This window comes from Acinonyx jubatus, chromosome B4 (genome assembly GCF_027475565.1).
Source record: "Acinonyx jubatus isolate Ajub_Pintada_27869175 chromosome B4, VMU_Ajub_asm_v1.0, whole genome shotgun sequence".
NCBI classification, from domain to species: Eukaryota; Metazoa; Chordata; class Mammalia; order Carnivora; family Felidae; genus Acinonyx; species Acinonyx jubatus.
The window spans coordinates 73,627,606-73,771,784 of NC_069387.1; the positions used below are offsets into that span (position 1 = coordinate 73,627,606).

Consider the following 144,179-nt stretch of genomic DNA (forward strand, 5'->3'; position numbering starts at 1 on the left):
GAGGAAGTCAGGATTCCAATAGACCACTGGAGCCGGCAGAAAGAACAGGACCCTCAGTGAACAATCATGGCTGGGTTTCTCCTCCCCCTGTTGTCAATTCCTTCCTTCCTCCTTTTCTGGTTAGGAGAAAGACCAGACTTGTCAAGAGTATTACTCCAAGTGACAGTGGGAAGTTAAGAGTGAACATAAGAAAATAGGGAAACCTGAAGCACCGAGGTAGGTGCCAAAACAGTCTGGCTGGTGTTCAGAAAGCTGCAGAGGCAGATTGTCCCCTAAACAGTAGGCTTGAAGCTCCATTAAGGCAACTCCCACGGAGGAAGAGCAAAGCCTTTGGGATGCACTCAAGGCCTGGGGAATGGCTCCTTCCCCTCTTCCCCATGTCCCATGAAGCTCCATAGGTGGGAGGTTGTGTCAGTGGATCAGAGGCTAGTGGTGTCCATGCCAGCTTCCCATGTTTACTCCCACACGAATTTTATTCTTTTACCTTATTCTCTTGATCCCCTTTGCCATATGCTCATTCTCTTCATCCACAAGGGTGAGTATGTCTGGTGGACCCAGTTCCTGCCTAACCCCATCTGTGCATGCCTCCTCTGGCTCCCCCCACCAAATCTCCAATTACTGTAAATTTGCCTAGGGGGTCAATTCATAGTCACCATCATCACCTCAGTTTCCAGACTTGGGTTCAGCACTTTAAGGGTCTCCCAAGAGCAGGGTCAGCACTTGAATGACCCCGAGATGGAGGGCCTTCTTATATTTGCTCCCTAGACCCTTACCTGCCTTACCCTAGGCCCAGTCCTGCTCAGCAATCTCCTTTTCCCAGCTCCAGGTTGGGTGAAGACCAGAGATGGGGAGGCCTAATTTGTGGCATCTCAAGGTTTATGTTTTGGGGAGAAGCAGTGAAGGGGCTCACGCATGACTGTGTGACTCCTCCCAGAGCTGTCTGGTATCTCCCACTCTGTTGCAGTCTTTTGATCATGAGAGAAGAGCTGAGAATGGAGGGAAGAGGAGAGGAGAGGACTGAGAGAGGAAATCAGTGACACAGCCAATAAGACCTTTATTCAACTGACAGGGACCATGGGGAGCATATTAGAGACCCCTAAGGATACAGACAAAGGTCCCCAGTGGGTAACCCATGGGAAATTCACAGTCCATCAGAGGGAATCAAGTCAGACAAGAGCTAGAAATCCAGCAGGCACAGAGCAGTTGGGTTGGATGGCAAGTGGGCATACACTCCCAAAACTTCCTGGAAGAGTGTGCCTTGGTGTGCAGTATCATGAGACATGGCAGGAAAGTGGTGCCAGGGGAGGGCTCAGTTGAGGAACATGCTGAGTACAGGGACCATGGTCATACTTGATTTCCCAGGCCTGGAAGAGCCAGTGCCTGGCACATAGTGAGATTGCCAAAAATGGCTTATAAAATTGAGAGGGATTCTCAGGAGCCACAAAAGACAGGAAGAGATTGAGTAAATTAAAGTAGCAAAAAGTAGAAACCCACTTTGGAAGCTAAATCTAGGGAAGAAGAGCCTGTAGGGAATGGAGTGTAGGGCCTGGACTTGGCAGTATGGACAACCTCTTAGCCAGGCTAGGATGTGGGGAAGGGTGAGAGAGAGAAAGAGATGCAGGGTGGTAAGATGGCAGCTAAGCTGCTAGAGCCAAGCCAAGGACTGGAGGGAAGAAAGTGGGAAGTATGAGTACTTGACCCTGCTTTGTAGGCTTACAGCTGACAAACTGGACAGCAGGCAGAGGGATGGAGGGGCTCATAGTGGAACGGAACTAGCTAGAAGCCTAAAGACAATAACTACGATGGAAAGAGAAGGATAGGGATTAGGAAGAACACATATCCTTAGGAAGGTGAAGCATTCACCAGGCAAAACAAAACGAAAAGCTACTAAACCAAACCAACTGAAAAAGAGAAATGGGAGTGAAGAATGGAGGAGGAGCTCCATTTATTGGGAAAATGAAGGCAGTAACTGGAAAAGCAAGAGAGAGAGAGACCCTGAAGACTGGAGTTGAAGAAAACTGTAGCTAAGCTTCTCCACCTTGGAGAGAGGAGCTGATCACCTCCAAAGAGACTTAGGTTCACTCCAACCTTTTGACCTTGGAGAGCCCCACAGGAGTGGTCATTTTAGTTCAGTCTGTCCTCATGAGTTTGGTTAGGAGAGGAGCTAGAGGTAACAGGACCAGGGCCTGCAAGACAGGCCCCTTCTTGCAGCCTGAATTGGACAGAATCTTCAAGCAGGAAATGCATTTTTGACACAGGTGCCATGGCTTAATTGATTACAACTCTACCTGGTAAATGGAGTCTGGGTTCAAATCTCACTTCTGTCACATATTACTAAATGAGCCTGGTTCTTTCTTGTGTCCTGGGGACTCTCCAGTACTTCTGTTGCCCTTGTCCATAGGGTATGCCAATTCATGGTTAGAAATCCCTTGCATGGTACCTCATTGGTCTCCAATGCAATTGTGAGGTTGGAAAACTTGGTTCCTTAAGGGCTTGGGAGAGCTGGCCTTACCCTCTATCCTGTGCTAAATATTCACCTTGCAAGCCTCCAGGGCAACTTATTAGGCCTGGATAAGGACCACTAACTAGCAAAGGAGGACCATTTCCTTGGATGTTGGTTTTTCAGTTTTACATTGGATTTCCTTTCTTTGAGGTATCTTCTCCTTTTTATCCTTTCAGATTTCTGGACCCGTGAATCCTCAGGGCCCATTTTAGAAGCTCTAGCCCCAGTAAGTCACGGCACATTGGTAGTTGCCCCCCACCCCCAAACACACAATTTCTAAAATTGTTGCCTAACCCAGTCCTTTCACCGATTTAAGGGTGCGGGAAGACCTTGGGACTCAAGGGAACCAGAAATGAAGAGAAACTAGCCTGGAGAGGTTGCAGAAAATAAATCTGGCAGCAGGGGTTTAAAGATTTCCCTCCCTCTCTCCCCATTTGAAGAGGATGAGGTACCACTGATTGAAGTGGAACTTGAATCTCCTAGCCAGTGATTCTCAAACTTTAGTATACATCAGATATTCTTGAAGGCAAGTGAAGACTGATTGCTGGGCTCCACTCCCAGAGTGTCTGATTCAGTTTGTTTGGGATGGAGCCTGAGAATTTGCATTTCTAAAACAAGTTCCCAGGCGATGTCCATGTTGCTGGTTCAGAGACCACCTTTTGAGACCCAAGGCCTAATATAGCACTCCAGGAATAGAAGGAAATTTTGCCAGCTCAGGATCTCTAAGGGGTATATGGGAATAGATTTCACTTTTCTGTTACTGCCCAGCCTCACTCACCCCCATCCAGTGCATTCATCTGAATAGGAATGGAAAGAACATATCTTCTGGCATCTCTGGTTCTGAGTCAGGGCTCACCTTGCCCTTGATGGAAATAAGGAAACAGTGGTTTGAGTGCAGAAGTGCTGGAAAGAAAAGGACTTTGTCACAAATTATCACCCCTTTAGCTCCCGGAAGGAGCTAAACAAGGGAAAACTTTTTCTTTCCACTTCTACTATCAGAGCTAAGGCTTAAAATGTAAATGACTCTGGGAAAAGCTAATACTTTGAGTTATCTCCTCCAGTGTAAGGGATTCTTTGAAGACATACTTTGATGGAATAGAAAGGGGAGGACACTTGGGCCCTGAACAGGGTAGAGGCACCACAGAAAGAAAAGGTGACAGGTTTCTGAAGATGGACTTCCCCATTTTACATTTGCCCAGAGAGAACACAGAGACAGTTTTTTTATTTAAAGGGGATGGGTGGACACGTGGCAAAGCAAGTTGGGAGAACGATGGGAGTTTGAGACTGATTCCCTATGGGACAAATCATTCAAATCTATTCACCCATCTGATGGCTGTTGCTTATTTTATTTTTCATCCAAGGGAAGTGGTGTTGGTCCGAGGTAGAGAAGACAGTGGTATACCAGAAATGCCCTAAGATGTCCTTTCTGCAGAAGGCCCTTAGACTCCATGATGCCTTTCATTTGGGTATTACGACTGCCCCCACACTTTGGGGGCTTCGCTTACTCTCCTTACATTTACTAAAACAGATCAAAGGCTGGAGGTTAACATTTGGTTATTAAGAGGTGTAATCTGATAGTACAGGGAGTCACCTCCCACAGGTCTTTAAAACAAAGTTTGTGAGGAGCTGGATTTGTTAGCATGTCATCGTTTTAAAAAATATAAGTAGAATGTAAGCAATACTCTTGTAGTCATTAAAGACTAGACTCTGTCTTTATCCCCTATTGCCTCTGATATCTTAGTCCTTAAAATACTTAGCGATCCTTGCCCTGTAATTCTTGACACAAATATATAACGACCATCCTGGGTCAGGGTAACTCCCTATGATCCCAGATTAGTGATTCCATGGATAGGCTCTGAACCTGCTAAATGTATATATAAAGCAGAGTGAATTGCTAATGTCTGTTATTCTCAAAAAGTGAGTTTCTGGTTTTTATCAGATTCTCAAAAGGGTCTTTGATCTAAAACAGGTTCTGAACCATTGCTTACATAGAGCTGATCTGCATTAATGAATGAGGTGTAGTGGGAGGGTAAAAGAAATGGTATAGCCCAGTTTTACCACTGGAATCCAATACTCTCCTAGTCCCTGGGGTATCTCCTAATACTAATCCTAAAATGTTCCTTTCTCTGAGGACCTTATAAAGGGCTGGCCATTTTGCTCTATTACTAGGAACGTAAGCAAGAACAGTACATTCCAAGCAAAGAAGGAAGGCTGCTCTGAGCAGCAGAAGGGAGGCAGGGGCTCGGCTGCTCAACTCATATACACTCTAAGAAGCCAAGTCAACAAAATGGCCCTATTTTCAGCTCCATCTGGGTCCAGAACTCTGAAGAGCTGTGATTCACCCAGTTTTTCCTAAGCAAATGGGACAGTCATTAAACTAGACTGTTGCAGCTTACTTCCTCTTGCCTCTCTAGATAATTCCACCAATTGTGGTTGAGAAATAAGTTAAGGACAAACCAGAGTCTAAGCATTAAAGAGAAACTACCCCACTTTCATCCACTTTGCTCCTTTCTCTCCCTAACCCCAAACTGCTCTTACATACAAGATCATTTTTAAATTATAAGCTTGGTATTAACACATTATCAATAAAGCAAAACAATGACCAACTTATCAACCAACAGATGTTAGAATACTTATGTAAGTCCTGGAGTTAAGAGTCTTAGTGTGGATACCTGTCCAGAATTGGGAAGAAAACCCAATGCATTACCCTGCATCAGCTGAAAAGCTAAACCAAGTTTCCCTCAAGTTTCCCTCAAGTTCTGTTTCTGGGAGAATGAGATCCCCAAGAAAAACTGTCTCCTTGATGAGGCAATCAAGGTCAAATAAGAATGATGACAACAACCTGCAAGCACTGTGATTCCTGCCCTAATTTCCCAGCACTAAAACAAGACAAAGAAACCCACTAAGCAGGAAGCTTCTATATGCAACTTACTTGAAATCAACAAGAAACAGCTCACCTCACTGAGGATGGGTCTTTCTTTCTCCTCCCAGGACAAAAGAATCTGTGGCCAGGAGAGTCAGACCTAGACATATATATCCACGTTTGTCTTGATCTCACTAATACTGGGGAAGACATTATATCTCAACTCCCACAACTTAACCCATCACTTAATCCTTTCCATGAGGGCTCTCTTAATTGCTCAGCTTACTTCCTATCTTGAAACAAAACAAAAACTCCCATACAATCCCTACTACCCTCATCCCCAGAAAACAGCCCCTAGAAAATCTAGCTTGTACAGTTTGCACTTTGCATGCTCTCTGAATTCAAAGACCCTGCACACAGATACACATAGACACATAAAGACACAGATAAGAGAAGAGGGGTCTGTTCAAGGGGATAAAGTTTTTTCTTCCGTGTGGGCCTGGGTTACTTGCGGGTATAAGTCCATCTCTTAGCATTGTATGTAGGGTGATCTCTCAGCTGGATATATGTATGAAGAGGATGAAGAGAGTAGGAATAGGGGGTGAAAAGGTTCTTGTTTCTATTTTTCAGGAGGTAGGGGTAAGAGGTGTGGATGTATATTTCGATGATCTGGTTAAGGGTGATGGACCCACACAGGAATGAGGTCTGCCCCTCAGCTTTCATTTGGATAAAAAAAAGGGGGACTCTGGGTACCTGATCACTATTTCTTTCCTGTTTCCTCATTACTCTCTAACCCAGTGTTCACCAGTGTGTTTCATGGAGTCACCAGTTCTGTGGGATGTAAGATAGAAAGGATACTGAGGTCAAATAAATTTAGGAAACACTGCATTAAAAGAGGCTTAACAATTCCCTGTACCCAGAAAGTTCTCAGAGCCTTTAATATGCTAATATGGTCTTTCTCTATATATAGAGAGAGGATATAATAGTTACAGTATACAAAGGTGGTACTCAAATATTTAACTGGGATAGCATAGGCTCCAACCACTCGGCTTGGACCTCAGTAATAAACTCCCTTGAGAATGGGCTCAGGCTGAATATCAGCCCATGTAGTAAGCACTGTTTCCTAAAGTTTTGCCCAAAGAACTCATCTTGTGTGGTATCTCACAGAACTGGTGAGAAATGTCTGGCCAATGTTGGAACCTCATCTTTCCAGGCATGGAGCCAGGGCTCATGATTCTGGCCATTGGGGTGCAGGAGAGGGGCAGCTCTGGGAGAGACTCCTGGTAGCACCAGCTGCTGATAGATGTGACACAGCTGCAGCAGAAACAGATCTCAAAAGACAGATGTCCCTCTGTCCCAGCTGCTCCGGGGACTTTGTCCCTGGTGGGTCAGCAGGTGCCTGTCCAGGTGATGTTTACGGCCAAAGCTCTTTTCACAGCGAGGGCACTGGAAGGGCTTCTCCCCAGTATGGGTCAGCCAGTGTCTCACCAGGTGGTGCCGTCGGCCAAAGCTCTTCCCACACTCAGTGCACACATGGCACTTTGGCACTGGTGGGGCCCGCTGCCGTTTCCTAGCCCCAGGGCTCTCTCCAACCTCTTGGCCCTTGCAGGATTTGCCTTCCGCATGCACTCTCTGGTGGCTGGCTAGATGGGAGTTGCATCGGAAATTCTTGCCACACTCAGAGCACCTGCTGGGCTTGTCATGTAGGTGGGTTTTCTGGTGCCGGATCAGGTGATGTCTTCGCCCGAAGCTCTTTTCACACTTGAGGCAGCTGTAGGGCCGCTCCCCAGTGTGTGTTTGCTGGTGCCTGGCAAGGTGGGAGCCCCACACAAACTGTTTCCCACATTGGGGGCATGTGTGCGGTCTTAACAGGGAATCCATCTCTGTGCTACATAGAAGGGTTGAGAAGCTATCTTCCTGAAGAAAAGGTGGACCCAGGAGCATTCCTCTGGAGCTCCTGGGCATGGAATCCCAGCTCTCATCCTGCTCTGGGTTCCAGAGAACAGTATCTTCAGACACACTAGATAACATTCTGGGAGGTTCTGCTTCTAGTTCAGGGGTATCACCCTCGTGCTCACTGCCATCTCCTGTGGAGAAGGGAAAATACCAACCCCAAGAGGGGAGTCACAAGAGAGTACCCCAGGACCCAAGTCATAGGTGAGGTAGTATGATTCCTGTTAGGGCCTAAACCTTACCCCACAAGGGCTGAGAGAACAGGCTCTAATGTTGTATAAGACAGTGCAAGAGGTGCAGAGGTTAAAAGCCTAGACTTAGGAAGCAGATTACCCAATTTTGAATCTCAGCTTTCCCACTTAACTTCTGTAAGCCTTCATTTTCTCTTCTGTAAAATGGGAATAATTATAAGATAAATGTTATAAGATAGATAGTAGAGTACCTGCACATAGTGAGCACTTAGTAAATGGTCTATGCTATTGTTGCTATTTATTTATTATTATGAGCATAGGTGGAGAGAGTTAAGAAAGGTGCTGCAATCCTCACTGGCTGAGTGACCACCTGTCAGCAATACAAGAGACATTTTGGAAAGCATTTACAATAACATCAACAATAACAACAACAACAACTAACATTTATTGAGTGCTTATTATGTGCCTGGTACTGTTCTACTATGTTAACATATTTAAATCTCACAGTAATATATGGATGAGGAACCCAAAGAGGGGTGAATTTCTTTGCCAAGGTCCCCCAGGTGTGGTCCTAGATTACAATCCACAAAGTTTGGCTCTAGAGCCTACCTTCTAAACCTTTCTGCTACACTGTCTTGCTGTTGAAGAAAAATATCTCTATACTTTTTGACTCCGTAACTCGCTGAGCAGAGGAGGGATTAGACGGACATGTAATGATGACACTCCAAGAGGGGTGAAGGAAGTGGCTGAAAGTCTATTGTAGGTGCTTACCTGTATATGTGACCCTCAGGATGTCCCTCTCCTCTAAGTCTTGGGGGTCAGGGACCCATTGTTCTTCCCCTCCTTCTAGTTGAGAAAGCATGTCCAGTTTGGGAATTGGAAATCCTGCCCATGGGAAAGGAAAACAGAGATGTCAATGAGTTCAACTGTAATTATCTATTTCTGACAAAAAGCTATTTCCTAGATTACTCCTTGGAACTGAAGATAAAAGAAGGCCAGATATAGGCCTCTCTCCCCAAGCCCCCATGTGATTTCTCTTAAGTCCCTCTTCTTTCTTTTAGAAAATCACATTCTCTTCCCTAGTGTGTCTGTTCTCTTCTACTCAAATTCCACTCGAATTTCAAATACTAGCACAACTGTGTTTAACTTCACTTAATTAGCCCTACTAGAGCTGTCCTACCCCCAGACTCCCATCTTACCCTAGATGGCCGCTGAGTTTCCAAGGACTCAGTTCTATCACTTAAATGTCCTCTCTGCTTTCTAAGAATCTCCCAATACCCAACCAAGGTGAGCCTAAAGTTCTCTTCTCCACAATTCAGCATTATTTTGCTGTTGTTTTTAAAAAATGAGACCTCGGGGTGCCTGGGTGGCTCGGTCGGTTAAGCGTCCGACTTCGGCTCAGGTCATGATCTCACGGTCCGTGAGTTCGAGCCCCGCGTCAGGCTCTGTGCTGACAGCTCAGAGCCTGGAGCCTGTTTCAGATTCTGTGTCTCCCTCTCTCTCTGCCCCTCCCCTGTTCATGCTCTGTCTCTCTCTGTCTCAAAAATAAATAAACGTTAAAAAAAATTAAAAAATAAAAATAAAAAATGACACCTCACTTCCATTTTCCTTGAATTAGGCTTCATGCTCTTTCTCTGGTGAAAGCTTACACATATTGCCAGCCAGGGAAAGTACCCTAGACAGACACTCTAGAGCATCAGCTCTAGAGCAGATGGCTCCATCCTCCCAGAGTATAATCTTATAAAAGTGGCTAGGGAAGATTATGCTTACTTAGAGAGACCACTATCCCACAGTTTTCCTGCATGACATATTCTCCATAAAAGTCTGTCTGAGAAGGATCCAGGCTCCGCCACTCCTCCTGAGAGAAGCACAGTGATACATCCTTGATGGTTACCAGGCCCTGAAACAAAATGTAGCATCATCTGTTAGTAATTGTTCGTTAAGGAAAATGTGATCTCAGTATAAAATGCTGAGATAGTAGAGGACAGAGGAACAGGAGCATCTAGAAAGAGAATTTCCCAGAGATAGGGCATACAGTTTTGGTGAAGGGTAAATGAACAGAGGTGTAAAAGTAATGGTCAGTGAGTGAGTAAGGATAATGTCTCTTGAGGAGTTTCCCACTGGGACCATGGCAAGTTGGAGGCACGCTCCCTCATTGCTCATTGCTCCCTCTGTTTAATTATGGTGTCTGCCCAGTGCTTCCCACTTGCCTTATTTTTTTCATTGCAGAAATTGGGTACTAACATCTCCTTCCTCCACTTGACCTTTCCTTTTCTATCAGCACAAAATCGTATAGATGAAACATTCTTTCTCACCCTCCACCCATCATGCCATATCCCTATCTTTTGAGGTAGCATAGTATGGTGGCTAGAAGCCCAGATTCTTGAGCCAAATGACTGCTGGCTCTGCCACTTATTAGCAGTTTGGCCGTACACAAGTGCTTCAATCTTATCCTACCCTATTTTCTCATCTGTATAATGGGCATAATTGAGTTTCTCTCAGGGTTAAATGGGTTAATATACGTAAAGCGTTTAGAGAACCACAGTATGGTAAGCATTCTGGGAGTGTAGTTCTTCTGTGGTTCTTCCATTGCCTTCTGAATCTAAATCTCTCTGGCTCTGCCCCTCTTTACATCTTTCTGTTTTCTCTTTTTTTCCATAAATGCTCCACTGTCCACCCAGTCCTGCCTATTTTATGTTCTTCCAAACTTCCTTCAGGTCATCTTTTCCTAATCTTTCCAGATTTTTTTTCTTAAAAGACATTAATAAATTGTTCTTAAAACAATACACAACCATCCATTAAAAACAAATTAACCTCTAGGAATTCACCCTCTTCTTGTCAAGCCTCCACTCATTTTTTCAAGGGTATGATGAGCCCCTTGGAAAGGCAAGAATCTGCTCAGTTATAAGATGGGGATACTATTAGTGATCATGCGAAATAACAAATCAATAGGGTGATGCTGAGGCTACAGAAAGGCAGTCGTGATGAGACCCTGGGAGAGGCTAAGGGAAGCACACGGCCCACCTGTGATCCTGCCGCAAGAAGTGCAGCTGCCATCTCCCAATCTCCGGTGCTCTCCTCCTGGGGAATGGCAGGAACCCAGGGGGCCGACTGAGCTGAAGAGAGGAAAGAGCAACCACTAGAGATGGACCATCCACCCTTTCCCAATAAGACTGGGCCCCATGTTAAAGGAGCTTAAGGGTCACATTGTCCTGTATTTTTGCCCACTGATAAAATTCAAATGCATACACCTAGTGGAAGAGACCTTTACTCAAAATATTCTGCAAGGGTATTGAGTGGGTTTTAGTAGAACTTATATGTCAGCCATCTCTACTGGACTAGCTGTGGTTTGAATTTATATTATTTGAATGTAATTTTCACCTAGTAAAGTGCATCTCACTGGGTATGTTCTCAACAGTAATCAGAGCTGTTGTCACTTCCTTTGTCTCCCACATACAATACCACTAACCATGCACTTGCAGCATGTGGAGGGAATGATTATGCAAGAAACGGGAGAAACCCAGTTTCATGGTTTACAGAACCCAGGAGCTCCTTATACTCTGTGACCAGGGCGCAGGAAGAATGGACTAGTCCTGGTACTGGTTATGGTGTTCAGTCCATGGCAATTTGGGGATTTTAACTCTGCTTTCAACATAGATTAAGAGACTACTCTTTGTACTGTGCTCTCCCCTCCCCACTACCCAAACCCACACACACACACACACCCTCCAGGCTCTTACCCTTCTCCTGAAGGGACTGTGGCTCCTCTTCAAGGTCACAGCACAGGTGCTCCAGTGGCCCTGGTGCTGTTCTCCATGGCCCCTCTTCTTGACTTCCCCTTTCCACCTGAGGCTCTGTTCCATCCAGCTGGACATTCATTGACTCCCATCCTGTCCCCAGGACTGCTGTTTGTTCTGAAAGCATCTTTGCTGCAAACCCAAATTGTGACCTGAAACAAATTCATTATCAGCTGTGCCCATTAAAAATGTAAAGGGGTAATACTCCTAAGGGAGTTATGGAAAACAGCCCTAGGGATAAAAGATGAAACTGAGTATGAGAAGCTTGATGGAAGATGAATTTTAAAAGCTTGGTGTGTTCCAATCAACTAAGCCTGGGCCAGGCTTCTTGGAGAAATTAAGAAATGAGCAGGTGCTAAATAGCAAAGTCACTAACAGTTATTTTGGGGACCTCATGGTAGATACAGAATATCCCTGATGGCTGTAAGAACTTCATTTGAAAAAAAAAAAAAAAAGAATAATCCTGGAAATTCAAAAGCTATTCATTTAATTTCAACCACTGAAAATACAATAAAGTAAGCAATCTGGACACATGCAGGAAAGAATATGCACTGACTTCCACTCAACAAAAATGGATATAATCACAGGTAAGATTTTCTGCCACAAATCCATTCTCATCAATTGGTTCAGAATGAAATGACTACTATAGGTGGCAGTCCCAGGGAAAGGTATGTGTGTGTCAGGAGCACACACCTCCTTATGAGGCTAAACCAAATGACACCTCACTTAAGCCTCAACAAAGGGACACAACCTCTCACTCTGATGCAGAAAATGAGAACTGGTAATAAATGTGGTACAAAGACCAATAACTCAGAAAGCAGGGGTAAAACTCCCAAGCAACCCTGACAGATAGGAGAAATTGTTAGTCAACCAGGAGTCGATGTCTGATGGAGAAAAGTAAAAAAGAAGAGAAAGTGTTTGAACCAAAAGTGGATAAAGGGGAAATAGTTGCTGCTAATATGACCTCACGGTGAATTCAAAGTCCTATGAGTTAAAACATAAGAAAGAACCTGAGACAGGAAAGATCCAGTCAGATCTCATTAGTAAAATATATTCAATTTTAAAGAAGGGTGTGAAGAAGCCAGAGTATGTTCCATCAGAAGAAACAAAAGTGGAGAAAGAGATGGGAAATATGGCCATTGGGAAAAAGTTAAAAGCAACAGATATAGTTTTCTCCTGTCTAGGAGAAAACAGAAGTGGTTTCTATCTCTGTGTACAGGTCTATTCTCTTGATTGCCAAGAGAAGAGATTTGGGTTAGATAACAAAAATTCTTAATAATAATCCTGTGGTGCATAGGACCAGGCTGTGGGCTTTTCTCCTCTCTGGACATCTTAGGGGTCAGGGCAGGTCTCACGTGTTGTTGACAAGGGATTCCCTGCCTCCTCGCAGACAAACAGTCTATGAGATGGCACAGAGAGCCCTTCTACTTGGCAACATCAGTGTGTGTGTGTGTGTGTGTGTGTGTGTGTGTGTGTGTGTGTGTGTGTGGTGTGATTTTTATTCAGTACCGAAGCCGTCAGAGCCAATGAAAGGCTTCCAAAAACAGGTCAGAACCTTGGTGAACTATCCTGGCTCACTCATACCCATTCAATGACATTTGCAAGAACCCAGAAGCCCAGGATAGGTAATGACAGATGTCAAGTCATTTATTTTCTTGCCTATTTGTCTTTGACAGAAGAGGTAGGTGACAACCCTAAGCCCAATGCACAGGAAGGGAACAAATTATCCTTTCATCTCAGAAGTCCAAAGGAGTCTCAGGGCCTCATGGGAGCATCCTGGACTGATTACCAGCTTAGGAGGTTTCCTTTTCAGAGACTTCTCATGAGAAAGGAAAATTCCCCATAAAGCAATTAAAGGGAAACTTCCATTTTAGCTTTCTCTTCTGAATTCCAGCCCCTGTATTTGCCTCGTTTTTAACATATAAGGTGCCAATTCCCTCCCTTCACTGGAGGTCTTCCTTGTTTCTCAAGCTCCTTTTGAACATCCTCCCTCAGGGCTTTACCTACAGCTACTATCTGAACACCTGTCTCAAACTCATTTCTCCATCCCCCCAGCAGCACAGTCCCTTGACGGGAAGCCTCCTTCTGCAGAGCTTACTGGGCTAGCTGTGAGCCTCTCCACACTACTGGAGACTACTTTCCATAGAAAACCTGTGGAAGTGCTGGCAAAAATCTCAGCAGCAAGGGGGTGGCTACCTATCCTCACACTGCATTTCCTACATGTTCACTCTCTCAGAGACAGCACCTGGGCAGTTAAGGTGTCAGCCCTAACCAGGTTTCTCCTGGTTCCAGGATGTTCCCAGGCCTACTGGAGTCTGGGTTCTAGGGCTTGCATTTCTCACTTTTCCTCACATATCCGGGGCTCAAGCCACCTGCAGAAGTTTTTGCAGCGGGCGCTGTTGAATAGGGAAAAGGCGGTGTATCAAAATGAGTGGCCCAAGGGCATGAGGACGTGTCTCTCCCGTTCTGTCAGAGAACCCTGCCCTCCGCCCCGGGTGGGGCATGGGCGGGACGGGCGCCTGCTCCGGAGTAAGGTTGCTTCTTCCCTTCTTCTTGTCACAGTGCCCCTGGAGAGGGTCAGATTTCAGAGAATCCGAGAGGCTGAGCCGGGGCAGGGGAAGTGAGGTCAGAAAACAGGTTTCCCGTGAACTGGGGCAAGAGCAAGTCAAGAGAAAGGAGCCACGGGGTAACCTGTGCCCGAGTGACAGCGGTGGGAACCGCGGGGCCTGACAGCGACGCTGGGGACGGGGAAGCCTGGGCGAAGGCCGGACACAGAATGTCAGTGGGGCCAACCCCCCGGTTAAGGCAGCGACCGGAGGCCGCGTCGATCCTCCTCCCCGCCCCGTGGGTGACTGGGCCCCCACCCGCCTTCCCGGGAAGCCGGGCGTCCCTCCCTCCAGCCGCGACTAACTGCGGCTTGGCCCCACTCACCCCGGTCGGCTTGGCCTGCGGCCCGTGCCTCCCTCCTGGGCGCCGCCGGCCCCTCCCCTCCGCCCTCCGCTTCGTCGGAGCCGCCGGCTGCTGAGCCAGCGACGGGCGGAGACGGCGGCCGGGCGGGCGCGGGTGGGGCGGGCACAGGAAATCCCCGCCCGCTTCCGGGGCTCGGCGGCGGCGGCGGCAAGGGGGAGGGGGCGGGGGCGGGGGTGGACCGTGGCCCCCACGCCCCCCATCGCTCAGGCCGGTAGAGCCGGGGACCTCCGCGCCCGCCGCCCCGGGACGCCGGATCCCGCCTACGGTGGCCGCCCACCCGCGCCCGCTCCCTGACTGACCATTTTCGGTCCCGGCCCTCGGCCTCCCACGGGGTTCTTTGCACACGGGTTCATTAATTACCCCGACATTTAATAACCGATCGTTGCATGCCAGACAATCGCTGTGAGAGCAAATTCTCAGGCAACAATCTGGAATTCGTCAAGGAGCTTGACTTGTAGGTTTCAAGGTAGCATGGATAGGGGGCTTGAGAGGGCATTGAGGAGGAGTCACTAATGCTGCTTGAGAGATCGTCAGGTTGACTTCAAGGACAAGGTGCTATCTGAAGTAGGCCTTGCAGCCACATTGTCCAATTTGCGGGAGCCACTAGCCATATGTGGCTGCTGAACTCTCTGTATGTGGCTAGTCCAAATAGAGATGTGTTGTAACACACACACACACACACACACACACACACACCAGGTTTGGAAGACTGAATTAACAAAATGTCAAATAGCTAATAAGCAGCATTTGGTATATACAGGACTAAATACATTACTTTGTTCTTAAAATTTTTTTTAATGTTTTTATTTTTGAGAGAGAGAGAGACAGACTGTGAGCGGAGGAAGGACTGACAGAAGGAGACACAATCTGAAGCAGGCTCCAGGCTCCGAATTGTCAGTGCAGAGCCCGATGGGGGCTCAAACTCACAAACCAGAAGACCATGATCTGAGGTGAAGTCGGTGGCTTAACTGACAGAGCCACCCAGGTAACCCTATAGGGTTAAATACATTATTAAAATTAATTTCACCTACTTTTTTTCACTTTTAAATATGGCTACTAAAATTATTAAATTATATATGTGGCTTATTTTTCTATTGGACAGAGCTACCTCGAAGCATTAAGATGAATTTGAGAAAGATGAGAAGGAATAAACTATGTTACCATTAGAACCTATTTATAATCTACAAATCACATTATTTCATTATCACAACAATTCTGTACAATTTTATAGACTTAAAAAATAAATGACTCACTTTAAGGTCATAAGTGACAATCATTCCTTTAATATATATTTAGTTTTTGCTATGTGCCAGGCACTAAAACTAACTGCTGGCAGTCAGCAATCCCAAAGGAATTGTCTGTGTTTCAAGAACTCAGTCTTTGGAAACATAGGTCAACAAATATTTGCAGTTAAATGTAATAGATGCTAAAATGGAGGAGTATACTCCACATTAGGAACAAAGAAATAAATATGTATGGGAGGGAAATCAGAGAATGCCTCACAGAAGTCTTGAGGCACAGAAGAGTAGAGAGGGCTCCTTAATGAGGAAGAAGAGAATGTGATAGACCTGCAATTGGGAAAGGGTATAGAGTATACTCTAGAGCCAATCACCGGGTATGTGGGGGGAGTGGTCAAGCCAAGATTTGTATCTTGGAGTTCTGGAACTAAGTCCAGGGGTTCTTTTCATTATGTTACCACTGTTGATAAATATAAGGTGTGTTAATCGGGTAGGCTAACAAAACCACTATCTCAGTGATTTAACATAATAAAGACTTATGTTTCATATAAGTCAGGTGTAGTGGGTTGGTTGGGGTCAGTGGGTGGGCTATCTGCTCCTTGAAATCATGGAAGGACATGGCTTGTATCTTGTGGCTCCACCATCACCAGTTGCCTTGTAATTGTCCAATCTATGGGCCTCAGATAAGGGAGAACTGTGGTGGACCTGTTGGAGATATCCGGGGCCAGCCTGGAAGTGAAGTACATCATTTTCACCCCATTCCCTTAGACTGAATTCAGGTGTATAGTCACATGGTCCCACCTGACTGCAGGGGTGGCTGGGAAGTAAAATGCTTGTGCCTAGTAGAAAAGGAAATGGGGTTTAATGGACACTTATATTGCCTCTGCCACACAAAATGAACATAACCAGGCACCTAGACCTGACTTTACTTAAAAGGGATATTTGGGGAGAGCTAGTAGATAGATAAATGATAGATAGATAGATAGATAGATAGATAGATAGATAGATAGGAGAGGCAGCCCAGATTCTCCTCTCTTCTTTGGGAAACAAACCAGTGTAAGATTGTATCCTTTAAAAAAAAGGGGGGAGGAGGCAAAATAGGCTCTGGCCCAATGGCATGATAGTGGGCCATTAATAATTAGTAAACATATACTTTATGTCAGAACCTTGTCTTAAACATCACAGGGAAAAATGTAAAACACCTCTATATTATGCTTTGATGTGCCATCTCTTTACCTATCAATCAGCAAACTGTGAAGTGTAGATATCATCTCAGCATGGGTTTGGGGTATTAAGTGAGCCAAAAGGCAAAATTAGAAATTGAGCCCTGGGCTTAGACTTATAACCTGGTACACCAGAGTAGACCTTAGCTTTCACAGTAATATATGGACAAATCCAAATGCCTATATAATGTTACAAGGTGGAATAATTAAATATGCAGTGAGTTTCAGGTAGATAATTCCATCTTTTAAAAACGTTCTGGTGGAAAAGTTTCAAGATCAGTCTTGATGGCAAAATGTAGGAAGAACAGCTTGGATAGAATCAGAAGACACAAATGGACTTGCTGTGGCATGCTGTGGGATGAAGAATACAGATGTGGGGGTGTCTATCTAGAGTAGAGGAGAATTGAAATGAGGAAATTGATAGAAAGATGAGAATGTGGGGTTTTTTATTTGCCATGTCAAATAATAAAGAGTCATTATATTTAGTATTACAAGAAAGCAATATACCTGATGGGTCTAATCATGTCATTCTAAGGAAATGTGGTGGCCTGTGGCTGCCCTATTGATAGAGTTCAGAACCTCAGAATGGGATGAAGTGGGCCCATAGCCAGATTCTAGTGTGTGGAATATAGAGTTCCTTAGGACACAGCAGTGTTCTTTCTGAGCCTCAGGGAGAGTTCCCAGGCACTTACGGTTTCAAGTTCTCTATAGACTTTGAAAGACCTTAAAAGACTCAGTCTCTTGCCTATCAGTCTTGGCTTCTTCACTTCTGAAATCCTGTTCTGCTGTGGTTTGAATAAGAAAGTACAATGCAGGTATTTACCAGTTCAAGATTGTGTTATAAGAGTTCTTTTATCAGTCAGTTGATTGTAATGAATTATCAGCTTGGCTTATAAAAACCTGTTCGGCCATTATGAAGCCCTACCTTCTGTTGCTAACTAGAACCTAACCACCACTTATGACACTGCTTTTCTTCCATTCAAAGTTTTGAAGACTAGTGTCACAGATGAATTTTCTACCAACAGGTCAGTGGGGATGTTTACTTCCTCTATGTCCATGACTATAAACAAGAGAGAAGGGTTGAGGGAAGTTTCAGATTAGGGCTCCTATGTAGAGAAAGGTTAAGGGTCTCCTAACCAGTAATTAATAATTATAACTAACATTTGTAGCACACTTTACATTTTACAAAGTACTTTTTGTATATGTGATCTTCACAACTCAGAGAGATAAGTTATTCCTAGTCTATGGTTAAGGAAATAGTGGTTCAGACATTTAAACTGTAGAACCTCCACTTTCTATCATCTTGGGCAGATTTATGTATATAAAGCTGTTTACTAATCAATAAAATGAATGCCATTATGAATGCCAAAATGAACCCCTACTTGGTGGGGTTGCTGTGAAGGATGAGATGATGTAGATAAACAATTGAATGCATAGTAAGAATGCAATAAATGGTAAGACCTAAGAATTGAAGCTGCATAATGATTGAAAAGAGGACTTTAGTAGGGTGATGGACAGTGAAAACATAAGATGAAAGATCAGTTTTATTCCAGAGTCTTAGTGAAGTAGACAAATTGGTTAGAATGTAATGAGCTGAAGGTTCAGGTGGTAGAATGGGGAGCTTGAATTGGAGATAGGGAGGGGTTGCAGTCATTGGTAGTAACTAGGTATAGGATATGACTGTGAAAGTGAATGGCCAAAGTGGTGGACAAAGTCATTTCAGGTAAAAGAAAGCCAAGGAGCTGAGAGGCTAGGGTGTCAGCAGGGATAGTATCCAAAGTATTTAACTACCAATACTAGCATGGACATGGATCCATCAAAATGGATGTAGCCTATAGTGTTGGTCCTGGAGGCACCAGCGACTGTGAAAATATTTCAGTATTTTAATAACCACACTTGTGCAATCTAACCCAGGGCATAAGATGGAATTGTCCACATGGATATCGGGGTCGCCAGGAATGATGATGGTGTTATGGAGCATGGGACAGCAAGCCAGTTGAGGGAGGCTTTGATGAGAAAAGGAGAATGACCAGGATATGTTAGGTCATAATAACAAGGAAGCGTGCTGTGTAAGATGGTTTGATGGCAAGTGCTTCAAAGATACAGGACGTTATTTATGAAGGAAGGAGGGAAATGGTACTTGAGGCAGCATGAAAAGCAAAGAGAACATTTTACTTCTGGCCGTAGATAGTGTAAAGCCATCATTCATATAGCTGAAACAAAACTTTCATGAAACAATACTCACCCTAACCACATGCAATGTATGCTGTTGGTTTCTATTCTATGACTTTATTTTAAAAAGTTTTCCATTTACTACCCACTAAATTAGTTTCACAACTCACTAATGGATTGCAGTTTATCATTTGAAATGTATTGGTATGTAAGTGGTAGGCGCAAAAATAGCCACCTCTCCAGAGGACTGCATAGGAAGCGTGCTTTGTTAAGGGACAGCCAGGTTTTGACTAGATAAAGAAAATAAAGAAACGTCTATCAAAGACGTTGAAGGATATAGGGGTGTCTTGGTCCATTTGGGCTGTTGTAACAAAATACTGTAGACTGGGTAGCTTATAAACACTGAACATTTATTTCTCATAGTCCTGGAGGCTGAGGAGTCTAAGATCAGTGTCTAGTGAGAACTTGCTTTCTGATGTCTTCTCACTGTGGAAGAGGTAAGGGAGCTCTCTTCTGAGGCCTCTTTTATAAGGCCACTAACCCCATTCATGAGCCATCTGTCCTCATGACCTAATCACCTCCCAAAGGCCCCACGTCTAAATACCATAACATTGGAGATTAGATTTCAACACATGAACTTTGGGGAGATACAAACATTCAGTCTATAGAAAGGGGGTTTTGTTGATGAAAGACCCTGAATACCAAAGGTCACAATGGAAGGATTTAGAGGTTGTTTTGGGAGTTGGAGTCTGATTCAAATTAGGCAAGGTAGAGGACCGTAATAGGGTGAGAACCTCTATTTCGAGAGATGATCTGGAGGCTGAGGATTCTTAAGGTGAGTGTTGTAAGCAGAGATATAGGGCATGATGGGATTAGTTCTCTCAGGCGGGGGTGGGGGGGGTGGGGGGTGGGGAGGAGGGGTGGATAATCAGTTCTAATTATAGCCTCCTTCTTGGGACTGGTCCCTTAGTCAGTTTGTCAGTAGAGGGGTGAGGTATAAAGATTGGTTGGAGTTGAGTAAGATGAGGTGTGTGTGCCTCATCTTGAAGTGTGTGAGGTCTCACCAAGGAGTGTGCTGGGCTCTGTGGACTCTCTTTCAGTTCTGTTCTGGACAGAGTTAAGGCTAGAGGGACTGTCTTTCCAGAAGTTCCAGGCCTGTGAGGATCCTCTAAACCACGCTTGGCAATGAGTGGTAGTCGTATCAAAGCCTAAGAAGTTTTGTGGCTTACACTCAAATCCTACTGTCCTTGATATTGAGAGGGAGGGAAGGAGTGGCCTTAATAGAAGCTAATAGTTTCACGTACTCTTGAAGTAGAAACATGTTAATTAAAAAGACAGTGCTAAATTAAATAGTGGGCACAAGGGTATCCTAGAAATAGTGCTAAATTAAGAACCAAAAGATTTGTTTTTTAATTCTGGCTGTGCCTCTGGGTGACAGATCAGAGCCTTAACCTCATCTATCAAATTAGTATAATGTTGTTCTTCTTTTCCTTAAAAGCTGTTGTGAGGAATAAATTAAGTAAAAATATAGGCATATGGTGTAACATTTATAAAGCACTATTCAAAAGCAAGATGTTGGCAATGAGTATTACTTGGCAGAAATAATTTGTAGCAGTGCAAATAGTGGACCAAGTGCAGGCAGCTGTCAGTTAGTGACAGCTGGTGTTACAATTAGGGTAAGACTAGATGTTTTATAAGATTTAAAGAGGTTTTTGATGGTGGGACACAACTCAGATAGATAAAAAGGCAGAACTCTTTGTTAATTACAGCTCCAAAGAGAGAAGTCAGTTGTGCAGGGATGCATAGCAGGTTACACCTGAGGACAGGGTAACAGTAAGCTGAAACTGTAGGAAGGTGCTTATGTATGGCAAACAGGATAGAGTTAGGTAGGTTTCCCAGGCAGGCTTCCTGGGGATCAGATATTTTAAATAATTCAATGGGCCTAAGAAAGAAGTAGCTGTTCCTGAGTGTAGGTATCTGGGGGCCCTGGCAGTTGGGTATGTGTATATTGTAACCCAGGAGTGTTAGAGCCTGATAAGGGAAGTAGTTTGGGGTAGGGGTTGATAAATTGCCAGTGAAGGAGAATTGAGAGTTTTAGCCATGACATCAAGACTGGGTCAACATGGCACTTGTGAAATATCATATTACACTGGGACAGCTTTGGAGTGGTGTAATCTCAAACTGTCATTTTTTTTTTATAGTACAAAAGCTTACTCAAAGCAGACTTCTCATTGGTATAGTATATTTTCTTAATTTAGCTGTTTATTTACAACACATTTTATTTATAAGTTACTGAAAACCTAATCTTTAATTCTATTATCTCTACCTCTTAATTTATATTTTAAGTAGGCCAGATTTCTGAATCATTTTAGAGAAATACCTGGCATCATCTAATACCCCCTGGCAGAAAGAGTTAGACTTTAAAAGTTCTTCTGAGATTATAAATGCCTATAGCATATAATGGCTGGTATAATACAGGCTCAAAGTTGTTTTCCATCAGATTAGAGTTATTTGCCTATCATATGGCTGTGCTAAAATAATTTTAAGATGTCTCCTAACATTCTAACGCCCTCATATATGTCCTCTGTAGTCCATTCCTCTTGAATATGGATGGGACTTGTGAATATGGTAGAATTTTTGTGGAGTTATTTCTAGAGAATGTATTGTAAGCCCCGGAGGGTGAATGGGGCAATAGCTGAAACGTCAGCAATGTTCTGGTCTCAGGCTGTTGAACGTGCTAGCATTATGAGATACAAAGCCCCATGATCCACCCCAAGGACAGTTAAGAAACAGAACCCACTGCAATTTCCTGACACTCCTTGGAACTGCACATACTCCCTGCATGCCTTCACGTTGTCACCAGATGTATGTCTGAAAATCCTTTGTGTTCTCTTTCCATACTTTGATACTCTTGGATACTTATATCTGATAAAATATGAAATAAAGGCTATGTGCAGTCTCCTGCTTTTACTGCTCTCTCGCAGAGGCAGTCCTGCACGTCCGCTCAGTCTGGTGTCTGGGAACTTCTTGTTCTGTGCATGGCAACAAAATTTCATTTCCATGATTATCTACTGATCAGTTAGCTTTGAGTTAATCAAAATGGAGATCATCTTGAGTATCCCTGATCTAAGGGGGTGAGCCCATAGGAGTGGGCACTTCCTAAAGTCAGAAAGCTGCCATACTGTGAGGGGGCCATGTGGCTAGGAACTGAAGGCAGCCCATAGGAGCTAAGAGTATTCCCTGGCTGTCAGTTAGCAAGCAAGTGGGGACCTCAGCCCTACAGCCACAAGAAATTGGATTCTAACAACCATGTGATCTTGGAAGTAGACCACTGAGTCTCAGGTGAGATCATAGCATGGCTCCCAATTTGATTTTAGCCTGATGAGACCCTGAGCAGAGTACCAAAGTGATCCATGCCTGGACTTCTGACCCACAGAAACTGTGAGATAATAAATTTGTGTTGTTTTTGGCTACTAAATTTGTGGTAATTTTTTATGCAACAATAGAAAATGAATACACTATGTATCCCACTTTTCATTTTTATGATTGTGCATGCATAGGCACCACATTTATTTTTTGTCCTTGTACATGGAAATGAATTATTTACTTTTTTTTTTTTTGCCTCCTTGAACAAAGCTACTGTGAGCACCTTGTAAATTATTTCTGGTGTACTTGTTCAACAGTTTCCCTAGGATTAGAATTGCTGAACATGTGAATATTCATCTTTATTAGATAATGCCAAATTGCAAAAGTTGTCGCAAAGACTTTTTAAAAAAAATAAATAAAGTTAATAAACCTCCACTAGACAAAAAGAAAAAATGAGTTACCAATATCAGGAATAAAAAAAGTGCACCGCTACAGATTCTTCATAGACTCAAAAGTTAATAAAAGCTAATAAAAGACTGTTATGAACAATTTTATGCCAATGACTTTGACAATTAGATGAACTGGACAAGTTCTTTGAAAGAATTATCAAATTATAAGAAAATATAAAAATCTAAATATGTCAACTAAAGAAATTAGATTTGTGATCATAAATCAGAAGGAATTTCAAGGTCCACATAGTTTTACTGGTGAATCTGATCAAACTTAAACAAAAGTATACTAATCCTACAAAGAAAAATACCTACAAAGAAAAGAGAGAAGGGGACAATTCCTCACTCATTTAAGGAGGCTATAATTATCCTAATACTAAATTTTTTTTTTTAATATTGGAAACAAGGGTGTCTGCTCTCACTGTTTCTTTTCAACATTGTACTGGAGGCCCTAATAAGTGCAAAAAAGGGCAAAAATAAAAAATAAAATCCACATAATTTAGAAAAGAAAAGTAACCTTGTCATGTACATAGAAAATTTAGAGGAATCTACAAAGAAGTTACTAGACTATAAGTGAATTCAAGAAGGTCACATGATACAAGGTAAATACAGAAATCAATTATATTTTTATAAATAAGCAACAGTGGGAAAATAAAAGTAAAGCAATTCAATTTATGATATTTAAAATATGATATACTCAGAGATAAGTTTAACAAAAGATGTGTAAGATTCGTACACTGAAAACCAGAAAACACTGCAGAGAGAAGTTGAAGAAGTTTAAATACATGGAGAGATACACCATGTTCATGGATTGAAAGATTCACTATTATTAAGATATGTTATCTTCAAATTGTTCCTTAGTGTCTTTAGAAGAAAACATAGGAGAATAGCTTTGCAACACTGAGAACATTTTGGTGAAACAACAAAAAATGTTAATTTTATTAAATCTTGACACTTGAGTATACATCTTTTTACTTTTCTGTGTAACAAAATGGGAAGTATGCATAAATCTCTTGTGCTGAAAAACAAAGCAGGATGGTTGTCTTAAGATAAAGCATCTGTACATTTATTTCAGTTGTGAACTGAAATAATTACTTTTTGAAAAAAATAGAATAGCACTTTTACTTGAGAGAATGTATTCAAAATGGATGAAAGACCTAAATTGAGATAGGAAACTATTAAAATCTTAGAGAACACAGGCAGCAACCTCTTTGACCTCAGTTGCAGCAACTTCCTACTAAACACATTGCAGAAGGCAAGAGAAACAAAAGCAAAAATGAACTATTGGGACTTCATCAAGATAGAAAGCTTCTGCACAGCAAAGGAAACAATCAACAAAACTAAAAGGCAATGTACGGAATGGGAGAAGATATTTGCATATCTGATAAAGGGTTAGTATTCAAAATCTATAAAGAAATTATCAAGCTCCACACCCAAAAAACAAATAAACCAGTTAAAAAAAGGTCAGAAGAGATGAATAGACACTGTTACAAAGAAGACATCCAGATGGCTAACAGACATATGAAAAAATGCTCAACATCATTCATCATCAGGAAATACAAATCAAAACCACAATGAGATACCACCTCACACCTGTCAGAAATGGCTAAAATTAACAACACAAGAAACAACAGGTGTTGGCAAGGATGAGGAGAAAGGGGAACACTTTTGCACTGTTGGTGGTAATGCAAACTGGTGCACCCACTCTGGAGAACATCATGGAGGTTCCTCAGAAAGGTAAAAATAGAACCATCCTATGATCTAGCAATTGCACTACTTGGTATTTACCCAAAAGATACAAAAATACAGATTCAAAGGGGTACATGCACCCCGACATTTATGGTAGCATTATAAACAATAGTCAAACTATGGAGAGAGCCCAAAAGTCCATTGACTGATGAATGGATAAAGAAAATGTGGCACATATATACAATGAAATGTTACTCAGCCATCAAAAAGAATGCAATCTTACCATTTGCAATAACATGGATGGAGCTAGAATGTATTACGCTAGTGAAATAAGTCAATCAGAGAAAGACAAATACCATATGATTTAACTCATATGTAGAATCTAAGAAACAAAACAGATGAACATATGGGAATTGGGGGGAAAATGAGAGAGGGAAACAAACCACAAGAGTAAACTGAAGGTTGATGGAGGAAAGTGGATGGGGGATTGGCTAGATGGGTGATGGTTATTAAGAAGGGCGCACTTGTTGTGATGAGCACTGGATGTTGTATGTAAGTGATGAATCACTGAATTCTACTCCTGAAACCAATATTGCACTGTATGTTAACTAAAATTTAAATTAAAAAAAATATTTGCCAGACTTTTTCTTAAAATCAACATAAATAAGCATGACAGAGAAAAATAAAACTGACATTATTTGTTGCTAGTGGTAACATTCTGAGATTGGTGATGATATTTTTGGATGTGATTTTTTATATTATCTAAGTAACTAAGTTAATATTTGGAACATCTGTATAATACATATTTGGAACATCAGGGAACCAGTATTTCTCATATGACCAATGCATGGTATTTTAAAAATCATGCCTGGATGAAAGTTCTACTCAAAATGCAATATAGACCAATGTATTCTAACAGAGTATGAAACAATCATTGATATAGTTTCAGATCTGAAAATGCTCCTCCCTTTTCAATAATGTATCTGTCTGAGGCAGGATATTCTTCATATACTTCAGAAAAAACAGGTTCAGCTATCTTCATTAAGTCAGACATTAAAAAGATTTGTAAAAATGTATAACAATGCTACTCTTCTCATTTTTTTGTTTCAGAAAATATAATTATTTTAGTGACAATGATACTTATGTTGGGCACCTCGGTGGCTCAGTTGGTTAAGCCTCCGACTCTCGATTTTGGTTCAGGTCATGATCTCATGGTTGATGAGATCAGGCTCCGAGTTGGCCTCTGCACTGACAGCATGCAGCCTGCTTGGGATTCTCTCTCCTTCTCTCTCTCTGCCCCTCCTCTGCTTGTGCTTGCTCTCTCTCTCTCTCTCTCTCTCTCTCTCTCAAAGTAAATAAAAATAAAACATTAACAAATGCTACTTATGTTAATACATAATGGATTTATTATTGTTATTTTTAGGTGAATTGAAAAACATTTTTTAAATTCTCAGTTTTAATTAAAATTTTTTGAGAGTGTGAGTGGGGGAGGGGCAGAGGGAGAGAGAGAGACTCTTAAGCAGGCTCTTCGCCCAACATGGAGCCCAACTCAGGCTCCATCTCATTATGGTGAGATCATGACCTGAACCAAAATCAAGAGTTGGACCCTGAACTGACTGAGCCATCCAGGTGCCCCTCTCAGTTTTAATTTATAAAACAGTAAATATCAATAGGTATAACCCACATTAAAAAGATACCTTTGGAGTCTTCAATAAGTTTTAAGAATATAACAGGGATTCTTTTTTTAAAAATATAATTTATTGTCAAATTGGCTAACATAGTGTGTAAAGTGTGCTCTTGGTTTTTGGGGTAGATCCCCGTGGTTCATCGCTTACATACAACACCTAGTACTCATCCCAACAAGTGCCCTCCTCAATGCCCATCACCCATTTTCCTCTCTCCTCCTCCCCCCATTAGCCCTCAGTTTGTTCTCTGTATTTAAGAATCTCTTATGGTTTGCCTCCCTCCCTCTCTGTAACTATTTTTTTCCCCTTCCCTTCCTCTATGGTCTTCTGTTCAATTTCTCAAGATCCACATATGAGTGAAAACATATGGTATCTTTCTCTGATTTATTTCACTCAGCATAATTCCTTCCAGTTCCATTCACATTGCTGCAAATGGCATGATTTCATTCTTTCTCATTGCCAAGTAGTATTCCATTGTATATTCAAACCACATCTTCTTTATCCATTCATCAGTTGGTGGACATTTAGACTCTTTCCATAATTCGGCTATGTTGAAAGCACTGCTATAAACATTGGGGTAAATGTGCCCCTATGAATCAGTACTCCTGTATCCTTTGGATAAATTCCTAGTAATGCTATTGCTGGGTCATAGGGTAGTTCTATTTTTGACGAACCTCCACTCTGTTTTCCAGAGCGGCTGCACCAGTCTGCATTCCCACCAACAGGGCAAGAGGGTTCCCATTTCTCCACATCCTCACTAGCATCTGTTGTTGCTTGACTTGTTCATTTTAGCCAGTCAGACCAGTGTGAGGTGGTATCTCAGTGTGGCTTTGATTTATATTTCCCTGATGATGAGTGACGTTGAGCATCTTTTCATGTGTCTGTTGGCCATCTGGATGTCTTCATTGGAAAAGTGTGTATTCATGTCTTCTGCCCATTTCTTCACTGGATTTTTTGTTCTTTGGGGGTTGAGTTTGGGAAGTTCTTTATAGATTTTGGATATTAACCCTTTATCTGATATGTCATTTGCAACTATCTTTTCTCATTCCATCAGTTGCCTTTAAGTTTTGTTGATTGTTTCCATTGCAGTGCAGAAGCTTTTTATCTTGATGAGGTCCCAATAGTTCATTTTGCTTTCAATTCCCTTGCCTTTGGGGATGTGTCAGCAAGAAATTGCTGCAGCTGAGGTCAAAGAAGCTGTTGCCTGCTTTCTCCTGTAGGGTTTTGATGTTTTCCTGTCTCACATTTAGGTCTTTCATCTATTTTGAGTTTATTTTTGTGTATGGTGTAACAGGGATTCTGATACCAAATAATTTGAGAACTGCTACAGTAGGACACTGCTTCAATCCCACAAAGTGTTGTCACTCAGCTGCCATGATAAATGAGATTTCAAAAGGCCATTCTTCCATTTTATAATGGCAGCGTCAGGGTGATGGAGAATATGGTAAAACCAATAAACTCCATTGGCATGAGCACATTGCTCATAATTTTTTTCTGGTAAATGAACTCTCTGGTCAGAAGCAAGACTGTGTAGGGACACCTGAGTGGCTCAGTCAGTTGAGTGTCCAACTTTGGCTCAGGCTGTGATCTCATGGTTCATGAGTTTGAGACCCACATTGGGCTCTATGCTGTCAGTACAGAGCTTGCTCTGGATCCTCTGTCCCTTTCCCTCTCTCTCTGCCTTTCCCTTGCTTGCCCTCTGCCCCCTCCCACCCCCCAAAAAAGAAGCAAAACTGAGTAGAATACAATGACAGTCAATATGGCAATCCAGCAGCCCATGGATGATGGTTTTGGAATCTCACCATCTGGAGGACTTTCCTTAGAGCAGATACAACTTAACTCTTTGTAATATCTTGTCTTCATTTTTTCATATTTTACAAAGCTGATACTTTTATTTCTAGGAATACTCTATTTTTCTTCATCCTTGTATAACCTCTACTTGAATTTACTTTTCTAGGCATTTCTTAAATGTATAATAAAAGAAAAAAATGAGTTTTCATTATAGCATAATGGCAATATGAAAAATCATATTGATCAGAATAAACTGGAGCACAGTCATTTGGTTTGCAACTAATTTGTCAAACTTTACAGGAAAAAAAGGAAAGATAGAAGGTGTTATGGGTGGAATTGCAATTGTGTCTCTCAAAAAAAGATATGTTGAAGTCTTAATATCCTGCACTTCAGAATACAATCTTATTTGGAAATAAGGTCTTTACAGAGGCAATCAAGTTAATAATTAGGGTGGTCCCTAACCTAATATGACTGGTATCCTTAGGAAAAGGGGCAATTTGGACACAGAGCCAGACATGGATAGAAGGAAGATTATAATATGAAGACACAGGGAGAATGCCATGTGAGGACAGAGAATTAGAGGGATGCAATGGGAAGACAGGGTCTAAGGAATGTCCAAGGCTACTGAAGATGGGAGGAGGCCTAGAACAATTCTCTTAGAGCACTCAGAAGGAACCAACTTTGGAGACACAAAATTAGGCAGATGGTAAAATATTTATGGGAGTAATTATATTAACCAACCCAACCTTTATCCCAGAAACCAAGCACTGAGTATTGAATACTTAATACATCAGGCCCACTGAATGTTGAATGAGGATCCTTGAAAGTGGAAATCTCCCTAAGGTCTATGTCAATCATCTTGCTCCTTATTCCCTGTTCTTGGTCCAAAACATTAGACATTAAATGTTTTTTTAATAAAATAAGTACTGATAATTGGGATGAAAAACAAATATAAAATATGAATTTCAAATATATTTTATCATATTGTTAATTAATACTATTTTATAACATTTATTTTCTTTAAATATGGGAAATATAATACCTACTCTTCTAGGGGCAGTTCTTTCCTTCCTTCCTCCTTCCCTCCCTCCTTCCCCACACCCACACCTTCTTCCTTCCTTCCTCCCTTCTGTTTTTCCTTTTTCTTCCTCCCTTCATTCCTTCCTTCCTTCTTCCCTTCCTTCCTTCCTTCTCTTTGTTTTCAACTACCTCCAAATTTTATTTATTACAATATCACCAAAATAACAATAGGAAGATGTATTTTTTAAATAAAAAGATCATCCAGAATTCTATCTAAGCAATAGGTGCTTTGGGATGATCAGGGCCTTGGAAATGAAAGTGTGGTGAAGTCAGGATAAACACAGGTATTGAGATCAAAATACCTAGTCCTAGTTCTGCTCTGTAGGAATAAGCTATTAAATAACCCCTCTGAGCCTCAGTTTTCCCATCTGTAAATGGCAGATGTTTAACATAAAACTGTTGAGAGAATGAAAGCAAAAATAAAATTATCCTTTATTAAGTTAATTTTACATATAAGAATATAGGATCACATGGGTTCAATAACTTTCACAAAGTCACCATCTAGTTAACTCACCAATTCCAAGGCCCAAATTCTATCAGAACTGACCCATACTATATGAAACCTTTTAACTTCACTTTTCAATGGTATATGGTGATTATGTAGCAAAATTGGTAGCCAGGGCTGACTCAACCTGCATAGCCTGTCTAGCTGCCCAGTTCAGTTCAAGTTCTTCATCTATTAATGCCTTCTAACCCTCATAGGGCTCCAAAGGTCCATGGGTTAAGGTCTTAATTTTCCAGACCTCATCTCTGTTTAGCAAAAACTTTGGATACAAGGCAATAGTTTGTGGAAGAGTAGATCACAATCACAATCATAATCAATCACCCAAGCTTGATTTTTCATGTTTGCTTCACCAGAAAATGGTATTTTCATTTCTAGAAAAACACAAAAGAACTTTTAAGCCTGTATCAGGTAAAAGGAGATATAAGAATCCAAATTTGAACACATGGCTTAGGGATGCAGGGTATTAGAGAAAAGAAAAAGATCAGAGGTGAAGCAAAAAAATCAGTTTGGGCTGCAATAGGGTGCATCACATTTGGTCATACCTGGGCTGGGAAGGCTAACTCTGTCATCAGACCATACCATTTAGAGGCACATGAGTCTCAAGACAGAGAAGGGATCTTGAATTTGGTCAAGAAGAAGGCTGCAGAGTTTGGCTCATTGACTGCCTTTGTGCCAACGAGAGTTCAAAGATTGCTGAGCCCATGCAAGTAGTAGGACCTTCACTAACACAACAAATGCACCAGTAGGAAGTGAGGAGGGTGGCCTGCTAAGGAAGCCTAATCCTGGAGAGTAGGGGAAATGCCAAGAGAACCTTCAGAATGGTTCAGAGCTCAAAGTCAGGATACAGTGAAAGGTGAAGGTGGCCTGTCCTGGCCACTCAAGGAGGCTTCCATCAGGATCACTTCAAGAAAAGTGACTACCCAGGCAGGCTGAGAAAAATAGGTCAATATATATTGCCAATAAGAATCAAAGCAATGATGTAGAAATGAGCCTTAAAGCTAAGGAAAAGTACTTATACACCATAGGACTGTGGTGTCCATACACCATATGGACATATCTGTCTGACCTTGTGACTCAGGTGCCAAACCAAGTTTATATATTGAGCAAACCACATGCTCACTAAAACAGGAGAGCTATTGTCTTTTTTGTGACTGCTGAGTTGTAGATCCTTTTAAAGGGCAGGTTAAAAAGTTGGGTTAGATAGGAAAATGGCATTATATGTCCTTTCTCAAGCACAAGGTGACTTAATCTAGGCCAGTTGGACCCTTTCACTCAGGCATTTTCATTATCAAAGGTTATGGTTGTCCAATAGGGGGACAATCTGAAGAGATTATTCATTAATTTCCATGACTTAGATCTCCACAGGTACTCTAACTCCTGACCTACCTGAAGTTTGGATCTTCAGCTTTCTCTTTGATTTCTTGAGATGCTCAATTTCCTTCAAATATATTCTATTATTATTATTATTATTATTAATTATTAATATTTTGCTGAGGACAGCCATGTGGTATGTCTTTCCATTTATTCAGAGCTTGTTTCATGTCACTCAGTATAGTTTTATTCATACAAATTCTGTACCTTTTTTTTTTAAACATTTTATTATTTATTTTAGAAAGTGAGAGAGACAGAGCACAAGCAGGGGAGGGGCAGAGAGAGGAGGACACAGAAATCAGAAGTGGGCTCCAGGCTCTGAGCTGTCAGACAGCCCGATGCAGGGCTTGAACTCACGAACTGCGAGATAATGACCTGAGTGAGCCAAAGTTGTCCACTTAACCGACTGAGCCACCCAGGTGCCCTTGTACTTTTTTTTTTTTGTTAAGTTTATTATAAGTTATTTTGTGATTTTGTTGCTAATGTGAATGAATGATTTTTTTTTCCATTTCCAGTTCAAATTGGTTACTGACAGGATAGTAACAAGCTACTTTTTTTTTGTATTTATTTTGTGTGTTGCCAACTTAGTTTCTCTTATTACTTCTCATACTTTTCACCCCACCCTATTGAATTATCTATGAATATAATCACATTATCTGCATATAAGAATACGTAACTGGTTTTCTATGATCATTCTAAGTATTTCATCATCATGTCTTATTACCTTAGTTATAATCTTCAAAACAATATTAGGAAATAGTGGAGAAAACCGGCATCTCTGCCCAATTTCTGATTTTAATAGTAATTACTTCAGTATTTCACCATTTATTTTGATGTTTACAGTTTTTAAGGAATTTTGAAATATGCCATACATCCTGAATAGTACATGTAACATATATGTATAGTTTAGCAAATAATTACAAAGTAAAGATCTATGTAAACACTATATAAGATTTTTTAAGATTTAAGTACATGTAACATATATGTATAGTTTAAAAAATAATTATAAAGCAAAGATCTATGTGAACACTATAAGAAAAAAATTAACATTTTTTTAAAGATTATCAGCACTGGGAATGTATACCACTCCATTATATGAACCTTGTTCCTTCCCCTCTTATGATAACCCAAGCTGCCCTAACATTCTTACTGATTTCCTTGCTTACTTTATGGTATTACCATTTATAATGCATCTCTAAATAAAATAGTCCTGTTTGCCTTTACTTGAATTTTTTTTTTAACATTTTATTTATTTTTGAGACAGACAGAGACAGAGCATGAATGGGGGAGGGGCAGAGAGAGAGGGAGACACAGAATCGGAAGCAGGCTCCAGGCTCTGAGCCATCAGCCCAGAGCCCAACGTGGGGCTTGAACTCACGGACCGCGAGATCATGACCTGAGCTGAAGTCGGACGCTTAACCAACTGAGCCACCCAGGCGCCCCTGCCTTTACTTGAATTTTATATGAATAGAATAATGTATTACATATAATTTCGTTCAATATTATATTCAAGATTCATTCATGCTATTCCATATGACTATAGTTTGTTAATTTTCATTGATTATATTCACTTCACAGTATGGATATATCAAAATTTATCTATTTCTATTATACATGGCCATTTGAGTTATTTTCTGATTTTGGTTATTACAAACAGTGCTACTATGAACATTCTTGTACATTTATTTTGGAGCAATGAGTATGAGTTTCTCTAGGATAAATACCTAGTGGAATTCTGGGCTGAATTAACTTTACCATATAATGGGTCACTGAAACTTTTCCTAAAATGAGAGTCCTCATTGTTCCACATTATTGCCAATACTTCATTTTATTGGACTCCTTAATTTTTCCCCTTCTGATACCTGTTTAATGGTCCTTTTCATTGTGGCTTTAATTTGCATGACTACTATTAAGGCTGAGAAACTTAAAGATTTAGACTTCCTCTTCTATCAAGTTCCTGTTCTTTTTGCTCATTTTTCTATCAGAATGATTTTTTTTCTTTTTATAATGTAGGATATTGGGATTTTTGGTATCCATATGTGTGGCAAATATTTTTCCCACTTTGTGGCTTGTCTTTTCATTCCTAAGAGAGTTTTGATAAAGTTCATAATTTTAATATAATTGTATTTATCAACTTTTTATACTTAGTGCTTTTCATATCTTGTTTTTAAAAATCCTTCTCTATCATCAATACATTGTCCTGTACTATTTTATAAAAGATTTATAGTTTTGCCTTTCACATTTAGTAGTTTAGTCTAATGGGAATTGATTTTTACATATGGTGGGTGAGGATAAAATTTCATTAATTTTCTACATGGATAACTAATCATCCCAGCCCTACTGACTGAAAAGTCTATCCTGAATGAATTGATATGTCTTATGATCTCAGTATCCATTTCTGTATTTCAGGCCCATTTCTGAGTTCTCTTTCCTTGTCCATTGGTGTATTTGTTTGTCTCTGTGTTAGTAATAGAAAATCTTAGTTACCGTTTTATAATAAATCTTGATGTCTGGTGAAACAAGATCATTTACCTTGTTCTTTTTTTAATGTTTATTTTGAGAGAGAGAGAGAGAGAGAGAGAGAGAGAGCGCGCAGGGGAAGGGGCAGAGAGGGAGGGAGACACAGAATCCTTAGCAGGTTCCAGGGTCCAGCTGTCAGCACAAGGCCAGACGTGGGGCTCCAACCCACAAATCGCGAGATCATGACCTGAGCCAAAGTCAGACGCTTAACCGACTCAACCACACAAGTGGCCCTACCTTGTTATTTTTAGCTTCAAGGGTAGCTTGGCATTTTTTGGACCATTTTGCTTCTACATAAATTTTACTTTATTTTTTATCTTTTTTTAGTTTTTATTTATTTTTTCCTTTTTTTTCTTTTTTATTTTTTTCTCATACATTTTATTTTATTTTATTTTCAATATATGAAATTTATTGTCAAATTGGTTTCCATACAACACCCAGTGCTCATCCCAAAAGGTGCCCTCCTCAATACCCATCACCCACCCTCCCCTCCCTCCCACCCCCCATCAACCCTCAGTTTGTTCTCAGTTTTTAAGAGTCTCTTATGCTTTGGCTCTCTTCCACTCTAACCTCTTTTTTTTTTTTCTTCCCCTCCCCCATGGGTTTCTGTTAAGTTTCTCAGGATCCACATAAGAGTGAAAACATGGTATCAGTCTTTCTCTGTATGGCTTATTTCACTTAGCATCACACTCTCCAGTTCCATCCATGTTGCTACAAAGGGCCATATTTCATTCTTTCTCATTGCCACGTAGTACTCCATTGTGTATATAAACCACAATTTCTTTATCCATTCATCAGTTGATGGACATTTAGACTCTTTCCATAATTTGGCTATTGTTGAGAGTGCTGCTATAAACATTGGGGTACAAGTGCCCCTATGCATCAGTACTCCTGTATCCCTTGGGTAAATTCCTAGCAGTGCTACTGCTGGGTCATAGGGTAGGTCTATTTTTAATTTTCTGAGGAACCTCCACACTGTTTTCCAGAGTGGCTGCACCAATTTGCATTCCCACCAACAGTGCAAGAGGGTTCCCGTTTCTCCACATCCTCTCCAGCATCTATAGTCTCCTGATTTGTTCATTTTGGCCACTCTGACTGGCGTGAGGTGATATCTGAGTGTGGTTTTGATTTGTTTTTCCCTGATGAGGAGCGATGTTGAGCATCTTTTCATGTGCCTGTTGGCCATCCGGATGTCTTCTTTAGAGAAGTGTCTATTCATGTTTTCTGCCCATTTCTTCTCTGGGTTATTTGTTTTTCGGGTGTGGAGTTTGGTGAGCTCTTTATAGATTTTGGATACTAGCCCTTTGTCCGATATGTCATTTGCAAATATCTTTTCCCATTCCATTGGTTGCCTTTTAGTTTCGTTGATTGTTTCCTTTGCTGTGCAGAAGCTTTTTATTTTCATAAGGTCCCAGTAGTTCATTTTTGCTTTTAATTCCCTTGCCTTTGGGGATGTGCCAAGTAAGAAATTGCTACGGCTTTTTTAGGTCAGAGGTCTTTTCCTGCTTTCTCCTCTAGGGTTTTGATGGTTTCCTGTCTCACATTCAATTCAGGTCCTTTATCCATTTTGAGTTTATTTTTGTGAATGGTGTGAGAAAGTGGTCTAGTTTCAATCTTCTGCATGTTGCTGTCCAGTTCTCCCAGCACCATTTGTTAAAGAGACTGTCTTTTTTCCATTGGATGTTCTTTCCTGCTTTGTCAAAGATTAGTTGGCCATACGTTTGTGAGTCTAGTTCTGGGGTTTCTATTCTATTCCATTGGTCTATGTGTCTGTTTTTGTGCCAATACCATGCTGTCTTGATGATTACAGCTTTGTAGTAGAGGCTAAAGTCTGGGATTGTGATGCCTCCTGCTTTGGTCTTCTTCTTCAAAATTACTTTGGCTATTCGGGGCCTTTTGTGGTTCCATATGAATTTTAGGATTGCTTGTTCTAGTTTCGAGAAGAATGCTGGTGCAATTTTGATTGGGATTGCATTGAATGTGTAGATAGCTTTGGGTAGTATTGACATTTTGACAATATTTATTCTTCCAACCCATGAGCACGGAATGTTTTTCCATTTCTTTATATCTTCTTCAATTTCCTTCATAAGCTTTCTACAGATTTCAGCATACAGATCTTGTACATCTTTGGTTAGATTTATTCCTAGGTATCTTATGCTTCTTGGTGCAATTGTGAATGGGATCAGTTTCTTTATTTGTCTTTCTGTTGCTTCATTATTAGTGTATAAGAATGCAACTGATTTCTGTACGTTGATTTTGTATCCTGCAACTTTGCTAAATTCATGTACCAGTTCTAGCAGACTTCTGGTGGAGTCTATCGGATTTTCCATGTATAATATCATGTCATCTGCAAAAAGTGAAAGCTTGACTTCATCTTTGCCAATTTTGATGCCTTTGATTTCCTTTTGTTGTCTGCTGATGCTAGAACTTCCAACACTATGTTAAACAACAGCGGTGAGAGTGGACATCCCTGTCGTGTTCCTGATCTCAGGGAAAAAGCTCTCAGTTTTTCCCCATTGAGGATGATGTTAGCTGTGGGCTTTTCATAAATGGCTTTTATGATGTTTAAGTATGTTCCTTCTATCCCGACTTTCTCGAGGGTTTTTATTAAGAAACGTTGCTGAATTTTGTCAAAGGCCTTTTCTGCATCGATTGACAGGATCATATGGTTCTTATCTTTTCTTTTATTAATGTGATGTATCACACTGATTGATCTGCGAATGTTGAACCAGCATCTATCTATTTTTAATATAAAATTTATTGTCAAATTGGTTTCCATACAACACCCAGTGCTCATCCCAATATAAATTTTAGAATCAACTTTTTAAATTAAAAAAAAGTATTCTGGATTTTTGACTGACATTACTCTGAATATATAAATCAATTTGGGAACAACTGGCATCTTTACAATAACCAGGCTACCAATTCATAAGCATGGTATATTACTCTCCATTTATTTAGGTCTTCTTTAATTCTTCTCAGTAGGCTGCTGTTATATATTTATGTTTATTAATTAAGTATATCCAAAGGGTACTTTGTTAATCTTTTAATTTTGTTTCTATAATGATCATGTCTATTCTCCACTCCATATACTGGTATACAATATATATTTAGATCAAATGCACATTCTGTATTTTTAAATATGAGACCTCAAGTGAGAGAGTTTAAGAAAAATAAAATAGGTACAATATACTGATTTTCAATCTGACAATTGATTATTATTTTTACTTTTCCCTGCTGTATTGGTCACACTTTTCCAGAAAAATAGAAAGAACAGAAGAGAATGGAATAGAAAAAGAGATATACATTGCTTCTTGGCCTTTTGGCTAAGACAAGTGTAGGAAAAGAGATTTGTTATGAGGGATTGACTGGCATGATTATGGAGGCTGAGAAATCCCATGACTGCTGTCTGCAAGCTGGAGTCCCAGAAAAGCCAGTGGTGTAATTCCATCCAAACTCAAAAGCCTAAGAACCAGGGGAGTCAGTAGTGTAAATTCCCATCTGAGTCTGAAGGCCCAAGAACAAGGAGCCCTAGTGTCTGAGGTCAGGAGAAGATGGATGTTCCAGCTCAGAGAATGCAAATTTTCCCTACCACTGCAGTTTTGTTCTATTTGGGCCCTCAACCGATTGTTGAAGGTTGGGCCTTCAACAATGCCCCACATTGGTGAGGGTAATCTTTACTCAGTTCATTGATTCAAATTCATCTGGAAACATCCTCAAAGACACATCCAGAAATAATCAATTTGGCCAGACACCCTGCTCTGCTCCAAATACGCTTCATCTGTGTCAGCCCTGCTATCTTCTCAATATAGCCAAGATCCCTCTCAGATTATTTTTGCAAAGGGCTGCTAGATAGGAGCCTATATATCAAACTCTTTTCCCCACCCTCCATTTTTGTGATAGCTTATTTGCTTTGAAGTCCAGACAAATACTTGAATTTTTTTAAGGACATAGGGTGAGCTCACATTTATCATTTTCTAATTTTTTTTAAGTTTTTATTTATTTATTTTGAGAGGGAGTACAAATGGGGGATGGGCAGAGAGACTCCCAACTAGGCTCTGCGTTGTCAGTATGGAGCCTGATGTGGGGATCCATCTCATGAACCATGAGATCACGACCTGAGCTGAAATCAAGAGTCAGACCCTCAACCAACCGAGCCACCTTGGCACCCCCAAATACTTGAATTTAATTGAAATGAAATTTCCCCAAGTGCTCTATGCCCATAAAAATCTTTCTTCTTTAGAGATAATTTTTTTCTATTTCCTGAGCAGAATCACACAGCTTTTATTGTACCATGAGGCACACTTTTGTTGCTTCAGCATCCTCTGCAGAGCAGCCTTCACCTCCTGGTTCTTGAGGCTGTAGATGAGGGGGTTCAGCAAGGATGTGATCACACTGTACTGAATGGAGACCATGCGCTCCAACACTGAGCCTGAGGCAGGGCTGATGTACCTGAATAGAGCCGTCCCATAGAACAAGAGCACCACGGTGAGGTGGGAGGAGCAGGTGGAGAAGGCTTTGGCTTGGCCCTCAGAGGAGCGGATGTTCAGAATGGCAGAAATTATTCTGGAGTAAGAGAAGAGGATCAGGGGAAGCGTCAGCAGCCCTAGAAATGCACTGGACCCTGACAGAAGGAACTTGTTGGCAGTGGGATCAGTACATGACAGAGGGAAAAGTGAGGGCAGCTCACAGCAGAAGTGGAAGATGATGTTGGACCCACAGAAATGTAACTTGTGGATGAAAAGATTATTTACCAGTGAGTTCAGAACCCCTATTCCCCATGCTGCACTGACCATTACCATGCAGAGAGGCCTGTTCATGACCATGGTATAGAGCAGAGGGTGGCAGATGGCAGCATAGCGGTCATAGGCCATGGCAGAGAGCAGACTGGCTTCTGCACACCCACAGAGAAGACAAAAGAAACTCTGGGTGATACAGCCCCACACAGAGATGCTTTTCTTCTGAGACAGGAAGTTCTGTAGCATCTTGGGCACAGTGACTGAGGAGAAACTGAGATCCAGGAAGGATAGGTGTCCAAGGAAGAAGTACATGGGTGTGTGGAGGCGGGGATCAACCCTGATCACCAGGATCATCACCAGATTCCCCACCAGGGTCAGGAGGTAAATCCCCAGGAACAGCACGAAGAGCATGGTCTGGATCTGGGGGTCACTGGATAATCCCAGGAGGACAAACTCAGTAATCATACTGACATTTTTCATGGTTGCTTAGAGATTCTGTCCCTCAAAAGGAATGAATGATTTTTCCACTTGATAAGACATTGATCTGAGTCTTTCTCAGCGAACACGAGTTTTCTACTCGCAGACAATATATCTCCTTACCTATAGACCAAAACAGGAAACTCAGGATAAGGAAGTGTCTTCTCAGATACAATCTCTTCACTTGCCCTTCTTTTCTAACTACTAGCACTATCTTGTCATGATCTCTATACCTTCACCCTACATGACCTTTTTTAAATAAAAATACCATGCACATGCAAGTCAGGTACATCCTGGAATCAAAAGAAGGGAAAAGAGCCCCAGTGGCTAAGCCTAGAAAACCTCTTATGGTTAAGGGCTAGGAAGCCCATGCACAAGTGATTCCTTCTCAGAATAGTAAGGTCATAGACTCACAGTAACTAAGGTGGTGTCATAGTGGACTTTAAACCCTTCATTTTACAAATAAGGATAGGGGCGCCTGGGTGGCTCAGTGGGTTGGGCATCTGACTTCGGCTCAGGTCATGATCTCGTGGTTTGTGAGTTCCAGCCCCGTGTTGGGCTCCCTGCTGACAGCTTGGAGCCTGGAGCCTGCTTCGGATTCTGTGTCTCCTCCTCTCTACCCCTACCATGCTCATGCTCTGTCTCTCTCTGTCTCTCAATAATAAATAAACATTAAAAAAATTAAAAAAAAAAACAAATGAGGATAATGCATTGCCTAAGTTCTCATAGCAAAGTGATGTTGAGGTTGGGACTAAACCAGATGTTCCAACTCATCTGATATGCTAGTGCACCACACTTGTGGTTTTGAATTGATTATTAGAAGCTGAATTTTGTGTGGTTTTGGCATCACAAGGAACTTTGCTAGTAGGGAGTTCACTTAAATTGTATTTTAATATTCCTTGGCTCTGATACTTAGCCAGTGGTATCTACAGTTCTGTGTCAGCTGCTATTGAAGTGGAAAGAGAACTAGTCTTAGAGTACAGTAGTAACCTTGAGTCTTAGCTCAAACATTCTAATGGTATCATTTGGTAAAAGTTACTCAGTTTCCTTAAGCCTTACCTTATTAATCTGTAAAATTGGGTAAATTAAACAAATACTTTTATAAACCAGAGGGCTCATAACATGCTGTGCAAAAATCAAATTTTTGTATGTATGAAGATTGACATAGAATATTGAAAATAGAAATAATTTCTCTATTGGGCAGTAGGTTTATGGGCATTTTTTTCTTGTAAACAGTTTCTCTAATGTTGTAAAATTATTTTTCCATTGATTACTCCCCCCCCCTTTTTTTTTTATAAAGAAATGACTTGGAGACTTTCAGGAAACTCTCAGTCTAGCTTTGTTTTCTCCAGAGAGAAAGGCAAAGGGAAAATTGGATTGAAGTGAGAGAAAAGCCCCAGGGCAAAGGAAGCTGAACTCCTAAAAAGAATATTCTTTTGTGGTCTCTTCCCCAACACCATTGGGCATCTCAGTAGTTTGGTTCTATGTGGGTGCATAAGACTGGTGCCCTTTTGAAATCCCTCATACCTAGGATTCCAGAACACTACCAGGGCTGTGTTTTCAAAGTGTGTTGAATGCAACCTTATATATTCTGCTGTAGTGCTTTAGGGACCACTCTAAATGGTGAGGGAGTGAGGAGTCAGAGGAGTCTTTGGGCCCTCACATCCATCTCAATTGCCTCAGCTCTTCTTACATCTATTTGTCATACTTGATTTGGTGGTAGAATTTCATTGAAACAAAGGGTTTCATTAATAAAAACTTTCTAAAACCCAGTGAACTAGGGATTCCATTGCCAAAAGGACTACGAATCTCTCTCTGTACTTCGTCTTTTTCGTTTTCAATGCCCCAGGAAATCTCCTTCCTACTCTTCATCTGGCTTTGTGGCCAATAACACATTCCCATTTAAAATAAAAGCCTCATTTTTTTGTGTGTGTCCAGAACCAGATACATAAAGAAACAATAGGAAGGGGGCACCCGGGTGGCTCAGTCGGTTAAGTGTCTGACTCCAGCTCGGGTCTGATCTCACAGATCATGGGTTCAAGCCCTGCATCGGGTTCTGTGCTGACAGCTTGGAGCCTGGAGCCTGCTTCAGATTCTGTGACTTGCCCTCTCTCTCTGTCCCTCCCTTGTTCATGCTCTGTCTCTCTCTGTCTCTCCAAAAATAAATAAACATTAAAGAAAATATTTTTTTAAAAAAAGAAAAGAAACAATAGGAAGACCCCACATGGACAAACGGCAGAAGACTTAATCTTCCAGCTCGACTATTATCTGACTGGAAGTAGCAATGTCTGACTTTGAGAAAGTTACTTCCCTAATCTGGGTCCAGTGTAAACTAGAGGGGCTTGGGTCAGAGGTCTCTACAAATCTTTCCCAGTTATATATATCAATGTGCCTCTAAGGCTCTCACCAACCATACTGAGCAGGACTGCTTTTGGTCCGATGTGTCTTCTGGTTTTCTAGCCAGGCTGCCTGCCATAGGACACTGCTGCAGGAAGGAGACGCGGCTCCAACAGCTGGAGATGAGAGCCAGGTCCCATGAAAAGCGGACTTTGTTTTCCAGCCAATTATATGAGTAGAGACAGATACAGACAGGCAGTAGTTAAGAGCCAAAGTGTTCTGGTGAAGGTCTTTCTGGAGGTGGCTCTCTTATGACTTGGATTTTTCTCTCCTTTTTTTCCCCTTTTTACTCCCTAATCCTTGTATGACTTGTATTTCTTCTTTCATTAAATCGCTCGGATCTTATGCCAGGTGGGCCCTGGGGAGGAATGGGGAGGAGAGGCTCCAGAGAGTCAAGAATTGTTCACTGCCCATGGGAGAGGCAGCATTAACCCGAACCAAAGGGGCCACTGGTCCTAGGACAAAGTGGCTACTGACATGGCTATTGCCAAAAGAGGTCTGGCTGAGGGCATACAAGTACAGAAAGCTCCTGGCCACAAATTGCTTTACTAATTAGGAAGAAGGGGTTCAGGAGGTTCTGTAAAGTTTCTGTCTTGTCTCTGGTAGCGCTTCGATTTTTAATGTGAATATGCACATGCACACACACACGCACACAGCCAGGTCCACACAATTTAAAAGGTCATTACTCCTATGAAGACACTCCTTTCTCAACCCTTGCTTCTCTAGCTTTCAGCTCAGGCTCTTGCCTCCTATTTCACAGAGAAAATGTTCCTTTTTCTAATTTTGTTGTATGGCTCTCTATTGGTCCTCAGCACTGATTGTTGCTCAAGTTTTTCCCATTTAAAAGTGTAGGGGCAGAATCAATAGCCCTTCCTCCTCCAAGGGAGCTGGTTTTCCTAGGGTCAGTACTGTGGCAGGAAAGGACCTATTCTGAAAAGGAAACATGTGGTGAGTATAGACACAAGAAAAGGTGAAACCAAAACTTTGGTCTACCTCTACAAACTAGAAGTTACTCCTCTGTAACAGGGGACTAGAGAGAAGCTAACTAACTGGAGGATATAAGAAAGCATATCAGACTCCAGGCTGCTGGATTTCCCAACCACTTCCTTGTCTTTCCTTCTCTTTATAGCCACTTTTTTTTTGAGGGGGAAGGAGTATACTCTATACTGTAGTCTCTTCCTCATTCACTTCTTGGTCCACTGTAATCTCTCTCTTTCTGTTTCCTCTATTGCCCCCAGGGACAATTTACCTACTATATTCAGATGTGCATGAGAGGTGTTAAGGCATTTGTGGACTCAGGTGAAGGCTTTGCCTTGGCCCCCAGAAGACTGGATACCTAGGATGTTTCTGGACTAGGAAAAGAGGCTTAGAGATAGTTTATAAGCCCAGAAATGGAAATGATCTCACAAATATTAACTGTTGACAGTAAGATCTATACTGGATGAAGGAGGAGTGAAGGCAGCTCAGAGATGAAGAGAGGCTAATGGACCTACAGAAGGGGAAGTTTAACGTATCAGTCAGCTTAGGTCAATTATGCTGTGATAATAAGTGACCCAAAATTTCAGTGGTTACCAACAATAACAATTCACTTATCATGTTACATGTCTGTTAAGATAGCTGTGGCTCTTTTACTACATAGTCTTTACTTCAAGACCTAGACTTATAGAGCAGCCTTTATTTTTATTTTTTATTTTTTGGATTTTGTGGTTGTATTTAATATGATTTATGGAATGTTTATGAAGTAAATGAAATCTATGCAACTGAGAAACGATGATAAAATCTTGAGGAATTATGTTTCATGTATCTTTATAAAACTACCTAAGTCACACTTTCTTTTTATAAAAGTTTTTATTTAAATTCCAGTTAGTCAACATAATAATAGTTTCAGGTGTACAATATAGAGATTCAACACTTCCATACAACACCTGGTGCTCATTATAACTACGCTGCACAAAGCAATTTACACATTTAATGTAATCCCTATCAAAACACCCCCAGCATTTTTCACAGAGCTAGAACAAACAATCCTAAAATTTGTGTGCAACCACAAAAGACCCCGAATAGCCAAAGCAACCTTGAAAAAGAAAAGCAAAGCCGAAGGCATCACAATTCCAGACTTCAAGTTATATTACAAAGCTGTGGTGATCAAAATAGTTTGGTACTGACACAAAAATAGACACATAGACCAATAGAACAGAATAAAAAACCCAGAAATGAACCCACAACTATCTGATCAATTGGTCTTTGACAAAGCAGGAAATACTATCCAATGGGAAAAAGACCGTCTTTTCAATAAATGGTGTTGGGAAAACTGGACAGCTACATGCAAAAGAATGAAACTGGACCACTCTGTTACACCACACACAAAAATAAATTAAAAATGGATGAAATACCTCACAGTGAGACCTGAAACCATCAACATGCTAGAGGAGAACACAGGCAGTAACCTCTTTAACACTGACTGTAGCTACTTCTTTCTAGATATGTTTCCTGAGGTGAGGGAAACAAAAAGCAAAAATAAACTATTGGGACTTCTTCAAAATAAAAAGCATCTACACAGCGAAGGAAACAACAAAATAAAAAGGCAATCTATGGAATGGCAGAGGATAATTGCAAATGACATATCTGATAAATCTACAAAGAAGTTATACAACTCAACACCCAAATTAAAAATTGGGCAGAAGGCATGAATAGATGTTTCTCCAAAGAAGACATACAGATGGCCAACAGACACATGAAAAGATGTGTAACATCACAGATCCCCCTCAGGGAAATACAAATCAAAACCACAATGAGACACCACCTCACACCTGTCAGAATGGCTAACATTAACAACATAGGAAACAAGAGGTGTTGGCAAGGAGGTGGAGAAAGGGGAACCCTCTTGCACTGTTGGTGGGAATACAAACTGGTGCAGCCACTGTGGAAAATGGTATGGCGGTTTCTCAAAAAGTTAAAAATAGAAGTACAAGGTGATCCAGTAATTGTACTACCAGCTGTTTGCCCAAAAATAAAACACTAATTCAAAGGGATACATGCATCCTGGCTCCCAGTCCCTCCCAACCTATTTCTAAGACTTTTTCATCTTTTGTTCTCCCCAGATGTTTTCCCTCTCCTGCTGGGATACACTAACTTACAACTTGTATTTCATATTGTACCCCATGGAGAAAAATCTTAATTGCCTTCCTTTTTTCCCTCCTTACCCAAAATCTAATTTTACACATTCTCCATCCCAACCTCCCTTACTTAAACTTTACTTATAAGATAATAACTATTATTTATTTAATGCATAATTTACACCAGGCACCATAACAAGGTCTGTATATGCTTTTGATCTCATTTAATCCTTATAAAATCTTGTAACATAGGTATTACTGACCCCATTTCTGTGGGTCAGAAAGATTAAGTGACATACTCAGTCATAGACCTTACAAAGTAGTAGAATTGGGACTCACTCTCAAGGCTCTCTGAGTCCCATTACCATGTTTTCCCTACTTTGCAGCACTATAGAAGTTTGCTTATGAGTAAGTCTTTCCTGGTTTGGAAACTATGCTTTCTCCTGGGGGAACTTGGGAACCCAGACAGGAATTAGGTGGTCCTGGGATTTGGGGCCACTGGCTCTGTCTGGAACTTCTCCTTACCCAGGATGTCTGAATGCTCACAGAGATATAGGTATCAGGGATATGATTTCTTGGAACAGAAATGGGGACTTTTGGGCCAGGGAAAATTCCAAGAAGAGAAAACTAAAGGAAAAGCTGAATTGAGCACTATGAGCAATTAATGGCTGAAAGCAGAACTCTACAGAGGTGGAGGAATTAGCATATGAGAGATGACCCTTCTAGTTTTCCCTCTCCTGTTTCCCTACCTGAAGCATCTGAAGAAGTCCTGGTGGCGATGAATTAAAAAGTGACAGTACACATGAAAGATTAGGATTTATTCATGCAAAGAGGAATTCTCTGATCCTCTTTCCTAAAAGTAGCAGCCAAAAGAACCCCAAAAAAACCCAAAAAACAAAAAACTTCCATGCTCTTCATTATACTCTTGCAAAAGTTACTTTTGCTATATTTTGATCCCATCTGGAGCCAGATACTGGCCTCAGTGAAACTTAGAAATTCCTAAGATTCTAGACTATAGTGCAAGTTTTCTGGAATCTTTTTTGGGCTCCATGGAGCTTCCTCAGGGCCACAGGAGACACTACAGGTACTGAGAGGCTACTCAGTGTGGGCCTTCCCCCATCCCCCATCCTACATGTTCTATAATCACTAGGGCTCTTCATTTATCTGAGATATATATTAGGGAATCTTTGAACAGCAGTACGAGAAAGACTTCCTCTTTGGTTTCCATATTCATGACTCTAGCCATCCTCCTTCTTAAAAATGCTTTTATCTATCTATCTATCTATCTATCTATCTATCTATCTATCTATCTTCCAGACATGAAGAAACAGAACAGAAAACTCCAAATAGCCAAGTAGGTAAAGAGCTGAAACTTGCAGAATAGTTACTACTTCATTTTGTGACTTGAGGAATAATCTTCCTCGTCTTGGGTTCAATTTCTAGTTCTAATAAAAATTTAGAATGTCCATTCAGATCCTTCTAGCTAGATGTATTTCTCATTCACTAACCTACCCATTGAGCAGGCCTGTCCTGGGTCCAAAATGTACCCTGCACTTTGAGCCAGGCTGTCTACTGCCTCCAAAGTAGGGCTCTAACATGTCAAAGAAACCTTAGCAGTAGGGGTCTTCTGCAGAGGGTTCCAAATGGATTCATCACAAAGCAGGCTTAGTTCCTGATCAATGCTAGGTCTGGAGTCAAGTTCAAACTCAAAACAGCTCACTTCAAGATCACTTCTAGGGAAAGGCTAAAGTGTTCAGACATCCAGTTGATGCTTTTTTGAGTCTTTTGGTCTCACCTAAGAGAATCTGGTACCCATCTATTATTTTACTCTTCTTCTGTCTCCCTTGGTGTTGAGGAGAGCTCATGCCCAGTTCATGTGACTTATATATGTTTCTCTTCAACACTTTGTTGTTAATCTTGTCCCAGGTGGGCCCTGAAGAGGGATATTGAGTAGGCACTGCTGGGAGCCAGGAATTGTTCACTGCTCATAGGAGAGACAGGAGATGGACAAGCTACCACTATTGTGGCTTCAGGAAGACACAGGAGTGCAGAAGGCTCCTGGTTACAAACTGCTTTGCTAAGAGGGGAACAGGGGACCTGATGAACTCTAGTGTATGAGACTCTACTGAGGACTTGTTTCGTCCTGGATTCTGAGAACACCCCATCTTTCTCTCTCTCTCTCTCTCTCTCTCTACCCAAGCACACATACTTTCCTTTCCCAGTGTGACTAGTTCAATAGTTTCATTACTCTCCTGAAACTATGTATGCCTTTAACCCTATACTCCTAACTCTCAGCTGATAATTTCCAGAGGAAATGTTCTGTTCTTGCTACAGGTGACCTCTAACTTCCTAATCTCCACACATGGAGTTCTTCTTTTCTCCCCTTCAGCCTTAGGGGAAGGCCCTCTTTCATCTATGGTCAGTGCCTCTCTCTGCCGTGGATCCTAGCCTGACCCTTCTCTTTGAACATCTCCATGAATCAACCATGCTCTTTCTCTTGTATTGTCTCTCCCTTCCATGGAGCCTTTCCACTCAGTATATACAAAGAAACTGCTTAGGTTTATTTATTTAAAATAGAACAGGAACAATTAGTAACCCTCTCTTCTATAAGAAGCCTTAAAGGGGCGCCTGGGTGGCTTAGTCGGTTAAGCAACTCACTCTTGATCTCAGCTCAGGTTGTGATCTCACAGCTTGTGAATTTGAGATCCACATAGGGCTCTGTGTGGATGGTGCAGAGCCTGCTTGGGATTCTGTCTCTCCTTGTCTCTGACCCTTACCTGCTTGTGTTCTCTCTCTCTCAAAATAAATAAACAAATAAATAAATAAATTTCATATATATACACACATATATATGTGTGTATATATATGTGTGTATATATATGAGTATATATTGTTTATTTATAAATAAACTATATATGTGTGTGTGTGTATATATATATATTTTATATCCTTATATATATATAAAAATATATATATATATATATTTTATATCCTTAAAATATAATGGAGTTTAGAGCCCTTCCATGAGTAATCAAGTCAATTGCTTTTAAAGGCTTCTACATGTAAAAACACTAAGATTTAGATACCTTTCCAATGGAGACACAAGGAAAGTACAAGTTAGTGAAAATTTTACTCACCCATCTACATTTTAATCCATTTCTAAGATTGCATCAACCCTTCAGAAAAGATATATATGGAATATACTCCATAGTATATAACACCTCTGTTGTATCCCATAGTCAAGTACATTACTATTTCTATAATGAAACTTCTGAGTACTCCTTCTAAGTGGGGTAGAAAGAGACTACAAATAATCCCTTTTATTTTTTTTCCCAGAGTTTGTTTCTTGGAAGAAATGCTGCATCATGTGCCCAGTATACCCTTTTAAAATCAAAACCTCAAGGGGTTCCTGGCTGCCTGAGTTGGTAGAGTATCTGACTTTTGATCCCAGTGTCATGAGTTCAAGCCCCACACTGGGCATGCAGCCTACTTAAAACACACATACATACATAGATACATACATACATCAGAAATTCAAAGTTTTTATTTTTTAATTCAGTGCAGATAATAGTGGGAGGGAGGGAGGGAGGGAAGGAGAGGGGGAGAGAGGGAGAGAGGGAGAGAGGGAGGGGGAAGAGGGAAGGAGAGAAACAGAATGGTCATGAATTTGGACTCTGTAGTGCAGAATTCCTGGGTGTCAATCCTGACTCCACCACTCATTGGTGAAGTAAACTCAAGTAAGTCCATGGCCTTGGCAACCCCCAGTTTTTTCATTTATAAAAAGGGACCTTTTACCTTACAAGATTGCTATAATGAATACATAAGATTGCTTTAAAGTATACAAGAACAGTGCTGGCCAATAGCTTGATAAATGGTAGCTCTTATGTCTGTTTTTATGGCAAAAATTAAAGTAGAGACAGGAAGCTTACAACAAAAATTATTTCATAAGACATTAGAAATAAAGTAAGCCATAATTTATGACCTTTAGTGTAAAAACCACAGTAATATTTAATAAAAAGTTTTAAGTATCCTCATAAAAAGGCACAGATTTAAGAAACAAAATCTAATGATATGCTGGCTGCCTAAAGATAAAGTACATATAACAATATAATACAGAACTGTTTAAACTAAAATGATGGACAAAGACACTATTAGTGAAAATATATAAAAAGGAAGAACAACTGTTTGCAAGCCAGCTTGTCTTGAAGCTCTCCACACTAAGGGTGACCTTGAGGGACAGCTGAAGCTGAATTGGGTGCAAGCCAGGGTGCCCCAAGGTGTTCAGCACAGGGGATGCCTTGGCTAGGTTGACTGGAGCTGAGGGTGGTACAAGCGGGAGTGTTCCAGGGTACTCTGCACAGGGGGTGCCCTTGCAAGGTGGCTGAAACTGATGCAAGCATGGACCTGGGGTTCCCAGGGTGCTCCATGCAGGGGGCACCCTGGCAGGCTGGCTGGATCTGAAGCAGTCAGCGGAGAGGTTCCTGAGTGCTCTGCATGGGGTGGGGTGGGGGGTGCCCTAGCAAGCTTTCTGTTATTTGCTAAGTGAAATAAGTCAGACTGAGAAAGATAAATACCATATGCGGAATCTTAAAAAAAAAACACAAATGAATAAAAGAAAAAGCAGAATCAGAGAACAAACAGATGGTTGCCAGAGGGGAGGGGTGTGAGGGGAAAGGCAAAATGGGTGAAAGGGAGTGGGAGATACAGGCTTCCAGTTATGGAATGCATAAGTCACAGGGATAAAAAGCACAGCATAAGTAATATAGTCAATGATATTGCAGTAACTATGTATTGGGACAGATGGCTATACTTGGAATGAACATAGCATAATGTATAAACTTGTTGAATCATTATGCTCTACACCTGAAGCAAATGTAACATTGTGTGTCAACTATAGCCAAATTAAAAAAAAATTAAACAGAAAGAACAAGTGGAAATACTAACATCACAGAAAGTGAATTCAAATAGAAACATTAAGCCAAAAAAGAATTCCATTTTATAATATGTATAATCCACAATAAAGACAAAGCTATCAGGATCTTTTATGCTACATAGTACAATTTCACAATGAATTTTGAAAACATTTTGAAAAAATTTCAAAAAGCAAAAACATGTAAATATAAGGAAATATAGCCAGAAGCACAATTATGGTGGCAAACTGGTATCTAACTTTCTAGCTATCTAGCTAGCTATTTTTAGTCTTTGACAGATGAAATGGGGGGAATCAATCAACAATATTGTACAAGATTTGAATATATAATCAATAAGATAACACAATCTAAATACTGAAAGCTAAATATCAATCACTATTAATTATAAAATACATATGAACACTTCCCAAATACAAGTTAATTTAATTTAATGTTATTTGAAAAGATGTATCCTTGAGTGGGTTTTCTCATGAATGTAATGATCGTTTAATATTAGGAAAATTTATAATTGTTCCAATAAGAAGATGTATATGATAATCTCCATAAATTCTGAAAATCTACTTTATAAAATTTGATACCTATTTTGATAGTATCTCTTTAAAACTAAAACAGATAGCTATAATGTGAAAAAAATATGGAGTATATATAAACTGATATGTAATGTCATAACAGTGAATTGCCAGATTCATTTTTATTAAAATTAGGAACAAAACAAGAATGATTGCTAAAACTATTACTTTTTAAAAAATATTTATTTTTTGAGACAGAGAGAGAGTGAGCATGGGTGGGGGAGGGGCAGAGAGCGAGTGGGGACAGAAGATCCGAAGTAGGCTCCACACTGACCGCAGCAAGGCTGATGTGTGGCTGGAACTCACAAACCATGAGATTATGACCTGAGCCAAAGTCAGATGCTTAACCAACTGAGCCACCCAGGCGCCCCTCAAACTATACTCTTTTGTATGATGAAATTATTGGTTTATGTTAAAAGATAGGAGTAATAAATGAAAGTTTCAAGAATGAGAAAGAAGGATACTCAGCTTCCATTTTGATAAAAATATGATTTATATCATATTAGGATTATTTAGGAGCAAGGAGAAGCTCAGATCAGCTTAAGAAAGAAAAAAAGGGCTTGTTGGATTGGAATTGGAGTACTTCCAGATTGGAGGCAATCTTCATCCACTTTTCACATGGACATTATCCCTCTAATTTTGAGCCTCTGACTGTTCTCTTATCTTTAGTCTTCTCAAGCTAAGAGAGTTTGATTACCTTGTTTAATCACCATTTCAAATGGAGTATTCCTCAGTAGTTCCTAGATCTGGCATTCTTCTCTGGTGTAGTGGACATGTCTGTATTTCTTTATGACAATTTTTAGTTGTATATTTTCACCCAAAGAGCTATATTACAAAGTTGTAGTCATCAAGACAATATGGTACTGGCACAAAAACAGACACATAGATCGATGGAACAGAATAGAAAACCCAGAAATGGGCCCACAACTGTATGGTCAAATAATCTTTGATCAAGCAGGAAAGACTATCCAATGGAAAAAAGACAGTCTCTTCAATAAATGGTGCTGGGAAAACTGGACAGTGACATACAGAAGCATGAAACTGAACCACTTTCTTACACCATACACAAAAATAAATTCAAAATGGATGAAAGACCTAAATGTAAGACATGAAACCATCAAAATCCTAGAGGAGGACATAGGCAGCAACCTCTTTGACCTCGGCTGGAGCAACTTCTTACTAGGCATGTCGCCAAACACAAGGCAAACAAAAGCAAACAGGAACTGTTGGAACTTCATGAAGATAAAAAGGTTCTGCACAGTGAAAGAAACAATCAACAAAACTAAAATGCAGCCTATGGAATAGAAGATATTTGCAAATGACATATCTGATAAAGGATTAGTATCCAAAATCTATAAAGAACTTATCAAACTCAACACCCATAAAACAAATAATCCAATGAAGAAATGGGCAGAAGACATGAATAGACACTTTTCCAAACAAGACATCCAGATAGCTAACAGACACATGAAAAGATGCTCAGTATCACGCAACATCAGAGAAATACAAATCAAAACCATGATGAGATACCACCTCACACCTGTCAGAATGGCTAAGATTAACAACACAAGAAACAACAGTGTCGGGAGGAGGTGAAGAAAGGGGAACCCTCTTGCACTGTTGGTGGGAATGCAAACTGGAGCAGCCACTCTGGAGAAGAGTACGGAGGTTCTTCAAAAAACTAGAAATACAGGGCGCCTGGGTGGCTCAGTTGGTTAAATGTCTGACTTCAACTCAGGTCATGATCTCACAGTCCATGAGTTCAAGCCCCACGTCAGGCTCTACGCCGACAACTCAGAGCCTGGAGCCTGCTTTAGATTCTGTGCCTGCCTGTCTCCTTGCCCCTCTCCCATTTGCATTCTGTCTCTCTCAAAAATAAAATAAAAACATTAAAAAAAAAACAAAAAAACTAGAAATAGAAGTACCTGATGATCCAGGAATTGCACTAGTCGGTATTTACCCAAAAGTTACAAAAACACAGATTTGAAGGGTTATATGCACCCAAATGTTTATAGCAGCATTATTAACAATAGCCAAACTACTGAGAGAGCCCAAATGTCCATCATCTGATGACTGGATAAAGAAGATATGGTGTACACACACACACACACACACACACACACACAATGGGATAGTACTAAGCCATCAAAAAAGAATGAAATCTTGCCATTACAACGGCGTGGATAGAGCTAGAATGTATTATGCTAACTGAAATAAGTCAATCAGAGGAAGACTAATACCATATGATTTCACTCATGTGGAATTTAAGAAACAAAACAGATGAACATATGAGAAGGGGGGAAATAAAGAGAATAGAAGGAAACAAACCACAAAGACTTTGAACTATAGAGAACAAACTAAGGGTTGATGGAGAGCAGTGGGTGGGAGATGGGCTAGATGGGTGATGGGTATTAAAAAGGGCACTTGTGGGCACCTGGGTGATTCAGCAGGTTGAGCGTCTGACTTTGGCTTGGGTTATGATCTCACAGTCCATGGGTTCGAGCCCTGCACTGGGTTCTGTGCTGCCAGCCTAGAGCCTGGACTCTGCTTCAGATCCTGTGTCCCCGTCTCTGTTGCCCCTCCCCTGCTCACACTCTGTCTCTCTCAAAAATAAATACACATTAAAAAAATTTTTTTTAAAGGGCACTTGTTGTAATGAGCACTGGGTGTTGTATGTAAGTGTGAATCACTGAATTCTACTTCTGAAATCAATACTGTACTGTATGTTAACTAACAAAAATTTAAATTAAAAAAATAGTGAAAAAAAAAAGTAAAACAAGTTAGTGGAGGGAAAAATAGAATAATTCTTAGTAAATTCAAAAGACGGCAGGAGAGGAGAGGAAAAAGGAACAGAACAGTTGGGAGTTAGAAAACAGTCAGATGGTAAATTTAAGCCACATTATATGAGTAATTGTAGTAAGTGTAAATTGACCCAACACCCCAGTGAAAAGGTAAAGATAATCGTATTGGATGAAAAAACAAAATCCAACTGTATGGTACTTACAAGAGACATATCTGAAATATAAAGACTGCAGAATGACAGAAGATGGAAAATGATATATAAGCAACATTAACCAAAAGAAGTTTGTGAAACTATACTAATATCAAAGTAATTTTAAGGGAAAAAAATTACTGTAGATAAGACACATTTAATAATGATAGAAAAATCAACCCAACAAGAACATAGCAATTTTTAAATTTTTTTTCAGTTTATTTATTTACTTTGAGACAGAAAAAGAGAGAGAGAGAGAGAGTGAGCACAGGGGAGGGGCAGAGAGAGAAGGAGAGTGAGCGAATCCCAAGCAGGCTCCACACTGTTAGCACAGAGTCTGACGCAGGGCCTGAACCCACGAACCACAAGATCATGACCTGGGCCGAAATCAAGAGTCTGATGTTTAACCGACTGAGCCAGCCAGGTGTCCCAAGAACATAACAATTCTAAATTGGTAAGCACATATAGACTAGATCATTGTTCAACAAATATCCACTAACCTCCTCCACCATTTTCATGGAGAAATACACTTCTCTATTCCATTGAAGTTGCGAACCCTATGGCTATGTGAATAAATTGCTTTGGCCAATGGAATGTAAGCACAAGTGGCAGACTGCCAGCTGCAAGCCTAGGCTTTAAAAGGCATTGCATGTTTCCATTTGTCTTTCAGAGAGTTTCTAACCTCTATGATGAGAACAATAGCCCCAGGTAGGCATTGCCTACCTAGAATGAGACATGTGGAACAGACTACAGCCAGGAAGCAAGTCCAGCCAATCTGCAGATCTCAGCCTAACACTTAGCTACCTCACCTATAAATGATAAACTTAAACAGTTACTGCTGCCACTAAATGCTTTTGTGGTTGTTTATTGTGAAGCAATAGCTGACTGATAGAGCACCTAACAAAGCTTCAATATATATATAAAGCAAAAAATTAAACTAAAAGAAGAAATAGACAAATCGCACCCTTGATAACAATCTGATAGAAAAAGCAGACCAAAAATCAGCAAATATGTGAAAGGTTGGAAAAACATAAGTAGTATTTTGACTTCACTGACATACATGAATCACTGTATCCAATAACTGCAGAATGCTCACTGTTTTCATACGTACCTGAAACATTTTCTAAAGTTTGTCATATACCAGGGCATTAAAAAATCTCACTACATTTTAAAGAACCAAAATCAGATAGAACATGATGTTATCTAAGTTAAGTAGAAACAGTCGATTTAACGTTATTTCAGTATTTCAATGCAAAATAGCTAGAGAATCCCTAAATGTTTGGAAAATAAGCAGTACCTTCATATAACCCGTAGATTAGAGAAGAAATAACAATGGAAGTTAAATTTGATGTGTTAAGCTGTCTGGCTGCTATTAGGTTGGCAGTTCTAATGTAGAAATTCCACAATTATCTTCTATTGTTTTATTCATGTTTAGTATTTTAATAGTTACTAATTAGAATGTATTTCTCTTTTGCAGTGATAATTTCCAGTTAAAAGATCTTTCCACAGTGATGGGTCATTTTAATTGTTACAGGCAAATGACAGAAAATACTGAAGACTAATCATTTCTTGGGCCAAGTGGAGGCTGAAAGACATCAAAGTGCAGTGAAAGAAAGATAATCACCAGTATCTGCATTATTAAATATCAATGAAAGACTTTTCATTAAACAATGTTTTTTTCATTATTTTACTGAAAAGCATTAAATTGACCATTTCATTAAAATAGCATATAGTAGATAAAGAGAGTCAGTTGTTAAAAAGAAAAATAAACAACAGTGATAATTACAGTGACTCAAATGATAATTCATTATGCTCAGAATCAAACGGATAAAATTGGCCAAACATAAAGCAAACAAATACAGCTTTGTATTACTAAACCAAACAAAGATAATGTTGTTGTATGAAATGATAGTATCTATCCCATTACTGTAGTTAATTTGAGTTTTATAAGTTTTGTGATATTGTGCAAGTTTAATTCATAAGACTGGTTTGGTTTCACAGTGTATTATATGCCATAAAGGTAAGGAAGTTACATCTTGTGTGAACATTTTTTAATGTTATAATAAAACAATATAAGAGAATATTGATAATATTGGAAGTTTTTTTTTAATTTAAAAGAGTATATACACTTTTTGAGTTAGGGAAGCAATGCTGTGTGTGTGTGTGTGTGTGTGTGTGTGTGGTTACCTACTTGTGAAATAATAAATATATATATTGGTCTCTGCCCCTTGTTCTTGCTAGTATTTGGTCTTTGACTCCAGTTACTGATACAGAGCTCCTAAATCCTTGTAATTTCTTGAGTGATAAGAGCATCCAACACAGAACCCTAAGTCCCTCACAATTTCTGGAATGACAGGCACATCAACTCTGGGTGGGCTCCCAGATGGGGACTGGTTACTAGAAAAACGAAGCTGTGATTAGACACTTGGAACTTTGAGTCCTACCTCCCATCCTCTGGAGAGGGGAGAGGAGCTAGAAAGTATGTGAATCAACTATGTCTATGTGATGAAGCTTCCATAAAAATGCCTAAAGTATGGGCTTTGGAGAGCCTCCAGGTTAGCAGACTTGTGGAGATGCCAGGAGTGTGGGCCCCAAATGGGCATTGAAGCTCAGTAGCTCTTCTCACATACTTTGCCCTATACATCTCTTCTATCTATCTGTTCCTGAGTTGTGTCCCTTTATAATAAACAGGTAATCTAGTCAGTAAATTGTTTTCCTGAATTTTGTGGGCTGCCCTTGAAAATTATCAAACCCCAGGAGGGGATTGTGGGAACATCTAATCTATAGAAGGTTGGTCAGAAGCACAAGTGACAATTGGACTTGTGATTGGTGTCTGAAGTTGTAGGGCATGGATAGTCCTGTGGGACTAAGCCTTTAACCAACCAGGTTTGTGCTAACCCCAGTATCAGAATTGAATTGAGTTGAACACCCAGCTGGTGGCAGAAAATTGGTCAGTGTGGGAAAAAACCCACACATCTGGCCATGGAAGTGTTGTGAGTATGAGAGTAAAAGAAAACACAGTGTGCTTTTTCAAGACTATTAGCATAAGTTTACTTGTCAATATATAACAAATATCATGTATGTGGTATGTGTCATAAGTTTCATTATTATACATTCTCTTTGCTGGTCATAATCACTTAGAAGACATAATAAAAAAAGATTTTGTTTACATTATCTATAAAAACAAAATAACTGAGACTAATCCTGGATAAGAAATACATAGAATCAGTATGAAGATAAATCACTGGGGTGCCTGGGTAGTTCAGTCAGTTGAGCATCTGACTCTTGATTTCGGCTCAGGTCACAATCTCAGTTCATGAGATTGAGCCCCACATCAGGCTCTGTACTGACAGTGCAGAGCCTGCTTGGGATTCTCCCTCTCTCTCTCTCTCTCTCTCCACCCCCCACTCACTCTCACTCTCTCGGCCCCTCCCCCACTCTCTCTCCTTCTCTCTCAAAATAAACTTGAAAAGAAAAGAAAAATCACCTGTTTCCTAAGTAGAAAATCTCAGTGCATACAGATTTCATTTTCCTAGATCAGAATCCTGAATGTTGCAAAAAGATCCATTCTGTCCAGGTACTGGCCCTAGCAGGTAGGGCCATTTCAACACTTTCCATGCAAGTGCTTTTGGCAGTTTATGGGAACTGAGAAGACCTGCTTAGAGAGCCAAGAAATACCCCTAGGGTTTCCCATAAAGGCAGGTCATGAGGGAGGGAACAAACAGCCAATAGTAGGTGAACCTCCTTCCCCCAGATACTTTTGGTTATGGTTTATGTGACTCCATCTTTCAAGCCCTGGTATGGCCAGAAGCTATAAAGATGGCACATTAATACAGTTTGACCTAGTAAATCTACTATTGGAAATCTATCCTAATGAAACACCCTAAAATGAAAACCAGTGTTTAGGTACAAAGATATTGGTTACAGTATCATTTACAATAGAAAACCTGACAAAATTCTAATTATTCCATAATTATGAAATAGTTCATATTAACCCAAATCAAATGAAATAAGATTCTTGTTTTTCCCTCATTCATAGATTTATTGGTTACCAAGTTTTTTAATGCTACTTTCTAAATATATCTCAGATGGCAGCTTCTTAAAGATGAAGTTCTAGGGAAATCAGATATTCTAGATGAGACACATGACTGGTTATGTTCTTTACCAAGGCCCTTTTTCTCTGAAGGAATCCAGACAGTTTGCTACCTCCAAAATAAACTAGAAGCTGACTCCAAAGGATAAATTTATATTTTTGAAACAATTACTATGAGTATCATAGCTCAATATAATGCAGTTATATTTTATTGAAATATTTTATTTAAAACAAGGTATCTTAATAAAACATAAGATACTCAAGATGTTGATGACAAGTCTGGAAGTCAGGAGAGGACTGGGTCAGAAATTGGGTTAGCCTGGTGGGCATGGAAAGTATCAAGATCTGTTGACTGAGGAGGTAACTTCTATTTCTGACAGTATAGCTGATTAATTGTCTCATAGTCTTAAATAATTAATATGCTAAATTACAAAAAATTAATAGGTTGCTGAGATGATATTTTTGGTTCTTCAGAACTCACAAATGAAATGAAAGCAGAATTCCTAGAAGCTAAGCAAGTACCCTAACCAGCTTGATGCAGGGGGCAAGAGATAAAACCTAGAGACCAGCTAGGCTAGGGAGTCTAATAGGAGACTCTTAATAGAAATCATTTCAATAAGAAAACTCTAAACAGTGAATTTGACAAACGTTCTTTGGAATAAATCCCAGAAGCAGTATAGCCTTGCAGTTGTGAGCATAGACTCTGTACCCTAACTGCCTGGGTTTAAATCCCAGCTCTCCCACTGACTTTGGGAAAGTCACTTTTCCACTCTTTGCATCAGTTTCTAAGTCTGTAAAATGAGGAAAATAATAGTACCTATCTCATAGTGTTGTTCAGAGCATAAATTAGTTAATATACATAAAGTTCTTAGAATGCCTCGTACATAGCAAGAATTATGTAATTGTTAGAAATAAGGTGCTACACAACATGCAGAAGAATGAAACTGAACCACTTCCTTACACCATACACAAAAATAAACTCAAAATAGATGAAAGACCTAAACATGAGACAGGAAACCACCAAAACCATAGAGGAGAAAACAGGCAACAACCTTTGACCTCAGCCGCAGCAACTTCTCTCTGAAGGCAAGGGAAATAAGAGCAAAAATGAACTATTGGAACTTCATAAAGATAAAAAGCTTCTGCACAGTGAAGGAAATAACAAAACTAAAAGGCAACTGACAGAATGGGAGAAGGTATTTGCAAATGACATATTGGATAAAGGGTTAGTATCCAAAATCTATAAAGAACTTACCAAACTCAACACACAAAAAACAAATAATCCAGTGAAGAAATGGGCAGAAGACATGAACAGACACTTTAAAAAAATTTTTTTTAAGTTTATTTATTTGAGAGAGAGAGAGAACAGGGAGGGGCAGAGACAGAGAGAGAGAGAGAGAGAGAGAGAGAGAGAGAGAGAATCCCAAGCAGGCTCAATGCTGTCACCACAGAGCCCGACACAGGGCTTGAACTCACAAACAGTGACATTACGACCTGAGCTGAAATCAAGAGTCAGACCCGTAACTGACTGAGCCACCCAAGCACCCCGAATAAACAGTTTTCTAAAGAAGACATCCAGATGGCCTATAGACACATGAAAAGATGCTCAAAATCACTCATCATCAGGGATATACAGATCAAAATCACACTGAGATACCACCTCACACCTGTCAGAGTGGCTAAAATTAATAACTCAGGAAACAATAGATGTTGGCAAGGATGTGGAGAAATGGGAACCCTCTTGCACTGCTGGTGGGAATGCAAACTGGTACAGCCACTCTGGAAAACAGTGTGGAGGTTCCTCAAAAAATTAAAACTAGAGCTACCCTTTAACCCAGTAATAGCACTACTAGGAATTTATCTAAAGGATACAGGAGTGCTGATCCACAGGGGCATATTTACCCCAATGTTTATAGCAGTGCTTTCAACAATACCCAAATCATGGAAAGAGCCCAAATGTCCATCAACTGATGAATAGATAAAGAAGATGTGGTTTATATATACAATGGAATACTACTTGGCAATGAAAAAGAATGAAATCCTGCCATTTGCAACAACGTGGATGGAACTGGAGGGTATTATGCTAAGAGAAATAAGTCAGTCAGAGAAAGACAGATATCAAATGTTTCCATTCATATGTGGAACTTGAGAAACTTAACAGAAGCGGGAAGGAAAGGGGAAAAATAGTTTCAAACAGAGAGTAAGGCAAGCCTGTAAGAGACTCATAAATACAGAGAACAAACTGAAGGCAGATAGCGGGTGGGGGGAGGGCAGGAGAGAGGGGAAAATGGGTGACAGGCATTGAGGAGGGCAATTGTTGGGAGGAGCACTGGGTGTTGTATGTAAACGATGAATCATGGGAATCTACCCCTGAAACCAAGAGCACACTGTATACAATGTATGTTTGCTAACTTGACAATAAATTATATTAAGAAATAAATAACAAATAAAAAGAAATAAGGTGCTACAATCTCAGTGGAAGTATAAATAAGAAATAATCTACCATGGGGATGTGGGCCATGAGAAAATTACCCCTTTTAAAATTAAAGTTGGGTAAAGGAAGAAGAGGATATTTCCTGAAAATTCATAACCTGGTGCTTATTCATGCCTGGTGCTCAGGCAAGTGTGAAGTCTGAATTCATGCTGTCTGTGTGTGTGCTCAGAAACACGTCAAGCAGAGAATTTAATTTGAAGTGGGGCTGACTCAAAGGTAACAGGTAGAAAGAAATATATATACTTTCTAGAGAACAGAACTTAACTCGAGCTACAGCCTAGAAATTTATGGCCAGAAAAATTACCTTTCAAGAAATAAAGTAATTTTCAGGCAAACAAAAACAGTTCATCACTAACAGACTGACACAGAGAATTCTAAAGGATCAAATTTGGACATGAGAAAATGACCACTAATGGAAGATCCGAGACGCAGAAAGGCATGGTGAGTTTGCCTGCATTTCATTAGGGTCTCAAGTGCAAGTGTGCTGGTGGGTACTGTCATAGGAATAAATTATTAACGTGTCATTTGTCACTGGTACCCAAAACGTTATTCAATATTTGCAAAGTATTTTCAGTCCCTTCTACAAAAAATACACACAGATCCCAAGTATTATGGTTTAAAAAAATTTTTTTTAATGTTTATTCATTTTTTTGAGAGAGAGAGACAGAGAATGAGTACGGGAGGGGTAGAGAGAGGGAGACACAGAATCCGAAGCAGGCTCTGAGCTTCTCAGCACAGAGCCTAATGCAGGACTTGAACTCACGAAATGGGAGATCATGACCCGAGCCAAAGTCGGACGCTTAACCAACTGAGCCACCCAGGTTCTCCCCAAGTATTATGGTTTAATAACAGATACCAAGCATTACGGTTTAATAAAACAATACCGAAAGTAATGATAAGTTTTATCAGAAAAGTCAATATTTGTAGCTGGTAATTCTAGTATGTTTTACTGGCAGGCACAGGCAATATTGATACAATAACCTCTAATCTTATACTATAAAACAAAGGTTTTTTTCAATTTAGTAAGGTATAGAGATCTATAGAATGTATAGTAAAAATACAAATCATTTAAAATCTCCTTTATTTTTCCTTTAGGTTATAAAATATCACTATGGTGCTATATATAATTTTGTATTTTGTCTATAATTGTACCTTTACAAATATATTTTCCATAAATTAAGTTTCTTCAGCAACTGTAAATACTATATATATAACAACCATATCATTTTTTAAAAAGACATAGTGAGCCAAGATATAATAAATATATGGGTAAATTTAAATAAAAGCTGACTGATTAAAATAGTAATGATAATGTCTAATTTGTGGGGGAAATTTTAGAACTAAAATACTGGATTTTAGTGGCATATAAATTTGGGATGGTGTTGCTTGGAGTTAAAGTGTTTTATTATCTTTATATTGTTTTAGAAGAGGATAAAGATACTAACTTTAGATTTTGTTTAGTAAAATTAGTATATTTAAAAAAAAAGAAAACTAGGATAGCTCTCAAAAAATAGACAAGGAGAGGGAAAAATGGAAAGAAATAAAAGGAAGTTACAGAAGAAGTGGGAAACACAGAAATGTATCTGAACACACAAGTAACTATTGTAACAATTGTTGGTTAAACTCTTCTCTTTAAATAATTTTCAGACTGGATAAAATAATAAAAATGCAGCTCTATGCTGCTTATGAAGACATACCTAAAAACAAGAATAAATCATGTTAAGTGAAAGAAGCAAGTCATAGAAAAAAACTTACAGCATGATTCTACTCATATGAATTTCAAGAACAGGCAAAACTCACCAGTCTTATTTAGGGATCACAAGTAAGTGGCAAACTTTTAATAAAAGCAAGGGAATGAGTACCAAGTACTGTGCAATTCAGGACAATAGTTACCTCTGGGGAGAGGAAAGAGTGATATGATGGGGGCCACACATGGAGCTCCTAAGGCTCTGGGAATGCTCTATTTCTTAAGTGAAAGATAAAAAGATAAAAATAAAGATTGAGAGGGCATGCAGACCCTTAGGAAGAATATGGAAAATGTAGTCTTGTGACAAAACGTAAAGAAGCAAGAACTCAGCCCCCAGAGCTCCTGACAGCATGGCCCAGGGCAACCAGGTCAGGAAGCAGGAGTTCTCAGTGAAAGTACTCGCATAGGAAGTTCCAGTTCATCTGGTCTATTGCTTCCACCATAGCCTCAGGCTGTCTTTACTCTCTAAGACAAACTAGTGACCACTAACCAGGAACACTGGCTATTTGATGACCTCAGGTGCTCTCAGGTGAGGTGGAGGAAGCGCTTGTGAGTCACTGTTCTGGGACATCTGTCCCTTGGCTTTATGCTGTGCTAGCTTCCGAAGAACCTTTTAGAATGACGCTCCCAAATGGTGGTGGAGGGAATGGGCTGGTCTGCCTTCAGTGGAGCTCTTCCCCTCTTTCCAAGGTCTTTTTTTTTAAATATAATTTATTGTCAAATTAGTTTCCATACAACACCCAGTGCTCATCACAACAAGTGGTAAGGTCTTAAAATAATGTAGATTTTCATTTTTCTCTTTCCCAGTCTTGCAGAAGGTGTGATCATAAGATCACACAATCAAATGTTCTCATCTTGACTACTTGACAGACCAACTCTCCCATTGAAAAGAGATTCTACATTTTGAGATGTCAATATTTTGTCTTTCACCAAAGACAAGTTTCTCAAACACATTAGCTGTCCTAGAACATTTTTTTCCTCATACTTCTCACACTCACCTAGTTGACTAAAACATAGATCATTGAGCTCTACTGTTGATTCCATAGATTAGTGGTTGGGCCTGAGAATCTGCCTTTCTAGCAAGCTCACAGATGCTGCTGATGCCAACTTGTGGATGACACTTAGAGAACCACTGACCTCAAATGTCTTTTATCCTCTCCAGGTATTTCTGAAGATCTCTCCTCCCCATTCTTTGACTGAACCCCACACAGAGAATCCTTCATCTGAGGAGTGCATTTACTGCCTCAGCATCCTCTGCAGAGCAGTCTTCACCTCCTGGTTCTTGAGGCTGTAGATGAGGGGGTTCAGCAAGGATGTGATCACACTGTACTGAATGGAGACCACGCGCTCCAACACTGAGCCTGAGGCAGGGCTGATGTACCTGAATAGAACCGTCCCATAGAACAAGAGCACCACGGTGAGGTGGGAGGAGCAGGTGGAGAAGGCTTTGGCTTGGCCCTCAGAGGAGCGGATGTTCAGAATGGCAGAAATTATTCTGGAGTAAGAGAAGAGGATCAGGGGAAGTGTCAGCAGCCCTAGAAATGCACTGGACCCTGACAGAAGGAACTTGTTGGCAGTGGGATCAGTACATGACAGAGGGAAAAGTGAGGGCAGCTCACAGCAGAAGTGGAAGATGATGTTGGACCCACAGAAATGTAACTTGTGGATGAAAAGATTATTTACCAGTGAGTTCAGAACCCCTATTCCCCATGCTGCACTGACCATTACCATGCAGAGAGGCCTGTTCATGACCATGGTAGAGAGCAGAGGGTGGCAGATGGCAGCATAGCGGTCATAGGCCATGGCAGAGAGCAGACTGGCTTCTGCACACCCACAGAGAAGACAAAAGAAACTCTGGGTGATACAGCCCCACACAGAGATGCTTTTCTTCTGAGACAGGAAGTTCTGTAGCATTTTGGGCATAGTAACTGAAGAGAAGCAGATATCTAGGAAGGACAGATGTCCAAGGAAAAAATACATGGGGATGTGGAGGTGAGAATCCCCTCTGATCACCAGGATCATCACCAGATTCCCCACCAGGGTCAGGAGGTAAATCCCTAGGAACACCACAAAGAGCAGAGTCTGGATGCGGCAGTCAGCAGACAGCCCAAGGAGGATGAACTCAGTGAAGAAAGTGAAGTTATCCATGGCTGTTTATAAATTCCAACCCCAGAAAGATATCAACTGTATTTCAGAATCTGAGTAGTCTTTAGTAATCAGACTATCACTCCCACACCCTAAAACTTCTCAGGAAATACTCCTTTCAGCTTAACAACAGAAAAGGTAAATAAGTTGAGTATTTCCAATTGTGATAGATATGAGTTGAATTATATCCCCACTCCCCAAATATGTTGGAAGTCCTAACCCCCAGCACCTCACAATGTTACCTTACTTGGAAGTAGGATAATTGCAGATGTGGTAAATTAAGATTATCTTATTTTGGAATAGGATGGGCTCTTAATCCAATATGACTGGTGTCCTTATAAGGAAGAGGAGAGTACCATGTGAAAACAGACACACAGAGGGAAGGCAGCCATGTGACAACACAGGCAGAGATTGGGGTGATACAGTTGCAAGCCAAGGGATCCCAGTGATTAACAGCCACCACCAGAAGCTAGGAAGAGGCAAGGAAGGATTTTTCCATACAAGTTTTAGCAGAGGGGAGTGGTCCTACTTACACCAGCCTCTAGAACTGTGAGACAATACATTTCTGTTGTTTTAAGCCAGTTGCTGGTACTTTGTTACATCAGCCCTAGGCAACTAATAACAGTGACTTTCAGAGTTTCTGCCCTTTGGCCCTCTCATTAATTCTGTCAGTGAATATAGCAAACATCTTTGGAACCTAAATCAAACTACACACTTTGACCCTTAAGAGTATAGTTATGAGAACCAACAAATGTGAGGCATCAAGTGAAACTGTTTCAGAAAACAGACAATTGAGTTGCAAGTGTTTTTATGTTTAGGTTTGGGTCCTAAAGCCAAGGAGTAGAGAACTCATCCTCTCATTGTCTCAATTTTGGGTAAAGATGTGAAGAAAGGACTTGGAAAATGTTACTACAGATTGCACAGGGCTTCCCAAACATTTCAAGATCCTTCAAGAGTAACCTGTCACTCTAAGTTCATGCTGCAAAACTGGAGAAATGTGTGTAGGAAAGGGTGGATGTGCCCCAGACAAGCTTGCTCTGTCTTCAGGCCCACGAGGTCAGGTTCTCATAGCATCTCTAGCAGGGAGATGAAGGCCCACCGAGATGAGGGGACTTGCTCTGCATCACACAGCTGATCAGCAGAACAGCTAGGAATGAACCAGAACACTCTGCTCTCAGTCCAGTGCTCCTCCTACCACAACACAGCCAGCAGAGGGATGACATATTTTTTGAGCCATTTAAGGTATGCTTAGAGGACTACATAGCTATGTGTTAAATATAGCACTGTGTTTAGAATTAAAAAGCTGGACCTGAGAACTGAAAGCTGTATGAACTTAAACCTTCTGAAGGACAATTTTTCACATCTTTAAAATGGAACAATTATATCTGTTTCATGTGTTTGACATGAATTTATTTAAGAAGACTTTTAAGTGGTTGAAGACAAATTTCTGGAGAAACTGTTCTGGGAGCTTTCATGGAAAGGAACTGACCACTAAAAGAGGGAATAGGAAGAAAGTAAGAAGGGTGAGCTGTTGGGGGTGCCTGGGAGGCTCAGTCAGTTAAGTGTCTGACTTTTCACGGTTCATGAGTTCAAGCCCCCACATTGGGCTCTGCACTGACAGTACGGATCCTGCTTGGGATTCTCTCTCTCTCCTCTCTCTGCCCCTCCCCGACTTGTACTTTCTCTCTCTCTCAAAATAAATAAATAAACAAACTTAAAAAAAAAAAAGAAGGGTGAGCTGTGCCCTTATGTGGGAATATTTGTGGTTAGTGGCATTGCCTTTTAAGATCAAGACTTCCTTTCTCATTCTTAGTTCTGACAATTACAGCAAAGGCATCATTGGGGGAAATCTCTACCTCTGAAATTTGCTAAGAGATTGAACTCCCAGTCTGTTCTCTCTGCAGATTATTCTTGTTTGGAGACAAGGAATACAACTTAATGATCTCTTGCTATCCCTAAAGCCATAAGACCTTAGAACACTTAGTGAAAGTCAGGCAACAGGGAATGAGAAGGACTCCTGTTTCCTTTACTCCTCCTATGGCATATATTTGAGACAATGCCGTCCTGACAGCTCCTTCATGCCAAAAGAAGACGTGCTTTAGTGTCAGGGACCAGGGACATGAGCAGAGGAGATAGAGAGATCCCAGATGGACAGAAGTGCACATAGATGAACATCTCATGAGATTCTACTCCCAGGGGGAGAAACTGGTCTACTTATTTACTTTAGGCAATGTATTTCTCTTATGCTTGACTTTACTTCTTTTTCAATACCATGAGGAATCTGGGTCAGACCCGGATTCCTCCCAGTTATGCAAACCCATGAATATTGGACATTTTTCACTCCTATTGCTGAGCTGGATTGTTCTAAATCTGGCTCCTATTTGGGGTTCTGAACCAGATTGCCTGTCTCCCCCCACCCACCACCACCACAGTTGGGCAAGTGGGATGAGACAGTGCTCTAGCTAGGCCTTGGGCAAAGTCAATTTTATATCCTGACATTTTCTAGGATCAGAGCCTGTGGGGTCAGCTCTAGCTAATGCCCAAAGGGCTTGCATTCTCGGCACTGGGACTTTCTGGGCCTTGCTAAAAGTCATTAACTCTTGTCAGTCTTCCTCTAGTAACCTACCTGAATCCTGAGAAGAGCTCCTGACCAGTTTGTACGAGTCTTATATTTCTCAAGCCCTATTCTCTTTGGCCATCTCTTTGCCAAGATAACCCTGGGAGATGAGCATGAGGAAAGACCTCAGGGAGCCTGGGACTGCTCACTGCACATGGGGGATGCTGCAGCATCAGAGTCATTTGAGATCTGGTGCTGACTTTGAAGGCTGGCTGTGATTTGGAAGTGGGGATGCAGAAACATTTCTAGGCAGAGCATAAGGCATGATGCAAAATCTGACAAATAAAGCCCAGTTTAGGGTTTCTCAACCTCAGCCACGAGTATGTACATTGAGAAACACTGGTGTGTCTGCTAGCATGGGCGTGCATGTGCACACACATGCGTGCACACACACACACATACACACCACCCACATACTCATGTATAAAGTCTAACATTCTCCTTTTTCTTTTGGATTTACTCTAAATTCTATTGTCTTCAGGTGTGCTATGTTTCTTCCCTCACATTCGCCTCACATGGCCTTGTAAGAGCAAGTAGAGGTATGAGGCAGGAACTCTTTCATTTTCTTGATTTCCCACTTACACATGTATTTCTCTGCCCTTTCTTTAGTAGAGGTATCTGCCTTGAATCTAAGGCTAACACCTGTATGTGTATTTTAACTCCCATTCCATCCTGAGCCTCTGGGTCCTTTTCCTTCAGCCATGCCAATTTTCTGTTTTTATCATCAGCTTCTTTCTGTTATTCATTTGTACTAAGAATATAAACAAAATATCTCTTATATTTACAAGTATCCAGTTGACCCCATTTTTCACTGGGGCAGGGGGTGAACTGATTTTACATTGCATTACTCTACTTCTCTCACAGCTACATTTACTGAAAGCCTAACTTCACTCTATTACCTGCCAAGCTTTTTCACTTTTCACACCACAACACTCTGGATTCTGCATCCACCATTCCTTTTCTTTCATGTTGCTCGTGACTTCTACAACCAGTATGAATTTTTCCCCTGATACTGGAATGTAAGAAACATCACATTTTAGTCCTCATTTTCTAGGGTTGACCAGACATCAAATTTCTGAACCCTGCATAGTTAAGAAAAAGTTGGGGAGAGGGAGGTGATTATTCTTTTTCAGCCATAATGAAAATAGCCCTTTATCCACGCTTAACTTCGGAAGGGTCTAGAATTCTTCCCCAGTAGGATAAGATTAGGAGGAGTAGTGATTTCCTTTAATGAAGGACACCTTTCTCATAAACTGTAGGACACCAATTGGTAATGGATGACTAGAAGTACTTACATTGCATACACATAGCATAAAAATGTAAATATGAATTAACTTCATTTAGGGATCAGGTTTAGAAGTACTACATATAGCATTACTATTTACAATTATGTTCATTAATACATACACTACCTTTTTATAAAAATAAATTTGATATGGCTATATTAAATTTAGTATTGCCAGGTTAAAAAGCATGAAGGAGAGTGACCGCAATTACAGTTTGGAGCAGGTTTAAGAAGGATCTTATATGCAAGAGGTTGACAAACTATGGTTCATAGGTCAAATTCAGCTTACCTGTCTGTTTGTAATAAGTAAAGTTTTATTGGAATAGCCACACTAATTCATTTACTTTAGGCCATGGCTGTTTTCACATATGGCAGAGTTGAGTGGTTACAGCAGACGCTATACATATGACCCACAAAGCCTAAAGGGCAGGTTTGCTACCCTGCCCTTTAAACAGAAGTTTGCTTACCCCTGCTATATGACATGCTAAGGAACTCAAGAGTTTATCCTGAGTCATTACTGAACCATTGGATAGATGGGAAGAAATTGAGTGGGAGCAAACAAATCACTAAAATGACTATTATAGAGCCTGGGAGATAAAGGATCCTGTTCCTGGACAAGTGAAGAATGGTTCCCTCATTTTTTAAGTATTCACCTGATAATCGTACCCTATCTGCTGGGTTATTGTTTTCTGTAATTTAAGATATTAAAAATACACTGGAAATAGCTATTTTAATAATCAATAATTAAATTACAAACATAGCTATTTTTCTTATCAGAGTTTTCCCCTTACATTCTAGTCCTTCCCTCTGGGATCACTTTATTTCTTGTGGAAGTATTCTTTTAGTAAATGTAGTCATGTGTAATAAATTCCCTTAGTCTTTGCACGCTTGAAAGTACCTTTAGTTTTTCCCCATTTAAAAAGATATTTTAATACATATCCATGGTACAAAAAGTAAGTTTCTCCAATCCCTATTCCTCAATTAATCCCTTTCTTAGATGCAAGAACTGTTTACCATGTTACTTGTATAAACTTCCAGAGATAGTCTATAAGTATAACCACATCTGTGTATATAGTATTTTCACACATAAATGATAGTATAGCTTATATACCATTTTGCAACTTTCTTTTTTTACTTATCAATTTATTTTAAAGACCATTCCATACTGACATATATAGGCTGCCTCATTTTTATTTTTATCTTTTTAAGGACTCAGAGGTCATAGTTCATGTTTCCAAAAGAAAACAATTTCTCAGAGAGATATCAGAGATATTTTACAAGGACATCAAAGATTGTGGTTTGTAGGATTCTCTTAATGGAGGACCATGTTTTCTTCACAGAGAATGTTGGCTTTTTTTTTAACTGATGTGTAGCTGACACTCATTGTTACATTAGTTTCAGATGTCAGAGCTGTTTCATTTTTTTAAGTGGCTGTCTAGTGGTCCCTTGTATGGGAGTACTACTATATTTATTTAACATGTACTTTATAAACGGCAATAGCCAAGATTTCATCATTCTTCCATTCATTCACCAAATATCTTGAGCATCTACTATGGCCAAGAAACTCTTCCAAGATGCTCAGGAAGACATTAGTGAACAAATGGAGCTCCCTGCCTGCATAGGGAAATATAACGATTATCCTTGTATATGTTTCCTTTTGCACACTTGTAAGAATATTGGTAAGATTAATTCCTAAGAAAAGATATACTTGAAAAGATCAAAACATTTTTTATAGAGATATCCAGATTTCTTTTCATGAAAGCTGTACTAATTTTAAAAGCTCATTAGCAGGGCACCTGGGTGGCCTATTTGGTTAAGTGTCCCACTCTTGATTTTGGCTCAGGTAGTGATCTCATGGTTCGTGAGTTCGAGCCCTGAGTCGGGCTCTGGGCTGACAGTTCAGAGCCTGCTTAGGATTCTCTCTCTTCATCTCTCTGCCCCTCCCCTGCTCATGCTCTCTCTCTCAAAATAAATAAATAAAACTTAAAAAAAAGTTCATTGGCAATGTATGATAGTGCGTATTTCCCATACTTTTGCCAACAGTGTCTTATCAAACCTTTTGATCTTTGCCAAGCTAATAGTTTTTAAAAATCTCATTGTAGTCGTATTTTGCATTTATCTCTATTCTAGGTGAATTTAAACATATTTTCATATGTTTAAGAGCCCATATATTTTCTATTTGGTGAACTCTCTGCTCATGTAATTTGCCCAGTTTTATTCCGGGCAAATTGATTTTTCATTGATTCATCGCCACTTACCATATTTTAAAGAATTGAGTGATACAAGTTGCAACTATTTTCTAGTTTTATTGTTGTCTTTTTGATTTGTTTAAAATATTTCTTCTTGAAATATTTTCCTAGTTTTTTTGTTGTCTTTTCATTTTGTTTAAAGTGTTTCTTCTTTGAATAACTTTTAAAATTTTGATACAGTTCAATTTATTAATCTTTTACTATATAGTTTCAACTATTTTGGTCATACCTACAAAGACATTTTACTTATAACATATTTAGACATTCTTCCACATTTTTGTAGTTTCATTATTTTTCTTCAATTCATTTGGAATTTATTTGGTTATAAGACAGGAATCCAGTTTCATTTTTCACACAGAGCTACCAGTTATCCCATGTCTTGTAATGAATGATCCATCTTCAGTCTATTGATCTGAATTAGCATCTTTTACATATTCTAAATTGTATACATTTGGGTTCATTTATGGACGATTCTGTATATTCATGCATATGTTTGAATTATTGAATCCTTATAATGTGATTTCATATTCTAAAGGACTATTTCCCCACTGCACTTTTTTTCCTGGAAATTTGCTGAGTATTCTTGCTTTTTTCCCCCCCCTTTGAATTCTAGAAAGAAATCATTCAATTCTAAAAGAAGCTTGTTGCCATTTTTATTGAGACTATGTTAAATCTATAGGCTTTTTAGATAGATATGAGATCTTCATTATAACTGAGTTCTACCACTCAATAATAAGATATACTTGTTCGTTTGTTTAATCTTCTTTTGGGTCCCTTGATTGAACCTTAAGGTTTTCTTCTAATAGTTCTTGCACATTTTAAATAAGTTTATTCCTAGGTATTTTGTATTTTTTATTGCTACTATAACATTAATTTCTTCCATTATGTCTTCTAATTAGTTGTTGTCGAAGATGTAAAAACTACTGATTTCTGTTTATTAACTTTATATCCAGTCACTTTATAAATTCTTTTATCACTTGTAACAGTTCTGAGTATAGATCTCCCAAATTTTCCAGGTAAACAATCATATCCTTTGTAAAAATCCTAATGTTACTCTCTTTACGGTTCGTATTCTTCATTTCTTATTTAGTTGTATTCACTAATGCCTCCAGAGATATTCCATGAATATTTAATATTATATACACTTACATAGTAGTGATTATAAGGAACTCCTTTTTCTGATTCATGGAAATGTTCTTAGTGTTATGCCATTAAGCATAATGTCGGCTTTGGAGATACGTACCTAAACACATGTATATTATTTATTTACATATATTCATATGTTTATATATAGCATATTAAGGAATTTTATCCGTATTTATCGTATCAATAAGTGTAAACAAGACAAACTCATTTATTACAATTAAAATGCCCATTTTAGGTTATAAGACAAATGTAAGTATAGTATAGACAAGAAACAAATATAATTAGAATGATTCCAAAATGAAAGAACAAGAATAAAGTTATATCAGATAAACAGAAATAAACAGAAGGCACATGGTTAAGATCTTAGTAATAGATAAAGTTTAATTATTGGTAAAAATATTACTCATGTCAAAGAAGAATATTTTATAATAAATAACTATTCTTCATAATAAAGAACTAATAATTGTGAATAGCTCTGTTTCCAAAAAAATTAGCCTCCAAAATGATCAGAAATGCCAGAAATATCTGAACCAAAATAATAAAAGAAGACCTTAATTCAACTCTTTAGTTCATCCTAGACCCAGAGGGGGGGAAAAATGAGGATGTAGATGATGTTAGTAATAAAATTTAGTTATCTATAACTTTATAACTCATAGAAAATTTTTAAATGGATGATATATTTTATTTGGCTAGAAAGAAAACCTTAATAAATTTTCTCAAATAGAAAAATATAGATAACATTTTACTAAATGTAATGAAACTATAAATTAATTACAAACTTGTAAACTATCCTTGCCATCTGGAACATCTCTTATAAGAAAAAAGGAAATCAAAACTAAAATTCTATATCTAGCAAATCTTTTGAAAAGCACAACATATCAACTATGGTGGAATATTAATAAGGAGAAATAGGAAGAAATGGGGCAGCTGGATGGCTCAGTTGGTTAAACTCCTGACTCTTGATTTTGGCTCAAGTCATGATCTTATGGTTTGTGAGATTAAGCTCCTCATGGGACTGTGGGCTCTGGCTGCTGGCATAGAGCCTGCTTGGGATTCTCTCTCTCTGCCCCTTCCCCACTCATGCACTCTCTCTTCTTCTCTGTCTCATAAATTGAGGAAAGTAAAAGGAAAGAGCCAATAAAAATACAAGCTGAAATCAATTAATTAGAAGAAGCATCTGAATTAATAAATCCAAGAGTCTGTCTTATGAAATTAATTAACTCATTAAAAAAAGAGGAAGAAAAAAAATCACTGAAATGATAAATAATAATGTATAAATAACCATAGATACAGAAGAAACAGAAACCATAACTAGTTATAAAATATAAGAAAAAAGTAATTAAAGATTCCTCTCCCCAATGCTCTCTTCTCTCTCCCATTGCCAACAGCAATAAGCCAAGGATATTTCACTGTGATTTCTACCAAACATTCAAAGAAATGATAGCCCTGATACTATATAAATTGTTCCATGGAATAGAAAAAGAAGCAAGCTTCCAAGCTCTTTTTATTAAGCAAGTATAATATTAATACCAAAGCTCCATTAAACAGACCATAGGAGGAAAAAAAAGACTAACTAACATTGATATAAAACATCTTAAGTAAAATATTAGCGAAGAGAATACATCAAAATACTAAAAAGTGATAAACCATGACCTAATGCTATTTTTTGCAAGAATGAATAGTTCAATATGAGGAAATTTCTTAATGTCTTCTACATTAACAGAGAAACTGACAAATGATATAATTATTTCTGCAGATTCATTACACATACATTTATTGAATGTTTACTCTCTGCCATGCACTGTTCTTATTACTGGGGACATATTAGTGAACCAAAAAGATAAAAACCTCTGCATTCCTACTTGTATGGAGCAATGAGAGCTTCAGAGCTTGAACCTGAAGTGCTATTTTGACCTAATATAAAGCCTCTACCACTATGCTGTACTTTTTCAAAATAAAAATTATAAACACCATCTTGAGTAGTGATATTGGTCCTCTGTACTTTCCTCTGTACTTCACAACCACTATATCCAAGTACTCTTCTCAACACTTTCTCACATTTAAAAATATTATTTATTTTATTAATGACAAATTTGAGGTGGCCAAAATTTGGTTCCTCTGTTATCACTCTCCTCACCCTTACTCCTTATCCACATCCCCAGTTCCACCACCACTTGACCACCACAGAACTATTTCATTAGATGTGTTAAGAATATAAGTCCTTTGAGAAATTGCATTTTGGAAATTTGCTTTAAGATGTAGAAACACATGAGAAATATTGAATTAAAAATTGACTTACATTTCACAAATTTACTTCATCTTCTAACATATTTTCATTTAACCTCCATATATATCCTTGTGAAATCTCACTCTATGCCCATTTAGAGTCAGCAACTCCTAGAAAACAATTGGGTTGGGAGGAAGTAGGGATTAGAGAAAGTACATCATTCTGAAAAAGGTAAACATGATAGATCACACACCAAAATCTTGGGTAGTAAAGGATGAAAATGTAGTATGTTTATAAACTAAGTGAAATGGACATTTATGTTTTGTCTTTCCTGCATCTTTTTTTCCATTTATAGATTACTCTTCATTTGCTCCATATTGGATTGTCAACCACAGAGGTTTCCTACCCTCTAAGATTAGAGGTTGATATTGCACAGAGATTAATCCCAAGAATGGACATGTAATCCACACAGAGCTGATCTGAGTCACTTAATGAGATCTGACGTAAAACATAAATGTTTGAGGAGAGGGCAGGAAGAAGAAAGGGAGAGGAGAGAGAGAGAGAGAGAGACTACCTCTGAGATTTTAAACTAAGAAAAATGTAAGTCTAGAACTGCCAGTGGACAACTTTCTCACTGTGTGGAGAGGCTGAGAATAAAGCCAAAACAGTGAAGATAAACTATAATCTGGGAAGAGGAAAGTACAGAGGACTAATGTCATTGTTTGAACACGTGGAGCCAGCTGTTCCTGGGGCTACTGAAATCCTGAACTTTCCAGGAGCAAGTTTTCAGTGTGCAATAGGAGTTTTAAGGGAGAATGGGTCAGTGGTCTGGCACCAAGAGAATGTCAGAAGGTACAAGTTATAACCAGTTTGAGTTCTGAAGCCTGACATTAAAAAATGTTGATTCCATGCATAGAAATAAATGAGGATAAAGAAAAACTATAAGGTTTCTTTTTTATAAAACATGGAGGAAGGAGATAGATGATTTTTAGATGATCAGAAAGAAAATAATAGATGTAGAAGAAGAGTAATTAGCTTTTCTAAAGAAGAGAACTAAGGAAAGTGGGACTAGACTAATATTCCTTAGCACAACAGAGGGAACTTAAGATCTGACTTTGTTTATCTAGAATGTCATTCAAAATTCATAAACATTGAATAATAATTGCCATTCATAAATTTCCTGCCTGTTATCAGATGTTTGGAGTGCAGAACCTGGTGCAGAACTAACAAAACTGTGAGATCATGACCTAAGCCAAAACCGAGTCGGATACTTAACTGACTGAGCCACCCAGGCACCCCTCCCTAATTATCCTTTTAATATTGGTAAAATTTGTGGTCAGGTTCCTCTTTCATTGTTGATATTGATCAGTTTTGCTAGAAGGTTATTTCATTGATCTTTTTTAAAGAAGAAAGCTTTTGTTTAATTTGTCCGTACTTTTTGTTCATTATTTATATCCTTGACTTGGGTTCTTATCCTTATAACTTTCTTCTGTCTGGTTATTTTGAGCATAACTTGCTCTTCTTTTACTAGCTTCTCAAGATGGAAGCTCATATCATTGAGTTTAGACTTTTTTTCATTTTTGATATAAGCATTTAAAGCTCTAAATTTCTCCCAAATCACTGCTTTATCTGACAACTTTTGAAAATTGAGATACAATTGACATAAGTTTAAGGCGTACCATGTGTTGATTTGATACTTTTATATATTACATGATTACCACCATAGCATTACCTAACACCTCTATCACATCACATAATTATCATTTTTTTTTAATGAAAGCACTTAAGATCTAGTTTCTCAGAAACTTTGAAGTATATACTACAGTATTGTTGCCTGTAATCACTATGCTGTGCATTAGATCTCCAGAACTTATTCATCTTCTATCTGTAAGTTTTTACCCTTTGACCAACATCTCCCCAATTCCCCCACCCCTGAGACCCTGGTAACTACCATTCTACTCTGCTTCTTTGAGTTCAGCTTTTTAGATTCCACATATTCAGGTCCATCCATGTCGTCACAATGGCAGGATTTCCTTTGTCATAGCTGAATAATATTCCTGTCTGTGTGTATTACTGCACTTAGGTGTTTTCATATCTTGGCTATTGTGAATAATGCTTCAATAAACATGTAAGTGCAGACAGATTTATGATAATCTGTTTTCATTTCTTTTGGGTATATATCCAGAAGTGGGATTGTTAGATCATATAATAGTTCTATATTTTTAATTTTTGAGGAACCTCCATACTTGTTTCCATAATGGCTATACCAATTTACATTCCCACTAACAAGTGTTCTCTTTTCTCCACATCTTTGCCATCACTTGTTATTTCTTGTCTTTTTGATGTTAGCCATTCAAACAGGTATAAAATAATATCTCATTGTGGTTTTGATTTGCATTTTCTAGATGATTAGAGAGATTGAACATCTTTTCATGTACCTGTTGGCCATTTAGATGTCTTCTTTGGGAAAATGTTTATTCAGTTCCTCTGCCTGTTTTCAAATCAGATTTTTGTTATTGTTGTTATTTAGCCATATGGGTTCCTTATATATTTTGGATATTAACTCCTTATCTGATACATGGTTTGAGAATATTTTCACCTATTCAATATATTGTCTTTTCTCTTTGTTGACTGTTTTTCATGCTGTGCAGAAGCATTTTAATTTGTTTAGTCCCACTTCTTAATTTTTGCTTTTGTTTCATGTGTTTTTGGTGTTATATACAAAAACTCATTGCCAAGACCAATGTCAAAGTGATATTGCTCTGTTTTCTTCTAGGAGCTTAAAATTTTCAGGTCTGGAGCACTTGGGTGGGTCAGTCAGTTAAGTGTCTGACTCTTGATTTTGGCCAGGTCATGATCTCATGGCATGAGATAGAGCCCCATGTTGGGCTCCACGCTGGACATGGAGCCTGCTAAAGATTCTCTCTCTCCCTCTTTCTGTGCCCCTCTCCTGGTTTTGCTGTCTCTTTCTCTCTTTCTAAAAAAAAAAAAATTCAGGTCTTAGTTTTAAGTCTTTAAGCCATTTCAAGTTACTTTTTCTGAGTCATGTATAATAGGGGTCTGATTTCTGCATGTGGTTATGCAGTTTTACCACTACCATTTTTTGAAAAGACTATCCTTTATCCATTGGGTGTGCTTGGCTCACTTGTTAAATATTAGTTAACTGTATATACAGGATTTATTTCTGGGCTTTCTATTCTGTCCAATTGATCTATGTGTCTACTTTTATTTCAGCACCATATTAATTTCTAGAGCTTGGTAGTATAGTTTGGAATCAAGAAGTGTGGTGCCTCCAGCTTTGTACTTTTTCAGGATTGCTGTGGCTATTTGGAGTCTTTTGTGGTTTAGAATTGTTAGTCTCTTTACATGAAAAATGCCATTGTAATTTTTTTTTGAGAGACAGAGAGTGGACGCAAGTGAGCGAGGAGCAGAGAGAGAGGGAAAAGAGAACAAATCCCATGAGGGGCAGAGAGAGAGAGGGTGGGGAAAAGAGAAAGAGAGAGAGAGAGAGAGAAGTAGGGCTCACCCAAAGTGGGGCTCAAGTTCACCCAAAGCGGGACCCAAGCTTGCCCAAAGCAGGGCTCAAGCTCACCCAAATGGAGCACAAGCTCACCTGATGGGGACTCCAACTCACAAACTGTGACATCATGACCTGAGCCAAAGTCAGATACTTAACTGACTGAGCCACTCAAGAGCCCCCATTGGAATTGTTTTTTGATAGGAATTGCTTTGAATCTGCATTGATGGATTTGACTAGTATGGACACTAACAATATTAATTTTTCTGATCCATGAACATATGATATCTTTTGATTGTATTCTTCAATTTCTTTCATCAAAGTCTTATAGTTTTCAGTATACAGATCTTTCACTTCTGTGGTTAAATTTATTCCCATGAATTTTATTATTTTTGATGCTATCGTAAATGGGATGGTTTTCTTTACTTCTTTTTAAGGTATTTCATTGTTATTGTATAGAAGTGCAACTGATTTCTAGATGTTGATTTTCTGTCTAGCAACTTTACTGAACTTGTTGATTAGTTCCAACTGTTTTTTTTTATTGAGTCTTTAGAATTTTCTATATATAAGATGTTATCATCTGAAAATGACAATTTTAATTCTTCTTTTCCAATTTGGATACCTTTTATTTCTATATCTTATGTATTTGCTATAGCTAAGATTTACATTATGTTGATTAAGAGCAGTGATAGTGGCCTCTTTGTCTTTTTCCTGATTTAAAGAAAAGCTTTCAACCTTCCACTGTGGAATATGATGATAGTTGTGGGTTTCTCATATATGTTATTATGTTGAAGTATGTTCTTTCTATACTTAATTTGTTGAGGGTTTTTTCATGAAAGAATGAATTTTGTCAAATACCATTCCTGCATTTGTTGAGATGATATGATTTTTATCTCTCATCCTATTAATGTGATGTATTACATTTATTGAACCATCCTATATTGAACCATCCTTGCATCCCAGGGATAGATCACACTTGATCATAGTTTGTGACCCTTTTAATGTATTGTTGAACTCAGTTTTCTAATATTTTGTTGATAATTTTTTCACCTATATTCAACAAGGATATTAGCCTGTAGTTTTCTTGTAGTGTCCTTGTCTGGCTTTGGTATCAGAGTAAGGCTGGCCTCATAAAATGAGTTTGGGAGTGTTCTCTCTTCAATTTTTTTGTAAGAGTCTTAAAAGGATTGACATTAACTCTTTAAATGTTTGGCAGAATTCACCTGTGAAACATTCTGGGCTTGGACTTTTCTACATTGGGGCATTTTAGATTACTGACTCAATCTCCTTACTCATTATTGATCTGTTCAGATTTTCTATTTCTTCATGATTCAGTCCAGCTTGGTTTTATGTTTCCAGGAATTTATCCAATTCTTCTAGATTATCCAGTTTGTTAGAGTAAACTTGTTCATAGCAGTATGTATGATCCTATGTATTTCTGTGGTATCAATTGTTATCTTCTCTTTCATTGATTTTATGTATCTGAGTCATTTTTTTTTAGTCAAGCCAAAGGTTTGTCAATTTTATCTTTTTAAAAATAGCTCTTAGTTTTATTGATCTTTTCTATTGTTTTTCTCGTGTCCATTTCATTTGTTCCACTTTGAGCTTTGTTATTTCCTTCCTTCCATTAACTTTGGACTTAATTTGTTCATCTTATTCTAGTTCCTTGAGGTGTAAAGTTAGGCTGTTTTCTCAATCTAGGTATTTATTGCTATAAATTTCCCTCTAGGAACTGCTTTTGCAGCATTCCATAGAGTTTGGTATATTTTTTTCCATTTTCATTTAAGTTTTTTTGTTTCTATTTCAATTTCTTCTTTGACATATTGGTTGTTCATAAGTGTGTTTAGTTCCTACATGTTTGTAAATTTTCCATCTTATCTCTTGTTGACTTCTAGTTTCATATCATTGTGGTTGGAAAACATTTACATCTTGGGTTTGCAAAGACATCTTTTGTGGCCCATTAAATGATCTATCCTGGAGAATGTTCTGTGTGCAACTGAAAAGAATATATATTCTGCTGCTGTTGGATGGAATGTTCTATAAATGTCTGTTAGATCCATTTGATCTAAAGTGTGGTTCAAGTCCAACATGTCTTTATTGTTCTTTTTTCTGGATGATATATCCACCGATGAAATTGGGATATTGAAATCCTCTACTATTACTTTATTGTTGTCCACTTCTCCCTTCAAATCTTTCAATATTTGCTTAAAATATTTAGGTGTTTCAATGTTGGGTGCATATATATTTGTGATTGTTATATTCTCTTGATAAGTTTACATCTTTATTATTATGTAATGACCCTCTTTGGCTCTTGTTATAGTTTTGGGCATAAAGTTTGTTTTATCTGGTATAAATACAGCTATTTTCTTTTGGTTTCCACCTTCATGAATATCTTTTTCTATCCTTTCCCTTTGAGTGTAGGTGTGTCCTTAAATTGGGGTCTCTTGTAGGCAGCATATGGTTGGATCTTATTTTTTTATTCACCTAGCCACACTGGATACATGAATATAGGATGTCTTTCCATTGTTTTCTTTCAATAGTGTTTATCGTTTCTGGTTTTTAGAGTATAAATTTTGTACTTATTTTAATAAACTCATTCCTAAGTATTTTATTATTTTCAATGATATTCTAAATGGCATTATTTTCTTAATTTTGTTTTTGGATTGTTCATTGCTAGTTTATAGAAATACAATGGTTTTTATATATTGATTTTATATTCTGCAACTTTGCTCAATGTTAGTTCTAATTCTTTTTTTTCAATTTTATTTTTTATTTTTTAAAATTTACATCCAAGTTAGTTAGCATCTAGTGCAACAATGATTTTAGAGTAGATTCCTTAATGCCCCTTACCCATTTAGCCCATTCCCCCTCCCACAAAACCTCCAGCAACCCTCAGTTTGTTCTCCATATTTATGAGTCTCTTCTGTTTTGTCCCCCTCCCTGTTTTCATATTTTTTTTGTTTCCCTTCCCTTATGTTCTAATTCTAATAAGTTTTATTAGAACTAATAATTTTTAGGGGATTTCTTAGATTTTTCATGTACAGATCATGTCATCTGCAAATGAACATAGTTTTAATTCCTCCTTTCCTTTCTGGATTCCTTTCATTTCTTTTACTCGCCTGGTTGCCCTGGCCAGATCCTCCACGACAATGCTGAATAAATGTGGCAAGAATGGACATCCTTCTCTTGTTCTTTATTTTAAGGATAAAGTATTTAATCTTTTACCATTGAGTTTAATGTTACCTAAGGGTTTTCCCTAGATGACTGCAGTTTTCTTGTGATGTCTTTATCTGGTTTTGGTATAAAGGTAATAGTGGCCTAATAGAATGAGATGGGAAGTGTTACCTCTTGTTCTGCTTCTTGGAAGAATCTGTGAAGAATTAGTATTAATTATTGGTCAGGCTATGTTAGCCCCACTTCAAAGTATGACATTTTTATGGACTCTTGAATTCTACAAGTGTTCAATGTGGTTTTCCACTTTGGATGGTCACTATTCTCAGCCATGTGAAATCTCTTGGAATTGTTCTCACAGCTTCTCACAGTAGTGGTGCTTACTTGGCCTATTTGAGTTTCACTTAATGATTCACAGACAGCATAACATTAAACATAGGCTAATGGGGCTCTATGTTCAAATTTCTGAAATTTTTTATCTAAGTATCTCTTCTTTCTAGCACTCTTCCCCACAAGTCCCTCTTTCTTTCTCTTCTTGAACTCAATCTGTGTCTCCTAACTCAACAACACTGTCATTTTCTGCTTGTTTTCTCCCCTCCTGAATCATGGTCTATAAAGTGCCTCCAGTGAGAAAGGCAGGACTCACCTTATCTGTTTCCTGTCTTTCAGGATTCAAAATCCTGAGCTGCCTGTTTTCTAGTGGGGGCAAACAGGACCTTTTCCAGATATTTTGCTCATTTTTCTAGTTATTTATGAGTAGAAGGACAAATCTGGCACCAGTTATCCATATGGCTAGACATGGAAATCCCATCAAATAGTTTTGAATGTTTCCTGCAGGCTAGATATTGTTTTAGGTGCATAAAATACAGATAAAGTCTCTGTTTTCAAGGTGCTTATATTATTTTGGGGAGGACCAAGTGTAAATACAAATATATATAAATACTGTTAGCTGGTGATAAATAGTAGAATGGAGAAGGTAGAATATTTAATATAGGGTAGTCAGGAAATAATTCCATGAGGAGAATACTCTTAGGGAAAACCTAAAGGGAAGGAACAAGGCATGTGAATATACAAAGAAAAATATGTCAGTAGAGGAAACAGCAAATGCAAAACTCTTGAGTGGGAAGAAATCTGGAGCCTTTGAGAAACAGTAATAAGGCCAGTGTGGTTGGAGTATAGTAAAAAAGGAAGAAACAAGAGAAGTGAGGTCACCAAGCCCACAAAAGACAAATTTTGTGGGCCTTGTAGATCAAGGAAGTTTGGACTTTCAATGTGATAGGAAACTATAGATTTTTCTTTTCTACCTCTTTAGGGGAATGATATAATCTGTTTTATAACTTTTCTAAAAAGTTCATCAGTCTGTTTTTTTTTTTTTCTGTTTGTTTGTAGCTTTAAGAGACAATAATAGAAGCAGTGAAATCAGTTGGGAAGCTATTGCCTTTTTCCCTAGCTGGGCTAATATTCAGCCAGCATTCATGGCAGACAAGAAAATCATAATCCATTTTTATCTGTTGGGAGTCTATTTTGATTGCTCTGTACTCATGCCTTACTGGTTATTAAATATTTGGAATACCAGCCCTGAGTCCAGATGGGAGAAAATAATGGCTTGAACTAGATTGGTGGAGGTGAAGGTGATGAGAAGTGTCCAGATTCAGGATAAATTTGAAGACAGAGCAACTGGGATTTATGTATTGAATATATGCTGGGAGAAAGAGAAAAAAAGGAATCAAAAGATGACTCTCAGGTTTTGAATGAATTATGGTGCCATTAACTTAAATAATGACTTCAATTTGAACATGTTACATTTGAGATACCTGTTAGATATCCAAGAGATGTCAAGTAGGTAATTAAATACATGAGTTTGGAACTTGCAGGAGAGGTCCAGGGTGGAGATACATATTTGGGATTCATAGGAGCAGAGGCAACATTTAAAGTCAGGGATTGGATGGGATAACCAGTGGAAGAGGGTACATATAATTGGGAAGATATGTTGGGAGAATTTCATAGAATTGTCTATTGGTATTGGACAGATGAGTCTGTTTCTTAAAGTTGTGAATGAATTTATAATTTGGGAATCTTAAGATTATAGATGAGGGTTTTAAACCTAGGAGCAGATGAAACACTTTCACATTTCCTCCCTATCCTTACATAAATCAGAAGAACCATTCAAAAGTTATGTTTCAGATCCTCTTTACTAACTCTAGTTGGAAACCTACTATTGAGAATTCATCCATATAGTTTATTTGGCTCTTGACACTATTTTAACTCAATGTCTTTCCTTTGTTTCTCATCCATTTCTGTGTCTAGCCCTGCCTCCCTGAACTGAACAAGGGTCAGAGCTGTGATTGTTTGGATGGGCAAGAGAAATTCCAGAAGGATTAAATGTAAAAAAAAAAAAAAAAAAAAGGCACACAAAAAACTAGAAGAAAATTTTTGGACACAGACGGTAAAGGATTTTGTAAGCTTAAAAGCAGAGAAAATTACACAAAAAGAAAAAGAAATAGATATGGCTACATAACACAGTTTAAAAAATAAAAACAATAGAAGTAAAATGGTAAACTTTGGAAAAGTTTGCAACAACTTATAGCAAAAGATCAATATCCTTCTAATTTAAACACATCATTCAAATAAAAAAATAATACTATGAATGAAGTAACAAACAGGAAAATGGTATGCTAATGATAAAAGAAGAAATACCAACGTTTAATATTTGAGAAATGTTAAATGTTATTTATGATAAAAAATAAATGCAAATACATGAAAGAAGTAGCATCTTATGCATATAAAATTGATAAAGATTAAAACATGATTTAAAAATGATTCTCAGGCCTGGCAAATAAGCATTGCCGGACCCTCTAATATTCTGTTGGTTTGACTATAAATTAATGCAAAAACTTATGCAAGCATATGGGCAATATAAATAAAGAACATAAAATACTTATAGCACTAAGATAGGTGTGGAAATGCAAGTGAGAAAATGAGGGATTGCAGTTTAAGTGTAAGCCACGCTTTCACCAACACAATTCATACATATAGTATGCATATGTGAAGCAAGTAGGGAAGTCCACTAGGGATCTTATTGCGTAAGAGTCTGCAGTAAGAATTGAAAATAAAGGAGCAGGTGGCAAGCACACATGTAAGCATGTGCCAATAACTGTCTCAGTCTCCTAAGGGAGGGGAGATTGATTATATAGATTGGTCCTTGGATCCATCTGTCAAAGATGCAGATGAGGGAGGGAATGGTTACATGATATAGATGACAGACTATTTACATAGTTTATGTGACTTCATTCATATCCTTTATTGGGGTGTGGTCTGGGTAAGGATTCTGGGTATAGTTATGCCCCTATACTATATATAAATATGTCCACTTTGGAAAGTTTCTCTTAATAATGTTTTAAAAGTTGGGGTGTGGGAGCTTAATGATGTCATTATGAACTGTTTCTTTAAAAGTCATTAAATTGGGCACCTGGGTGGCTCAGTCAGTTAAGCATCCAACTCTTGGTTTTGGTTCAGGTCATGATCTCATGGTTCATGAGTTCAAGCCCCACGTCGGGCCCTACACTGACAGAAGTGCAGAGCCTTCTTGGGATTTTCTCTCTCTCCCTCTTTCCCCCTCTCCTGTTCATGTTCTCTCTCTCTCTTGAAATAAATAAACTTTAAAAAGTCATTAAATCATGTTAATTCTATTCCTACCATATCTCAAATTTAGATCACTTAAGGAGAACCAGATGCACCACATGAGGTACATGATTTACTACACTCCATACTAAAATCCCTTTTTCCAAAGCATAAGAGACTCTTAAAAACTGAGAACAAACTGAGGGTTGATGGGGGGTGGGAGGGAGGGGAGGGTGGGTGATGGGTATTGAAGAGGGCACCTTTTGGGATGAGGACTGGGTGTTGTATGGAAACCAATTTGACAATAAATTTCAAAAAAAAATCCCTTTTTCCTTGACAAAATCAGATGATGTCAATCCTTAGAACTGATGCAAGGGTAATTATTATTGTATAAAACCATTATCCATATTTTAGCAATACACTTCAAAATGAAGTATATTTTTTCTGAAAACTGATTTTTATATATTTACATCTCTAAAAATTATAAAATACCTTTCTTGTCCATCCATTCCCCTAATTTCTTAGAGTTTATTACATATTTAAGATTAAAAGTTCATAATTAAAATATTAAATGAACCAACGATATTTATTATTTTGATTTGTAAGAAATTAAGAAAATGCCAAAGAAAAAACCTTACTTTTGGTTAATGCTTATAAGGGTATAAACACAGTGATTCATATTAACATTTTCATTAAAGGAGATCATATGAGTCAGCCTACACTTTGGGTTTTGAGTTTTGTCTCCTCACTCCATGAATCTTATTTGTTTATTTAGCTATCTATTTAAATTTTAGTTAACATACAGTGCAATTTTGGTTTCAGGAATAGAATTCAGTGATTCATTACTTAACATACAACATCCAGTGCTCATCACAACAAGCGCCCTCCTTAGTACCCATCACCAATCTAGCCTATCTCCCACCCGCTTCCCTCTATCAACCCATAGTTTGTTCTCTGTCATTAAGAGTCTCTTGTGGTTTATTTCCCTCTCTTCTCTTCTTCCCCTACTTCCCATGTGTTCATCTGGGTTTTTTTCTTATATTCCACATATGAGTGAGATCATATAGCATTTGTCTTTCTCTGATTGACTTATTTTGCTTAACATAACATATTCTAGCTCTATCCACACCATTGCAAATGGCAAGATTTCATTTTTTTTTCTTTTCTTTTCTAATGTTTATCTTTAAGAGAGAGAGAGAGAGAGCAAGCAGGAGAGGGGCAGAGAGAGAGAGGGAGACACAGAATCCAAAGCAGGCTCCAGGCTCTGATCTGTCAGCAAGCGGGGTTCAAACTCACAATCTGCAAGATCATGCATGACCTGAGCTGAAGTCAGATGCTTAACCGACTGAGCCACTCAGGCGTCCCAAGATTTCATTCTTTTCAATGGCTGAGTAATATTCCATTGTGTGTATGTATATGCATATATATATATATATGTATGTGATATATATATATCTCACATCTTCTTTATCCATTCATCAGTAGATAGACATGTGGGCTCTCTCCATAGTTTGGCTATTGTTAATAATGCTGCTATAAACATTGGGGTGCATGTGCCCCTTTGAATCTGTATTTTTGTATCCTTTGGGTATAGGAAGTAGTACAATTCCTGGATCATACAATAGTTCTATTTTCAGGTTTTTGAGAAACCCCCATACTCTTCTCCAGAGTGGCTGCTCCAGTTTGCATTCCCACCAAAAGTGCAAGAGGGTTCCCCTTTCTTCACCTCCTCCCAACACTGTTGTTTCATGTGTTGTTAATTTTAGCCATTCTGACAGGTGTGAGGTCATATCTCATTGTGGTTTTGATTTGTATTTCCCTGACAATGAATGACGATGAGCATCTTTTCATGTGTCTGTTAGCCATCTGGATGTCTTCTTTCAAAAAATGCCTACTCGGGGCGCCTGGGTGGCGCAGTCGGTTAAGCGTCCGACTTCAGCCAGGTCACGATCTCACGGTCCGTGAGTTCGAGCCCCGCGTCAGGCTCTGGGCTGATGGCTCAGAGCCTGGAGCCTGTTTCCAATTCTGTGTCTCCCTCTCTCTCTGACCCTCCCCCGTTCATGCTCTGTCTCTCTCTGTCCCAAAAATAAATAAACGTTGAAAAAAAAATTAAAAAAAAAAAAAAACAAAAAACCAAAAAATGTCTACTCATGTCTTCTGCCCATTTCTTAACTGGGTTGTTTGTTTTATGGGTGTTAAGTGTGATAAATTCTTTATAGATTTTGGATACTAACCCTTGATCTGATATGCCATTTGCAAATATCTTTTCCATTCTATAGGCTGCCTTTTCATTTTGTTGATTGTTCCCTTTGCTGTGCAAAAGCTTTTTACCTTCATGAAGTCCCGATAGTTCATGCTTGATTTTCTTTTCCTTGCATTCAATGACATGTCTAGTAAGAAGTTGCTCCAATGGAGGTCAAAGAGATTGCTTCCTGTGTTCCCCTCTAGGATTTTGATGGTTTCCTGTCTTACATTTATTTTTTAATCCATTTTGAATTTATTTTTGTATATGGTGTTAGAAAGTGGTCCAGGTTCATTCTTCTGCATGTTGCCATCCAGTTTTCCCAGCATCATTTGTTGAAGAGACTGTCTTTTTTCCATTGGATATTCTTTCCTGCTTTGTTGAAGTTTAGTTGACCATACAGTTGTGGGTCCATTTCTGGGTTTTCTATCTGCTCTGCTGATCTATGTGTTTGTTTCTGTGCCAGTACCATACTGTCTTGATCACTACAGCTTTATAACATAGCTTGAAATCCGGAATTGTGATCTCTCCAGTTTTAATTTTCTTTTTCAAGGTTGCTTTGGGTAATTGGGGGTCTTTTGCTGTTCCATACGAATTTTTGGATTGTTCTAGTTCTGTGAAAAATGCTGGTGGGAATTTTGATAGGGATTGCATTAAATGTGTAGATTGCTTTGGGTAGTATTGACATTTTAACAATGTTCTTGCAATCCATGCCCACTCCATGAATCTTTTGTGACAAGAAATTAATTTATTTGACTGAATATATGTCAAAGCAGTAATGGGCACTGGACTCAGAAGGGATTGGCTGAATGAGACCATGAAATACTGAATGAACTAATTGGCTTGACAGCCTCAAGGTTGAATGAAAACATCATTTTGTGAGACCACAGTCATTCTATTTTTGGGGTTCCAACAAGTCACCAAAGAGCTAGATCTCATCCCAGACCCTAGTCACCACCAGAACACCTGAAAAACTATTTTTCCCCCTTGAATGGGCTAGGGCAGGTCCCCACCAACCTGTGTCTTTGCTTTCTGGCAACTAGGCATATCAATATGTTTTTTAGGCTACTCAAGGTTAGGTGGATGAAGCAAACTTCATTCAGTACCATATTCAATTAGTAACTACTTTCCACTTTGAAGTGCATTTTACACTCCTATCTTAAAAAAAAAAAACACTCTGAACTCTATCCTAAAACTCTTGGACAAAACAAACATATTTGGACTTAGTTTGTCTACACTACTCCATTCTAGTACTTTTTTCTCAGTCTTCACTTAATTTTCTTGCCAAATACAATAAAATAAGCAATCACACACTTAAACCTCTATTACCAAGAGGTTATTTTCATCAAATGGCATATTCTTAAAGTGATCAAGTTAGCCATTATGAATGTATTTCATCACCTGTTTTCTCACTGTCTTCAAGCCAAATACAATAGGAATTCTCCATCACAGAAGGACACATTTATTGCTTCAACATTTTATACAGAGCTGCCTTCACCTCCTGGTTCTTGAGGCTGTAGATGATGGGGTTCAGCAAGGATGTGATCACACTGTACTGAATGGAGACCACTTGTTCCAACTTGGAGCCGGAGAGGGGAGTCATGTATCTGAATAAAGCTGTGCCATAATACAAAAGCACCACAGTGAGGTGGGAAGAACAGGTAGAGAAGGCTTTGCCTTGACCCTCAGAAGAACGTATGCTTAGGATGGCAGAGATGATTCTGGAATAAGAGAAGAGGATCAGGGGAAGTGTCACAAATCCCAACAGTGCACATGACCCAGCAAGAAGGGCCTCATTGGCAGTAGGGTCAGTGCAGGAGAGAGGGAAGAGTGAAGGCAGCTCACAGCAAAAGTGAGGGATGATATTGGGGCCACAGAAATGTAAGTTGTAAGTGAAAAGACTGTTTGGCAAGGAGTTTAGGAACCCCACTGCCCATGCTACAGTTACCATCCCGACACAAAAAGGCCTATTCATAACCATGCTGTAGAGGAGAGGGTGGCAGATGGCAGCATAGCGGTCATATGCCATGGCAGAGAGTAGGCAGGCCTCTGTGCTCCCAGAGAATATGAGAAAGAAACTCTGGGTCACACAGCCCCAAACAGATACGGTTTTCTTCTGCATTAGTAAGTTCTGCAGCATCTTGGGCATGGTTACTGAAGAAAGACAGAGATCTAGAAATGACAGGTGACCTAGGAAGAAGTACATGGGTGTCTTAAGGTGAGAATCAGTTCTGATCACCAGGATCATCATCACATTCCCCATTAGGGTCAAGAGGTAAATCACCAGAAATAGTGCAAAAAGGATGGTCTGGATCTGGGGATTTCTGGACAATCCCATGAGGACAAACTCGGTAACGATGGTGAGATTTTTCATGATTAAAGTTACTGGCCCTGGAAGAAAACATAATGTAGCTGAGTCATTTCAGATGAATAAGACTGCCTCTCTTATTTAAAAAAAAATGTGACTTCCAGCTTAAAGGTATAAATAAAAATCTATGAGACCAAGGAGTTTCCTTCTGGGTCACACTCATTATTACTTCAATTCTGGTGACATGCAGCATTCCAAAGTGCCTCCTCTGTAACTGCTTCTTTGAACTTTAATACCCATTTATTCAGGAAATATTGAATAAGCATCCTAGTGCTGGGCTCTGTACCAGATCCTGAGAATACAAAATTGTTTCAGACATGATTCCTGCCCTCAAAAGGGCTTAGGATTTAACAGAGGCAGATAGACATATAAAGAAGCAAAATAAAGGCTGTAATAACATAATGCACAGGATACAGCAATGGCAAAAATGTGAATCAATTATCTCTGGATGACCTGTTAAACAAAGAAGTAATGCTTAAGACTGTTTGACTGATATTTACTCCACTAAGTAGACAAAGTAGAAGATAGTGTTCTAGGCAAAGGAAATGGTATTATCAGATATAGGGAGGCATAAAATAATAGTGCTTCTCTGAAGAACTTCATTATCTCAGAATGAGTGGGTGCAGGAGGATACACAGGGACATGTGGTGCCAAGCATGAAGGTCATGTGATCAAATTGGCAATTTAGAAGCATTAACCCTACAGAAATGTGGAAGATGAGCAGAAGGTCATGGAGCATATAGTTAGGGCAATTAGCTCATTCTTTCAGTAGGTATTTACTGAGTATCTACTATGTGCCATGTAGAGTTCTAGACTGTTAGGGTGTGCCATTACAAAAATTTGTAATGTAAGCTTCACAGAGCTTACATTCTAGTTAGGAAACTCAGAAGATAAACAATAGACATAACAATTAAATATAATGTGTTAGAAGGTGCTATGTGTTATGTAAAATAATAGATCACGGAAACAGAGATTGTTAACGAGGGGGTAGAGGAGGGCGGTGAGGTATGCAATTTAAATCGAGTGGTCAGGAGAGGAGAAACTGAGACAGTGTCACTCAAACAAGGATTTGAAGGAGATGAGATCATTATCCCTGCAAACATTCTGTGGAAGGAAAATTGGTAGAGTATAGCAGTAAGCCTGGTCAGAGATGATAAAGGGTTAACAGAGGTTGCAACAGTGAGGGCAGACAAGAGGAGGCAGATTTAAGAGATATCACTGAGATGAATTCTAAAGGATGTCATTATCAATTTGTTGGTTAGGGTGAAAGAAAGTAAATAAACAATTGATTCTCAGGTTTCTGCCTTTGGTGACTGAGGGGTCCCATTCACTGAAATAGGTGATCCAGGGAAAGGAACATGTTTGAGGCAAAGATAGTAAACACAGTTTTGAATACGTTGTTTGATGAGCCTTGTGGGACAGTGAGGGTGTGTCCAGGAGGCACTAGGAATTTGGGTCATGAAGTTCAGGAAATATATTTGGGCTGAATATATGAGTCAAAGAGTCATCAACAAACTTACTCAGAGTGAGCCCACTCATAATAGAAGATGCTCTAGGATGGAGTTCCATATAACAGAAAAATCCAATGGGAAAGAGGGAAAGAGAAACTCACAAAGATCCTGTACTCGTTCAGCATGGTCAAGCATGGACCTATGCCTTTCTGATTTGAAGGACTCATTGGAGCTCATAGAACCCAATGTCCTCTCTTTATAGGTGAGGAAACTGAGGTCCAGTGAGGGGAAGTGAACTGTAACTCCTCCCACCAACTCCATTACTCACCAATCTACCCATCATCTTTGTTCCTCTTTCCTTGCCTATCCTGTTAAGAACCCTAAGGTCTCAGCTCAAGGGTCATTTCCTCAGGGAAGGCCTTACTCTTCATCTTGCCACTGTAATTTCCTTTTTTACATTTGTTTCTCCTTTATTATGCTTGCTACAATTGTAAAAAAAAAAAAAATTTTTTTAAATAGGGTATGTAAGAGAGGTCTTCCCAACCTCCCTCAACTTTTTCCCTATCCCCTGCAGTCAATCTTTGTCTTATTACCTTGCTTTGTCCTTACAACACTTACCAGTACCTGGTATTTTATAATACATTTATTACCAACTTTCTCTTCCACTGGGATGTAAATTCAAAGATTTGTCCTGTTTTGGTCATTACTGTATCCCTAGCACTTAGAAGAGTGCCTAACATATAGAAAGGGCTTGGTATATATTTAATGAATGAATTTGTTTCATGTCTGTGTTTTAAGAAGTTCCATGAGGCCATGGACCATGTCAGTGTTTTTTATCTTTATATCCTCAGAGCTTAGCACAATGCCTAGAACTTAGTAGGTACTTAGGAAAGGTTTATAGAATAAATGCATGAAAACATCACAAAGCTAGCTCTTGTACACTATTCTACTTTTAATGTAGGAGATTAGAAAAGCATTTTTGATTATTGAATAAGTAAAAGAATAAAGAAATTAATGTATGATTCATAAATAACCCCATTAGTGAGACATAAACTGCCCTGGGAAGTAAGATGTCATATTATACTCTGATGCCCATGGCCCTGTCCTAAGGAAGGGTCAGTTTGAGGTCCCTTTGACTTTCTTGAATGGATGGCAATGAGGCTGCACAGAGAGTCAGAAGACCTTGACACGAGTCTCAGCTACTGGTCAGGCAATGTGGTTTTAGGCAAATAGGCAAATCTGAATCTGAATCTCTATTTTCTCGTTAGAATTATCTCCCAAGGTCTACATGGCAAACTAGATAAAAATGAATTATTTTAGGATTTAAAATCTGGTTTCTGAAGAGGAGGGAAAATGGCAGCAAGTAGGAGGACCCCAGGCTCATCATGTCCCACAAACACAATTAGATAACTATCAAATCATCCTAAATGCCCCAGAAAATCAACCTGAAGACTGACAGCACAAACTCCTCAACTAAAAAGAGAAGAGACCACACAGAAAAAGGTAGAGAGTGCACAGACATGTTTTAGGGGAGAAAAGGATAGCAGGTACTGGTGGGGGAGAGGGAGCCATGGTCGCAGGGAAGGGCAAGAGAGATTGGAGCACACAGGGGGATGCACAAGGAAAACATCTCCCCAAAGCCATTGGCTTAGAAAATGAGAGTAACTGAATTTCATGGGTTCTTGCAACCAGCAGGGCTTAAAGCCTGGAGTTTTAAAGGTTAGTGGCTTGTCTGGGATAGAGCCTAAAGGGGCACTGTGCTGTTTCTGGAGAGAAAGGCAGGCAAAAAACCTGGGGAGCAGATGGCATGGAACAGTGATATAAAGAATTCCTGGGGCACACAAGAGGGTGCTAATTTGCTCTTCTCAGAGCATGTCCCTGAGAGGGAGCACTCATAGGGATGCCTCTCCAGGAACAAAGGAGCTAGCTGGCACCATTTCTTCTCCCATGCCCAGTGTAAACACAGAGTGACCTGCAGGAAGCAGCACAGTGCCAACACTGGCTGCCTAACTTGCTTACACCAAGCCCCACTCCCTCTGCACTCTGGCAGGATTGCTTTTCTCACCCAAGTTTGCCTCAGTCCCAGCGTGGTGGGCCCGTCCCCCAGAAGACCAGCATAAACCTCTGTCCACATCATGTCTTTTGACTAGGGGGTTCTTCAGGGCCTCAGTTCTGGCGGAGGTGGTACCAGATTTCATTTCACAAGCAGACCAGAGCATACCTAGTTCAAACTCAGCACATTCAGATCACGGACCAAACATTGCCCACAGCGGCAAGGAGACCCTCTGCAGGTAACTGGCCTTAAGGGAGGAAAGGCCAAACCCAACAGCAGAGCATATGAAGCACACACCAGAGACATTTTTTTAAGTGCCAGGCCCTGGGAGATACATGACCTCTTCTTCATAAGGCCCTTACTTTCAGGAGCAGGAGACATGACTTTTCTAACACAGACAAGAAGGCAGAGATATAGACAAATGCCAAGGTGGAGGAATTTACCCCAAATAAAATAACAAGATAAGGCCATAGCCAGAGATCTAAGCAAAACAGATGTAAGTAACATGCTTGAGGGAGAATTTAAAGTAACATTCAGAAGGATATTCACTGGACCTGAGAAAAGAATAGAAGACATCAATGAAATCCTTATGACAGAAATAAATGAGTTGAAAAATCAACCAGAGGTGGAAATACAATAAATAAGATTGGAAACAGCGTTGATGCAATAAACAGGAGGCTTGAAGAAGCAGAGGAATGAATTAGTGACCTATAAGACAAAATAATGAAAATAGTGAAGTTGAACAAAAGAGAGAAAGAATTATGCAACACAAGAACAGACTTAGGGAACCCAGTGACTTCATCAAATGCAGTAACATTTGTATTATGGAAGTCCTGGAAGAAGAAGAGAGAGAAAAGGGGGAAGAAAATTTATTTGAAGAAATAATAGCTGAAAACCTCCTAAATCTAGGGAAGGAAACAGACATCCAGATCCAGGAGGCACAAAGAATTCCCATCAAAATCAACAAAAGCAAGCCAACACCAAGACATATTGCTTGAAATTTGAAAAGTATAGTGATAAAGAAAAAATCTTAAAGCAGCAAGACAAAAGGAGTCCTTAACTTACAAAGAAAGACCTACAAGGCTAGCTGGAGATTTCTCAACAGAAACATGGCAAGCTAGAAGGGAGTAGGATGACATACTCAGAGTGCTGAATGGGAAAAATCTGTAGCCAAGAGTATTATATCCAACAAGTCTATCATTTAGAATAGAAGGAGAGAGAAAGAGCTTCCCAGACAAAAACTAAAGGAGTTCGTGACAACTAAGCCAGCCCTGCAAGAAATATTAAAGGGGACTCTGAGTGCAAAGGAGAGACCACAAGTGACAAAGATAAGAATCAGAGAAAATCTCCAGAAACAATGGAAAACAAGTAATAAAATAGCAAAAAATATATATCTATCAATAATTACTTTGAATATAAATGGACTAAACACTCAAAAAAAAAAGATATAGGATGTCAGAATGGATAAAAAAAAAAAAAAACCAAGACCCATCTATATGCTACCTACAAGAAACTCATTTTAGACCTAAAGACACCTGCATATTCAAAGTGAGGGAATGAAGAACCATCTTTCATGCTAATGGATGTCAAAAGAAAGCCAGAATAGCAATACTTAATATCAGACAAATTAGACTTTAAAACAAGACTGTAACAAAAGATAAAGAAGGGCACTATGTCCTAATAAAGACACAATCCAACAAGATCTAACAAATGTAAATATTTATGCACCCAACATGGAACGCCCAAATATATAAAATAATTAATAACAAACATAAAGGAACCAATTGATAATAATAGTAGGGGACTCTAACACCCCATTTATATCAATGAACAGATTATCTAAACAGAAAACCAATAAGGAAACAATGGTTTTGAATGATACACTGGACCAGATGGACTTAACAGATATATTCAGAACATTCCATCTTCAAAGAGCAGAATACACATTCTTTTCAACTGCACTGGAACACTCTCTAGAATAGATCACATATTAGGTCACAAATCAAGCCTCAACAAATACAGAAAGACTGATATCATACCATGCACCTTTTCTGACCACAACACTATGAAACTTGAAACTAACCAAAAGACAAAATTTGGAAAGACACTAAATATATGGATGTTAACAACATACTACTAAAAAATGAATGGGGCAACCAAGAAATCAAAGAAGAAATTAAAAATATACATGGAAACAAATAAAACTTAAAATACAATGGTCTCAAATCTTTGGGAAGCAGCAAAAGTTGTCCTAAGAGTAAAGTATATAATAGCGACACAAGCTTACCTTAAGAAGCAAGAAAAATCTCAAATAAATAAACTAAACTTACATCTAAAGGAGCTAGAAAAAGAACAACAAACAAAGCCTGAAGCTCACAAAAGGAAGGAAATAATAAAGATTAGAGCAGAAATAAATGATATAGAAACTAAAACAAATAATATAACAAATCAATGAAACCAGGAGCTGATTCTTTGAAAAGGTTGATAAACCTTTAGCCCAACTTACCAAAAGAAGAGAGAAAGGACTCAAATAAATAAAATCACAAATGAGAGACAAGAAATAACAACCAACACTACAGAAATATGAACAATTATAAAGGAGTATTATGAAAAACTACATATGCCAACAAATTGGACAATGTGGAAGAAATGGATAAATTCCTAGAATCATACAAACTATCAAAACTAAAACATGAAGAAATAGAAAATTTGAACAGACCAATAACCAGCAAAAAAATTGAATCAGTAATCAAAAAACTCTGAACAAACAAAAGTCCAGGGCCGGACGGCTTCACAGGCAATTTCTACCAAACATTTTTTTTAAAGTTTATTTATTTATTTTGAGAGAGGGAGTGCACAAGCAGGGGAGGGGCAGAGAGAGAGGGAGAATCCCAAGCTCTGCACTGTCAGCACTGAGTCCAATGGGGGACGTGATCTCACAAACCCTGAGATCATGACTAGAGCTGAAACCAAGAGTCAGATGCTTAACCAACTGAGCCATCCAGATGTTGCTCTACCAAACATTTAAAGAAGAGTGAATACCTATCCTTCCGAAACTTCTCCAAAAAATAGAAAAGGAAAGAAAACTTCCAAATTCATTCTGTGAGGCCAGTATCACCCTGATACTAAAACCAGACAAAGACTCCACTAAAAAAGAGAACTACAGGCCAATATCCCTGATGACCATGGATGCAAAATTTTCAATAAAATACTAGCAAACCAAATCCAATAATACATTAAAAATATTATTCCCCATGATCAAGTGTGATTTATATCTGGGCTGCAAGGGTAGTTCAACATTTTCAAATCAATCAACATGTACACCACATTAATAAAAGAAAGGATGAGAACCATATGATCATTGAGGCACCTGGGTGGCTCAGTCGGTTGAGCATCCAACTTCAGCTCAGGTCATGATCTCGCCGTCTGTGAGTTCGAGCCCTGCGTCAGGCTCTGTACTGACAGCTCAGAGCCTGGAGCCTGCTTCAGATCCTGTGTCTCCCTCTCTCTCTGCTCCTCTCCCCCTTGCTCTCTGTCTTTATTTCTCAAAAATAAATAAACATTAAATTTTTTTTTAAAAAAACATATGATCATTTCAATAGATGCAGAAAAAGCATTTAATGAAGTACAACACCCATTCATGATAAAAACCCTCAACAAAGTAATTTTTGAGAGAATATACCTCAACATAATAAAGGTCATATACAAAAAACCCACAGCTAATATCATCCTCAATGGGGAAAATCTGAGAGGTTTTCCTCTGTGGTCAGGAACAAGACAGGGATGTTCACTTACCATTGTTACTTAACATAGTACTGGAAGTCCTAACCACAGCAATTAGACAAGAACAAACCAAAAAAAAAAAAAAAAAGAGAGAGAGAGAGAGAGAGACAGAGAGAGACAGAGAGGAAGGAAGGAAGGAAGGAAGGGCATCCAAATTGGCAAGGAAGAAGTCAAACTTGCCCTATTTGCAGATGACATGTTACTCTATGTAGAAAACCTGAAAGACTCCACCAAAAAACTGCTGAACTGATAAATGAATTGGGTAAAGTCACAGGATACAAATTCAACATATAGAAATCTGTTGCATTTGTATATACCAATAATGAAGCAGCAGAAAGAGAAATTAAGGAATCAATTCCATTTACAATTGTACCAAAAACAATAAAATACCTAGGAATAAACTTAACCAAAGATGTTAAAAATCTATGTTCTCTGGAAACTATAAAACACTGATGAAAGAAAGTGAACATGACACAAAGAAATGGAAAGACATTCCATGCTCATGGGTTGGAAGAACAAATATTGTTAAAATGTCAATACTACCCAAAGCAATATACACATTTAATGCAATCCCTATCAAAATGCCACAAGAATTTTTCACTGAGGGAGAACAAACAATCCTAAAATTTGTATGAAACCACAAAAGACCCTGAATAGCCAAAGCAATCTTGAAAAAGAAAAGCAAAGCTGGAGGCATCATCATTCTGGACTTCATATTATATTACAAAGCTGTAGTGATCAAGACAGTATGGTACTGGCACAAAAATAGACATATAGATCAATAGAACAGAAAACCCAGAAATGAACCCACAACTGTATGGCCAATTCATCTTCCACAAAGCAGGAAAGAATACCCAGTAGAAAAATGACAGTCTCTTCAACAAATGGTGTTGGGAAAACTGGACAGCGACATGCAGAAGAATGAAACTGGACCACTTTCTAACACCATATACAAAAATAAATTCAAAATGGATGAAAGACTAAATGTAAGACAAGAAACCATCAAACTCCTAGAGGAGAAGACAGGCAGCAACTTCTTTGACCTTGGCTGCAGCGACTTCTTTCTAGATATGTCTCCTGTGGCAAAGGAAACAAAAGCAAAAATAAGCTATTGGGACTTCATCAAAATAAAAAGCTTCTACACAGTGAAGGAAACAATCAGCAAAATGAAAAGTCAACCTATGGAACGGGAGAAGGTAACTGCAAATGAAATATCCGATAAAGGCTTTTTACCCAAAATCTATAAAGAACATCTAAAACTCAACACCCCAAAGAATAATCCAATTGAAAACTGGGCAGAAGACAAGAATAAACACTTTCCAAAGAAGACATATGGATAAAGCAGAAGATGCGCAACATCACTGACCATCAGGGAAATACAAATCAAAACTACAATGAGATACCAATTCACACCTCTAAGAATGGCTAAAATCAACACAGGAAAGAATGGGTGTTGGTGAGGAAACCCTGTTGCACTGTTGGTGAGAATTTAAACTGATGCAGCCACTCTGGAAAACTCTGGAGTATGGTGGCTCCTCAAAAAGTTAAAAATACCAATATTGCACTATATGTTAAATAACTAGAATTTAAATAAAATTTTGAAGAAAAAAATAAATTTCCAGATAGTATTTAAAAAAAGTTAAAAATAGAAGTACCAAACAATCCAGCAAATGCACTACTACTAGGTATTTACCCAAAGGATACAAAAATACTGAATCAAGGGGATACATGGGGATGTGTGTGTGTGTGTGTGTGTGTGTGTGTGTGTGTGTATAGATATAGATAGATATAAATAGATATGCATATAGATATATAGGTATATAGATATATATCTTGCTATTTGCAATGACATGTATGGAACTAGAGAGTATTATGTTAAGCGAGATACCTCAGAGAATGGCAAATACCATATGATTTCACTCACATATGGAATTTAAGAAACAAGCAAAGGGAAGTAAAAAGAGAAAGAGAGGCAAGCAAGAAACAGATTCTTTAACTATGGAGAACAAACTGATAGTTACCAGAAGGGAAGTGGGCAGGGGGATGGGTTAAACAGGTGATGGGCAATAAGGAGTGCACTTTTTGCTATGAGCACTGGGTGTTTTGTAGAAGTGTTGAATGATTATATTGTACACCTTAAACTAATATTACACTGTATATTAACTAACTGGAATTTAAATTTAAATTTAAAACTTTAAGAAATAGAAAAAAAAGTCTGGTTTCTGGTCTTAATTCCAACAGCAATTGGTTTAGCTTAGGAACCTTAGATTAGTCAATTCACTACAGAGACGTTCTGTTACACTGTTGGAAAAAAATAGGGATAATAACATACTCTTAATGGAATAAAGTTAACTGCAAAACAAAAGTAATTTGGTCATGTATGAATGCTGTATTTCTGATAGGAACTAGACTAACTAGCTTATGATCGTTAACAAGTCAACTGATTTTTCTGGGTCTAGTCTAAACATGGTGCAAAGCACAGGGTAATCTCCCTGATTTCTCCCTAACATATTTTGTTACTCTTTTGTCTCCACACTATTTTAAAATTTCTCTTTTAATAATCTTCTACAGTATTTACCCTTTGGGATCATCATAAAGCGTTGAATGACTTCAGAAACCTATTAGTGGCCTGTCTGTATGCAAGTTTTCCCCTTCTGTGATGACCTGCAGCTGCTGTAATTCCTTGGGCGAAATTAAAGTGACGGCATGAATGCCTGAAATCCTATGCATATACGATAGATAGATAGATAGATAGATAGACAGACAGACAGACAGATAGATAGGGAAAGATCTCCACTCTACTTATAATCAAAGACTTCCAAACTAAAGCCAGATGATGATACTGCTCAGTATCTATTTATATGGAGATAAACTTTTTAACTAAATAAATAAAACTTGCCAGTGCTGGCAAGATTTGGTGAGACTTCTATGCCCTTGTACATTGTTGGTAGCATTATATGTTGGTACGATACTTTTGGCAATATGAAATATAAAATGTCTCTTTTGGAAATTTATCTTAAACGCATACTTCAAAAGAAGAGAAAAACAACTGCGGGAAAATGTATATTCCAGAATTCTTTTCTTTTTTTCTTTTAGTTTTTTTTAATGTTTATTTATTTTTGAGACAGAGAGAGACAGAGCACGAACGGCGCAGGGTCAGAGAGAGAGGGAGACACAGAATCCGAAACAGGCTCCAGGCTCCGAGCTGTCAGCACAGAGCCCGACACGGGGCTCAAACTCACGGACCACGAGATCATGAACCAAGCCGAAGTTGGATGCCCAACTGACTGAGCCACCCAGGCACCCCAGTATTATTTTCAAGATAGTAGCACTAGGATCAACCTAAAGATCTAATAATTGGAGAACAGCTGCTACATTTTAGTAGAAACACATAACAGGATATTATGTTATGATGAAAATGATAATTACAGAGAGGCAGAAACTATAGTTCAGTAAAAAGATCAGAATATACAATTAGTACAAATTCATATAATGTAAAAAATGCACACAATAGGAGTTTATATGAAATTAAAAATGGGGAAAAATCGTTAAGCTGGTAACAGAATGGACAACTGTATTGATTTTACATTTAAAAATATGTTTCTTATACTTTCAATTAAAAATATCTTTTGGGGGTAGGTAATATATGAGCCACACTGTACCCTTTTGCTTCAAACTCAGCAATGAATTAAATCTAACTCCAATAAAGAGTATGTACCTCTTTCTTTTCCCATTCTGTGTCTGCCCTGCCTGTTCTGTAACAAAATTGAATTTGGTCTAAAAAGCCATTTCTTGAAGGAGTCTTAGTTGCTCAGATGGAGAATGGAAAACTTTTCTTTTAAAAAAAATCTTGTTTTATAACAATAATGCAAAGCAAATTTACAGATTTTGCTTCATCTCTGAAAACTTCTAAGGAGCTGCACAATTAGGCTATGCTTTCTATATATTTGGTCTTGCTTGGAGATGAGGCCAAGAACTAACTGAGCTCTGAAATTAATTTCAGCTTAAGATCTTGGCATTTAGCTAGGAAATTCCCCACCGGAGAAAATGAGAATACTCCAAACTCACTGTCACCCATAAATCAGGAATGCTCCATCCAGCTGCTTACCTGGTAGCTGTAGCTGCACCCTCCCCATTTAATCCCAAAAGAATCTCAACCTTTTGTCTAGAATCTGATGAAGAAAAAGGACAGATTATGGATTAATGACGTGACAAACTACTCAACCTCCTAAATATTTCATCTCAGCCCAGTCATGACCTTCTTTTGTGAAATTGGAAAGGCATTTTTGCTTCTTCCTGGGCTCAGTTCCTCTGCTGTGCAATGAAAGGTTTAGAACAGCTGTCTAGTAAGATTTCTCACACCTGGTGAGATGGGGAAGATTGAGAAGGACTATGAAGTCTAGTTTTCCTTGGAGACCTGATTTGCTGCCTTCTGCCTCCTTTTGAGAGATGAATGATGTGGGGTACTCAAAGAACTCAGGTCTTAGGAAAAACTTATTTTCCCTCCCAACCAGTTGAAAGCTGTGTCCAAGTGCAGTTAAGCAAGTCACCTTATGTTTAGTTTAGATAAAGGATTACGTGTTGACATGCATGGGCTCTGGTGTGAGCCAGTACCTGTCAAGAGGCTTTGGCCATCCTTTTTTTCTTCCTGTCTTCTTTCTTTATCTCTTCTGGTTCTGAGGAGAGATGCTGGCCAGTTTGTAAGAATTTTATCATTTTTTTTAGTCTTTTTCTACTTGGCACCCATATGGCAGGATGGCCCTTAGAGAGGGCAAGTGAGTAATGAGGGCCCCAGGGAGCCTGGGCTAATCTGTACTTATGGGGGAAGTGATATTAGTCAGTTATCTCGGCCCCTGGCACTCTTGCCTCCATTGTAGTCTGAGGAAGGGTGGGAGAATAAGGAGTGGGCACTGAGGGCCTGTAAATGCTTCTCCTAGCCAGGGACCAGCCTGGGACTTCCTCAGGTTTGGCAGAACTTGATCTTCGCTATACATTTCCATGCACACACACTCCTACCACACTCTCTCATGTACATGCACACAGTTAAGCCTCCCTTCTAGAATCACGGGATTCTATGGAGCACAAAGGATCACACAGATCATTTTATTTCAATCTCCAACCTGAAGCATGAGCCCTGTAAAGCATCCCCCAAAAGTGTCCGTTCAGCCTGTTGGAACTTCTTCAAGAATTCCCCTCCATCAACTATTATAGAACTGATTTAAGGTTTGTCTCCATCCTGCCTAAAATCTTGATATTATATTATCTACGTGACCATTTCCATGAACACCTAAATAAGCTTTAGTCTTTCTCATCTTAAAAACAAAACAAAACCAAAAACAACAAGCAGAAATAAACAAAAACTCCCTTGACTCCCTTTGCCCTAAACCTGTGGCCCCATTTTCTCAATCTCCTTCACAAGAAAACTTCTCAAAGAAGTTATCTGTGGTTGCTCTTTACTTTTTCACCTGACACTCTCTCCTCATCTTACTCCAGCTAACTGAAACTTCTCTTGTCAATATTATCAACTACTTCCAAAACCAATGTTGCAAGATCCAATGTAACTTTTCTGTTTCTTCTCCCTTGAATTTTCAGTGGATTCAATTCAACACAGCTAACTTCTCTGTCCTCCTTGAAACGCTCTTTTCTTGGCTTTTGTGATACAAAAATTACCTGATTTTCTCCCTTACTCAATGGCTGCTGCTCCTGTTTCTCTTGTTGGATCATCCTCGACTTGAATTAGAAATGCTGAAGTGCTCCAGAGCTTATTCCCAGGACTTCTTCCCCACTTCATTTTCCTTAGACGTTCTATGCCAATCATATAATATTTCCTAATACCACATATACCCCAAATACTAGCCCTGACCCCTCCCTAGAACTTCAAAATAATATATAAAACTAGATACTTGACATTTCACTTTGATGTCTAAAAACCATCTTAAACAGTTCAGTTAAAATGCAAATGACCGACCAGCCAATCTAATAAACAAAAATCAAATCCTTAATTTTCACCCTCATAATGTGCATTTCCCCCAAATATGCTGATTTCAGCAAATGATGCCACCATCTCCCATTTTCTCAGGTAAAAATCTGACTTACCCTTGAGCCTTCTCTTTCTTTTCCAGTTTATATCTAATGTGGGAGCAAGTCCTATAATTATACTTCCAAAACATACCCCAAATTTCTCTACTCTTTCTTTCTCTGAGAAACTTTAGTAAAAAAACTGCCATCACATTTCACCTGGAGTACTATAATAGCTATTAGTCTTTTTATCACCAATTTCAATCTTGTCCCTCTATTAGTTCTCCATAGAGTAGCCAGAGTAATCTTTCAAAGCTCTTCTGCTTAAAAATCTAAACATGTAAAAGTTACTAGGGGACCTCTGACAGTCTTCCTAACCCCTCTCACACTGAGCTTCAGGTCTGCAGTTTCTTTCTGTCCCCTGTTAACTCAAGCTCCTTCTACCTTAAGGCTTCTGCACTAACTGTTTCCTCTGCCTGGAACGTCCTTCCTCCTGAGCATGGAGGGCTTCTCTCGTCATTCTATCTCAGTTCAATGACACCTACTCAGAGAGGTCTTCCATAACAACCCAATCTAAAGTAAAGAACCAGACAGTATTTACCATGTAAGCCTAATGTCATTCTCCACACAGAACTTACCATTGTTTGAGATTTAATTATTCATTATCCATCATTTATTTGTTTCTTTTATTGCTGGTTTCACCTCACTAAGCTGTGAATTGTATGAGAGCAAGGACATTGACTATATCTTTCACCATGAAGTCTCCAGTATGAGGAACAAAGCCGAACAATCTGGATTTTGTTAAATAAAGAGTAGGTCGGGAAGCTCTTGCTCTTAGACACACCAGCCCACATTTTTTACGCTAAAATATTACCTTTTAAATACTTAGTACTCAATGATTAGGAGGCCAGAGAAATTTTATCAATTTTGATTTAATATTTCCCATTCTGATGTGTTTTCCTACTGTGTCTTCTAAAAACTCCCAAGTGAAGCAAACAAAGATGATCTCAGTTTACCTGCTTAACTGGTTCAATCTTGTCCATAAAGCTCAGTATTAAAATTTCCTTATCCTACTATTAGAGATTTTTTTTTAAATTGTGGTCTGTCTCTTCAGCAAATGGTGTTGGGAAATCTAGACAGCAACATGCAGAAGAATGAAACTGGATCACTTTCTTACACCATACACAAAAATAAATTCAAAATGGAAGAAAGACCTACATGTAAAACAGGAAACCATCAAAACCCTGGAAAAGAACACAGGCAGCAACCTCTGTGACCTCGAATGGAGCAACTTCTTACTAGACATGTCTCCTGAGGCAAGAGAAACAAAAGCAAAAATGAACTACTGGGACCTCATCAAGATAAAAAGCTTCTGTACAGCAAAGGAAACAATCAGCAACACTAAAAGGCAACCAACGGAATGGGAGAAGATATTTGCAAGTGACATATCATATAAAGGGTTAGTATCCAAAATCTATAAAGAAATTATCAAACTCAGTATCCAAAAAAACAAAGAATCCAGTTAGAAAATGGGCAGAAGACATGAATAGACACTTTTCCAAACAGGACACATGTTTGGACACATGTTAGGTGGCTAACAGACACATGAAAAGATACTAAACAACACTCATCATCAGGGAAATATGAATCAAAACCATGGTGAGATACCACCTCACGCCTGTCAGAATGGATAAAATTAACAACACAAGAAACAACAGACGCTGGCGAGGATGTGGAGAAAGAGGAACCGTCTTACACTGTTGGTAGCAATGAAAACTGGTGCAGCCACTCTGGACAAGAGTACGAAGGTTCCTCAAAAAATTAAAAATAGAACTACCATATGACCCAGCAATAGCACTGCCAGGAATTTGCCCAAGGGATACATGAGTGCTGATGCATAGGAGCACATGGACCCCAATGTTTATAGCAGCACTTTCAACAATAGCCAAACTATGGAGAGAGCCTAAATGTCCATCACCTGACAAATGGATGAAGAAGATACGGTTTATATATACAGTGGGATAGTACTTGGCAATGAGAAAGAATGAAATCTGGCCTTTTGTAGCAATGTGGATGGAACTGGAGGATATTATGCTAAGTGAAATAAGTCAGGCAGAGAAAGACAGATACCATATGTTTTCACTCATATGTGGATCCTGAGAAACTTAACAGAAGACCATGGGGGAGGGGAAGGGGGAAAAAAAGTTACAGAGAGGGAGGCAGGCAAACCATAAGAGACTCTTAAGGACTGAGAACAAACTAAGGGTAGATGGGGGGTGAGGGAGAGGAAGAAGTGGGTGATGGGCACTGAGGAGGACACTTGGGATGAGCACTGGGTGTTGTATGGAAACCAATTTGACAATAAATTATATTTTAAAAAAAGAAGATGTGGTGTGTGTGTGTGTGTGTGTGTGTGTGTGTGTGTGTGTGTGTTGGAATATTACTCAGCCATCAAAAAGAATTGCAATTTGCAACATCATGGATAGAACTAGAATGTATCATGCTAAGCAAAATAAGTCAGTCAGAGAAAGACAAATACATGATTTCATTCATATATGTAATTTAAGAAACAAAACAGATGAACATAGGGGAAGGGAAGGAAAAATAAAGTAAGATAAAAACAGAGAGGGAGGCAAACTAAGACTCTTAGATACAGAGAACAAACTGAGGGTTGCTGGAGGGGAGGTGGGTGGATATTGAGCTGAATGAGTGATGGGCATTAAGGAGGGCACTTGTTGGAATGAGCACTGGGTGTACATATAAATGATGAATCACTAAATTCTATTCGTGAAACCAGTACTACACTATAGGTTAAATAACATGAATTTAAATACATTTTTTAAATGTGGTAAAATACACAGAACATAAAATGTATCATCTTAACCATTTTTAATGTACAGTAGTGTTAAGTACATTCACACTATTATATGACAAGACTCCAGAACTTTCTTCATCTTGCAAAATGGAAACTCTTTACCCATTAAATAACAACTCCCATTCTGCTTTCCTCCCCAGCTCTGGCAAGCACCTTCTACTTTCTGTCTCTATGAATTTCACTATTCCAGGTGCCTCATATAAGTGGAATCCTGCAGTAATTTCTGCACCTGGCTTATTTTACTTAGCATAATTTCCTCATGGTTCATCCATGTTGTAGTGTGTGTCAGAATTTCATTCCTTTTTAAAGCTGAATACTATTCCTATTAGAGATATTTAGCCTTGCATTCGTATAAAAGCCATAGATCACAGAATCTCTTTATCACAAAACTTTATATTTATTCATTTTTCCTTGACACTTTAAGGTCAAGGTTGTTGACATTTCAAGGTCAATTTTATTTCCATCAAAGCACCATTTCCTGGATGTCCTGAATTGGATGAAAATGTCTTTAATTCACTGAGTATGGCTGCTCTGTTTTCTACCTGAAAATTCCATAGTCTCCTTATTCCTGAAGATGTGTTTGCTCTCTCACCATCCTTTGAATGCATTTCTTCTCAGGCTGCTGGGAAGAATGTTCAGCTTCAGTTTCCACTCAAAGAACAACAGCAATCTGGTGAGGGAACTCTAGGTCAGGAAGCCTCATTGAGATACTACCATTATGTTTACTCAAAACCAACTCTCTTCTGCTCTTTATGTGTTTAAAAGACATATTCCAAGGAAAGATATCCTGAAGCTTAGCTTGGGTCTCATGTATTTATCTTTGGCATTTACTCTGTCACATCAATTGGGTAAATAACTGTCACATCTTGATTTCCTGAATACCAAAGGACACTCTAATGGTACCAGTTGTCCATGTGGACTAGATAAGTGACACTTTTTGAAAGGAAGTATGGATTGCTATAGACAAAGAAACTAGAAAACATACTGTTTAGGAAAAAACAAAATAAAATCCACTACATTGTGAATAGTAAATAAACATTACCTCAAAACAGGGATTATTTGACCATCTTGTTTCTTCTGAGAAAATTAAGACTGTGTCATCACCATAAAATAGTTCTTTAACCTATCCTGGTCCACATGGAGATGATGTTACTTTATTTTTTAATTTATTTTTTATTTTTTGTATTAAATATAATTCATTGTCAAATTGGTTTCCATACAACACCCAGTGCTCATCCCGACAGGTGCCCTCCTCAATGCCCATCACCCACTTTCCCCTCTCCCCCACCCTCCATCAACCTTCAGTTTGTTCTCAGTCCTTAAGAGTCTCTTATGGTTTGTCTACCCTCTCTCTGTAATTTTTCCCCCTTCCCCTCCCCCATGGGTTCCTGTTAAGTTTCTCAGGATCCACATATGAGTGAAAACATATGGTATCTGTCTTTCTCTGCCTGACTTATTTCACTTAGCATAATACCCTCCAGTTCCATCCACATTGCTGCAAAAGGCCAGATTTCATTCTTTCTCATTGCCAAGTACTATTCCACTGTATATATAAACCGTATCTTCTTCATCCATTTGTCAGGTGATGGACATTTAGGCTCTCTCCATAGTTTGGCTATTGTTGAAAGTGCTGCTTTCAACACATGTGGGGTACACATTGGGGTACATGTGCTCCTATACATCAGCACTCATGTATCCCTTGGGCAAATTCCTATCAGTGCTATTGCTGGGTCATATGGTAGTTCTATTTTTAATTTTTTGAGGAACCTCCACACTGTTTTCCAGAGCGGCTGCACAAGTTTGCATTCCCACCAACAGTACAGGAGGGTTCCCATTTCTCCACACTCTCGCCAGCATCTATAGTCTCCTGATTTGTGCATTTTAGCCACTCTGACTGGCATGAGGTGGTATCTCAGTGTGGTTTTGATTTGTATGTCCCTGAAGAGGGGTGACGTTGAGCATCTTTTCATGTGTCTGTTGGCCATCTGGATGTCCTCTGCAAAAGTGTCTATTCATGTCTTCTGCCCATTTTCTAACTGGATTATTTGTTTTTCAGGTGTGGAGTTTGGTAGGTTCTTTATAGATTTTGGATCATAGCCCTTTATCTGATAGGTCATTTGCAAATATCTTTTCCCATTCCGTCGGTTACCTTTTAGTTTTGCTGATTGTTTCCTTTGCTGTGCAGAAGCCTTTTATCTTGATGAGGTCGCAACAGTTCATTTTTGCTTTTAATTCCCTTGCCTTTGGGGATGTGCCAAGTAAGAAATTGCTGCAGCTGAGGTCAAAGAGGTTGTTGCCTGCTCTCTCATCTAGGGTTTTGATGGTTTTCTGTCTCACATTCAGGTCCTTATCCGTTTTGAGCTTATTTTTGTGTATGGTGTAAGAAAGTGGTCTAATTTCATTCTTCTGCATGTTGCCGTCCATTTATCCCAGCACCACTTGTTAAAGAGACTGTCTTTTTTCCATTGGATACTCTTTCCTGCTTTCTCAAAGATTAGTTGGCCATACATTTGTGGGTTCAAATCTGGGGTTTCTATTCTATTCCATTAGTCTAAGTGATTCAATCAAATGGAACAATACCCATATCACAGGAATTCCAGAAGAAGAAGAGAGAGAGAAAGGGGCCGAAGGTGTACTTAAATCATAACTGAGAACTTCCCCAATCTGGGGAAGGAACCTGGCATTAAAATCCAAGAGGCACAGAGAACTCCCTTCAGATGTAACTTGAATTGATCTTCTACACAACATATCATAGTGAAACTGGCAAAATACAAGGATAAAGACAGAATTCTGAAAGCAGCTAGGGATAAACGGGCCTTAACATACAAAGGTAGACACATAAGGGTAGTAGCAGACCTATCTACTGAAACTTGGCAGGCCAGAAAGGAGTGGCAGGAAATCTTCAATGTGATGAGCAGGAAAAACATGCAGCAAGAATCCTTTATCTGGCAAGCCTGTCATTCAGAATAGAAGGAGAGATAAAGGTCTTCCCAAACAAATAAAAACCGGAGGAATTCATCACCACTAAACCAGCCCTACAAGAGATCCTAAGTGAGTGAAATGTTGCAAGGACCACAAAGTACCAAAGACATCACTACAAGCATGAAATCTACAGATAACACAATGACTCTAAACCCACATCATTCAATTATAACACTGAATGTAAATTGACTAAATGCTCCAATCAAAAGACATAGGGTATCAGAATGGATAAAAAAAACAAGACCCATCTATTTGCTGTCTACAAGAGACTCATTTCAGACCTGAGGACACCTTCAGATTGAAAGTGAGGGGATGAAGAACTATCTATCATGCTACTGGAAGTCAAAAGAAAGCTGGAGTAGCCATACTTATATCAGACAAACTAGACTTTAAATTAAAGGCTGTAACAAGAGATGAAGAAGGGAATTATGTGATAATTATAGGGTCTATCCATCAGGAAGAGCTAACAATTATAAATGTCTATGCACTGAATTCGAAAGTACCCAAATATATAAAACAATCACAAACATAAGCAACCTTATTGATAAGAATGTGGTCATTACAGGGGACTTTAATACTCCACTTAGAGTGATACTGTTACTTTAAAAAATCTGGGTACTAGCAAACATTTCTTTAACTGCTATAATCTCCCATCTAAAAAAAAACCCTGGAAAAGTAGCTGCAGAGAGAATCAAATCAAGAAATCTTTCATCTTAGGCAAAGGGTCCACATGAACCAATTGTGAACAGACAGGTTACACAGGTGGTTTTAAGGATAGCACAAATAAAACCTTCCTCCTAACATCCCACATATGGATGCACTCACACCCCTGGGTGTACAGAATCTACGAATTATAGAAAGGTTTCTGACCTTGGAACTGAGGCTCCAAATTGAAAAATATATATATTGCTAGATTATTTTCTCACAGCCTGTGCTAAGAGTTAATGTCACTAGCCAGAGGCTTGACATCTATAAATGAAACAGTAGGTTTTTGTGTTAGAGCTATTAAAATGATCATGAATGATATCCCTAAAATAAAATATTCACGTCCTTTCTCCTGCAGCTAATGCTGAAAATTTCTTCAATGAGGTTTTATTTATTCAGATTGTGCATGCAAAGTTAAAATTCAAGGAGCTCTTGGAAGCAAGGAACATAATAACAACTGTCACCTCGTATCAACAAGCCATAGCCTGGGTTTGTTGGAACTTGTCTAAAAGAAATGCTACTTGAGAACAGTTCCTTACAGAGTGAGACATACAAGAAGTACTTGGCATACAGACTTGAAGAACCTAGATGACCTGGAAAAGAACAGCGTTTCACTGTTTTTGTAAGACACATGAGGTTAAGTTGATCAGAATGAGTAATTTAGGGCTCTGTACTACCATGAAATCCCTGAGTTTGTGGGAATGTATTGGTCTGGGAAGAAGAGGAGATAACCAAAAAACAAAGGTAGGAAGGTACTAGAGACAAGTTTACCTGGTGTAGAATTTTGCCCAGCAAATGCCTAATCTTGCATCCTTTCCATTTTCTGTAACCTACAGTCTTGATAGGTGGACAGAATTGGAGATTACTGTAAGAGTAGAAAAATTAATGCTCTGGAGATCATAGGAATGGGGTGTTGGTTGAGATGACCTATTGAGAGACGGGAAACTCAAAATATCTTTTTTTTAAAGTTCATTTATTTATTTTGAGGGAGAGAGAGAGAGCATGAGCAGGGGAGGGGTGGAGAGAGGAAGAGAATCCCAAGCAGGCTCCATGCTATCAGCACAGATCCCGAAGATCACTGTGAGACCATGACCTGAGCTGAAATAGATCCTTAACTGACTGAGTCACCCAGGTGCCCCTCAAAATATCTTTTTGGTGAAAATCAAATACCAAAATCAAAAAATATTTTTTTCTATCCTTTCCAGATAGCTAGTGCTACAATGCTAGTATCAGCTTCCCTGAAGTTTCATGCCCCAGAGAAATACAGACTTTGCTCTAGAAGCAAGAGAAGGCAGCAGGATACATGAAAATCAAATATCAAAAATCAAAAAATATCTTTTTTTCTATCCTTTCCAGATAGCTAGTGCTACAATGCTAATATCAGCTTCCCTGACATTTCATGCCCCAGAGAAATACAGACTTTGCCCTAGAAACAAGAGAAGGCAGCAGGATACAAGTAAATTAAGAAAGTCTTGTAGACATATCTGGGGCCAAGTCATCAAGTCCTAGTTCTGTTTCTCACTAGCTGTATAATCTTTTAAAAAGTTTTAAGGCTTCCTTATCTCAATTTTCTGATCCACAAAATGGCATCTAATAATACCTCTCTTACATGGTTTTAAGAAGTTATTTAGATAACTTATGTGCCATGCTAAGCACATTTTGGCTGTGATTAAACTGTGCTATTCATTGCCTAATTGTAATCCCCTAATGTTCCCAAGGAAGAGAAAAATCCATTCTGAAGGCAGATCAGAACACATTAGTAAAAAGAGAAGTAAAAACTAGATCAAGGTGGGAGAGATGGAGATGGATGAGGGGAGGATGATCCCACTTGTGAGAGCAGAGTCTCAGGAGTGCTCAAACACAAAGAAAGTACAGAGCAAAGGAGACATAGAGAGGAAGAGATGAAGGGAAGTGTGATAAATGGCCCAGGAGCTGATCAGAGATATCAAGGGGGACCTGGCTCTCCTCTTCCCAGATGGCAAAACCCTCTAGGTGCTCTGGCCTGTTAACTGAATGTCCCAATAAACCTTCATGCAGAAGGAAAAAGCAACAACTTTCTTTCCAGGAAGAAGCTTTTGTCTATTTAGGTGCCAGTATTACAAAAAGAAACACATTAGTGCATGTGCCAGGATCCTTCCAGGCTAATATTTCACAACCCCTTTTTAGATTCTTATAAGTTTGGGCTGCTCTGAATGCAAATAAAGAGAAATTTCGAAAAGTTTTGATTCTTGACATATAAATATTTGACCAATTATTCAGACCATTTCAAACCTGATTACGGTTATTTTTCACTATTTTCTCTTATTGGTCTAAATATTTTTCCTGAGGGTATTATGCAAATAAAGGTTTTTCAGATCTAACCATTCAGAAGGACAGCTAGATTTAAGTAGCCAATGGCTGGGCAGCTGGGCCAGCAAGCCCAGGAGACAGCTGAATTGATGCACTGAATTCTGTAGAGTTCAGCCAGAAGCAAATTTTTGACCTCATTATCTTAGAAATTTCCTTATGTGTATGTATGTATTGACCAAAATAATCTTAAAGTTCTCCACAACTTGACTAAACTTTAAACAGGTTTCTTTCTGAGTATAGACAGTTCCCTTCTCTGATTTCTCTTTTCTTAGAGCAGTTACTCTAGAAAACTTGAAATTGTAAATTCTTTCTTTGCCTCTTTAAAATGGATATAAATCTTCTCCCAGCCTTTTGCCTGTCTTTCCCAAGGACCTGGGAACTATCTCAGTGAAATGCAAACATTGAAGGAGATAGTACTCCTATTCCTCAGTCTCTGTGGGAGGATAGGAGCCTAATTTAGGTGGACAATTAGCAAATACAGGTGGCCTAATCACAGAGAAGAAAATTTGGAAACTCATGAATAATTCAATGTATTTGACACAACGCAATGATCAATATCCTCCCCCACAATCCTCTAGTGCTTTTCAACTAGCTCATACCAGTTTTTTATTTATCTTTATTTAAAGTATAGGTGACATACAATGTTATATTAGTTTCAGATATACGACATAGTGATTTGACAATTCTATACATTACTCAATACTCACCACAATAAGTGCAGTCACCATGTGTCACTATACAATGTTATTATATCATTGAGTATATTCCCTATGCTGTATTTTTCATCTCCATAATTTATTTATTTTATAACTGGAGTTTGTACGTCTGAACTATTTTAATCTATTTTGGTTTATTTAACTACCTTAATTTATTTTATTAATTATTATTAATAATATATAATTAATATATTATAATTGTATAATATAATATGTCAATATATTAATTATTATATTAATATAATTATATAGTAATTAATACTAATTAATATAAATATATTAATTATAACATATTATATAATATAAATATAATATAAATATATAATATACTATAATATTAATTATTATATTAATATAATATATTAATATTATAATTAATTATTAATTATTATTAATAATAAAATATTATTATTTAACTACCTTAATCTATTTTGCCCATCGCCCCATCCATCTCCCTCTGGCAACCACCAGTTTGTTCTCTGTATTTAAGAGTCTAGTTTTTTTGTTTTTGTTTTATTATTCATTGGTTTTGTTTTATAGATTCCACATATAAGTGAAATCATATAGTATTTGTGCTTTAAAACTCTCCTGCCTTTTCTTTCAGTGGAGTTCAGTCTCTCTCCCCTATTGCAGGGGTTTTTTTAATGTTTATTTATTTATTTTGAGAGATAGAGAGAGCACTTGCATGTGCATGCAAACAGGGCAGGGGCAAAGAGAGAGGTAGAGAGAGAATCCCAAGCAGGCTCCAAGCTCAGTGCAGAGCTCAACACAGGGCTGGATCTCACAATCTGAGCCAAAATCAAGAGTAGGACATTTAACCAACTGAGCCACCCAGACGCCCCTCTCCCCTTTGTAATTTTAAGTCTAGTATAAAAGTTGAAAGAAGAAAACTACACTAACAATAACTTATTAATGGAAACACAATATTAAAAAATGCTCCAGAGATGAGACAAGAGGATCAAGGCATGGGAAATGAAAATGGGCTTAGGTAAAGACATAACAGTTTGATTTCCACTGTTTTCTATGGGTGAATTTGGGAAAGGTTTTGATCCCTCCTTTTTTCCCCCCAAAGTTACCACAGAGATAATAATATTCTCTGTAAAGTTGTGAGGATTTCATTAGAATGTGAGGATTTAGTTACGAATAGTGCTCAGCACTAATTAAACATATGACCTTCAGTCATATATTTCCAACTTTTTCAACCATTCTAAAGTTAAGTTCCCAGTATCTCTACAAAGATAAAGAAAACTAAGGGAACAGAGACCTAAGAAGCAGGTCTTGCCTAAGTGAGGCAAGCATCACTACAAGTTAGATGATTAGAGGACACAAAAAAAGAAGAAAAAAGAAAAGACATATTCCAAGTGAAATATGCAGAGAGAGAGGGAATTAAGAAAAGTCAGCAACTCTGTGTTAAAAAAAGAAAACTGCAGGCCTAAAATGGCATCACTTAGACCGAATTTCCAAACCAGAGCTTAATACCCAGTCTAGCTGCAGTTTTAACCTCCTCCAGAAATGTGACCTTAACCAATCAGTTACGAAAATTTTTCTTTCCGTTAGCACCAGTGAGTCTCTCACCTGGGTCCTCTCCATCCCCCAAAGATGAGGTAATCTGAATAAGACACTTTGCTTTTTCCCCTAGCAAACATCCTCCTCTAGAACAACCTTTTTCTTTTGCTAATAATTTTCTTGCATTGTCTATAAAAACCTTCCATTTTGTACAACTTCTCAAAGGGCCTCTACTTGCTAGATGGGGTGCTGCCTGATTCATGAATCATTTAATAAAGCCAATTAGATCTTCAGATTTACTTTGTTGAATTTTGTTATTTAACATCTGGTAGATAGGCAGGAGAATTCAGGATGGTACCTTGCTTCTATCTTCTGAGATAGAAAGATTGACCAGGTTTTCTGCCTTGATGGGCAAACAGGTCTGACTTCAGGAAAACTTTGCATCTGGGGACAGTCTTTTTCCTTTTTCTTTCTGGACATAATTGTGAAAAAAGTGAACCATATTGACTGAGGTTACAGGAATCCCCAATCAAAATATTCAGAAGCATTTCTGAACTTACTAGTGTACTCTGAAGAGAGCCAAGATCAATCAAGAAGTTACAATTCTCGGGGCGTCTGGGTGGCTCAGTTGGTTAAGGGTCCAGCTTCGGCTCAGGTCATGATCTCCTGGTTCATGAGTTAGAGCCCCATGTTGGGCTCTGTACTGACATCTCAGAGCCTGGAGCCTGCTTTGGATTCTGTGTCTCCCTTTCTCTGCCCCACTCTCACTCTGTCTCTCTTGCACGCTCTTGAAGATAAATAAACATTAAAAAAATTTTTTTAATGTTACAATGCTCTCCAGGTAATTTTTTGAACACCTACCCGCATGCTGTTTCATTCCCAGTCACACATCCACTTTTTTCCTCCCATATAGCTTTCAGACCATTCTAAGTACCTGAGAGTATTATCAAAGCAAAGGATTATCAGGTCTAGTCAACCAGAAGTGCCACTAGGTTTAAGTAGCCAGTGGGTGAGCAGCTGAATTGGATCTAGAAGATGGCTAAGATGGTACCTAGCATTCCTTGGAGGCATAGCCTGAAGCCAAGCTTTCAACTTAATTTTTTGTTGCTGTTGTTTTTTGTTGTGGTGGTGGTGGTGGTGAAGTTTTGTATAATAATAACTTCTAAATTCATAGCATTTTTTCATTATTGGTCTCTGCAATGTACTCTTTATTTTCATGCTCATTGCACAGGCCCATCTCCTTTCATTTGAATGTGTCCTTGTATATTGGTGGTTTGTATAGTTCATGTAAAAGGTATTTATTTATTTAAATGTTTATTCATTTTTTCGAGAGAGAGTGAGAGGGGGAGGGGCAGAGAGAGAGGGAGACACAGATCCACTCAGAGCCTGATGCGGGGCTCAAACTCACACACCACAAGATCATGATCTGAGCTGAAGTCAGACACAACCAACTGAGCCACCCAGGTGGCCCTGTGTAAAAGGTATTTAAATGGCTTACTCTGCCATGTGCAATTTCCAGCATGTGAATTTCCACATAAAATTCAGCAAGATAGTAACAACTCATCTAGCTCGTTTTTTCTAACTACTACATAGTGCCCCATGGTATGCATCCACCAAGACTTTTTCCTTTCTGCTTCTCTGATTGACATCCATTATATAATTCCAAGTTTCCAACTCCATTCTTCCACAATCAATGCCAAAATGTAACTCTTATGTTTTCCTTTAGAGACCGTGTGTGAATGGGGGGGGGGGGGGGGAAGGGAGAGTTGTAAAAGGAGAAAGAGAAGGAGAGGGGAAAGGAAATATGGGGTGGTAGGAAGAGAGAGAGAAAGAGGACACTGGGTCATAATTTATGCATATATTTAACCACTGTCATATCGCTCTCTACAATAACTACTCTTTCATTATTACCAATTTCTTGTATATCTATACAAAGATATTCTAAGAATTTAGAAATGTTTATAACACATATATAGTCATATATCCTGATTTTACTAATACACATACCCTACTCTACCCTGTGTCTCACTATGTCTCTGTTTCCCTCTTTCTCTATAGTTGTCTATTATGAAAATTGTATTTTCCTACTTTATGTGAAGAGCTAATTAGTAATGGATGATTCTTTTCTGATCAAATTGTGAACACAATGAATAATGCTCACAGGAATCAGAAACTGTAATAAAAAATTATTGCTGATATAAACTCAACTTAAAACAAAGAATGAATACTGATAAAACAAAGAAATATAACATAAGGAACACACACACACACACACACACACACACACACACACACACACACAAAAGATCTACTGAGTCATGAGTAGCTAACACTCCCCCTGAATTAGATTTATTTACCCATCCCATCATAGATAGCACAAGATAACCATACATGTCTCAACACAGGGCAGAACTTGCTCCACTAATTTTATCACATGAATATTTATTCATGTGAATAAACTAGCATGTACCTTCTCCATGAGCAAATAGGAAAGAGGGGAAAGGTGGGATTGAGCTATGCTTCTCCCTAACTCACCAATCAGGTAACAACTTGCCTCCTGCAGGGGTTGGAGAGATTCAGGCTTAGGGAAGGAATGTCTTAGCTTAGATTCCCTAGAACCACAGACTGAGAAGGATATTTGTATGCAATTTAATAGGAGAATGCTCTCAGGAGAAATCTATAAGGAAGTAAGGGAATCCATTATATCCAGTATAAGGAAGGAGTTGGATAAGAATGTTGTTTTGGTGAAGTCTAACAGCTGTATTCTAAGATGAAATCTACTGGGATGGCTGTAGTTCTGAACTTCAGAAGTTGATTTAATCTCTCATAATAGGCTCCACTTTTGAATAATGTAAAGAGTTACTTGGGACCCATAAAATTATCATAGTACCAGCCATGAAAGAAACAACAAGTAGCATCAAATAAATTATTATGAGCAAATTGAATAAACGTAACTCATTGTTCAATTAAAACTACATTACCATTGTCAAAGACCATAGCAGAGACGTAGAGGGAAGGGAAGGAGATGAAGAAAATTTTTGTTTTAGGGTAACCAGGACACCAGCCAGTCTTTGCTAATTGCCTAAAGGACATAATTTGGTTACTGAAACACAAATGGAAGAAATAATCTATCAAGAAGTCATTTTGACCCCACTTGCTTTGCCATATTTGTTGAGGCAAAGCCATATATGCACGTGGATACATCTTTCAGAGTGTGGTATTTAACACTATCTTATAAAGTGTTAGCACTTGTAATAGTGGTAGTCCCAGTCTCTGATATGGTTATTGAGGTAAGGTATTAAGTAACAATTCAACTGAATGTATTTTAAAGATCTAATTGGCTTTATTAATCATTTCGTGAATTGTGCAGCATCCCATCCAGCTAGGAGAGGAGAGTTCCAAAGGGCTCAGAAATGGAAGGGTCTTTAAAGGCAGTAAGAGAGTGAGAAAAATGGAAATTAGCAAAGAATCCATTGTTTTTTGGCGAGGTCACGCTCCTAAGGGGAACTAAAGGGATCTTTTCTTTTTAATACGAAATTTATTGTCAAATTGGTTTCCACACAACACCCAGTGCTCATCCCAACAGGTGCCCTCCTCAATGCCCATCACCCACCCTCCCCTCCCTCCCAACCCCCATCAACCCTCAGTTTATTCTCAGTTTTTAAGAGTCTCTTATGGTTTGGCTCAAAGGGATCAGTAAATTTCCTAGTGCTGATCAGGAAATTCCTGTGTTGACTGGTTATAAGCTACATTTCTGGGGGGTTGAAACTGTAGTTAGATCCTTCTCAGTCTCTGGTTCTAGGGAATCCAACCTAAGACACTCCCTAAGCTTCAATCAATCTCTCCAACCTCCCACAGGAGGCAAGTTGTTACCTGATTGGTGAGTTAGGGAGAAGAAGCATTAAGTCTTGGTTTACTGACTTGGGGCCGTAATATAAGTGACACCATTTGGGGCCTATGGTTTTCTTAATAGTACTTTCTTTCCCTTTCAGAGTATTCAAAAATTTTGAATACATTTTGGTTCTACCATTTGTTTTTGATACCACAGGTTACATAAATGTGGGCTCTATCAGGACAGCCTGTACCTCAATGGTAAGGTAAAATGTAAGGGGTTATGAGTAGGGCACCAACAATATCTGCTTTCTCTTATTCCTGATTATCTCATCTTCCTTTATTTTTTAAATTGCATTTTCCTCTTATTTTGATAATAAGACAAAAGCAAATTTATTAAAAAAAATTTTTTTTGCTTTTGATTTTAGGAGGAAAGATTTCAGAAGACAGTGTTCTAAGCATAGTTGTTATTCGTTGTTGTTTTTTAATTACCTTAAGCTTGTAACTATTTTATACCAAGACTGAGAAGATGGTATAATCATTTCATAGTGAAGTATTCAGTCTTTTTCTTTTGTTTATTAATAAAATATTCTTAGGGTAAAGATTCAATGGAGTAATTTGGGGACTATTAATATCTTCACAATATTGAGACTTCCAGTACTTGAACATAGACTATTCTTTCATTTTAGGTTTTCTTTATCTTTCAATAATTTTTGTGACTTTGTTTTTTTAGTTTTAGCTTCACAGCAAAATTGAAAGGAAGTAATAGAGATTTCCCAAAACCCCTGCTCTCACACGTGTATAGCGCCTCCCATTATCAACATCCCCCACAAGAATCATATATTTGTTACAATTGATGAACCCGCACTGACACATCATAATCAACCAAAGTCCACAGTTTCCTTTAAGGTTTACTCTGCGGTTGTACATTCCATGGATTTGAACAAATGTATAATGACAAAACAGAGTAGTTTTATTGCCCTAAAAATCCTCTGCACTCCACCACCTATTCATCCTTCCACCACACCAAGCTCTGGCAACCACTTACATTTATACTGTCTCTAGTTTTGCCTTTTCCACAATGTCACATAGTTGGAATCAAAGTATGTAACCGTTTCAGGTTGGTTCTGTTCACTTAGTAATATGCATTTAAGGTTCCTTCATGTATTTTCGTGACTTGATAGCTTATTTCTTTTTAGCACTGAATAATATTTCATTGTTTGGATGTACCTCTGTTTATTCTTTCCCATACTGAAGGACATCTTGGTTACTTCTAAGTCTGGGGAATTATTAATGAAGCTGCTAGAAATATCGATGTGTAGGTTTTTGTGTGGACATAACTTTTTAAATCCTTTGGATAAATTCCAAGGAGCATAACTGCTGAATCAAATGGTAAGAGTATTTTTAGTTTTGTAAGAAATGTCAAGCTGTCTTCCAAAATGGCTATACCATTTTGCATTTGCACCAGCAATGAATGAGTTGCTCTATATTCTTATAACAACATTTGATGTTGACAATGTCCACATTTTAGTCATTCTAAAGGATGGGTAGTGGTATGTCATTGTTACTTTAATTTGCATTTCCCTGATGCCATATGATGCGGAGCACCTTTTCATATGCTTATTTGCTATCTGTGTATCTTTTTTGGTTAAATGTTGAGGTATTTGGCCTGTTTTTTAAATCAGGTTGTTTGTTTTCTAATTTTTGTCTTATGAGTATTCCTTGTATATTTTGCATAACAGCCCTATATCCAATTTGCCTTTTACAAATATGTTCTCCTAATCTATGACTTGTCTTTTCATTCTATTGACACTGTTCACAAAGCAGTTTTTAATTTCAATGAAGTTCAGCTTATCAATGATTTCTTTCATGAATCCTGTCCTTGATATTTTTAAAGTCATTGCTATACCCAAGTTTTTCTAAGTTTTCTCCTGTGTTAACTTCCAGGACTTTCATAGCTTGCGTTTCACATCTAGGTCTGTATTCATTTTGAGTTAATCTTTGTGAAGGGTAGAAGGTCTGTGTCTAGATTCATTTTTTTGCATGCCAATGTCCAGCTGTCCAGCACCATTTGTTGAAAAGATTGTGTTTGTTCCATTGTATTGCCCTTACTCCTTTGTCAAAGACCAGTTACTATATCTATGTGTGTCTATTTCTGGGCTTTCTACTCTGTTCTATTGATCTATTTGTCTATTCTTTCACCAATACTATCTTGATTACTGCAGCTTTATAATAAGCCTTGAATACAGGTAATGTCAGTCACCCAACTTTGTTCTTTTCATTCAGTATTTTGTTGGCTATTCTGAGTCTTTTGACTTTCTATATCAACTTTAGAATCAGTTTGTCAACATCTACAAAATAACTTGGTGGGATTTTGATTGGGATTGCATTGAATCTATAGATCAAGCTGAGAAGTACTAACATCTTGACAATATTGAGTCTTCCTATCCGTAAACATGGAATATCTCTCCATTAATTTTTCTTTGATTTTGTTGATCTGAGTTACTTTCCTCATATAGATCTTGTACATATTTTGTTAAATTTATTCCTAAGTATTTCATTTTTTTCTGTTGCTAATGTAAATGGTATTGTGTTTTTAATTTTAAATACCAATTGTTCATTGCTGGTATATGGGGAAGTGATGGACTTGTACTTGTGTATATTAACCTTTTACCCTGAAACTTTGCTATAAATGCCTATTAGTTCCAGGAGTTTTTTTGTTTGTCTTTTGTCTTTTTTATCGTTTTTGTTTTTGTTTTGGTCAGTTATTTTGGATTTTCTACATAGATAATCATGTCATCTGTGAACAATGTTTTATTTCTTCATTCCCAATTTATATGCTTTTAATTTATTTTTCTTGCCTTAATTGCATTAGCTAGAACTTCCAGTATGATGTTGAAAAGGACCAGTAAAACGGGACATCTTTGCCTTATATCTGATCTTCATAGGAAATTTTGAGTTTCTTAGCATTATGATGTTAGGTGTATCTTTAACTTATCAGAGTCTACCTATATATAATATGCAGCTTCATATATAGGGTTAGAACCATACAATACTATGCTTCCATGTCTCTCTTTCTGTCTTATGTATTATTGTTATCATACATTTTAATTCTACATATATTATAACCCCAATATGCTGTTATTATACTTGCTTTAAACTGTCAACTACGCTTTAAGATTAATAAACGAGATAAATGCCTTTTATATTTACCCACATGTTTGCCATTGTAGGAAAAATTGTATACATCCAAATTTCCATCTGCTATCATTTGCCTACTGCTTAAAGAATTTACTTTAACATCCTTGTAGTTTTACTGATGGTGAATTCTTTCATTCTCCGCATCCTCACCAACATCTGTTGTTTCCTGTATTGTTAATTTTAGCCATTCTGATAAGTGTGAGGTGATATCTCATTGTGGTTTTGATTTGCATTTCCCCGATGATGAGTGATGTCGAGCAACTTTTCATGTGTCTGTCAGCCATCTGTATGTCTTCTTTGGAAAAATATCTATTCACGTCTTCTTGCCCATCAGTTGACTGGATTATTTTGGGGGGTGTTGAGTTTGATAAGTTCTTTATAGGTTTTGGACATTAACTCTTTATCAGATATATCATTTGTGTATCTCTGCTCCCATTCAGTAGTTTGCCTTTTAGTTTTGTTGATTGTTTCCTTCACTATGCAGAAGATTTTCATTTTGATGAAGTGCCAACAGTTTATTTTTGCTTTTGTTTTCCTTGCCTCAGGAGACATATCTAGAAAGAAGTTGCTACAAATGACGTCAAAGAGGTTACTGCCTTTGTTCTCCTCTAGAATGTTGATGGTTTCTTGTCTCACATATAGGTTTTTAGTCCATTTTGAATTTGTTTTTGTGTATGGTATAAGAAAGTTGTCCAGTTTCATTCTTTTGAAGGTTGCTGTCCAGTCTTCCCAACTCCATTTGTTGAAGACACTGTCTTTTTTCCACTGGATATTCTTTCCTACTTTGTTGAAGATGAGTTGACCATACAGTTGGGGGTTCATTTCTAGCTTTACTATTCTGTTCTATTGATTTATTTGTCTGTTTTTGTGCCAGTACCATATTGTCTTGATCACTACAGCTTTGTAATATAATATGAAGTCCAGAATTGTGATGCCTCCAGCTTTGCTTTGCTTTTTCAAGACTGCTTTGGCTATTCAGGGTCTTTTGTGGTTCCATATAAATTTAGGATTATTTGTTCTAGCTCTGTGAAAAATGCTGGTGGTAATTTGATAGGGATTTCATTAAATATGTAGTTTGCTTTGGATAATATAGACATTTTGGCTATATTTGTTTTTCCAATCTATGAGCATGGAATGTCTTTCCATTTCTTTGTGTCATCAATTTCTTTCATAAGTGTTCTACAGTGTTCCGAGTATTGATTTTTCACCTTTGCTTAGATTTATTCCTAGGTATCTTATTGTTTTTGGTGCAATTTAAAAGTGATTTATTTCTTAATTTCTCTTTTGGCTACTTCATTATTGGTGTATATAAACGGAACAGATTTCTGTATGTTGATTTTTGTATCCTGGGACTTTACTAAATTCGTGTATCAGGTCTATCATGGAGTCTTTTGGGTTTTCTACATAGAGTATCATGTCATGTGTGAATAGTGAAAGTTTGACTTCTTGCCAATTTGGATGCCTTTTATTTCTTTTTGTTGTCTGATTGCTGAGGCTAGGACTTCAAGTACTATGTTAAAGACAGTGGTGAGAGTGGACACCACTGTCTTCTTCCTGACCATAGAGGAAGATCTCTCAGGTTTTCCCCATTGAGGATGATATTGGCTGTGGCTTATATATATATAAAGGCCATATATGGCCTTTATTATGTTGAGGTATGTTCCCTCTAAACCTCTATGTTTTGGAATAGTTTCAGAAGAATAGGTATTAACTCTTCTTTAAATAGTTGCTAGAATTCCTCTGGGAAACCATCTGGCCCTGGAATTTTGTTTGTTAGGAGTTTTTTTGATTACGGATTCAATTTCTTTGCTGGTTATCAGTCTGTTCAAATTTTCTATTTCTTTGTGTTTCAGTTTTGGTAGTTTATATGTTTCTAGGAATTTATCCATTTCTTCCACATTGCCCAATTTGTTAACATATACTTTTTCATAATTTTCTAATTGTTTTTATTTCCATGGTGTTGATTATTTCTCCTCTTTCATTTGTAATTTTGAGTCCTTTCTTTTTTCTTTTTGATAAGGCGGGCTAGAGGTTTATGTATTTTGTTAATTCTTACAAAGAGCCAGCTCCTGTTTTCATTGGTTTGTTCTATTGGTTTTTTTAGTTTCTATATCATTTATTTCTGCTCTAATCTTTATTATTTCCTTCCTTCTGCTGGCTTTAGGCTTTGTTTATTGTTGTTTTTATTCTTCTTTTTGTTTGTTGCTTTTTTACACTTTTAGTTTTAAGTTTAGGTTGTTTATTTGAGATGTTTCTTATTTCTTAATGTTGTTTTTTTTTTTTAATTTATTTTTGAGGGAGAGAGAGAAAGCATGAGCAGGGGAGGGGCCAAGAGAGAGGGAGACACAGAATCCAAAGCAGGCTCCAGGCTCCGAGCTGTCAGCACAGAGCCCAACACGGGGCTCAAACAAACAAACGCGAGATCATGACCTAAGCTGAAGTCGGATGCTCAACCGACTGAGCCACCCAGACACCCCATAGATTTTTCTTATTCCTTTATTTTTTTTTAATTTTTTTTTAACATTTATTTATTTTTGAGACAGAGAGAGACAGAGCATGAACGGGGAAGGGGCAGAGAGAGAGGGAGACACAGAATCGGAAGCAGGCTCCAGGCTCTGAGCCATCAGCCCAGAGCCTGATGTGGGGCTTGAACTCACGGGCTGCGAGATCGTGACCTGAGCTGAAGTCAGACGCTCAACCGACTGAGCCACCCAGGCGCCCCTAGATTTTTCTTATTTCTTAAGTAGGCCTGTAGTGCTATATGCTTCTCTCTTAGGACCACTTTTAGTGCATCCCAAAAGTTTTGGACAATCATGTTTTCATTTTCATTTTACCCCATGTATTTTTTAATTTTTTCTCTGATTTCCTGGTTGACCTATTTGTTATTTAGTGGAATGTTGTTTAACATTCATGTATTTGTGGTCTTTCGAAATTTTGTCTTGTGGTTGACTTTAAGTTTCAGAGTGTTGTTGTCAGAAAAGATGTATGGTATGATCTCAATTTTTTTGTACTTGTTGAGGCCTGATTTGTGACCTAGGGTGTGCTCTATTCTGGAGAATGTTCCATCTGCACTTGAAAAACATGTTTGTTTTGCTGCTTTAGGATGAAATGATATGAATGTCTTTTAAGTCCATCTGGTCCAGCGTGTCATTCAAAGGCATTGTTTCCTTGTTGATTTTCTGTTTAGATGATCTGTCCATTGATGTAAGTGGGGTGTTAAAATCCCCTACTATTATTGTATAATTATCAATGAGTTCCTTTATGTTTGCTATTAATTTATATATTTGGGTGTTCCATGTTGGGTGCATAAATATTTACATTTGTTAGATATTCTTGTTGGATTGTCCCCCTTACTATGGTGTAGTGCCCTTCTTCATATCTTATTGCAGTCTTTGGTTTAAAATCTAGTTTGTCTGATATAAGTATTGCTACTCTGGCTTTCTTTTGATTTGCATTTACATGACAAATATTTCTCCATCCCCTCACTTTCAATCTGCAAGTGTCTTTAGGTATAAAATGAGTCTCTTGTAGGCAGCATATACATGGGTCTTGTTTTTTTTAATCCATTCTGACACACTCTGTCTTTTGATTAGAGCATTTAGTCCATTTACATTCAGAGTAATTATTTACAGATAAATATTTATTGCCATTTTATTACTTTTTTTGTTGTTTCTGGAGATTTTCTATGATCCTTTCTAGTCTTTGTCACTTTTGATATTTTCTTCACATATTTAATATATTTAATGTTTCTTGCAGGACTGATTAAGTTGTCATGACTCCTTTAATTTTTGTTTGGGAAACTCTTTATTTCTCCTTCTATTCTGAATGATAGCCTTTATGGATAGAGTATTCTTGGCTGTAGATTTTTCCCACTCAGCACGTTGAATATATCATGCCATTCCCTTCTGGTTTGCCAAGTTTCTGTGGAAAGAACTGTAGCTAGACTTATGGATCTTCTTTTGTAAGTTGGGGACTTCTTTTGTCTTGCTGCTTTTATGATTTTTTTATCACTATATTTTTCAAATTTGACTACTGTATGTCTTGGTGTTGGCCTGCTTTTGTTGGCTTTGATGGGACTTCTCTGTGCCTCCTGGATTTGGGTGTCTGTTTGCATCCCCAGATTATGGAAGTTTTCAGCTATTATTTACTCAACTAATCTTCTGTCCCCCTTTCTCTGCCTTCTTCTCCTGGGACTCCTATGATATGAATACCATTACACTGATGGAGTTACTGAGTTCCCTAAGTCTATTCTCATGATCCATAATTCTTCTCTCTTTTGTTTAGCTTCATTATTTTCCATTATTCTACCTTCTATACTACTTATTCATTCCTATGATTCGTCTATCCTTGTGGTCATTACATCCAGTCTGTTTTGAATCTCAGTTCCTGCATTTTTCATTCTTTTAACTCTTTTCTCTCTGCGGTCCCCCTGATGTCTATGCTTTTCTCAAGCCCAGTGAGTATCTTTATGATTGTTGTTTTAAATTCTCCATCGGGCATATTATTTATACTTTTTTCCATTAGATCTCTGGCCATGACCTTTTCTTGTTCTTTCTTTGGGGATGAATTCCTCTGTTGGCATTTTGTCTAAGTCTTTGTCTTCTGTATGTTGGAAAAGCCTGTTTTTTTTTTCCTTCTTTGAGAGTAACAGCTTTAGAAAAAGAGGTCATGTAAGTGTCCAGGGCCTCATGCTTCAGTGAGTGTCTCTGGTGTGTGTGCTGCATGCACTCTGTTTCTGTGCTCTATCCTTCAGGCCAGTCATTTGCAGAGGCTTTCCTTGCCAGCAGTGAACAGTGTTTGGATCTTGGTTAGAGTATGGCAAGTTTTAACTAGGTATGCTCTGGTCTGCTTGTTAAATGAGACCTGATGCTGCTTCCACTAGAAGTGAAGCCTTGCAGAACTCTCTGGTTGGTAGACATGGTATGTGAAGGCGTTTTCTGCTGGTCTTCTGAGGAAGGGTCCCCTGAGCTGGGATTTAAGCATACTTGCCTGAAAAAAGAAGTACCAGCAGATCAGAGAGGTGGGACTCGGTGTAAGCAGGTTAGGCAGCCAATGTCAGAGCTGTGCTGTTAATTGCAAGTGGTTCTGTACTTATGCTGAGGGGTCGGGGAGGGAAATGGTGCCAGCCAGCTCCTTTGTCTTTGCTGCTCTCAGGGAAGCATTCCCAGAAAAGCGAATAATTTCCCTCCATGCATCCCAGACATTTTTCAGATTGCTGTTTTCATGCTGTCTGTCTTTGTATTGCTTGCCTGCCTGGTGCAGTGCAGTGCACTTTGGACTGTATCCCAGCCAAGCCTGCTGACTTTTAAAACTCTCAACTTTAAGGTTGTGCTGTGGTGGGGGCCTATGCTGGTCTTCTGGGCAAGGGTCTCACTGCCCTGGGACTGATGCAGGTTTGACTGAGAAGAGCAGTTGCACCAGAGCACAGGGGCATGGGATCTGGAGTATGTAGGCTAAACAGCCAGTGTCCAGGTTAGTCGTCCTCAACAGGTATCTCTTCCGAGGAGCAGGGAGGGAAATGGTGCCTGCCAGCTCTTTTTTCCTGGAGAGGTGCCTCTGTGAATGCCACCTCTCACAGATGTGCTCCAAGAAGAGTGAACAGTCTCTCCCCCATGGGTCTTAGGTGATCCCCAGACTGTGCCACCTGCCCTAGGGTTGTTTGCCTGCCTTCTCTCCAGAAGTAGGGCAGCACCCTCAGGGCTCTATCCCAGCCAAGCCCATGTACCTCTAAAACTCCAGTCTTGAGCTCTGGTGGTTCCAAAAACTCACAAAAAAACAGCCCCTCTCATTTTCCCAGCCAATGGCTTTGGGGAAGTGTTCTTCTTGTACATATCCCTGTGCACTCCACTCTCTCACCTCTTTCCATGACCAGGGCTTCCTCCCCTCTGCAGCACCTATGATCCATTTCTCCCCCAAACCACATCTCTGCACTTCTTCTCCTACTCGTTGTGGCCTCTTCTCTCCCTCTAGTTGCAGTTTGTTCTGTTAGTCCTTGGGTCGATTTCTTGGGTATTCAGAATGATTTGATAGTTATCTAGCAGTGTTTAAGAGATGAGACAAACTACTACACTGCCATCTTAGTGCCTCCCTTCCTGATTGGTTTTCTTAATTCTTTTATTTTTTTAGCCTGGTTTCCTAAGGGTTACTCCTGATCCACCATAGCTTTGTGGTCAATTATTGGTCAAAGGCGGTGCTTCCTCTTAGGTGGTGGAATCCACTCTTTGTCAGTGAATTTGTGTGTGACTTAAAGAATGCATTTAAAGTTCAAGAAGTTTGCGAGTCTTTCCTAGCCTTTGGTATCTATCTTTTCAAGGGCTCAGTTTAGCCAGGGATGAGTAGGTCACTAGGACACTCACTGGCCTCCCTTGAATGTGTGTGAACACTTGTGAACACACTTATCCCTCCAGGTTACCAACGGTACGTGGCAGCTTAGCAAAGCCCTCTTTGACTATCTCCTTCAGAACTCCCTTTTAAATTTCTTTATAATCTACAGTCTATTGCTTGTTCTAACCAGTATCAGTGCATCAGATAGCTGTATTATTGACTGTGTTGTTTTTGCCAATTCCCCTGGGCATGGAATTTTAAATGCTTTACTCCAAATAAAGTCATCTCACTCTGCTATCATTTGAGGCTGGGTTGCAATCATAGTAAGGCTTGGTCTACCTCTTGTTCACCTGAAATATGAGAAAGACTGATGGGTCATTAAGGCCAAGGGTTATTTGAGAACTAGCTGAACTTTGAATGCCCTCCCCAATGCACACATAGATCCATCCATTGGCAAAGAGTGGAAAGCTTATGGGCTTAAAGTATTTGATCACAACCTCTTCCCAAGTTATTGGTTAATCATCACATTATAAACACTGGAACAACCCTTAGGAAGCTAGGCAGAAATATAAAAAATAAGAATAAAACAGCTTTATTGAGATATCAGTAGGCATGTACCACGAGAGAGACAAGTTATGTAGATTAAATCAATAGAAAAGTACTTAAATACAAAGCAGAACATTAGTCAGAATCTAGAATATACTATATTATGTTTTTCAACCAGTATTGAGACTCAGACTAGCTGCAACATTGTTGGTTACTGATATCATTACTGCTTTTGACAATGCCCATAGAGATGGAATTTTTCATAATCTGCCCCAAATAAATTTAGTCCCCTCAGTTTTAAAGTTTATTTATTTATTTTGAGATAGAGAGAGAGAGAGAGCACGTGAGCAGAGGAGGGGCAGAGAGAAAGGGAGAGAGAGAGAATCCCAAGCAGGCTCTGCTCTGTCAGCACATAGCACAATGTGGGGCTCAAACTCACAAACTATGAGATCATGACCTGAGCCGAAACCAAGAGTCAGATGCTTAACCAACTGAACCACCCAGGCACCTTAGTCCCCTCAGTTTTTAGTTGAAATTATAATTACATTATTGAAAATGTTCCATTTTCAACAAAAAAAATTACAAGTCATACAAAGAAACAGAAGAGTGTGGTCTACATACAGGAATAATAGTTGACAGACACTGTCTTGAGTGAACCCAGATATTAGATTTAGCAGGCAAGATACTCAAAGGAGCTATTGTAAATGGAAAGAAAACTAAAGAAAACTATGTATAAAGAATTAAAGGAAGGCATGACAAAAATGACACATCAAAGAGAATAGCAATTTTGAGAGAATTGATGAGAAAGAACTAAATGATAATTCGGGAATTGGAAAATATAGTAACTGGAATGAAAAATTCACTAGAAGGCTCAACATCAGATTTGAGCTGGCAGAAGTAAGAATCAGATAACGTAAAAAAAGAACAGTAGAGATTAACCAAACTTAAGAATAGAAACAAAAATGATCAGAGCCTCAGAGACCTATGGGTCACTATCAAGTGTTCCAATGTTTGCATAATGGGAGCCCCATAAAAAGGAGTAAGAGAGGGGCAGAAAGAATATTTTTAAAAAACAGGGGCACCTGGGTGGCTCAGTTGGTTAGACATCTGACTTTATTTCAGCTTAGGTCATGATCTCATGGTTCATGAGTTTGAGCCCTGTATCAGGCTCCTAACTGGGAGTACAGAGCCTGCTTGGGATTTTCTCTCTCTCCCTCTCTCTCTCTCTCTCCCCCTCTCCCCCTCTCTGCCCCTCCCCTGCACACACACATTCTCTCTCTAAAAAAAAAAAAAGTATATTTGAAAAAATAATGACCAAAAATGTCCCAGATTTGATGATAAACAATTTGGACATATCCAAAAGACTCAAGAAATTTCAACTAGGGTAAAAACTTAAAGATCTACATGTAGAAACATCATCAGTAAACTGCTAAAAGCCAAGGCAAAGAGAAAACCTTGAAATAAGCAACTAAAATGACTTACCATATACAGAAGAACCACAATAATAGTAACAGCTAATTTTTGCAACAGAAACAATGGAAGGCAGCAGGTAGTGGGACAAAATAATAAAAGTACTGAAAAAAAACTGTTCAACCAAGAATTCTGTATCTAGCAAAACTGTCCTTCAAAAATTATGAGAGTAAAGTAGAAACAATCAGTATTAGTGAGGATGTGGAGAAAAAGAAACCCTGGTACACTGATGGTGCAAAGGCAAACTGGTGTAGCCACTATGGAAAATAGTAGGGAGGTTCCTTAAAAACATAACAACAGAATTACCATATGATCTAGTAAGTCCACTATTGGATATTTCCCCAAAGAAAATGAAAATATTAATTTAAAAAGACATATGCATCTTTATTTATTATTTATTGCAACATTATTTATAATAGCCAAGACATGGAAGCAATCCAATTATCCATCCACAGATGAATGGATAAAGATGTGACATATATATATGTATATATATACACATATATATATACATATATGTATATACATATATATACACATACACACACATATATACATATATACATATTACATATACATATACATATATACATATACACATATATACATATATACATATATATACATATTACATATACATATATACATAATACATATACATATATACATATATACACATATATACATATATACATATGTATATAGGATGGGATCCTACATGTACTATATACATATGTATATGTACACATATATGTATATGTATACATATGTACACACATGTACTATATACATATGTATATAGGATATATATGTGTGTGTATATACATATATACATATACATTACATATACATATATATACATAATTACATATACATATACATATATACATACACACACATATATATGTATATATACATACACACACACATTATCTATCGAATATTACTAGAATAATGCTAAGTGAAATAAACCAGAGAAAGACAAATGCCATATGATTTTACTCATATGTTGAAATGAAACAAAGAAAAAAACAAAACAACAACAACAACAAAAAACCAGAAAACCAGACTCTTAACTATAGAGTTAGAGTTGCAACTGGTGGTTGCCAGAGGGGAGGTGTAGAGGGAAATGGGTGAAATAGGTGAAGGGTATAAAGAGTATACTTGTGATAAGCACCAAGTAATGTAGAAAATTGTGGAACTGAAACTAATATAACACTGTATGTTAATTATACTAGAATTAAAAAACAACCACAACATGAAGGTAAAGCAAATGAAATTAATTCAGCAGCATATTAAAAAGATTATACATCATTATCAAGTGGCATTCATTTCTAGGATACAAGGATGATTCAACATATAATAATCAATCAGTGTAATACACCACATTAACAAATGAAGAAAAAAAAATGATGATCATTTCAATTGTTGCAGAAAAAGCATTTGACAAAATTCAACACGCTTTTATGATGAAAACAATTAACAAACTAGGGAATAGAAGGAAACTATCTCAAATAATAAAAGCCATGTGTGCAAAATCCACAGCAAATATCATCCTCAATGGTGAAAGATTAAAATCTTTTCCTCTAAGATCAGGAACAAGAAAAGGATGCCAATGTCACCAATTCTACTTAATAGTACTGGAAGTTCTAGCCAAATCAATTCGGCAAGAAAAAGAAATAAAAGGCATCCATATTAGAAAGGAAGGAGTATGGGGTGCCTGGGTGGCTCAGTCAGTTAAGCATCCAAGTTTGGCTCAGGTCATGATCTCACAGTTCGTTAGTTCAAGCCCTGCATCGGGCTCTATGCTGACAACTCAGAGCCTGGAGCTTGCTTCCAGATTCTGTGTCTCCCCCTCTCTCTGGCCCACCCCCACTCATGCTCTGTCTCTGTCTCTCAAAAATAAATAAACGTTAAAAAAAATTTTAAAAAAAGAAATAAAGGAGTAAAATTATCTCTAATGGTGGGTAATATGATCCTATGTAGAAACCCTAAAGATTCCACACAAAAAGCTGTTAGAACTAATCATGAATTCAGCAAAGTAGCAGGATACAAGGTCAACACACAGAAATCAGTTGCATTTTTATACACTGACAATGAATAATCTGAAAAGGGAAATTAAGAAAACAATTCCATTTACAACAGTATCAAATAAAAAAAAAATACTTAGGAACGAATTTAACCAAGGAGGTAAAAGATTTGTACACTAAAAACTATAAAACGTTGCTCAAGGAAATTAAAGAAGACATAAATGGAAACATGTCTTACGTTCTTGTATTCGAAAACTTGATATTGTTAAGATGTCAGTACTACCCAAATGATCTATAGACACATGAAGTCTCTATCAAAATCCCAATTATGTTTTTTTGCAGAAGTAGAAAAACCCATCCTAAAATTCAAATGGATTCTCAAAGAACCTAAAATAGCTAGAAAAATCTTGAAGAACAACAAATGTGGAGAAGTCACACTTGCTGATTTCAAAACTTACTATAAAGCTACAGATATCAAAACAGTGTGATACTGGCATAAAGACAGACAAATAAACCAATGGAATAGAATAGAGAGCCCAGAAATTAACCCTCATGTATATGGTCAAATGGTTTTTGACAAGTATGCTAATACCATTCAATGAAAAAGGGATAGTCTTTTCAACAAATGTGCTGGGAAAACTGGTTATCTCAGTGCAAAAGAATGAAGTTGGACCCTTACCTAATGCCATATGCAAAAATTAACTCAACATGGATCAAAGACATAAATGTAAGACCTAAAACTATAAAATTCTTAGAAGAAAACATAAAGCAAAAGCTTTGTAACACTGGACTTGGAAATTATTTATTGGATAAAATCTCAAAGGCACAGGTAACAAAAGAAAAAAATGCACAAAATGCACTCATGAAAACTTAAAAATGTTATGCACCAATAGACATTATTGACAGAGTAAAAAGGCAACCCACAAAATGGGAGAAAATATTTGCAAGTCTGATAAGTGATTAATAACCAAGATGTGTAGAACTTCTAAAATTCTACAACAAAAAAAGCAAACAACCCAATTCAAAAATGGGCAAGGAATAGATATTTCTCCAAAGATATACAAATGACAAGTAAGCACATGAAAAGATGCTCAATACCACTAATCATTAGGTAAATGCAAAATAACACTACAATGAGATACTATCTCACACCCATTAGGATGGCTACTATCAAAACAACTCAGAAAATAGTAAGTATTGGCAAGGATATAGAGTAATTGTCTTGTGCACTATTGGTGGAAATGTAAACTGGGATAGCCACTGTGGAAACAGTATACTCGTTCCTCAAATAGTAAATAAAAGGATTATCATATGAGCAAAAGAATTAAAAACAGAGTTTCAAGGAGTACACCCATGTTCACAGCAGTATTATTCATAATAGCTAAAACATGGAAGCAACCCAAGTGTTCATTGAGAGATGGATAAGCAAAATGTGGTACATACATACAATGGAATATTATCTAGTCTTAAAAAGGAAGAAAATTCTATGATATGATAGAACACGTATGAACTTTGAAGACATGATACTAAATGAAATAAACCAGTCACAAAAAGAAAAATACTGTGTGATTCCACATATATGAGGTACTTAGTCAAAAGTATAGCGACAGAGTGTAGAATGGTGGTTGCCCAGGGCTGGAGGAAGGGAGGAATGGGGAGTTATTGTTTCATAGGTATAGAGTTTCAGTTTTAAAGATTAAAAGAGTTCTGGAGATGGATGGTGGTGATGACTGCAAAACACTATAAATATACTTAATACCATTGAACTGTGGTACTCTTAACATTCTTAAAAATGGCTAAGATGGTAAACTTTATGTTTATATGCATTTTACCACAATAAAAAAAAATTGGAACAAAATTAAGGTAAAATAAAGACATTCCCAGAGTAACAACGGCTGAGAGATTTATTGCTATCAGAACTGCTTTACAAGAACGAAAGGAAGTTCTTTGAAAAAGAAGGAAGTGATAGAATATGGTAACTCAATCCACATGAAGAAATAAAGAACACCAGTAAAGGTAATTACACAGTGTTTAAAAAACAAAATTCAACTGAGTAAATTTGAAGATAGAATTGGCTTTATTAAATGATTCACTAAATGAATCAGGCAGCAAGTAGAGGGGAGCTCCAAAGGAGTTGTATAAAATGGTAGGTTTTTACAGGAAGAAGGGTGGGGCAAGAAAGTTATTGGCAAAATAAAGGGATTGTTCCAGGTAAGGTTGTTTTCCCTTAGTGGAAGGACTAAGAGGTGTTATCATGCAGATTACCTCATCCTCCATAGAGATAACACAGAGAGGGTCCATGTGACTGATTGGTGCTGATCAGAAAATCCCTTACTGATCCTTAAGACTTATTTCTGAGGGAGGTTGAAACTGTAATTAGGTTCGGTATGGAGCCTTGTTTTGGTGACTTGGCCTAAGTGATACCATTTTGGGCCTGTGGTTTTAATTACAATAGGTAATTATAAAAGACAATACACAATGTTTCCTTTTTGGTTTTATAACTAATTTAAAAGGCCAAGGCATAAAATAAAAATTATAAAGTTATATTGTTGATGTTGTCACATATAAGGATAAAATAATTATGACAGTAATAGCACAAAGAGACTATGAGGAAGTGAAGCAATACATTGGAGCAAGGAATTAGGACCAGATGGAGACTCAAACCCACAGGATAAAATGAGTATTAAAATGTTAAAAAGAAAACCACAGACCTAAAATAAAGTGACTTAGGTTAAAGCCCCAGGTCAGTAAACCAAGACTTAATACCTAATCTGATTGCAGTTTCAACCCCCCCCCCCCCCCGCCCCACCCAGGAATGTAATCTTTAACCAGTCAACAAGGAAATTCCTTATTAATACTAGGAAATTTACTGATAGACCCCTTCCACTCCCTTTAGGACAATCTTGTCTAAACAATGCATTCCTTACTAATAAATTCCTTTCTTTTTTTTTCTTCTTAGGCCTTTTCTCTGCCTTTAAACAAACCTTTTGTTTAGCTCAGAGAGGTGGGATGTTGCCCAATTCATGAATCATTTAATAAAGCCGATTAGATCTTTAAATTTACTCAGTTGAATTTTGTTTTCTTAACAATAATAAATATATTGGTTAATATAAAAGATTATAATTATAATTCCTCCTTTCTCCTCTTCTTTAAAAACGAGATTTTGTAAAGCAATAACTCTAACACTGCATTTTGGATTCATAACAAATATAGACATTACATGATAATAATAGCACAAAGAGAAAGAAGGAATTGAGTCATACTGGAACAAAGCTTCTCTATTTCACTAGAATTTAGTATTACTCTGAAGCAGATAGTTATAAATTAAGATTAATACTGTAATCCTTAGAGCAGGGTTTCTCAATCTCAGTACTATTGATACTTTGGGCTGGAAAGTCCCTTTATTGTGGACAGCTGTCTTGAATGTAGCAGGACATTTAGCAGCAACTCTTGCCTTTATCCAACAGATACCATTAACCCTCTTAATTGTAACAAACAAAAATGTTTCCAGACATTATCAAATGTTTCCTTGGGGGAAGAATTATTTTCTTTTGAGAACAACTACCCTAGACCAATAACTAATAAAATAACCCAAAAAATAAGTAAGAAAACTCAACAGAAAAATAAAGTGGAGCACTAAAAAATATCTACCTAATACAAAAGAAGGTGGTAAATGAAGAACACAAAACAAAAAAGACGAGATACGGAAAATAGCAAAATGGCAGACTTAAGTCTAACCACCTTGAAAATTATTAAATGTAAATCGATTAAACTGCAATCAAAAGTCAGATATGGTCAGACTGGATTTAAAAAATCAGGTTCATCTATATGCTATCTATAAAAGAAATATTTCGGATTAAAATACACAACTAGATTGAACGTTTAAAAAATGGAGAATGATACAGCATGCAAATAGTAACCATATGAGGACTAGAAAGAAGTACTGATACATGCTACTGATGTGGAAAACAAAGGCAGAAGAAAAAAAAATTAAATTTCTTTACTGCCTACAGCCCATTAATAAGTCCTTGAAACGGGCAGAGTAACCTTCCTCTGGGAGCTCAGCTGCCTCAATGATGATCCTTTGCTAAAAGCAAAAGGGAATCTTTGCTTAACATTATCCCAACATCCAGGATCCTGTAAGTCAGCTTTGATATATAAAAAAAAAACCTTTGAAAACGTCCTTTATCTCTACCCAACAAGATATAGGTTGGCAATCATACTCCAAGCTTTTGGCTCACTGACACACATCTGAAGGGTCTCATGACTCTGTTTTTACTAAACAATAATAAATGACCTTTTCCTAACAGCAGCTCCTGGAAACCTTGTTTCCAAAATATGTTAGAGACTTACACTATCCCTGACCCCCTCCCAACCTGCAGGTATATAGTCAATCACTCTTCATAACCCCAATGCAGCTTTTTCTGCCCATGGGACCTGTCCCGTGCTTTAATAAAACCACCTTTCTACACTATAAACGTCTCAAGAATTCTTTCTTGCCCATTGGCTCCAAACCCCTACACTCCATGCCACATCACTACCACGTAGATAAACCTCAAAAACATATGCTAAGTGAAATAAGCCAGGCATAAAAGACCACATATTGTATAGTTCCATTTAAATGAAATGTCCAGAAAAGGCAAATCTGGATCTGAGAGTGCCTGGGTCTGTGGACACAGATAAGAACAAGGAATTTTGAGGATTATAAAAATGTTCTAAAATTGGATTGTGATGATGATTGCACAATTCTGTAAATGTACTAAAAATCACAGAATTTACACTTAAAATGAGTGAATGTTATGGTATGTAAATCATACCTCAATAAAGTTATTAAGAAAAGATAAATGAGAGACGTATGAGCCTTGCCTTATGATACTTCAGAATAACCAACATAAGATTATAATAGAAAAAGACAGATAATAGATAAAAGAAATCTCAGATATAAGTCCTAGAATTTAATTATGATTCATATATTTCTACATGGTAGGAAAGAAAGTAATGTTGAATACATATTATTGTCTCTTTAAACCAATAAAGTAATATATTTAGACATACATATTACACCAAAATATAAATTCCAAATGATTAAATAATTCAAGATAAAATAATACAAACTAAGGAAAACTAAGAGATAATATGTACAGTAATTAGAGCATTTGTCCAATCAAAACTGGACATTTACATGATATCAGGAAAAAGGCAGACATATTTGACTATATAAATATTCAAACTTTTTTATGATAAAATAAAAACAAAATAAAGAAAAGTAACGAATCTGGATCAATATTTGCAATACAGTTTGCAAACTACTGTTAATATTGCTAACAGACAAAATATTGCTAATGGACAAGAAAAACAACACAGAAGAAGATAAATAGACAAAAGATATGAATGAGCAACTAATTTGCTGGAGAGAAAATCCAAATTATTAACGGACACTTGAAAAGATAGTAACACTCACTGGTAGTAAGGTAAATGCAGAATAAGCTAAATACAGAAAACATTTGTACCCATCAGTCCAAATGATATATAACATGTATATCTAGAGACAGGGGAAAACCACACTTATTCATTACTTAGGATATGTGAACTTTCCAGAAAGCAAACTAACAACATATATTCAAATTAAAATTATATCCACTTTGATATTAGAATCCTGTTACCGAGAATCACCTCCATATAAATAAAAGCATCCAAACTGAACGATTTATAAACAAGTTTGTTTACTGAAACATTATTCATTGTGTCAATATCTGGAAGCAAAGGTAATGCCTGTATAAAAGACAGTTGTATATATTAAGGCACATCCTCACCATGGAATATTAGGTTGTAATTTGAAAGAAATAAATTAGACCTAAGCCATTTGACCAAGATTAGTATGTCCATGGTATTGCTGAGTGAGGGAGAAACAAGATAAAACTTGATATTTAAAGGGAGTTTTTAGGGGCGCCTGGGTGGCTCAGTCGGTTGGGCGACCGACTTCGGCTCAGGTCATGATCTCACACTCCGTGAGTTCGAGCCCCGCATCGGGCTCTGTGCTGACAGCCTGGAGCCTGTTTCAGATTCTGTGTCTCCCTCTCTCTCTGACCCTCCCCCGTTCATGCTCTGTCTCTCTATGTCTCAAAAATAAATAAACGTCAAATAAAAAAAATTTTTTTTAAATAAATAAATAAAGGGAGTTTTTAGAAGACAGAATAACCATGAATGTGTAAAATGCGTATGTGTATCTGCACACGTATGCATAAGCACTTATATGTGATTCTATGAGTATGAGAAAGCTATGAAAGAAAATGTTTTCAGTTACTGGGTTTTTGGAGAGGGAGGTGATGTGGTTGGAGGGAAAATAAAAACTGGGGAAAGGAGAGGTAGGTAAAGAAAAAAAAAAAAGAAAAAAATAAGACTGGACCACCATGAAGCACCATGCATAAAAAAATCTCATTTCCACATTCTCATAAAATTATATATGTGTCTTTATGTGTAAAAATATTTTAAAATTACTTTCAAAATGTCAAGTTCATACTTCGTGGTTGAACATACTTAAAATCATTTCCCACAAATGATCTCCAGAGTTTTGAAATAGAAATTAATGGACTACTGTTTTAAATGCAAATCTCCTAATATCTTTTCTGATTCTTCATTTCACCCCAAGTCATGTTAATTTGGATCCTGGAAATTGACATAGATTTGTGTGCTTTTTCCATTAAGGGAGGAAGAACTTGACTGAGGACAAAGTGCAGTGGGGGGTACTTTGTTTTAAGATTTTATTATTTTTTAAAGTAATCTCTACACTTGATATGGGGCTCAAACTCACAACCCCGAGATCAAGAGTCTCATGCTCCATTGACTGAGCCAGCCAGAAGCCCGTGTGGGGGGTACTTCTGAGTGGCTTGGAGGTTTGGTACTCTGTAATCTCAAACCCTACCATGTATCACTGTTGAACTCTTGATCAATTCCCTAATTTTACACATGCAGTCCAATATAATAGTTAATTCTAGTAGGGCTGTAATTCAGCAAGCCAGAGAATGAACTTCTGGGTTTGACTTTAGAACATCTCTAAGCCGTAAGTAAGGTTAGAATTTCCAGATTTGAATTTGTCTTGCTTGAAATTATCCTTGAGTATTAATATTTTTATCTCCACATACTAGATGACTAGAGATACTAGATGACTGCAGCAGCTTCTTACTCATCATAATTTCATTATCAATGGACACATGATTTCAGGTGATCAAGGTGGTAAGTACATTTGCTATTGAATACCATAGTGAGAATATAAGAGAATTAGAATATAAATAGATTTGCTGTCTTTTGCACCTCCATCTATATTAATTTTAAATGTTTATTTAATTTGGGGAGAGAGAGAGTACGAGCGGGGGAGGGGCAGATAGAGGGAGACAGAGGATCCAAAGCAGGTTCTGTGCTGACAGCAGAGAGCCTGATGTGGGGCTTGAACACACGAATTGTGAGATCATGACCTGAGCCAAAGATGGATGCTTAACTGACTGGGCCACAGAGGCACCCCAACCCTCCTTTAAAAACCCACACATTTTACTGGGGGTCAAGTGAAGAACAAAATTCACTTTTTAGTGCCAATTTGAATACCAGTTTGGATTCTTTTTTTTTTTAATATGAAATTTATTGTCAAACTGGTTTCCATACCACACCCAGTGCTCATCCCAACAGGTGCCCTCCTCAATGCCCATCACCCACCCTCCCGTCCCTCCAACCCCCATCAACCCTCAATTTATTCTCAGTTTTTAAGAGTCTCTTATGATTTGGCTCTCTCCCTCTCTCTCTTTTTTCCTTCCCCTCCCCCATGGTCTTCTGTTAAATTTCTCAGGATCCACATAAGAGTGAAAAACATATGGTATCTGTCTTTCTCTGTATGACTTATTTCACTTAGCATAACAGGCACATGAAAAGATGCTCAACATCACTCCTCATCAGGGAAATACAAATCAAAACCACACTGAGATACCACCTCATGCCGGTCAGAGTGGCTAAAATGAACAAATCAGGAGACTAGATGCTGGTGAGGATGTGGAGAAACGGGAACCCTCCTGCACTGCTGGTGGGAATGCAAACTGGCGCAGCCGCTCTGGAAAACAGTGTGGAGGTTCCTCAAAAAATTAAAAATAGATCTACCCTATGACCCAGCAATAGCACTGCTAGGAATTTACCCAAGGGATACAGGAATACTGATGCATAGGGGCACTTGTACCCCAATGTTTATACCAGTTTGGATTCTTTGGTTCCAACCAACACAATTTGAATTTGGTTCACACTAGTTAAGAAAAGGATGTTTTGCAAAGGATACCAGATTAAAAGAGCATTTGTGAAAATGGACTCTGGATTCAGAGTGACTGGCTTGAAATTCCAGCTTCATTTGTAAAACAGGAATAATAGTACTTAGGTCATATAAAGTTGTTGAGATAATTTAAGAGAATTATATGTGTAAAACACTTAACTTACGGTGAGCGTCTTTATTAAAAGTCTAAAGTCTGCTATTGTTATTTTGCTTGTTGAAAAACTTCCTGTGAGGAAACCCAGTAAGCAAGGTATCACTGGAGATTCTCAACAGCAAGAGAACCTGGACAGTATCTTGTTAGGAGACAGGGGTAGAATGACTGGCCTTTTGTGGTTCACATGATCTCCTTGTGGCAAGGGGAGACAAGGGGCCACCATGGAGAGTCCCAGTGAGGTGCATAAAATGGGGAAGGGTTAATATCCCTAACCAAGAGTAGTGTGCAGTTACTGGAGGAAGGGTAAAATGATGTTGGGCAGGGAAAAATAACAGATGTTATCCACAAAATAAATATATATCTATATGTTTATTTACTGTAAAACAATACCTTGGAAAATTATCTGACCCATTTTTCTTCCTCTAAATAGGGCTGACCATTAAGCATCCTAAGAATAGAGCTTGCTGCCTTCTTCTTGAACATGTATTTAGATGCTGACACATACATATCTTTCAACAGCTGACATGATGCTCAATCAAGAAATAATCCCTTGCTTCTAAAAACATTTCTTACAAGCTACATTCAGACCAATGTTCTATCAGTGAAGGAAGTGATCCCTATTCCGTAATTTCATATAGTGAAGTTTTTAAGAACACTTCTAATAAAGATGTTGCTAAGAATGCTAGAATAAGAAAGGAGGAAAGGAAAGGAAAGGAAAAGGAAAAGGAAAAGGAAAAGGAAAAGGAAAAGGAAACGGAGAAACCTTAATTTTTCAGTTATAAGATATCTTGTGGCAAAATGGTTTAGCTTCTCCATGGTCCTGATTCTCTGGTCCACTATGTGAAAGAATTAACATATCTTCTTAATATTCTCATAGCTGTCTTCACCTCCTTGTTCTGTAGGCTGTAGACAAGGGGGTTCAGCATGGGAGTGACCACGCTGTATTTCAAGAACACCATCTCCAGACGGGAGCCTGAAGTTGGCAAGAGATAGCTGAGGAAACCTGAGCCATAGAACAAGATCACAGTAGTGAGGTGAGAAGAGCAAGTAGAGAAGGCCTTGCTTCTGCCTGACGTGGAGCTGATGCTCAGGATGGTGGAGACAATGCGAACATAGGAAAAAACAATCATAACGAAGGTTCCAAAGAAATGCAAGACAGAGGAGCACAGCAGGAGTGTGAAGTTGGTCGAGGTATCAGAACAAGACAGAGGGAAGAGAGAAGACAGCTCACAGCTGAAGTGGGGAAGAGTCTGGTCCTCGCAATAGTCTAAATTGACAGCCAAGAGGATATTAATGAGAGCATCAACAAAGGCCAGGCCCCAGGAACCCCACACCATCCCAACACAGAGCTGGTTGCTCATCACCTGGCCATAGAGCAGAGGGGAGCTGATGGCTACATAGCGGTCATAGGCCATCACAGCCAGCAGACAGGCCTCCGTGCCCCCGGTGGCAAACACAAAGAAGGCCTGAGCCAGGCAGCTCTCTACAAAGATGGCTTTGCTTTCAGAAAGTAGATTCTCCAGCATCTTGGGGACTGTGACAGTTGGGTGGCAGAGGTCCAGGAAGGACAGTTGTCTCAAAAAGAAGTACATGGGCATGTGAAGGTGAGAATCAGTCCTAATCACCAGCAGCATCACCAGGTTCCCCATCAGGGTCAGGACGTAAATCACCAGAAACAACATGAAGAGCAGAATTTGAGTCTGAGGGTCAGCAGATAACATAAGGAGGATGAACTCACTGACAATGCTGTGGTTTCTCATGGTGATAAAAATATTTACCCTGGGAATCCAAGAAAGAAAGACATCAGAACTCCTTTTGTGCCTCCAATTTACCCCTAATGCTTTAGCCTTCCTGTTCATGTACATTATTTCACAAATGTACTGGAAACCATGTTGAAATATTTCTAAGCTGACTTCCTAATCATGACAATAAATTTGATATTCTTGGATGACAGCCCACCATCCCTCTATCAGTTCCTTACGTAATTTTGTAGGCCCTCATGTTATGCCCCTAGAGGTCCCCTTCTTTTATTTTTAAGATAGGTATTAACACAAAGAACATTTTGTATATTCAGTGGGAATAGAGAAATTTTGTTGGTGCGGCAGAATAAAAGGTTAATAACAGAAGTAAAATCCTTGAGAAAGGGACAATGACCCAGGAGCACAAGTAATTTTGTCTATAGGTAGGAGAAGGGGGCCTTTATCTGTTGAAAATAAGAGGTAAGGTAAAGAGAGTGGGGACTAAGGCAGCTAGCTTGGTAGACTGTATGGCTAAAATATGAGAGAATTTCCAACTGTTTGCAAAGTTTTTGATAAAATGTGAGATGAAATTATGAACACGGTCTGTTTATCTATCTATCTATCTATCTATCTACCTACCTATCTATCATCCATCTTATCTATTTGTGTGTGTATATGGTGTGTGTTTTTAGTGCTGAGGGATTTTGATGATCTAAGAACACAAAACTCAGGTACATCAAGTGGAAGACTTACTAAGGAAATGCAGTAGGATTCACTGGTGATATATTTGCCTATTTGATATTTGGAGACTAATATGAACAAGTATGTGATTATCTCAGTAATATTTAGCTGCTTAAGCACATGTATAGAACAGAAAGAGATGTGATATTAAATGGGCTTTGTTTTTTTCCAGGAATATGCAGTGACAAAGAAAAAAAAGGTAAGGAACTAATGCATGTTTGCAAAGTGAAATGAATCACAGAAACAAGGCTCTATAAGGAATTAAATGGGGAACATGCAGAGGATTATGGCTACGGCAGTCACATATCCCATGCCCAGCTTAAATCACACTCTGCTCCTGTCAATGTCTCAGCCAGCTTTGGAAGTCCACAAGACAACCAACCTACGTTTTCACATTCTAAAACTTGTCCATGTTCTTCTGCTTTGTTCTGACACACATGACTTGCAACCTCAGACTCAGGATAACTACTCTGTAATGCTGTCCAAGTCCATCCCATTATGGCTTTTCCTTCTAACTCAAGACAACTGATCAAAGACTGATATCTCTTCCCTTGACTGTTAACCAAGCACTGGATGACTAAATTCAATTACCTATTTAAATAACCAGCAGCACCAGGTGGTGGCAACTATACTTTGAGATCCCCTGACAAACTGCTCATATCCCTGGAAAATTATTCATTTTGTCCAGGTAGCATTGAGAATCTTGTATTAGGACACACCTGGGAAGAATTCTATTGAAAATTAATATTTGTAATGAGATATATGCTGGCAATAAGAAATGATGAGTTGGGGCGCCTGGGTGGCTCAGTCGGTTAAGCGTCCGACATCAGCTCAGGTCATGATCTCACAGTCCATGAGTTCGAGCCCCGCATCAGGCTCTGTGCTGACAGCTCAGAGCCTGGAGCCTGCTTCGGATTCTGTGTTTCCCTCTCTCTCTGACCCTCCCCTGCTCGTGTTCTGTCTCTGTCTCAAAAATAAATAAAAATATTTTTAAAAATTTTTAAAAAAAGAAATGATGTTATGTATATTATTTTTCCAACATATGTATATTTATTTCCAGTTATTTGAGGGATGGGTTATGAAAATAATGGCTAAAATTTTCATATTTCACTCATTAATTTAGATCTAATCAGAGTGTCCATTTGGGTTTCTGCTGCCCAGATCATATTATCTCCAACCATCATATGGATAAATCAGCTGGTACAGAATTGAAGCATGAAATACTTTATGTTAGGCAAAAGGCCCATGATACCCAGGGTGTGGAAAAGAAGGAGGTACTATGCCTCTGTGACATGATTTTAGGGCAATACAAAGAAAAGCCCTTTTCTATCTTCCACCTCCAAATAGTCCTGACTTATTAACTGCAAAATATTCTATGAATTATGGGATGAAGTTTATCCTTGAAACAAAATGAAAATGGGATAAGCTTGCATGTGTATTTGCACACATAAAATACAATGACAGGAAGAAAAGTTGCCATTGGGGGCCTGACTTCCACAGAAGTGAAATGTCAGATTTCTTTTTAGGGTATTCGTAAAGTGTCAAAGACATTTCCTTAAAATAAGTAAATAAGTAAAATAATAAAAACAAATCTTTTTACTATGGCTAATGACCAAAAGGTACTATTAGTGATTTCTTTCTTCTGCTGCTTTTTAAAAATATTTTATTTTTTCTTTTTTAAAGTTTATTTCTTTTGAGAGGGGCAGAGAGAGAAGGAGAGAGAGAGAATCCCAAGCAGGCTCCACACTGTCAGCACAGAGCCCAACGTGACACTCTAACCCACTGTGAGATCATGACCTCAGCTAAAATCAAGAGTCGGATGCTTAACTGACTGAGCCACCCTGACACCCCTTCTTCTACTGTTTCTAAACATAAAATGTCAATAACTTTGGAAAACATGATATAGTAGTTTTGCTGCCAGATATTAACATAATTAGAGGGAGAGAGTTAATTGGATCCCATCCAAGGGAAAAATAGCTAAGGACTGGTCAGTGCAGAATGAAATATGAAATGACTTTATTTCATAATGTTGACCTGAAAGTATTAGCTGAGAACATTAATAAGTGTCCTAATGATGAGGAAGCAAGAGAAACAGGTTTAGCATTTTATCGATTTTGAAAGACAAGCTTGGCCACAAAGGAGCTTAAAGCCCTGGTTTTATGAAGAGGTATCTTGTATGAGGAAAAAAAAATACTAAAACCAGAGTTAAGCAGGTATTGGAGATAAGCATCACCTAGTTCATTTTTGCCCAGATTGTGCCTCAATCTTGCCCCACATGTCTCAGGGGTAGTCCATCTGAAGATTATTATAATGCAGGCAAAGTAATTCTCTGAAGCTCATAAGACTGGTTGAGGAGGAGGCAGTTTAAAGCATGAAGAGTGGAAAACATGCTCCTAATGTCCTACCATATCCCTATCTGCAGTGCTTTCAGATGGTGGACTCAGCTTCTCCAACATAAAATAAGGACTTTATGCCTGAGGTGCAGGAAGTGTAGCACAATGTTGCCAACACCCTGCAATTTAGACAGATGTGTGGTATAGCGGGATCATGTCACTTAGTAGCTGTTTAGCTTTGGAGATATTGTTTGATATTTTAAATTATAATTGTTCCACCCATAAACTGAGTACATTTGGGGGAAATAATATATGTCTTATATTTGATTGAATTAGCCTATACATAAAGAGCCGGAAACAGGACTTCCGATCTATTAATGTAAATGTTAATGCATCCCAGGAAAAGGAAGAAGAGTATATCAGAGTAGTAGACTGAAGCATGTTAGGGAAGAGATAATATGAGACCATATTGCAAAAGAGCTGTCTCTAAATGTAGGGATAGTGTCTAGACTTGAGAACAGTAAGAAGACGACAGAATTCAAGGGAAAGGTAAGTCTCCTAGAAAGCAGTAAGAAAGGAAGGAAAGGAAGGAAAAAAGGAAGCACCTCAAGGAGTAGGTTGGGAGAAGACAAAATCATCAGAGGACTCAGAGGAACATTTTCTTCCTCGAATTCTCTTAGGGGAGACATTATCCCGGAGTTTTGAATCAATAGGTACAGGGATCAGGTGATATTCATTAAAAGAAGATGTAACACAACTTTCCAGCTCTGGGAATAGACATTTTCATACATTTTCCTCTGTAACTCTAAATATTTTGCTGACAGAATTTTCTGAACAAAGGATTCTGATACTCTAACAATCAAAAGACCAGTTAGTTTAGGCTGAACTAAGGATCCCAAGGGACTGGCTCAATAATCTATATTCCCAGGAGTTATAGCTGAAGCCTACAGTGTAGACTCAGTTGCTAAGAAGCTTGAAGTTTTAAAAAGACACTGGGGTTTTTCTCATGTGTGACCTTTGCAACTTATAAACCGAAGCAATCAACCTGAACTCCTAGATGTACTCTCCAGCTAGTCTGGAAACTGAAGAGAGGCAGGGTTGGAAAAGAGAATTTGGAATCTTTTCCCTCAGGACCAGGTCATATGGACCCTCAGAGAATTTGTTTGGGATCTGAAAAGAGATTCACAGCTAACCTCCAGATTATCTTCTCATATGTGTATGAGATTATTTATTCAATTTGGTTTAATATTAATATTAATATTAATCAAGTGAAGTAATATTTAAACATTTTTAAATAATTTAAATACTAATCTGTATCTTATTATACAACAAATACATAGTCATGGCAAATAATATAAGCAGAATGCAATTTTCAATAGCTTTCCTATAATCTCTCCTATTCTTACCTTACCTCAAAGATCAGGAGTCAGAAGGGGAGAAGTTTCCAGTTGTTAAAGATACCTGGTCTAATTATATCCAATAACTAGGAAAATATCCATAGGAATCAGTATGGTGTTAGCTATATATGTGTATTATATATATTTATATATAAAACAAA

The 144,179-nt window shown here is 38.4% G+C and overlaps 5 protein-coding genes across 6 annotated transcripts; all 5 read right to left on the reverse strand.

Annotated features, from left to right (window-relative positions):
- Window positions 1–1,034: 1,034 nt before the first annotated feature.
- On the reverse strand, window positions 1,035–66,676 carry ZNF641 (zinc finger protein 641). Of its 2 annotated transcripts, none has more exons than XM_053226161.1 (6): window positions 66,583–66,676; window positions 11,251–11,459; window positions 10,535–10,626; window positions 9,281–9,410; window positions 8,282–8,395; window positions 1,035–7,453 (listed from the first exon to the last, which is right to left on the reverse strand). In XM_053226161.1, exons 2-6 carry the CDS (start codon window positions 11,432–11,434, stop codon window positions 6,699–6,701), a joined length of 1,275 nt encoding a protein of 424 aa, XP_053082136.1. In that variant the 5' UTR covers window positions 11,435–11,459; window positions 66,583–66,676; the 3' UTR covers window positions 1,035–6,698. The 2 variants fall into 2 exon arrangements, with proteins under 2 accessions (XP_053082136.1, XP_026891805.1); XM_027036004.2 differs by lacking the exon at window positions 66,583–66,676 and adding an exon at window positions 14,239–14,394.
- On the reverse strand, window positions 37,430–39,247 carry LOC128316391 (olfactory receptor 8S1-like). The gene has a single exon (XM_053226165.1). It carries the CDS (start codon window positions 38,583–38,585, stop codon window positions 37,623–37,625), a length of 963 nt encoding a protein of 320 aa, XP_053082140.1. The 5' UTR covers window positions 38,586–39,247; the 3' UTR covers window positions 37,430–37,622.
- Window positions 60,961–63,877, reverse strand: LOC106969347 (olfactory receptor 8S1-like). The gene has a single exon (XM_053226166.1). It carries the CDS (start codon window positions 63,067–63,069, stop codon window positions 62,158–62,160), a length of 912 nt encoding a protein of 303 aa, XP_053082141.1. The 5' UTR covers window positions 63,070–63,877; the 3' UTR covers window positions 60,961–62,157.
- Window positions 66,677–86,603: 19,927 nt separating the features above from the next.
- On the reverse strand, window positions 86,604–87,533 carry LOC106969346 (olfactory receptor 8S1-like). Its single transcript, XM_015065855.2, has one exon. It carries the CDS (start codon window positions 87,513–87,515, stop codon window positions 86,604–86,606), a length of 912 nt encoding a protein of 303 aa, XP_014921341.1. The 5' UTR covers window positions 87,516–87,533.
- Window positions 87,534–138,644: 51,111 nt separating this feature from the next.
- On the reverse strand, window positions 138,645–139,730 carry LOC106969345 (olfactory receptor 8S1-like). Its single transcript, XM_015065854.3, has one exon. The coding sequence runs from the start codon at window positions 139,671–139,673 to the stop codon at window positions 138,645–138,647; it is 1,029 nt and encodes a 342-aa protein (XP_014921340.2). The 5' UTR covers window positions 139,674–139,730.
- Window positions 139,731–144,179: the final 4,449 nt, after the last annotated feature.

Bases quoted from the DNA above. Each gene is read 5' to 3' on its own strand.
- LOC106969345 (XM_015065854.3), bottom strand. From the start codon at position 139,673: ATGTACATGAACAGGAAGGCTAAAGCATTAGGGGTAAATTGGAGGCAC.
- LOC106969346 (XM_015065855.2), bottom strand. From the start codon at position 87,515: ATGAAAAATCTCACCATCGTTACCGAGTTTGTCCTCATGGGATTGTCC.
- LOC106969347 (XM_053226166.1), bottom strand. From the start codon at position 63,069: ATGGATAACTTCACTTTCTTCACTGAGTTCATCCTCCTTGGGCTGTCT.
- ZNF641 (XM_053226161.1), bottom strand. From the start codon at position 11,434: ATGCTTTCAGAACAAACAGCAGTCCTGGGGACAGGATGGGAGTCAATG. The intron at 9,411-10,534 runs GTGGGCCGTGTG...ATTTTGTTTCAG, and splicing joins TTCTTGCGGCAGGATCACAG to GGCCTGGTAACCATCAAGGA. The intron at 7,454-8,281 runs GTAAGCACCTAC...CCTTCTCCACAG, and splicing joins CCTGAGGGTCACATATACAG to GAGATGGCAGTGAGCACGAG.
- LOC128316391 (XM_053226165.1), bottom strand. From the start codon at position 38,585: ATGAAAAATGTCAGTATGATTACTGAGTTTGTCCTCCTGGGATTATCC.